Genomic DNA, 144,179 nt, shown 5'->3' on the forward strand with positions numbered 1-144,179 from the left:
TGGACTTCTACAATACCAGGAACATGTCAGAGATTTTGTAAAGCCCTTTATGGTCATCCTATTTTTTAGGTTTTTTTTCAAGTCTTTTGGTCAGCCCCTTATTAGCTCCAACTGGTAACACCACCCCAGGCAGCTGTGATGATAAACAATCCCCCCTGAATGTTTTTGACGAAAGCCCTAGGGGTATGGCTGATCCCATCCAGCAAGTTCTGAGTCAGGTCAAATAAAGGCAAGCCCTGATAATGGAGCTTTCCTGTGAGCTACCAGAAAGGTCAAAAAGTGACAATCGTCTAGGGGTGGTGTTTTTGGAGAGCTCCAAACCATTCTTCACCTGCCCTAGGCTGCTGGATTTTGGGCTGTTGGTTTTCAAGGCTGCTTCAGAGCTGGGGTAAAGGGGATGAGATAAAGATGAGACAAAACACCACGAAGCTCACTGCTCATAATGAAATTCAGCAGTAGTTCTAGAATAAGCATTCTGAATAAATTGGTTTTCGACCACTTTTGCCAATGTTCACACTCCTTATATAGAGGAGCATGTTTCTGGAGGTTCTTACTCAAATCATCCCTGAAATGCTTCCGGCCCCTCAGTACATTTTAAGGGTGTGAAGTGGTCCCGACCCCAAAATGTTGGAGAACAGAAGTCATAGATAAATACAGAGATGGTAATTAAATTTGGCTCCAGAATAATCTGAAACAATAAATTTGGTGACAGTGACTTTCTCCTCCTTGCAAAAGGCTATGCTCTGTTGAATATCCAATCTATCCAATGATTCATTAATAACACAGATTTTGGGTTATAAATATCTCATTTACTAATTGATCAAAATCATACTGTTTTAGTTCAATAACCTGAAAATATCAATGTGTTTGAATTTAAAGAGACTATTTTTGTTAGGTAAATATAGATGCAGATTTCTCCATTTTGTTCCCACAGCTGTTATTGAGAAAGCATGTCAAAGATAGATGGTTCTCTTAAAGTTCTAAAGGATATTTTATTATTTTTGTACATCCTTATACATCTTTATAGTCAATGATGACACTCATCTGGTCCTGATACTTATCTTGGGCTTGTTTTATTAATAAATATAAAATTTAAATGATACAGGTATAATTTTTGAAATCATTATTGATATCAGAATATAGATTGTAAGATAATTGAAAACGCTTGATTCCTAATATTTCCAATAAGTAACAATCATGCATTTCCAATATTATTTGCTTAATGCTGAAGGATAGATTTTATATTTATATATTTGCTTCTGGTTCACAATGAAACAATTTTGAACATTTCAAATATAGAAACACTTTTATTTGTTCAATTGTAATTAAAATTTTGTATTTGTGAAAGTATCTTCTAATTGGTGAGTTCCTCAAAAATAATGACTATGTTTCCTTTTTTTTTCTTTGTGCTCTGATTATATTACTCATCTGCTCTGATGATATTATTCAATTCTTTTAAAACAATTTTCAATGATCTTTTTCATCTTTATTCATTTTCATTTCTACATACAAATGCATGGTGGAGATTGTACCAACATAATGACTTTCTTCTTTCTGCCAAGTGTTGAGGTGGTCAATTAGGACAATGAGCCAAACTGAGAATAACCATCTAAGCTTTATTCTCTCACAAGAGGCCAAAATAGGCACAGCTCCCCAGTCTTTTATTTTTACCCAGGAACCAGCACCTGGAGAGTCAGGTGCATTAGTGCAGATGGGGGGAGTCATCTCCCCCTTGAGAGGCCCTAAAGGAAAGGCTCCTGCCATTTTATGGATCCAGGATAGTGTAGAGAAGGAGAGCAGGGAAGAACTAGGAGTAGAAAACTACCAAGTCCAAGTGGAGAAAAGTGTCAAGTCCCTCCCCCATCCCAATAAGGAGGTCTCCATGGAGACACCTTAAAAGTGCCTCAGTCAAGGTCCTCTGATGAAAAGATTTTCACAGGAGGTATCTGGACTAGAAATGTAAAGATGTCTGTGAGCATGGCTGGCCTCTGATTCCTTGACCGTGACTCTCTGCAGAGACTGCAGTGCAAGGGTCAGGCACCCAGTCTGGTGTGGAGAGGGCAGCGTCCCTGGGATACCGGCCAGGGAGAGTCCTGCACTTGTCTGTGGTCGGCCTGAAAGATCACATAATGGGTTTTGATCTGGAGCTGGACTCCTCACGCATAGTAGAGTGTTCATATATGTCTGACTAACTGAAGAGCCTCAAATCAAAATAAGACTCTTACCAGCATGAGAGGCACATATAAAATAGTGTATAACAATGTGGGTAATCTTTAAATCAGGAATGACTATTTAATGCTATAGAGTCATAAGGAGTTCTATTTTTAGTAAGGTTCCTAATGAAGTGATCAGAAAATGTGTTAAGATACATGTGAACAAATGTTGTTTACAGTTTTGTTTAAAATAAAAAGAAATTTAGAAAAATATAATCAGAAATATGGAATATATTTAATATATTTTTATATCATACAGACTATTAATTTTAAAGATAATGATGTAGATGAATATTTAAAATGGAAATACATTATATTAAATATGGTATAGATATAGAGTTGATTAGAAAAAGATTACAGTGAATAACAATAGTATTCTTCCAATTTTATAAATATTTGACTCTGTGTGTGTGTGTGTTCCTTTGCAGAAAGGCGTAGGAAATATTTAAAGACTTGTAGATCAAAATGTCCTCATTAACTTCTTGAATTTATTATTTTTTTATTATTATTTATTTATTATTTTTTAAATTTTGCTTTAATGTATTTTCTGAGAGGAACATGAACCAATTATCTAATTAGATAAAAATTGAAAAGAATAATTGAGATCAGTTCAGAAATCAATTGGTCATAACACACTACAATGATCTTGTTAACAATTAGTTTTTGGCTATAGTAAAAGATAATGACATTGTTAAAATGTTATAATAATATAATTCAGTTATTTTAATCTGTTACTTTATATTCAGTTATTGATTTATAAAGGCTTATTAAAATTTTCTTTCAGGTAGACTTTGAAGGGAGAATATTTCCTTACAATATTGTTGTTTCTAGAAGAACTTGTGAGTGCGTATTTTTGTGTTTGTTTTCTATTGCTATGTAACAAAATACCACACATTTAGCAACTTTAAACAACACACATTTATTATCTCTGTTTCTGTGTATCAGGAGTGTATCTGTGTGCTAACTGGGTCTTCAAGCTCACAAGGTTTCATCATGGAGTTGGCCAGGGATGTGATATTATCTGATCTTGGTATTTGCTTCCAAAAACTCACTAGTTGTTGGCAGAGTCACTTCAGTTCCTTGAAGTAATAGGGCTTAGCTCCTTGAAGTCACCCGACATTCAGTGCCAGGTAATCATCATCACATAGCCCTTTGTTCTTTGCGACCAGCAAGACAGTGTCTCTGCTGCTTTGAGTCTCTGACCTCAGGAACCTCTTTTAGCTGATCAGGTCAGGTCCACTTAAGCTAACCTTCTGCTTAACTTAAAGACAATTACATAGGGATTTTAATAACATCTTGCAAAATCCCTTCACTTTTGCCATATAACATTACCTAATCACGGGAGTACCACATTCTATTGGTTCAAAGCAAGTTATAGCTACTGCCCACACTCCAAAGGAAGAACCCAATACAAAGGCATGATGACTCAATGGAGGTCACTCTAAGGTATGTCCATCACAATCAGAAAATGTATATGGTACTTAATGGAGATTCATACAATTCTCAATGAGTATCTATGCTGTCCACATCTGAAATCAACTACTTGATATATTTTATCCATTAGTTTTTGTTAGATTTCTATAAAATTTCTCTGATATTTTAATAGAATCACAATATTCTATGGACTATTCTTGATATAAACTTTTAAGCAGCTTTAAAGAAGTCTCACTGCAATTTCATGCATTATCTATTTTTATCCAGGTATACAAAAGACTTAACTGACTTCAGTGCCAAAAATTAAATGCTTCCTTTAAGTATTTGAAAAGTATTTGAGGAAACTGACATTGAGCTCCAAAATGTTTTCATCAAATTGATGTTTAAACATCAATTGTTTTTTTATTTATAAATAATAAGCTCTGTTAAGTGTTACTTTACCAAATCTAAATTTCAGCTGATGTGCATTAGCAAGAATCAAGAAAGTTGGTTTTAGAAAGCTTCATACTGGGGAATTTTACCCATGGAAAAATTGCTTCAAAAGTTAACAGAAGGCTTTTTAGCTTAAAGTTTCACCTGAGGCAGAGATGCTTATTTTCTAAAACTTATTCATTTTCAGAATTTTAGAAGTAACATTTCAAATTCATTCAATTATGAAACATGTAATTTGTGACTAAGGCCTAAAAATGATTGATAAAAGCACTCCTTAACAATTCATTTTTTCATTATGCAGTGTTTAATTTGTGTCAAGTACTCTATAAAGTACTAGAGATTCAGAGATGAGGACTTCTGTTTCTAATAACTTGGATCAAGTTCTTTATTAGGACCAACTTTTACAAGGAAAACAATAAAACTGCTGGGTAAATATTTTTGATGATCTGAATGCATTCAGAAGAGCCTTCAGGCTAATAGGATAGGGCCAAGCCAAATTCTCAGGGAAACTCTAAAGAAAGAAATGCAGGCATTATACTTGAGCATACAAATATTTTTGTCCTATCAGTCCTGACAAGCCAGCAAATGCAGGCTGTAGTTCAAAGTCTCATGGAGTAAGTATAAAAATAGGGATATAATTTAAATCTAAGGTGGGAATTGTATAAGAACTCTTGCCATGTTAAGCTGGGGACTCAAAGGGCTACACCCTTGAGGTAAGGAAAAAGTAGATTTAACACTTCCATAATCCCTGATCTCCACAAATCCCAAAGGACTTTTTGTGATTTTTACCTGGCATTGAGTTAAACAGGAGAAAAACCCCAAAATAATAAAGTAATAATACAGTAAGTCCCCTACATACGAACCTACAAATTGAGAACTTTCAAAGATGCGAATGTGCATTCCATCATCAGGCGTGAGTGAAATTGCACCTTGCCTTCCGTCTCCTATTGCTGACGATCCTTCAGCTCTACCATCTCCCACCTCCTCTCCCTCCTCCAGTCAGTAACTCTCCCTGCCTGTTCACTCAATGCCAGCCACTATATGCCAGCTGTTGTACTTTACTACTGTACTTTTCAAGGTACTCTACTGTAAGATTAAAAATGTTTTCTTTATTTTTTGTTTGTTTTTTATGTATTATTTGTGTGAAAAGTATTATAAACCTATTACAGTACAGTACTATATAGCCAATTGTGTTAGTTGCGTACCTAGGCTAACTTTGTTGGACTTAATGAACAAATTGGACTTACGAACACACTCTCAGAATGGAACTCATTCACATGTAGGGGACTTACTGTAATACCAACTAAAAAAAATATTCAGGATAGCCAACACAGTATTAAATGGGAATAAAGTTGGAGGACTGAGACTACCAGACTTCAGTTCTTACTGTAAAGCTACAAGAAGTCAAGACAGTGTGGTATTGGTGAAAGAGTAGACAAACAGATCAGTGGAAGAGAATAGAGAGCCCAGAAATAGACCCACATAAATATGGTCATGTGATCCTTGACAAAAAAGCAAAGGCAATACACTGGGGCAAAGATTGTCTTTTCAACAAAGTGTGTTTGAACAATTGGACATCCACATGCAAAAAAAGAAGCTAGTCACACCTTACACTCTTCACAAAAATTAATTCAAAATGGATCACAGACTTAAATGTAAAATGCAAAGCTACAAAACTTCTAGAAGATTATATAAGAATAAACTCAATTGGGTATGGTGATGACTTTTAAAATACAACACCAAAGATAAAATCTATAAAACAAATAATTGATAAGCTGAACTTCATTAAAACATAAAAACTTCTGCTCTGTGAAAGGTAATATCAAGATAATGAAAAGACAGACCACATACTGGGAGTAAATATTTGCAAAAGATACATTGGATAAAGGATGGTTATCCAAAATATACAAAGAACTCTTAAAACTCAACAATGAAGGGCTTCCCTGGTGGCGCAGTGGTTGAGAATCTGCCTGCCAATGCAGGGCACACGGGTTCGAGCCCTGGTCTGGGAAGATCCCACATGCCGCGGAGCGACTGGACCCGTGAGCCACAATTACTGAGCCTGCGCGTCTGGAGCCTGTGCTCCGCAACAAGAGAGGCCGCGATAGTGAGAAGCCCGCGCACCGCGATGAAGAGTGGCCCCCGCTTGCCACAACTAGAGAAAGCCCTCGCACAGAAACGAAGACCCAACACAGCCATAAATAAATAAACAAATAAATAAATTAAATTAAAAGCAGAAATAATAACATATTACTATCATTAATTAAAAAAAAAAAAACTCAACAATGAAAAAACAAACAAACAACCTGATTTAAAAAGAGTCCCAAGACCTAAACAAACACCTCAACAACAAAGATATACAGATGGTAAATAAGCATATGAGAAGTTGCCCCATATGATATGTCATCAGGGAAATGAAAATTAAAACAAAAATAAGATGCCACTGCACACCTATTAGAATGGCCAGAATCCAGAACACTGACGACAACAAATGCTGGCAAGAATGTGGAGCAACAGGAACTCTCATTTACTGCTGGTAGGAATGCACAATGGTCTTGGCACTCAGAAAAACAGTTTGGCAGTTTCTTACATAGCTAAACATACTCTAACCATATGATCCAGTAATCACACTCCTTGGTATTTACCCAAAGTAGTTGAAAACTTACGTTTACACAAAAACCTTCACACAGATGTTGATAGGAGCTTTGTTCATAATTGCCAAAACTTGTAAGCAAACTAGATGTCCTTCAGTAGGTGAATGGATAAACTATGGTACATCCAGACAATGGAATATTAGTCAGTACTAAAAAGAAATGAGCTCTCAAGCCATGAAAAGACATGGAGAAGCATTAAATGCATGTTACTAAGTGAAAGAAGCCAATCTGAAAAGGCTACATACTGTTATGATTCCAACTATATGAAATTCTGGTAAAGGCAAAACTATGAAAAAAAATTAAAAGATTAGTGGTTGCTGGGGTGAGAGTGGGGGAGAGATGAATAGGCAGAGCACAAGGGAGTTTTAGGGAAGTGAAAATACTTTGTATGATATTGTGATGGTGGATATATGTCATTATACATTTGTCAAATCTCACAGAATGTACAACACCAAGAATGAACCTTAATGTAAACTATGGACTCTGGGTGTTAATGATGTGTCAATGTATGTTTATCTGTTGCAACAAATGCACCTTTCTGGTGGGGATGTTGATAATGGAAGATGCTATGCATGTGTGGAGGCAGGGGGCATATGGAAAATCTCTGTACCTTCCTTTCAATTTTGATGTGAACCTAAAACTGGATTAAAAAATAAAGTCTTAACAAGTAAAGTTTTAGAAGTCAAAGACAAAATAGAAAAATATATTCAAATTTTACTCAAAGTGATGGCAAAAAAAAGCAAGTCAAACAAAGCTTTCATTCTAGGCTATGAAGTAGTTGTAAAGAACATAAAACATGGGGAGTATGATGAATATAAAACAAAAATGTCTGAATAAAATCACACCAAAATAAGTACCTATCAATAGTAGAAGAGCTATTTATCAATTGATACCAAGGTCAAAAAAATGGACAAAGAGGTCTGTAAAAAGTGGACAAAGAATGTAGGATATTTTCAGGACTTTAAAAAACGGAGAAACAAAATTTCATTTTCTAAAGTCCAAATGTGATCTTCTTCTACCCCAAATTAATATTCTTCAAAATCTTCTCTTCTCATCATGTAAAATAAAATGTGAGCTTCTAGCCATGAAGTAGTGAATCTGTCCTGCCTTATATTCATTCTTCTTTTCCTGATAAGACATGCTAACATATTTGCTGATACCAACATACAATTCTGCTTTTGATTGTTTTTCTCCTTCTGCCTGGAATGTCCTTTCCATGTATCATTTAACAGATGGACATTTAGTCATCCTTCACCACTCAGCTCCATGTATAAATCTACTCTATTTCTGCTTCATTTATTCATTTATGCATCTTCCTTCTTTAATGGAGTATAAACTACCTGATGGCAGGAATTATTTGATTTTATCCATCTCTACATACCCAGAAATTAGCACAAGTGCCTGGCAAAAAGCAGTCATTCAATAAACTTTTGTTGATGGCTGCATGGGTGAAAATGCATAGGTAGAAAGAAAGAAAGAAGAAAGAAAAGAAGGATGCAATTTTAAAATATGGTCAAGTGTCTGTAGCTTAATTATTGAGCTTTTTTTAGAACAACCTGTCATATACATAGAAGAGAAATAAAATTATTAGCAATTTAATAGCTTTTAAATAATTATACTAAAAGAAGTTAAGGAAGAGCTCAGAAATCAGAGAATCCTGACACGTGCCAAATACTATTTTATAAAATTTTAGCAACCATATTGCTAAAAATTTAAAGTATGGTATAAGGAAAGATACAAAGGTATGCCAAATTCGTTAGAAGACAGCAGCGTGTAGCAGATTAGAGAACAGAAGATAAATATCAACAATTCATCATTCAACAGATGAGTCAGGAAAGAAAGAAAACGACCAGGAGACCAAGACATGATGAACACCTAGTATGCCAGTTAAAAATGAACAAAAAAACATGAATTTACTGATACTGTCTATTTATGGCATATTCATATGCCATCATTTTTATAGTAACAAAGAATAAAAGAAGGCCATTTTGAAAATTAAGCTATACTAGAAAAGCTGGAACATAAAATTAACAGGAAGTTCAATAAAGAGGAAAATAAAAGGGAGTGGTGCTATTACTGTAGATATTAGTGTGGAGATTGGGAAAGTGAATATTCTTGGCATGCACTTTCATGGGAAGGGCTAGTAAAAAATAAATTCCAAGTGCACGTGATGGGTATTTGACCTTTCTTGTTAGACTTAGAAAGAATAAGGCTGAACAAGCAGTTCTGTTGTGAGTTGTTCATTATTTATGTAGGGTTTACACCACCAGTACACTGTTGTACTGATGGGCACCATTTCTGTTCTTAGTGAACAATAGGTTAACTACTCAGGTGATAAATCATCTACCTGGCAAGAAAGAAGGAAAGCCACAGATGACGGATGTATTCAATCATTGGGGGCAAAGTTAGAATCTTCACTTAAAAAGTGATGGAAGTAAAATCATAATTTCATACAAGTCTTCTTTAGAAATAAAAAGGAATCTTAAAATTATGTGTTAAAGAAGAAAGCATAGTATACTACAAAACTTGTGGTCATAAAAAATGTATTATTCAAAGACACATGGAAGAAATGTTTTATTAATAGACAATAAATAACAAGTACTTTATCTTTAAGAGGTTTTATGAGATACAAAACTTGAAGAAATCAAGACGTTCATGGGAAATGCTTTAGAGAATAAACACATAGATTTTCTTCCATGCTTTTCTTCTACTTGGGGCACAGTCTGCATTTCCACTCCCATCCCCCTACCCAGCCCCTTACCTGTATGACACCAGGTTATTTTCCAGGCCTTGGGTTAAATGCTATTTACTCATGGAGGACTTACCTGAGTCTTCAGACTTGGTTAACTTGTACATATTCACTGCAACCTGTAGTTTTTCTTCCTGCCACTTAATCATGATTTATAGAATTATGTGTATGGTTTACTTAGTGATGGTCTCCTCATTGATCTATCATGACCATTAGGCCTGAGATGGTGTCTGTGTCTGTCCCTCATATGTATCATGCCAGAAACATATTAAATAATTAACAAATAAGTGTTAAATAAATGAATATGTGAGTGTACATTTTGAGATTTTGCAATTGTAAAATAAAATTATGGAATTTGATCATGTAACATGTCTTGAAATGGAACAAAGTAAAGGTATAGGAAGAATAAAAATTGTTATCTAGAATATTTTCAAACTTTTATGACCTTTCCTACTACCCTAATTAGTAGTTTGATCTCTAATTACTGAGACAGTAAGAATAGTGATGAAAGTTAACTTAATTCTATGTAAGAAACAATATAAGATAAACTAACTAGAGCAGAAGGTCAGTAAATGCAAGGAGTTATTTAAATTTAGATATAGAGCTTTCCTATAAACAGATTTGATTTTTTAAAAGCAGGAAGACTCTGTCGTATCTATTCCTGTAATATTTCTGCTTCATATACAAGAAATAGTGAAATGTTGCTTAAAGATGAATGTATTAAACTCTGCATTAATTGCCTTTTAGCAAATGTTTTCTCTTTTTCACATCCTGTGGATTTAAGAAGTACATGGATTGAATCATCCAGCATTTTTAAGTTGGATATATAAACATAATATACTAATATTTCAATGGAGTTTTGAGGGGAAAAATCTATTGGGCTATACATATCTTCCATATGAAGTCATTCTTTGTGTACATGTTGATTAGATTTGATCAGTTCCTTGATTGATACACTTATTCATTCACTATTTATAGAGTACCATTATTTACTAAGTATGTGTTACCTGCTGTTCTGGACACTCGGAATGGATGAAAAATACTGGTTTTGTTGCAGATGGATTGATGGTGGTAAGAACCTCCCTGGGAGAACTTTTAAGCACAGATCTGAAGGATAAAAAGGAGAAATAATGCACTATCTTCCAAACGATGGTTAAGAATTTTGATATTTGTTTAAATTAAATGTTCCTAGCATAGATTTAATGATTTTGTTTTGGTCTATGAGTATGTCCTTGAGGAAAATCAATTTTAAGGTAAAAGTTTGAAAAAAGAAGAAAATATCTGTCAGGTAGCTTTGGAATTTTCCCAAGCAAGACATAATGGTGATTTGAAGCAAGACAATGTAAAAGTAAAGACACTCATTAAAAAATTACTAAAGTGTTCTGTGGGTGAAGCAGGTGATGACAGTGGAAGTTCCTTTATTCATCTATTCAGTGTTTTCTTATAAAGCATCTACAAAAGTACAAGCTATTCTTCTTGGCTTAAGGATAATATAAATAAATAAGAACAGGAAAATGCTTGCCCTTGGAGAAATTATATTTCATTAGGCAGATAATGAATATAGAGATAAGTAAATAATTAGATAATGTAAATTCAGATAGTTATAACTGCTTTGAAGAGATAAAATAGGGGATTGAGATAAAGTATGGTTGAGAGAGAATAAAGAAGAACCGAATATTTTGAATATTTTAAGCACTGAAGTTAAAGAAACCCTCTTTGAGAGGAAGAAATGGTAGTGGATTTGTGATATATTTTAGAGTGAAAGGATTGAATATTGTGGGAGAGGGAAATTGGAAACTCAGCAGAGCTCAGCTAGGTGATTCATTATTTCCATGTGTCATTGACTGAGGTTATGTGATGTTATTCAGATGATGGAAGGGCTGTCTTCACTTACTCACCGTGCCCTTTAGTAGGGATAGCGGAAATTTGGGCTAAGATGTTTTGATCAGTGTACCTGCGTGCCATCTCTCCAGCCTCGTGTTTCTAAGTGTTCAAACTTCTTACATGTGGTTAAAGCTCCAAGAGAAAGTAATCCAGGGGCAAGATGGAAGCCACATGATTTTGTGTGATCTAACTTTGAAAGTAGTTCTACTATACTCTGTAGGTTGAAACTGACACAAGACTACTCAGATTCAAGGGCAGGGAACATGAACTACACATCTTGTTGGGAGGTCTGTCAAAAATATGTCAATGTATACATCTGGCTATAAATTTCACATACTCCCAAATGCAAAATGAAATAATTCCTGCCAGAAACACTCTCAAAAGTCACATCACATGATGGCATAAGATTGGACTCAAGGATTAGAATATTCATTCAAATCAAATCTAGGTGCAGATGAGGGTCCTCACATCCAGTTTCTCAGATCTAAAGAGGTATGAACTAGAAACCAATTATCTAACCTGTACGAATGACACAGGGTCACCTTAGTAGAAACCCCTCTCCAAAAATAGGACCATGCGTGCACACAGCAGTCACTCATTCAGAGCAGTTCTGAAAACCAGCTGGGCACATGTTGCCAAATCTTTGTACAGGGTTCAAAACTGCTTCCTGGGAATGAATCTTTATGATTCTTAATTTTGCCCTCTGGGCTCTTGATTCCATATTCTGAGTCCTTCTTCCAAAAAAAGAAAGAAAGAAGGAAGGAAGGAAGGAAGGAAGGATGGAAGGAAGGAAGGAAGGAAGGAAGGAAGGAAAGAAAGAAAGAAAGAAAGAAAGAAAGAAAGAAAGAAAGAAAGAAAGAAAGAAAGAAAGAAAGAAAGAAAGAAAGAAAGAACAAAAGAAAGAGAGAAAGAGGCTGTGTTTTCAGTTCAATAGTTTTCTTAACCTGCTTATTTCCCATTGAAATTTAGGAGTCTAATTATTTTCTCCATGCTATTCAGACCAAATTGATATACTTCTATAAAATGCGTGAGTGTATTATGTATCCACCTGTAACGCATTCCACCCGTCAAAGGACATATCCACAAATCTCTCTGAGATGAGTTTTTCTCTACTTTGAGCATTTTGTAAGGCTGCAGTTGGAAAGTGCCCTGAAGGTTCTTAGAAGTCTTTTCATTTAACAAATAAGACCTGTCGGGCCTATCTTGAGATCCATAGAAGGCCTTTGTCTATCTGAAAGGGTCTTTGAAGCATCAGCTTGAATCTTTCTAAGGTTTTAAAAAGGTTTTTATATTTAACACTTTGGCTCCATCTTCACACTGAGATGACAATTTGACAGTGAGTTGCATTTAATTTTTTTTTTGAGACTTTCATTCTTTTGGGGAAGCCTTTTCTGGTTGAAAAAACTGTGCTGGGCCCTTAACATTTCATCCAAATTCTACTCAAAAACTAAAGTTATATCTTTCATTCTTCTATCCCTTTCTTTAAGCAAAGATAAGCAAAATGGAAGAAGGCAAGTGACAACTTTAATACTCAGCCCAGAAATCTCTTTACTAGATCACTGAGTTCCTTTGGAAGATTTCCTGTTTTTCATATTACTGCAGGCAACAGTGTTGCCAAAATTCCACTACTATATAATAAGAGCCCTCTTTTCTCTACTTTCCTGTACATGTTTCTCACTTTATCACAAACTCTCACCAATAGAGTCCCTTCAGGTCCTTGACTGCCACCCTATCCCATAACAAGTTTAGGTTTTGTTATAGCATCATCCCACTTCCAGGTACAAAAATTATTTTCCATTTATTTTTTGCAGCGAAACTATCCCCAAACTTAGTGGCTTAAAACAACAGTCATTTTGTTTATCTCATGATTTGGGATCAGAGATTTTAACAGAACTTGGCTAGATGATCTTTTTGTACCATGCATCACTGACAGAGGTTACTTGGTAGTATTCAACTGGTAGATGGGCTGGTCTGCAGGGTCCTAGATCACTTCACTCATGTGTTTGGTTCCTTGATGGGGATTACTGGAAGGCTGGTATCAGTTGAAACTGTTGACCAGAGTGTCTATATGTTTAGTTTCCACCATGGTAACCTCAGGGTAGTTGGGCTACTAAAATTGCATCTTAGAGCAATAAGCACAATTGCTCCACGTGAACAAGATGCAAGTTCCATGGTCACATATTACCTACAATTGGAAGGAAAGTTTCCTTTCTGTCATAATCTATTTGCCGTAGCAGATAAAACCTGCCCAGAGTAGAGGGAAGAGAACATAGATCTTAGCTGGGCTGGGTGGGGCATCGAAGAATTTTAAGTTTTAAAAATTGCCTCTTCCATCAACAATATCAATGGATACATAAACTGTGTTATGTTCACACGGAGATGTAGTCATACAACAGTGAAAGTAAATAAACTACAGCTAAAGATATCATCATGGATGAATCGGATAACATAATGTAACATAATGTTGATTGATAGACACACAGCATAGAAGATTACATGTCATATGATTCTGTTCATATGAGTATAAAAAGCAAGAAAACTAAACCATATATCATTTAATTACATACAGATTGAAATAAAGTTTGGGATAGTGATTACCTCTAGAGGCAAGGGAAGAAATGCAGTGGTAAAACACACACAGGTACTTCTAAGTCCTGGTAGCTAACTCTTTCAGCTAGCTGTTGGGAACACTAATTTTTGTGTTCTTTTAACTGATCATAGAATTGTAAACTCTTCAGAAGGTATGCTATGTTTCAAATATTTTTTTTAAAAAAAGAAATGATGGGGAGATGAAAAAATGAAGAACTCTAATGAAAACTCTTGAGAAATGTAACCTGAAAGAAGGAAGAGAGAAAAATTAGTGTTGCTTGGAGAGGTAAAGAGTAACTGGAGATTCTCATGTTTCTTAGTTGGGAAATAATATAGTGAGGGAATGATCTGGGGGAGAGAGAAAAGAAAAGATGTAAGAAGAGAGGAAGTGCCAAAAGAAGTATCTTTGTAGTGATAAATGGGGATAGAAATCACAGTGCAAGGAGAGGGTCTAGTATCTGATAGGAGAGACACACCCCACAGCATGCTGGTTGAAAAGGAAGGTGGATTCAGATGCAGGTAGATATCTAATGACAATATGAAGGCAATATGGATAACTGCTTCTTTAAAAATAGGCATATTAGGCTAAAATATTCATTTAAACTTAATCAGGATGCCATGTATGGATCCTCAAATAAAAACATAATTGCAAAAAAACCTGGACAGTAACATGCCACCTGGACATTCTTCCCTCTTCCTGTAGGAAAATCTAGATGGGAATCTAAGTATCAGTCAAAACAACACTTGTTGCTCCCCAGAAAATGGAACATGAGAATTTGAGTGGATAATTTTAACTGTTGATGACATTAGGCTAAAATATCCATCCAATTATTTCCATCTTTAGTGATAATTCTGCCAAAGGGGCTGGATAGCTTCATTCAACTGAATATTGCTGAATGAATACTGCCCAGTTCTATGAATCTCATTGACATAAGTTTTAGGAAAAAATGGGTTGCTAACTCTACCTCAGAATATAACTATCTGAATTTGATTTAGAATATCTGCTACCTGTACAGTCTAGTAAAGATTTTAAAATATGGTTATGACTTGAAACAGATAATATTATTCTCAGTACACTTATACTGACACAATCATAACTCATGCTAAAATACCCTGAGTCAAATATATGAATACAGAAAGAGCTCACCAATGCAACCATCTCCTGTCGTAATGCCTCTCACTTCACTCCTCAGTTTGTGTATTTTATACTCTCCATTTTCATCAAATGGAAGTGAACTAGATTAAACAGATTTATCAGTCTAACGGATACCTACTAGTAGCCAATGGCCATGTTTTTTATTTTCTAGCTTCCATTTAAAATGCAATTGGTGTAAATTACTGGATAAACATATAAAAAGTGCTCTTTATTTGTGTTATGGCTTTAAAAGCTTTTTGAAAATAAATATTAATATTGGGTAAGCACCTCCACACTGTTTTAAGTACAATTTATATTTAGCAACTTTAGGGAATCAATTCATAGAAATGGCAGCGCAGCAAGTAAAGCGGAAAGCTAAATAAATTATACGCAAATTGTGGGAAGCCACTGAAGAAGTGAAATAGCATTGCCGGGCAGATTTAGTGCTTTCTTTATTGGGGTGTATGAATTGTACCTCTAATAGGTTGACTGTACACCAGAGTCACTTCAGGCCGTCTGTGCTCTGGAGCTAGGAAAGTTGTTTAAGATGTAAGCTGCATAAAGAACATCTAAAGTCAAGGAGATTTTCAAGTAAATTGATCAAATAGGTAGTTTTCCCAGCCTATGAGTCTAGATGCTGGCGACTAGATGGTTATAGGTGTAAATCAAAACGCTTACAAGCTAGATGTCCACCGCTGTAGGTACTCACACAGTATTTCCATCAAGTCTCATTTCACCCTTCCTCTGAATGAAATGATTGATTGATTGTTCACAGCTTGCATGATTCTGTGCTGCCCTAGATCCATCTCCACTCTCCACGCTCCACACTGAGTCTGCATCATTGACTTTCTGCCAGCCATTTGGCTGCCAGGGCAGAGTGACATTTAATGATCTTTCAACATGGCAATGTCACATTCATCACTCTTTATCACTTGTGACAGACCTAAATTCAAATGCAAACATGAAATGGAGACTGACTTCAGTCCAAACTCATATACTTTTGAATTGACATCTATCAACAAAGATTGACAAGATACATGGGAGAGAGAATAACCTGTTGCTTGTACAATAATTAAAAATACTAGTTCTAAAACTGTCCTGAGAAATCAAGGACATTTTAATTTCATGAGGCAATAGTTCTTATAAAAAGCTTTGAGGTGGAAATTGTATTATCTCAGCTGTCATATCAACTAACATCAAATATCTACACACACTTGGAAAAGATAATTTACTTCTAAGGCAATAGTCTGCTTTATAAAACAAATATCATAATACCCATGCATGCTCTTTACAGAGTTCTTAAAGGGAGAGGAGCCTCCAAAGTTATAACAATCATTTAGAAGAAAATAAAAATCAGTATAATTACACAAAATTTCTCTAAGTATCTTCTTCCTCTGAGTTGTCTTACCCTGCTCTAGGACTATTGTATATTCTACATTACCATTTTTTTTCCAAGTCAAATACCTCCCTGATACTTGCACTTTCCTAATATCACTACATAAAACTATATTTCACTAAAGTTTGGGAGTACTGGAATATTGGTATTTCATTTCAATACTGTTTAACAAGTAATTGTTAGAACATACAAAGAAAGATAAGAAATGTATACAAGGAATTCAAGGTTTGGAGTCCCTCAGCCATTCTTACTAGCTTAAACTCCAAGTAAGCGTCACTTCCTTTCTAGAAACTAAGAGATCTTTTGTTTAAAACAAACAAACAAACAAACAAAACTTTAATTAGGAAAATTTTGCTAATTATAACCACTTTATTTTCACTTTTCTGTTAAATAAAAAAAATCCTTCAAAATGTAATGTTGACATTTATCTAAACTTCATAAAGTCAGAAACTGTCTTACCCTTTATACTTTTATATCCACAGAGCCTGATATCTAATAATTATAGAACTAAAGTGCATAGAGACATCATATTAATTTCACAATGAAGGACAGCAAGTGTTCTTATATGTCACAATATCAGGAAAACCCCTAGCTATTATACTCATGAAAGCATTTCTCTAAAATAAATGCTTCTTTGATCTATTCTCCCTTTACTTTAGAACTAAGGCAATTTCCACATTCTGCCCTACATTTTGCTAACTGGAGTACCTATCTACTCTTTTGTTCTAGATGTCTAATGCTTTAAGAGTAGAGAATTATGCCTATCACAAAATTTATCATATTGTAAGTGCTCAGTAAACATTTCCTGAGTGTAAGTGATGTCTTAAAAGCACCAGCCTCAAGAAACACACAAAATTTTCATGGTGTTAAACTTCCTGCTGTGGATTCTGGTGGGGCCCCTTGTACTATTAGGGCACCTATCAGCCTGTTAGTATTGCCTGTTAGCAATTCAAAGCTGTCTCCTTTTCCAAAAAATTGCCTTAAGCCAAAGGGAACCACCTCACTCAGAGGGGCTTCCCCACTCCAGTCCCCACCTGGGGGAGACCTTGCTATAAGATGACAGCTTCTTGCTTCAAGGCAGACTGACTATGGAGCAAGTCTCTTAGTCCTGAGAGCAATCCTCCAATAAACCACTTAAACAGGAATTCCCATCTTTTGCTCTGTTTCTAGGGAAACTGATCTAAGGCACTTGGCTGTGAATGGCCCTAGAAAGCAGACTCGGAGCATGAGGTTCTGGATTTGCATCACGTGTCAGCTGATTGCAAGGAGTACCCCATTCCTGTGGTAGGTGAAGTAATAAAAGTTCCTGGCGACCATAACAGTGTGATTCCAAAGACTTTTACTTGTTTGAATTGGGATGGGATACAGGCACCCTCTCAGGAATTTGAAAGGTATGGAAGTAATAACAACTATAGAACTGGATGGCTATTTCTCAGCATGACCAATTCATTTAAAACTGGAAAAACAAGCCTAGATAATTAATCAATAATTTAAAGCCAAGTGTGAGAGAGAGACTTCACAGTATTTAAATAGATCCTCATGTCTTACAGCCCCTAATCAGACACAGCTGAGTACCAGGTGTAACACAATTCTGAGAGTGCAAGACATTCAGGAAAGTCTCACATTAAAGTCACTTGACAGGGAAGGAATGGGGCCCTTTGATTCGGTATGAGAATAACTTGATAGATGCATTTGAGAACATTGAATCCTCAGTTTCTCCTGTACCGACTGAATCTTCAAATATGGCCCACCCTCCCTTGTTAGAAGAGAGAGACCCTCTTGCTGGAAGAAAAGGCAGAACACTCAAATTCGGCAGATACCTTACAAGATAAATGCTTTCCCACTACAGGGATTGTCCCCCCTCCCCACCACGGTATAATAATTAGGCTCAAATCTCAGCCCAAGAATGGATCCTGTATGCTAGAACAAGAAAGGTGGAATGTAAAGTTGGATAGAAGTGATTGTAAACACTATACAAGATCCAAAACACTGGCAGAGACCCTGGTGACAGCTCTATTATGCTCTTCTGATGGCTCTTGGAAGCTTGGACAAAGTGACAAGAGTAATAAATAGTTCACATTAAACAGAGTAGAGGTGCCAGAACTATCATAACAAACTGTGGCAAAATGGACCAAAAATCTCAAAGAAATAGGTGTGTCAATCAGGAATATGATCATCAGGTACCTATGGGGATGACTCCTAGTACCTGGGGTCTCCAGGAACTAAACTGATGGACAGCCAAAATAGTATTTCTTAGTATATAATCAGAAGAGATTAAGAATGGAGGTGCTGGGACTTCCCTGGTGCTCCAGTGCTTGAGAACCCATCTTACAATGTGGGAGACGCCAGTTCGGTCCTTGGTAGGGGAACTAAGATCCCACATGCCACAGGGCAATTAAGCCCATGCGCCACAACTACAGAGCCCATGTGCTGCAACTACAGAGCCCATGTGCCGCAACTACAGAGCCCATGTGCTGCAACTACAGAGCTCACATGCTCTGGAGCCCATGAGCCACAACTAGAGAGAAGCCCACACACTGCAATGAACTGCCTGTGCGCCACAAGGAAAGATCCCCACGTGCCATAACTAAGACCCAATGCAGCCAAAAATATATATAAATAAATAAATAATTTTTTAAAAAATGGAGGTGCTGAAGCCAACACGTTGCCCATTTTTTCATACCTACGTCAGTTCTATCTGATGGGGAGGACCAGTCCCCATTGGAAGGAACTTGTAAGACCAGAAAAAGAGTAATTAGCTGTGATCTTCCCAGTCTTCCAAGAAACCTATGGCCATTTCCCAAGGCAACCATACATTGGGGAAAGTGGACTTCTGAGTTTTTTTGAGAGCTCTTGGATACACAGCACACATAGGAATTAGATAATAACTGGAGTTTTAACCCAGATCTGTGTCAAAATGTGTCCATGGTGTACATGGATTTGCCTTCTAGTCATTTCTTCAGGTTCCACATGTATAATTTCAATGGACATGCTTGGTTGTCAACAACGTACCTTCAATGGGACAAGCGCTACTATAGTAGGAAAATTCACGTGGAAGCCTCTGAAACTGCCCCTTCCATGTGTCCAGGTAGTAAATAAAAAGCAATGTTGTATCTCAAAGGAATGACACATGTTGGTGTCACACTTAAAGATTTAAAGGATGTATTTAATATATATCTGGCCCTTGCAAAACTGGATAGTTCATGCCACATAATAGGGGACTACTGCAAATTATACCAAGCAGTAGCTAAGGTGTACATAGTACCTTGTGTGACTCTTGATAGAGCTATCTTTAAACAATGAAAGCAAAATTAAGATGTTTGAAGAACAAAAGCTAGAAGAATTCATCACCAGTAGGCTCACACTCAAAAAAAAATGAAAGAAAGTGCTTTAGGCAGTAAGAAAATAATGTCAGATGGAAATAGGGTATGAAAAGCATCAGAAATAGTAACTTGGATAAATATATGAGATATTTTTCTTTGTTTATGTCTCTTTAAAAGATAATTTATTGTTTTAAAAAACTGTAATAACACTGATTATTTTGAGTAGGTAGAGTTGCTAGTGGACAAAGAGGTGTATGTTTGACACTTCAGTGACCGCTTGGGTATCTCTTGGTACACAATATCTACTTATAGATTTTAACTGTGATTTACGGCAACAATGACCAGTGTCTGTGCTTAGTTTTTCAATAGTAGCAACATATAAAGACTGATACCTAATTTAATACCTCTAAACCAGCTACAAAGAGGCCCATTCAAGTGGCATTGAAAAATAATCCCCAAAGGGCTTCCCTGGTGGCGCAGTGGTTAAGAATCTGTCTGACAATGCAGGGGACACGGGTTCGAGCCCTGGTCTGGGAAGCTGCCACATGCCGTGGAGAACAAAGCCCGTGCGCCACAACTACTGAGCCTGCACTCTAGAGACGGTGAGCCACAACTACTGAGCCCGTGTGCCACAACTACTGAAACCTGTGTGCCTAGAGCCCATGCTCCGCAACAAAAGAAGCCACTGCAATAAGAAGCCTGTGCACCGCAACGAAGAGTAGTCCCCACTCTCCGCAACTAGAGAAAAGCCCGCACGCAGCAATTAGGACCCAACGCAGCCAAAAATGAAATAAATAAAATAAATAAATTTAAAAATAATAATAATCCCCAAACCAGAATACTTATATATCCGTCTAAGTAAGTAGAGTTAGCTCTTAGAGTCATGGAAATTATCAGAATTACTTGAGTACAAAACTTACATGTGAACAGAAATACATAACTGGTTTTACTTCTGTATAAAAATTTAAGAACTCTTTCTTGAATTCATTGTTATGGGATATCTATCAAAAATTTTACCTAGTTAATTATATTGTTGCTATAATTTTGTATGAAAATGTGATGGTGGTAATAGTTTCTGAATAAGTTAATGTATCATTAATGAATATTGTACTATGATACTAGTAAATAGTCTCAAGGAATAAGTACACATCTCTGTAAAGCTGCTCTTAGGGCACACATCCTAAAGTTTTCTGAAGCAGTGTCTTGTTTTGCAATAGAAACATCTAACTTAGCATATGAACTCAATGATATAGATTTGCCCAAGGACTCTTGCTGTGAAAAGTAATTGAAAATATTGTCAATTCTCTCACTTTCACAAGACATGTAATTTCAGACCAACCTCCAGTATTTTCACAGTTGCTGATTCATTCTTTACTCCGTTCATTTAATGTGAGAATTTGACAAATACAGTTTTTTTCCCTATACCAATTCACTGTTTATTTGAATCAGCCACTTCATTTGATTTGTATACATGCAAAAGAAAAATATTAATTTGTATGTTATCACATGCTAAAATACCATTGAGTAGAAAATAGTAGAATTAATATGAAGATATTTTTATACATTATAAATATTTCAAGAATTGAATCAACTGAGTTCAAATACTGGCTCCACCACTCACTCTAGGCCAAAGTACAAATTATTTGAATCAATTTTGTGCTCATCAAGACACGCTTGGCTTTTCTGAAACCTAACCATTATGGTTTTATAAAAAGATTTATAACCCCCCAAAAAATCTAGCAGTTTTTACCTTCCTACTTTATCATATATGGACAGTACATGTAAAATATCAGCTTTTACCTAGTCAATTGAATTACTTTGGATTAGCAAGGATGGAATTTTGTTATAATATTATTTGCCCTAAGCACCATTTGACTCTGTCTGGCTCAGTCATGATTACAGTTAATTTAAGAATTTTCACCAGCATTCCTTATTTAAAATTAAAAATATATATTCTGAAATACTTCTACTTTTGCTTGGTTTGGGGACAAAAGTGTAGAAAATATACTGATACTTAAATAAACAATCCTATCCATAAGAAGCCCTATCCATAAGAATTATATATGATAAGACATTTATATGAAAAGTAATGGAAACTTGTGTAAAAGAGCAAATTCTGCTTGGAAGATTCATGACATAATTTAGAAAGGAGGTATTAATTAGTCTGGTCTTGTTTGCATTTATCCCCAGAGCTAGAATAATGTCATTACACGCTTAATCTGTAGAATGGATAATTTTCCTTGTTCTTAGTTATGTCTTACCTGATTTACTACAATAGTTTTTTCTTTTTTCATCTTATTCTCCTTTATTAGTCCTTAGAAGAACTGTATTATTTTTTCCAAACCTAAATGAGGTTATATCATCCCTCTAATTATACATCAATGGCTTCTGATTAAATTTGGACAGAACTACAAACACTTTTTCATGGCCCACAAGGCTTTCCATGATCTGGAACTCACCTACCCAGTTCTCCAATCTCAACTTGTGCTATTATCTGTAACGCTCCATTATACCCCAGCCATTCTGGACTTTTCTGAGCTACTTGAACACACAGTATCAAGTCTGATATTTTCTTTCCTTTTTCCCTGACCTAATTTTCTTCCAAATGTTTGTATAGCTGACTCCTTCCCAACATTGGAAGCATTATCAACTGTCACCTGATCACCTAATTTAAAATGCCTCTTCTGCTGCCTCTGGTCACTCTCTCTTATCCTACTTTATAACACTTATAACTAATTGAAACAATGTTATATATTTATTTCTGTTATTTATTATAGATACTGCTTTATATTTTGTTTTCCACCATCTCTTTAGCACTTAGAACTATGGATGACCTGTAATAGGAACTCAATAAATATTTTTGAATGACTATGTCCATCTTTGAAGTATGAATAGTTATTGAGAAGAATAATCATGTAGGTGCATGAAATATTTGAGAAATGCATGTATTCATAATAAAAAATGACTTATTTTGGACAATAAATCACACACTGAAATTTAGAGGGTTGTAGGGATTTTTAAAAACTAATTACATACCAAGGGTTAAGAAGAAAAGATAACATGAAAGATTTAGGACCCTACAGAAGAAGTACTTGGGTCTTTTCTAAGGCTGGCTCTTTTCAACTGGCTCTCCGTCTCTGTACCCACCATTCTGAATTTGAAGGTGGGGCTTCCTCTGCTATTCTGATTAACTCTGATTAAGCCTTTGGCAGGCACTGTGTACCTGGGTCTCCGATCTGTGGCTTTACAGGTTCTCCTGCCTCTTGCCCCCAGATAGAAATGTTCTTTTCTTGTCCCCTTCTTCTATCCACAGTTTCCAGCAGTCCTAAGTTTTCTTGTTCTTTCCTCTAAATAATAAGGCTTTCGTTCCGTGGGGTGGATAGGGCTGATGGGAATGAGTAGAGTTTCACTGGTGGCTACTCGTCCTTCTCTCAGCAGATTTGTCTCCAATCTTCCCTGTAAATGCCTGGTGGGTTTAGAGAAGAAAAGATTGCAAGAGTGGACAAACCTTCTTCTGCTGGAGGCCCCCAGGACTTCACATTCTCACACCACCCATGCTTGATCATTAGCAATGCATTAAAAATATCTAGCTGCATCTTCTTTCTGGCTTAGAGGATGTCTGGTATCGTCTGCCCAGGTACACAAGAGTTCAGGTCTTTTTTTTTTTCCTTTTTTGTCCCTGTAGGAACCTATCTCTCCCCAGATACTGGATTGTTGGCCCTGAATCTTCAGTTGTCTGATTGTTTCAAGAAAAGTCACTAGTTTGCAATTTGTCCAGTGTTTCGCTTTTCTTTTATTTCTTATTTTATTATTTCTTTTTATTGTTTCTTTTTATTTTATTTAGTGATGCTCTTTCCAGTTCTACATTTCCAAGATGAAACTTGATGTCTCAAGTAACATTTGGCCTTTTACACGAATCGTTGCAAATTTCTCATTGTTAATTCTTCAAAAAACAAAGAGTGACAATATTAGAATATATTATAGTTTAAGATCTGAAGCTTTGTTCCAGTGGTTAGTTCTTTATTTCCAGATATGCTCAATAAAAGTGAGTGTTTATTGTAGATGTCATGTGTAGTCTACGCAGATGGTAAACTACAGAAAGCACTTTGTAAGGTATATTGATATATTTCCTACCCACTGAGCAGAATAATTTTGGCAGCAATGCTAATATGTGAAATGTCCGAATATCATTTCTATTTGTACATATATAATTTATATATAGTGCACTCCAACATATGTTTAGTAAAAGAAGGAGTTATTTAACTCAAGACAAAGAAAAGGAAAATCACAACAACAAAATTTATTGACAGTACTTAAACCCACTCAATAATGAGAACAGAATATTACTTTCTAAAAGTTACCAAAGAGAAGAAGAGAGAGAGATACAGACGGGCAGAATACTATAATTAACCTGCATCAAGGCTCTGTGTTAACGGCTCTCTCCTCCTCACTAGGGAAGTAGGGAGACACTTCAGCATGTGGTTAAGAGAGACTTTCCTGTCCACCTTCTAAAATTCTCCCCTAGATTGCTGGTTAGATGTTCTCTAGTTCTTTTCTGCAACTCCATGCAATTCTGCCCAGGGAAGGTTTCTCTCCTCTAATGGCATGTGATATTGCACTCAGGTGCATCTGTAAGTTGCTACCACTCATGTAAATCCATGTATATCATGTATATATACAGGTATATGTGTAATTGTACATGTGTAGATATAAATAACCAATAAATATTGCATATATGAATAATTGTAGTGTAACCAAGTATAGATATACTACAATTCCTTTTTGTTTCAGTTTCCTGGTTTCAGAATGGAAATTATCATGCTCCGGTTTTATGACAAGCATAAACTAAGGATGGAGTGATACAGGGTAGCAATGTATAAATTCTATCATATTTTTTAAAACTTTATTTCAGAGAATTTCTAACACATACAAAAGTGATATAATAGTGTGTTGAACCCTTACATACCCATCACCTAGATTCAACAATTGTTTAAGTCATGGCCAAACTTATTTCATATCTGTTGCTATTCACTTCTGCCCTCACTGAATACTATAAGACAAGTCTCAGAAATTATATCAACCATAAAAATTGCAGGTAAAAATCTGAAAAGAAAATGACTCTTTTTTTAATTAATACCATTATCACAGCATGGTGTTTTAAATAATTACTGCATCTCAGAAATGAAGGTGAAATTTCTAGACAGCAAAATGTGTCATTTAAAATTAGCAAATATCATGAAAATTGTTGAAAATATTTGCTTTGAAGTGATATAGATATTAATAATCTATGACTATTGGAATTAAACACATTTAAGAAGGTTAAAGGATTTACAAGTTTAAAAGAAATGAAATTTTCCTGAAAAAATGTATTAAGTGTTTGCTTTATATTTTGAAGTACTACTCTATGCTACGTGGACATGTTAGATATTAAAAGAGAAAATTTTTTAAATAGAATAAAAATATGAATTATAAATGCTTGTTTCAGTTAGTTTTTTAAAAATTACTGTAACACATTTTAAATATACAGTTCAGAAAACTATTTATGGCATAAATGAATAACCTGATAAATGAAACTTAAAATACTCAAAAAGAGGATGGATTATATAGAAGGAATGAAGAAAAATGTGTTATATTTTTAAATGTCTGATCATCAAATCAATATTCTGGCATGGTTTTCCCAGGTTTCCGTGTGTGTGTGTGTGTGTGTGTGTGTGTGTGTGTGTGTGTGTGTTTCCAAAAACATGTGAAAGCTAATTGTTGGATGCCATAGTCTAATACTATCAATTTTCACTAAAAGAAATTCAATACAATAAAATATGTATCTTGTTTTTACTATATGAAACATAGTTAAACTTTGCAGGAGATGAAGAACAAAATGATACATTTTCCAACATAAACACTCTTGCAGGATTGTACAATCAAGAAATACCTAAAGATACTTCAACGTCTGTATTTTATGTAATACAGACTTTTATTTTTACTTACTAATTCTGAAGTAAGTTCTTTACTTCTATAATTAGAAAGCCAAGACTCTATAAAACTAAGCTAGCAATAATAAAGTCGTCATAAGTCTCTCCAAATTTATATTCAGACTTTACATGTTAACTTTTATTTAATTCTGCTTTGTGCATAGTTAAGTTCTAGTTATGAAGAAAAAGCCATTAAAATTGAAATATTTTCAAAAGGCAAAAGGGCCAAAAACACTTTTTTAAAATTTAAGTCAATGCAACTCTAAGGGGATCAAACATAATCCACTTTAAAACACAGAAAATTCTTCCTAAAACTGAGGTTTAGTTTTAATTCCTATGATATTTAAACATGTGTATTCAATAAAATTATTAACTAGAAAGACTAAGAATGGGCTTTTATTAGACCAGGAGAAGCCTAAGCAATTGAGTTTAAAGGTACATAGTTAAAATCTGAGAACAAGCCCAAAGATGTGTGATGAAGCAACAACAATTCTTGTGATGTTAAATTCAAGTTTCCAAATCAAATGTTCACAATTTAAATTTTAAAATAGTTTCTTCACCTCCACCAGAAATCAGAACAAAGACTAAAGAAGAGTATTTAGAAATTTTAAAAAATATTTCTGTTCTTGTTTATATTATTCCAACAATTATATGTAATATCAGCATGTGTTTTATGATGGATCTGGGAAAACCATACAAGATAACTGATTTGAAGATTTTATTGCCAGCATAAAGACATGTGATTTTATGTACAATGCTGGTATTGGAGAGCAACTAGAACTTTCTCCATAATGTGAGAAGAACAAATCTGAGGAACATAGAAACTTTCTGAAACTAAGAGGTATTACTAGATTTCATTTTGCACTTTTGCCTTGAACTAAAATTTGTACATTTTGGAACGTGACATCACATACCCAATTTCCTGTTTTCTAATTTTCTCTCCTATCTCTTGTCATCAGTTCTTTTGGTCATCTATCCATCTACATCATATCTATTATGTATGTATTTTTTTTAAAGGAATTCCTTTTATTTATTTATTTATTTATTCATTTATTTTTGGCTGTGTTGGGTCTTCGTTTCTGTGGGAGGGCTTTCTCTAGTTGCGGCAAGCGGGGACCACTCTTCATCGCGGTGCGCTGGTCTCTCACTATCGCGGCCTCTCTTGTTGCGGAGCACAGGCTCCAGACGCGCAGGCTCAGTAGTTGTGGCTCACGGGCCTAGTTGCTCTGCGGCATGTGGGATCCTCCCAGACCAGGGCTCGAACCCGTGTCCCCTGCATTGGCAGGCAGATTCTCAACCACTGCGCCACCAGGGAAGCCCCATGTATGTATTTTTTAAACATCTTAGTGTCTATTAATATAATGTCCTTATTATTTTCTTTATATCCATTTCATAATGTCTGTCTTAGATTATAAGAAATTCTCTGATAAGAATAAATGCATGTAAATTTCTTTTTCCAGTACACTTTAAATACCACAATGTTTAGCTGTGTTTTTTGAAGATGATGCCACGTAACTAAATGGTAGAAATAGAACCAGTTGACATACATGATTATGTAGGTTTGGTGAATATATGAGTAAGATGTGTGTGTCTACTGGATGCCTCTATATTTATGTAGGTTGAACACAAATGTTTGTTGAATCATATTGGAATAATAATGTACAAGGTCACTTTCAATTTTTACTTTAAGAATGTTGATAAATATTCATTTTTGATTTGGTTCTAGAAATAAATTAAGTTCCTTTGGTCTTGCCTTATTTATTTTCCATTAATTTTTTTATGTGAGTGTAAGTCATTAAATCAAAATCGTTGCAAAGGCAAATGAATATTATGACTAAACAATGGATTATCGTGTCTTGCATTTCAATCCCTCTCTAGGCAAGGATAGTTTATATTTTCTATTTCTATTCAAATAGTTGCCTAAACCTTTAACTCATTAAATGTTGACTATTTTGAAATTTTACACATTTATTCCTTTATAAGGATTACTAAATAATAAAGCATTAGCTTATAGAATAAAATTCATTGAGGCATATCTTTTTTCAAAATTAGAAGAATTCACATTGAAGTATTTCTTGATGAATATGTGATCATTTGTGATATTTTACTAAGTATTGAGTTTATTTTGACAATATTTTTAGTAAAAAATAAGCAAAGATAGTAGACAAATTCAGGTAGTACAATGCTGTGGGGAAATAAAAAACAAGATAAAACACATGATTTGGGTCTTCACACATCAGATAAGTGATACAGTATATACTCTAAGACATGTGGCCCTCAGGTGGCCTAGGCTGCCATCAGTGTTTAAAGACAGGATGTGGTAACATATCAGACCCACTCTCTCCAGTTACTTTGTGTCTGCTTATTGAAAGATAAAGTGATGGAAACTGCCAGTAAAGGGGTCTGCCATTGATGTACCATCTTCATCTCTTGCTGGACCATGGCAGCCAGTCAAGTAAATGGGAGAAAACAGTACCTACTTCGAGTCGAGCCAGAATACTTTGAAAAATTAGAGGCATAGTTTAATATTTCCCTTTCTGAACAATGCAAATTTGTATTTACATACATGAAAATTTTGACATAGTTTGTGTGATTCACATTTTGGGACTCTGATGAAAGTATACACTCTCTCTGCCAGTGGAAGGTATGGGGGAGTGATAGAAAATGTGATAGAAAACCTTTAAGAAGTCATCTTTCTTTTCTAGAAAATCAGCCACTGTGATTCCAGGAATCATATGTTTCCTGAAGAGGCCTAAATGCCATTCGTCTTCTGGGCAAGCCAAGTAATATTCTTCATGAGAGGGTTCTCGAGGTTCATAGAAGAGTGTTAGTAATTGGGAGAGGCCTTAACTAGGAGGAATAGGCAGGTCACAAAGCAGGGAGGTGACGGAGACAATTGAACTGAAATAACCAGTAAATTCTGAGGGATTCCAGTTTCTGCAAGTTTTGATGAAGGCTATAATTCAAGAAAGAACATAATGTAACTTACTTCTTTGAGAATTAAGGTCTTGCATGCCTTTTATTTTTTCAATCTATCAGTTCAATTTTTGTTTGGTTGCTTGCTTGTTTGTATGATGCATGTACGGACTAGTTTTGTTTAGATTCTTCTTTATATCTTTTAAAAAATATTTAAGTTCAGATTTTTAATCAAAGTCAAGTCACAAAAAATAATATACAATTTCAGATAGATATTAAATAGATATTAAGACTGCTTCTGGGAAATTCCCTGGCAGTCCGGTGGCCAGGACTCCGTGCTTTCACTGCCGAGGGCCCAGGCTCAATCCCTTGTGGGGCAACCAAGACCCAGTGATGTTGATAATTCAGCTGTATTCCTTTCTTCAAAAAATCCAGCTTTTTTCATTTGATCTTCATTTGCTGTATCAAAAGATTTTACACAAACTTTTATACATGTTTCTGTCTTGTTAAAAGAAAACTCATAAGGAGATGATGTTATTCGTTCTCCAAATAGTACTTGTCCAAGATTTTCAGATGGGCTTTACTTTCCGGAGTCTTGACAGAAGTCAAAGGTATTATATTCATAAGATAGCACAGATTCCACTGAGTCCAATCTGTTTACCAATAGCGCTGCTGACGATAGGTGCCAGGTGTTTTTCTCAGTGCTTTTCATACGTTGTCTCATTTTATTCTCACAAGTCTGAGAGGTAAATAATATTATCTTGCTGTTTGTAGAGAGGGCCCAGGGGAAACCAAAGTGAATTAACTAGAATTAAGGAGGTAAAAGTGTGAGACCACAGGAGTGAGGGGTGACAAAAACATGGTGGGAATATATCTGAGAAAGACCTAGTGAGTGTTTCAGTCTCGAAAGGCAGATTGTATAATGGGGACAATAGGGAGGGAAAGGAGGGGGAGCAGATTCTTCTTTATATCTTAACATAATTCCTCTGCCTACTTAATCTTGAAGGGTTCTCAGGTTTCTGCTCTATTTAAATATTCTATTCTTGAGAAATGACTTTGGTTATCTCTAAGATTTCCACTTAGAGATAAATGGTTCAATCAGTGACAACTTATATTACACTGACCCCTCTCCCAAGGCTATGCAGTCATAGAAACTCAACCCACAACAGTTCACAGAAAATTTCTCCTCTTACATATTCCCTATATATTTCTTTTTCTATTATTACTTTTAGTAAACACCTTATTCCAGCAGCTAGTGAAAAAATAAGCATAACTTAAATCATTCATTCCTTAAGATATTTTCAGTATGACAAAGTTAGGAATATAGTTAAGGAAAAAACAAATGAGAATTTAATATATTGCCTTAAGAAATGGGCACATCATAAACTCTTCAGATCATACACAAAAATTAAATAAGCAATTTATATTATGAAATAACTTGATAAAGAAACAGCACAGGCCATCATTTCTCCATGGTCTTTTTTGAGGAACACTATTATCATCAGATAATCTGCAAAAAACTGGTATATTATATTGCCAAGCAATCTGGGGGAGCCTTGTATGTTGTACCTTCTTGGGGGTTGATTTATCATATAATCATGTTAAATATTACTAAGAAAATTTTCAGTACAGAGACCCATTAACTTTACCTTGCACAGCACTTACCAAAGTTATTTGTTCATCGGCTATTTTTTTCTTTAAAGTCTTTTGACATCCCATGAAATACATCTCTTGAGAATAAACTTTGAGACATAATATCATTGACTAAATTTACATATGAATCAAATGGGGAACTATATATATATATATATATCTTATCCCTGATTATTCCTCTTTTTTTAGGATCGTGTTTTAGGTTCATGGATGCAGCATCTTATCTCCCAAAGTATGTTACTTACAATTATTTTGGATGTTTCCTTCCAGATCTTGCATTGTTTCTTTCTTATGAGTTTTGTGCCTTTCTGATTATTTTGTCCTTTTCTTTCATTTCAGAATTTTTTCTCAGATAGTCATTGCTCCATGAATATCTATTCTTATTTAAGAGAACAGCATGACAATTTGATCAGATGTTTTGTGTGTGTAGACAAGGCTGGAACTTTGGCTGTGTTATTAGGCAGTAAAGAAGAGTCTTTTCAAGAGTCATTCTGTTTTTCCAGAGACACATCCTGCAGTCTCTGCCTAAGAGGACAGGACAGCCATTAGGTTGCTTGCCAGCACGGAAGGAGCAAGTGGGACAAAGAACATGAGGCTTGTCCACTCCTGTGTATGAAAATTCAACTGATCCGCTACACATAGCCCTGTACCTCAACCCTTCTTTCTACCATGTCTGATCATTATTCCAAGGCCTCTCTTTTTAAGTTTCTCTTGAGAATAAATCTTGTAGTTTATAGTTACAGTTTCATGCTGGGTGGAAAGTCAGGGTGAGCAAAAGTTTATTGACTTCACATAAGGTTGGGAGAGGAAACTGGAAAGAGGAGCCCAACGGCTCGGTCAAAAAATTTTGGTTTATTTCCTATTAGCCCTCTCATTGTTTTTCAGTGTAACATTTTATCAATTAAAAACAAAAGCAGTAACAAACAAGCAACTATAAATGCTGATTGAAAAACCCAAAATATCACAAGATCTTGAATATTTTAAAAAATATTATTAGCTCATTAGACTAAAATGATTAATTGAATATTGTTCAGCATCATCTATTTCAATCATCAAGTTCTTAAATGATAAAGCATTCTTTGATTTTAGTTATCTTTGTTATCTTATATACTTCACTCTAAACATTTCATTACAAGGAAAAAATGAGTCTGGGACCACCTTAGTTACATGTGGACCACCAATGATATCAAACATTCTTTTACTCTTCTAAAATCTGAATATTATTTTCTTCCATGCAAAAGAATTTTCACACGAAGCTTTTATCATTTTTCTCCATTTTGGCCTACTTTTAACAAAGTAACTTTGGAGATAAAAGCTCTCTTTTTCTTGAAAATCTGCTGTAAGAGAAGATCCAATAGAATATTCATTTTTTGAAATGATCCCATAGTTGTTTGAAGTCTCTTTCCTGACTATTCTGTTTGGGACTCCAGCTGTATAAGGGCACACCCAAGACATTAGTTTTGATGTTTTCCTTCAAATGAAGAAGAATCCTTTCACTCAATTCTCATTAAAAAAAACATAATATTACAACATAATACCTATAATAAAAATAGCTATTCATAAAACTCTCATCTATTCACAGTCACAAATGTTTTAACACTGCGAATGGCTATATTCTGCCCATGCTCTGTATCAGTGGGCTACACCAGGTGTCTTTTGATGTGTAGTTAACCATGCTCCTGACAGAACTGGCTGGTATTAGAAAATCCAAGCAGATTCCCAAACCACATCATGTTGGCAAGAGTGATCCAACCTTCTTTTATATTAGGTGTTTTTCAGCAGCTTATGTTCAGCAGTGTTTCCTTACTTGTAGGGCCACTCAGTCGACATGTAAGATGTTTTGAGGAAAGATCAGGATAGTATGAAAGATCAAGGGTAGACAAACAAGTGAAGATGACTGATTTTAATACATGTTTTGTCTCATTCTCTGAGAATTAGAAGATATGAACATAAAGAATTGAATGGGTTTAAAGCAATGGCCAAAGTACATTTATTTTTAAAGGGAGACTATTTCTTAAAAATAAGAATATCAAAATATGTAACACTGATACAAAAACATGAAAATATGTCTTGAAAGAATGATGTGGCCAGACATTTTTTTCAGGTGTAGGATACATGTAAAAACTCTTCTGCAGTCTATAATTATAATACTATTTTTAAAGTCTGTTGCTATTGAATTTTTGGCTCTTAGAAATATTTTCCTTAACTGAAATAATAACCACTCTGTCTCAGCAAGAGTGAGAATAGCAATGTTTTACAATTCTGGAACTCTAAGTTTTGCCTATTTACCTCAAGAATCTTATCTTATGTTTTCCAAATAACTTTTAAGTGAAGCTAAGAAAAATTTCTGAAAAGAAACTAAGTAGGCTCTTGGATTCAATATCTATTGAAATCAGTTCCAAATTCTAGAGCATTTTATATGCTCAGTCCATGTAAATATATCTTCACAGATGTTTGTTTTCCCAAAGTCTCAACACTTAAAAATAGCTTCATAGATAAGAGATACATACAGTACTTATTGTTTATTAAATGAATAAATAAATGAAGAAATTTTTGTAAACAGACCCAAATAATTTTTTTCTTTCTTCTTCAGGCTCAAAGGGCAAGGCTTTGAAGCACATGCCACAGTTAGATAATTAGATAGCACAATTAGATTTTTTTTCCCAGAAAAAAAAAAGAAACTAGTTAAGAGTGATGATGTGGCAGTCAATAGAATTATCTGTAAGTCTGTATACCCTGATTGTCAAAGGGGGTATTTCAGAAAGAGATATATTGTAAGATTTAACATATGCAAGTTTTGGGTGTTCCCTGGGGGTCCAGTGGTTAGGACACGGTGCTTTCACTGCCATGGCCGCCAGGTTCAATCCCTGGTTGGGGAACTAAGATCCCGCAAGCCATGTGGAAAGGCCAAAAAAGAAAAGAAAACATAAGCAAGTTCCTTTTTCTCTATACCCCTAAATCATACATACCATCCAGTGCCCTGCAATGACTAGAAAGAAATTACTAGGATTCTTAAATCTAATGTCTATTAGAGGGAAATTTTGAGGAATTTCCAAGAAATGTCTTTCTCTAAACTTTTCACAGAATTAAACAAGAATGACTGGCAGAGTTTAGATGCTGATATAAAACAAAATTATATGCCAATACAGCTGATGAACTGATGGACAACCGAAATGGTTTTTTTTTTGCCGTGCCATGCAGCTTGTGGGATCTTAATTCCCCAACCAGGGATTGAACCCGGGTCCACGGCAGTGAAAGCACAGAATCCTAAACACTGGACCACCAGGGAATTCCCCAAAATGTTTTCTAAAATGCACTATTATATGTTCCTACACAATTTTATGAGTTACGTTAGTAGCTGCTTTTTTAATGAGTTCTGCTTTTCCTGAGGCAGTGTATATAATAAGCTCTTTGCGACTATGTGAGAACATGCATTTTCAGAGTTGAGATCACCGAAGATATTCTGGAGGAGTGGAAAGAAAGCTTCTAATATCATACTTACCAGAGCACCATATTAACTGCTCCACCAATTCCTTGGTAGGAAGTTGTAGAGGGTTGAACTGTATCCTCCCCAGATTCTTATCTACCCAGACCCTCAGAATGTGACCTTATTTAAAATAGGGTGTGTGCAGATTTAATTAGTTAAGTTAGAATGAGGTCACACTGGATTAGAGTGGCGCAATAAGTTCATTGTCCTTATAAGATGAGAGGATGCATAGACCCACCCAGGGAAGAAGGTCATGTGACAATAGAGATAGGGATTGGAGGGAACGGAGCTGCCAGCCAAGGAACACCAAGGCTTTCCAGCAGCACCAGAAGCAAGGAGAGAGGCATGGCACTGTTTCTTCATTAGTCTCCAGAAGGAACCAACCCTGCTGCCACCTTGATTTCAAACTTCTGGCCTCCTGAATTGTGAGAGAAAAAATTTCTGTGGCTTTAAGCCACTATGTTGTACTTGTTACATCAGCCCTAGGAAAGCTATATAGGACTATAGAGAGGACATTAATGAAGTAAGAGAGCAACAGAAATATTTTAATACGATCCCTTTTTTGACATATAAGGGAAATTGTTACATTCCTTATGCCAACCATTTGCTCTTAAATATTTTAAATAATTGTGTCCAGTATTTTAGTATTAATGAACAATGGAATGTGTCTATATGCAAGTACATACATACACTCCTCTATACACATAAAAGTAATATCTTTTCTTAAATGAACACTTATTTCTAATTTACATGAGCACATTAGTCAAAAAAAGTCATGCTCATTGGGTTTTCTTATAGTACCCTATTAGGAAAAAAGAAGGTGTGTGGACATTGGAGATCTTGATTTCTGGCACCAGAACTATTCCTTAGTGAATCTTGGCAGCTACAACTGTAACTCTTTTGTGTATGTTTCTCAATCTCTGAAACAAAACTCTTGGACAAAATGAGCTGCAGCATACTGTCTAATCCCCAATTACACAATTTCGATTCTAAACAAATATTAAAATTTTTATTTCTCTGAGAACTCTGCATAATATTTTATTATGTGATAATTTTAAAAGTTATAACCATATTTCATTTCAATTTTCTAGAGAGAATAGAATAAGATTGCTTTTTTGAATATATACTTCAATTAGTTTGACAAATGCTCACTATTTCATATATATTAGGTTCACTGTTCCTTCTTGCACAAATGCTTGTAATATAATAGTGACTTGGTGCAGTGCCAAAGTATCAATAATGTTTAACCACTACAGAATATTTATGTAAACGATATTATAATAAAACTATATATTTTAAATGATGTTATATATGATTACATAATATAGTAGTTATGTAATATGTAATGTATTTGTCAATGTCAAATAGTTTCTTCAGCTCTGTACTTCAGAAGCATTTCTGTTCTTCGTGTTTCAGTTACAGAATCTCTGTAGGTTTCACTGCTCTGCAGATATTTTACTAAAGGACTTCATTAAAGGACAGTTGGTCAAGGTGATGGTAAATACCTTCTAACACACAACTGACTTGCAGTCCAGTCATCAGCTTCAGGAGGGACAAGAAAACAAAACACTATCCTTTACTGAGTCTAGGCTATGTGCAAGAAAATGCCACATGTGTAAACCCGACTGTCTTTGCAGAGCCTGGGAAGAGGTTGCATTCTTCCGTTCAGATGAGGGGAAAAGGAATTTGTAAGTAATTGTGCTCCTTTGTTGACACAAGGGACACGAGGACAGAGAGAGAAGGCTGATATTGGCATATGTGAATGACAACAATGAGAAAAGCTCTGTTGAGTCACAGATTGTTATTAAAGCTGCCCATCATGTTGTCAGTGATATATACATACTAGTGAAATCACCAACAGAGAAAAGCCCAAATATTGGATTGCCCGTTTTGTTGCTTTAAAAAGAGGAGGAAATTATGAAATCAGTTAAATCATAGCCATTATGTTCAATGGCTACTTTTTAAAAAATATTTTATGATAAATCTCTGTGTCTGATAGCAAATATATCTATCTACTCCTACAATTCTTTCTCTTCAAAATAATTTACTCTTTCATTACAGAAATACCATATATAAGGAAATAATTTAAGCAGCTACCACTAGTAAAATGAGACTTCAATATATACTGAGAGTGCCTCACTAAAAAGCTTCCATTTATTTATTTAATTATGAGTATTACATTTAAATTTGGAATTGTTAAATGAAAAAATGTAATATATGAGGAATATTCTGCTACTTATTACTATATAGGTGACTGTTAATATGTAAGATATTAAAAATGCTTGAGAAGCTTTTTTGCTATTTACATTTTTACTATATTAAAAATGTATTCTTTTTATGACTTCTCTACTAATATGGGCTTTCTGGATTTTAGTATTTTAAATATCATAAATATGATGTAGGGAAATGCATTCAATGCAAAACCCTTCAATTATAAAGCATAATCCTCTTGCTTTGTGTGATTTTATTCCGGGTATACATATACAGTTTAAATTTATACATGCATGCACATAACTTAAAACTGTTCTCCATTTTTAAGGGAAGATGATTTTCGAGCCCTTCAAGAAATACATATGAATGTTCCTTTACCCAACCCACTGTTGCAAGATATCAAATCCTAGGAGAATTAAGGACAGCAAATTATGTATTAGTTTGTAGCTGTGGCATTTTAGAGCCAGCAAATTCAACTTGCAAATTGGAGCTCAGATGCTGGTTTAAATCAGCTGAAAATGAAATGGGAACATCTTATTGAAATGTTCATTTGATATAGGTGAATATCTTTCCAAGACGAATAATGTGAACTCAATTTATAGGGATGACTAAGATGATAAGTCAGGAGCAGTGTCTAGATAACAAGAACACATCCAAAAGGACAAAATATAGATTATAAAGCATTGAAGTATCTAAGAGATTATGCTCTGATAGACTGCCAAACAATCTAAAAGGTACTTGCTTTTTGTGTCCCCTCATCACTCATGAATTAAGTGAGGGATGACTAAAGCTGAGATTCATTTATTTACCTATTGGCAATAAAGCCTGACTTGTGTCAAATGATCCTCCCTGCACTCACCTGGAGGCATTCTGATCTTTGTTTCTCATGACAACATAATGGCATGTTCTGTTTCAAAGATCTCCTATTTGTCAGAATTACCATGAAGCTCAAATTTTAAAGAATCTTATGTTAACATTGATGCCCTCAGACTTTAGAAGTCACAGCTTAGTCGAGGGTCCTGGGCCAGTGGTCCAAAGGAAGGAAGTCACAAGACATCTCTTAGAAGTTATCTCCATGGTTAAAAAAAAAAACTGATTATGAAGTCATATACTAAGTATGTTCACTTGTTCATCCATATTTTTATGTATTGACTGAATCCCTTTTATGTGCAAGGCAAGGTTATGACAGGTAGACACTTGTCAGGCTCAGAAGTAGCAGTGAATTAGGTAGATATAAGACATAGCCATTTGAACCTCACTACTCCATGACATCTACCAGATTGTTGAGGCCACACAGAATATGTTCATGTATGCCAGTCTGCTTTTAATGAAGGAATGAATTGACCTTTACCACTGAGATTCTGACATCCAATCCACACAGTTTCCTAGAGTGTTTCCAGGGGAAATGAGCCCCAGTTGTCTGCACTGGAAACCAGCTCATTGATGCACTTTATTGACTTCTCCTCTTTCCTAGTGTCACTGTCCTTGTGCCCTCCCTGTAGCTTTCTGGGTCAACTTCCCAATAAATTACCTGCTCGCTTTCTCAGAGCCCACTTCCCAGGATACACAGCTAAGACAAATAGAGTATTCCATGAAGACTATATCTCAATGTATTAATTCCTTCCCAGTCAAGTGATATTTATGACGTTTCCACTGTTTTATTGCTTTGAAGAGTGCTGCTGTGAGCATTCTTCTATATGTCTCCTGAAGTACAGCATATGTGTACAAATAAAGTTTTACGGAATATACACTCAGCTATTAGCAGTGGTTATTCCTCCTCTGTAGGATTAAAAAGCATTGAACTTTTGATGAAAACATTTCTTATTTTGAATTTTTTACAACGTACATGTATGTGTAATTAAGATTTCACATACGAATATATAGAGACATATGAATATGTATATGAATGAATCAATATGAATGAATATTCATATATATGAATAAAGAAGAACATTAAATACAGAATTGAAAGCTATGTAAATTCCTGAATAGTAGGTTTCTTTTGTCAAACAACTGACACTGACAGTAAAGCATAGTGTATACAGTGTGGACTCTAGGAAGAGATTACCTAGTTTCAAATCCTTTCTTGGCCCCCTACTGACAGTATGATCAGGAGCAACTCACTTATCACTGCCTCAGTTTCTCCGTATGTAACTCACAGGTTTAATATAGGGAATAAATTATATATTCATATCACTAAAAATTAGTTAGCATTACATGAGTTTGTTATTAGTATCCGATGCAATTTAACTCAAATATATTGAAAACTTAATTGACAGTCATATAAATAAACAAGATATGGCTTGTTACTTTCAAGATGCTTAGTACTGAATAGGAAAGATAAGGCACAGACCCAAATTCCTTTAACATCACAAGGACATATTTGATTAATGCAATGATAGTGATATAAAGGAAAATGCTATAAGATATCTTTGTAGAAAAATATCAATCAGTACCCATTGAAAAAGAATATTTTGAAGACAGATACATATCTAAATAAAATCCCTGCTAACTCATAAATTATTTAAGACTGACCTTGTCTAAGCAATAATTCGTGTACTTGAAGATTGTATCCTTGTCATTGCTAGGGTACAGTCTTCAAAAGTAGTCTTAATTTTTAATATTTTTAAAATGAAGTTATATTTTTCTAGGTGATGTGATAATGAATTATTTAAACATTTGCATATATATATTTTGTGTGTATAATGCCTATATTGTATAATAGGATTACTGTTTTCAACTTAGGAAACACAGTGTTATATAAATATGAGCTGAATAGGAAAAGCCTGTGCAATTTGTCAGTTTCTAACATACATATTATAGTCTATTTTTTCTTTATATTCTAGAAGTACAGATTGAAAATCCACAGAAATTACTAAAAACCCCCAAAGTCTTCTCCTCCAGCACCATTCTCTTGAATGCATAATTGTATCATACCTTTGATTAACAAGCTTTATCCCTAATGTGGTATGGTGCCATTGTTCCTTTTAACACCTGAGTGTTAAAGCTAATGTTAGTTTATCACTTGTGACTTGACTAGAAATAAACTTGGAAAGTGCTATAGACTGAATGTTTGTGTCTCCTCACAGTGAATATGTTGAAACCTAACCCCTATGCGGCGGTACGTGGAGGTGGGGCCTTTGGGAGGTAATGGGGTCATGAGGACTCTGCCCCCATGAGTGCGATTACTGTCCTTATAAGAGAGGCCCCAGAGAGCTCCCCTTCCACTTACGTGACGACACAGGAGAAGAGCCATCCATAGACCAGGAAGAGGGCGCTCACCAAACCACGTGTGCCAGTGCCTTGATCCTAAACTTTTCACACTCCAGAACTGTGAGAAATACATTTCTGTCCTCTGTAAGCTACCCAGTCTATGGTCTTCTACTATAGCAGCCCAAGCAGACTGTGACAGAAGGTTAGAACTGATAGGACTTAGGCACCAAGTACAGTAGGGCAGCACTGGGTCAGTGGGAGACAGGCATATACTGAAACGAGAGGAGAATTATTCTATCCACTTCACATTTTGTATGTTGTTGCCATCACGTAGACTGCATATTCTGGTACAGATTTAATGCCTTTATTTGTATGATCATTTGACATAAATGTTACGTGCTTGGGGCCATGCCAGGTGCATAAGACAAAAAGGTAAACCAGACAGAAATAGTCCCAACCCTCCCTTGCTTGATTGTTTTAATTATTTTGATCCAAAATCCCTAGTGTAGACAGAGTTCTACTGATGTATCATGAAGACATGGAATTAAGTCTCAAGATAATTGCTATTATCTTCCATTGCCCTTCTTGATCAGTAAGGGTGAGAGAGATAGCAGTGGCTCCTTTTATTCGAATGATGAACAATGCCTCCCAGAAGCCATGCATCTTTTCTAGCGCTTAGAGAATAAACATTTATCTAAAGTTTCCCTTTGTGTTATGACTAGCATGGCACTATGTACAATCAAGACTTTTTTCTGTCAATGCAGTAGAATCAAACACTCTACTAGGAATTTTCAGACTAGAAATTGATTGTGATTGCCTTTACTGTTCTATTCACAGACATACATACAAATTCTGGTATATTCCTTTTTCACATAGTTTCAGAAAAATCGGGGTTCTGTACTATTTTGTCAGAGTAATATTAACATGCAGATTTTGACACGCTTCTGCTTGAAAAAACATTTTGCTTTTGCTCTGTCCTGTCTCCTACCTCAGCAATTCTTGAAAAAATGATCACCAAATTAGTGGCCTTGGCCTATTAAAGAAGGTATATGACACTGCAAAATAAAATGGAAAACTTTGAACTGGCTTTTATTATTTTTTTGGAAAGTAAATTTTTTCTAAATTTCAATTAATGCCATCACGTATTAGTTTTGTCACATGTATCAGTTGATCAAGACATCCCAAAGTGTTGGCATAGTTTAGTGAGAAACTATTGGTCTAAAAGTAATCTAAGCTGTAAGATCCTTGTCAATAAGATCTTACCTTAGTTTTCCAGTGTTCCGTAACTGTTTTCAGACAATTTACATTTTTGCCAAAATATGCCATCTGCCATTTTTTAAACATCCTACGTGTTTTCTGCTTTCATGCCTTTGCTCATGCTATTCTCCAGGTGTTCATCACCACCACAACCTGTCTACGAGACAAAGCTGAGTTGTTTTCCACATCTAAGTATTGTCTCAGAATGGAGAAGGGAAAGTCAGCATTCATTACGATTTGGATGTTTGGTTTAAAGTGCATCTTTCAATGCAGGATCTTGACTAGGATTGAGGAAGAAACACGATAAAATAGCCCAGGATTTGTGAAAACAGTAATCCCAACCTTGGATTTTGGTCAGGGGTTCTGTTTTCCACTGAGGAGTTGCTAGGGCTTTCAGAAAGTTCCAGTAATGAACAATCAAGCCAGTTGTCTGGGAAGGACAGTCCTGGAAGACTGAATAAATGCTAATGAAGATGGAAAGAGCAAAGTCAGGTTGAAGTAAATTAAGGTTTGATTTAGGTTATTGGGGTCCAGGCAAAGTGTAGAGGTCCATGTTTCTGGTTCTCAGTTCATTCGCCAAAGTACCTCAGGGAATTCTGTAAAGATATAAAAAGCTAAGTTTTACCCTCAGATATTTATCAAGTCATAAGTTATTGGGAGCTCTTTACATATGGTCCAAAGAAGTAAGTTTAAAATTAAGATAAAATAATATAGAGGTTAAAGACTTTCTGGAAGTGACAGGAATTTTGTTTCTTCATTTCCTAGCCAGTGAGTGAAATAATGATTATAGTTACTATTTGTACAATATTAGCAAGTGCCTCTACATGATCTTGCCATTGTACAACTGTGATACCGTCTAGGTGGAACTCTGAGCGCTAATTTATTATAATGAAGTCGTACAGTCCTGCCTAGATATCTACAGAGGATTGGTTCCAGAATCCCTGTGGATACCAAAATCTGAAATGCTCAAATCACTTATATAAAATGATGTAGTACAACCAGTTCTGTATCAATGGATGTGGACCCAGAGGGTATGTAGGGCTAACTGTACTTAAGCATGAAAAAAAGTTGTTTGGGCAAGTGTGCCTTAAACACCAATTAAATTAATAATTCACGTGTTTATACAATCACAGCTAAAGTAAGGTGTTTTTGATTTTTCACTTGTTTGTTTTAGATCCTGAATCAAGAGTTCACATTCCAAAGCCCTGCAAAGATAGGATAAAACTTTGGATACAGAGAGATATCTATTAAATGTTTATGATTCTAAATGTTTTACTTTTTGAGCTGGATAGAGGGAAAAGGAAGAATTAAGCAGACTTTTAAGCATCTCTGTCTTCTTTTCTCGCATCTGTTGTCAGGAAAATAATCCTTCAGCGGCTAGGCAGAAACAGTAATAGACATTAGATAGGAGAATGGAGAGTGAGAATATGGTCCTTTCATTAGCACGTTCCCTCCTCAGCTTCAAAGAACACAAGAGCTTACTTCTTCAGGATGCTTAAGCAAGCAGTGTTTCTATCAGGGTGACCTTAGGCAAAATGTTGAACTGGGAACAATGGCCTTGAGACATCTCCCTTCTCTTGCTTAACAACTTTACCTCCCTCAGGGGCAGTCACTTTTGTTCCTTTTCAGAATTGTAATTCCCTCGTAACAAAACCTTCTTGCAGGAAAGGATTTGATCTCAGTCATTTGCAGCATAGAATAAATATAAATCAATGAGCTACCTCTCTGAAGTACTTGTATTTTTAGCTTTCAGTGGTATTGTGGAATAAAATACTACCTGTCCTCATTAACGGAATGGCAGGCATCAGCTTTGCAGATGAGGGAATATTTTGCAGGAGAGAGTTGCCTTGCATGTATGAAATCAGCCCACCTAGATTGGATTTCACTGCTGTCATCGTGTTCCCAACATAACCTTTGGTGTGTAAATCTAGAAATAGTAGCCTTTGAATTTTACCTTAGTTATCAGAAACACTTGAAATTAAATCCATCTTTAAATAGATGATTGCAAACAGTTTGGTCTGTGTATTACATATTATAGAATATGGGATGCTGGGGCAGCCTGGGTAGTATGTGGAGGGGTCATTTAACTGTACAATATGTAGGTAGAATAGTGTCTATGATAATGATAATAATAATCACAGCGAGAATGCAGTGGAGATAAAAGGGTAGTAATACCTTCCAAAGAGGATTTTGCGTACTGAGTTCATTAACAGCAGATTGTGCTGCTACATAAACAAGTGAAAACTAAATCAAAACCAAGAAAAGACTAATTCCTATGTGTGACATTTTAGATCACTTCTGAATGGGAAGCCAATCTCAGATACTTTGGCCTCTAAGGGAAGTACAGAGAAGAGTTATTTTGATTGATAAATAGCATCTAGTAGCTTACGGCTTAAATCAGTGTAAAAGTTGCACAGAATAATGTAGAACAACAGACTGCTTTTTTTTTTTTCTGCTGTAAAATTTAACCTTCTTCGTAGACATCCCAAATTAGTTTCTAGTATCAAATCAGTAGTTGGAGAACAGTATATATATATTTTTTTGACCTACCAAACAGGCAGAAGCTATAACCTGGAGAACAAAGCATGCACATTTGGACAAATAACACATTTCAGTAAAGGAAAAGGATGAGTGGAGATAACAAGTTGGCAGAAGTTTTAAGCAAATACTCTACTTGGCAAATCAAAATGCTCCTTGTAAGAAAGAAAGCAGGTTTGCTTTCAATACCTGGGTATTTCTTTGTGCTCTCCATGTACTGAACCCATTTAGTCTTTCTATTCTATGACTTATTAGATCTATTTGTGATGCATTCACTTCCACTCAGATCTGTTGAAATAAATTTCTTGGCCCAAGATGGAGCCGCTCTTGCCTTGGGTGCCAAGTCAGCAAACTTAGATAACGTTCATGTCCCTGTAAATGTTTTGCTTGACCAGGAATACCATGTATATCTAGTCAGCCAATCCCCAAACCCCAAGCCATTTCTGGGCTCCGTTCTGGGCTTCCTTGTTTCTTATTCATTTTCTATTTTTCTCTTCCTTGGTCTTTATTCTTTATCCTATAAAGCCTCCTGCTTTCAGCCCTATTTTGCAGTTTTCTAGCCTTTGGGAATGGAGACTGTCTGCTTCATAAAGTGTTCAATTTAAATTTGTTTGTATCACCTAAATTGTCTTCTTTAATCCTTTTTTAACAGATCAAAAGCTTTTACCCACATTCTGAATTACTCTTAAGTGTTACGTATATGGGTATGAATACTTACATATTGATATGAACCTGTATCGCAGATACAGAACACACATGTGCAGACACACATACACACATGCAGAAAGAAAGACAAAAAATTCAAAAGCAAAAATGTAAGGAGACATGTTGTTTGTCTAACACTGGGTAATTCCCTCAATTTTTCTCTTACTTTGCCCAGTGTGTCTGTATGACCTAATTTTGTCTGTAGACAACTTCAGAAAGAGCTATTTTAAAATTCACTGTAACTGTCAATGTGAAGAATATAGCTTATGAGAAGACCCCATGAGAATTGTACTATATATTATTGGGAAAAAAAGAAAAGAATATATTATAAGATAATATAGACATGAATACCTTATTATATTTCATAATTATGCTAAAATGATACTGGATACTTTCTTCAAGTGCCAGTCTTTTCATGAAACTTGGTCTAAAAAGGTCTCTCCCTCTTCCAAACTTCATCTTTCCTAGAGCTATTCTACACTGACAATATTAAACATTTGTACTTATCCTTTAATTGGTTCATAAACATTAATTCTGTCTCTTTAACAAAAACCATAAAATCTTCAGAGGCACAACTTTGTTTACACTTCAAAAAATTTAATTAAAGTACTTATCATGGTTTGGAGCACATACTGAACTCTTAATAACTATGTTACTTTTAATATGCTAAATGATGAAAATAGGGATGGAGGAAGGAAAAAAGGGAAAAAGGAAAGAAGGAAGGGGAAGAGAGAGAAAGAAGAAAGAAAAGTTAGAAAGAAAGAGACAAAGAAAGAAAAAAAGGAAAGAGAAAGAAAACTATTTCCTCTAAAATAAAAGCACAAACACATTTTGCAGTCTGACTGTCATTAAAAAGCATTCCAAAACACCTTAGTAAAAAGCAATTGATAATTCATAATGAACTAAAATGTGTATGAGATATGTAATAGATTGCATATCCAATATATCATATATATATGTACATCTGTGTGTGTAATATTGCGTAAGTGCTAAATTTTATGTCTAAGTTTGTAGTTGATAGTGTATTAGCACATGAGTATTTTAACTCTTGTTATTGAACTAGGATTAGTTAATAAATGGTAATTTAAATTAAATCTTTGTCCAAAGCAACTTTTATATTCTATTTTATATCCTTAGTCTATTTGAGTTGATTGCCCAAATCAGTTGTCTAGAAAAAGAATGTCTAGACAAAATAAATAAATTTCTTTACTAAAGATTCTGTGGATTCATAGCTATACTAGCCACTTGAATTCTGCTGTGTTTACCTTCTAAATGTATCTGGAATGCCATAATTTTTCACCATCTTCACCACACTGGCACTATGTCATCAACATATTCTGCCTCCCATTCACTACCTTCCTGATCTATCCATACTCCTAACAGAATCCCTGAAGCACTGTACCTCATTCCCTCACATCTACTTAGGGATATTACCCCAGCTAACCTCACTGTCATATCCTACATTTTGACATCTATTTCCTTTCTATACAGGATTGTTCACATCAACCTATGAAGATGCTGTTATTTCTACCGTATTGAAAAACTCCTTGACTTCACTCCATACGTCAGCTACTGTATTTTCTTAACCTTCTCTATTAGTCAAGATTCTCCAGAGTAGGATTTGGATATGTATATAGAAAGAGATTTATAGAATTGTCTTATGGGATTGTGGAGGCTTGTTGAGTTCAAAATATGGCAGTGGAGGTGGGAGGCTGGAAACTCAGGAAAGAGTAGCACTTAGAATATAAAGGCAGTCTGCTGGAATACCAGGAAGAGCCTATGTTGCGGATGAAGTCTGAAGGCACTCTGCTGGAGGATGCCCTCTTGCTGGGAAGAGGCAGTCTTTTGATCTATTCAGACCTTCCACTGATTGGATGTGACCCACCCACATTATGGAGGGCAATCTATATATTCAAAGACCACCAATTTAAATGTAAATATTATCCAAAACCAACCATCACAGCAACACAGAATAATCTCTGAACAAATATCTGGATGCCAGAGCCCAGCCAAGTTGACTTATAAAATCAACAGTCACAATTCCACTTCTTGTCAACTTGGTACCCATAAACCATCTCCTTAAACCATACTTAATCTCCAAACAAAGACGAATTACTTCCATCTGACATGATACAACTATCCTGTATAGAACCAAAAATGCACTAACCCCTTTCCCATAAGGGGAGATAAAGTCCTTGAGAAATGTTTACTTTCTCCTTGGTATTCTATAACTTAAATGCTATGATGTTAAGTTGACAACACTTAAATACGATCATGTAAAGTCAATACGTCTATGTTACATGATAAGGGGATAAAAAAGGAAAGAAACAAAGATATTATATATATTATATATTATATATATAAAACCATATATATATATACACACATATATGTACATACGCATATGTAATTCCCTCTGCCCTTAGCAGGTACTTCATCTAGTTGTGTTTTTGTTTGTTTGTTTGTTTTTTTAATCTAGCGGGGTGACCCAATCCTTCATTCCTGAAAGGTCTGGGCCATTAGTAGTCCTGCCTGGATTGGATTGTTGTAGTTTCCCATTGACTTTAATCACAGGCCATGGTAATACTGAGAGATGCCCTAAGGGATCTTCCGTGTTTCAGACATACCCTTCCTTGCCTCCATTATGGGATAGCAGTCCAATTTCCCCACAGTCGTCAGAATCAATCTACCCCAGCCAGCACAGGAATTACTTTCTTTGCCGGTTGGTTTACAAACATGAGGAGCGCAACGTGGCCAGATGGCAGTCTCAACTTCCTGTTCAATGGAATTATTTCCTGGTGGAAGCATTCTTCCCTCTGGAATTAAGAAGTCTAGGCCAGCAAAGCATATGGTTGCAGGGATAGGAAGCCTAACTTGCCCTCCCTAATTAATACTGCTCACACACACCCCAGCAGTTTCCTTCTCTCTTACACACTGTGATTTGTCTTTTTTCAATAACACAAAATCTCATAGTATAATACATAGTCAACTTATTTGTCATGTTTCTTCTTCAAATTCTGTAAGGTTCGACATCATTTTTTTTTTCTGTTTTATTTCCAGTGTCCCATATAGTTCCTTCCTGCACACAGCAGACATTCGATACATGTTTTTGAATGAAAAAATGAGTCAACATTCAAATAAATTTATAAGGTTTTACTTTTGCCACTCTGGTTCCATCAACCGTCATATCTCACCTGGATATTTGCAATTCCTTCCTAACCAAACTCCCTGTGTACAATCTTGCCCCCTTGACTGAATTCCCCACTTACACCCTTCTCCTGCTATCACTACCATTACACTCTCCACTGGATTAGAAACTCCATAAGGCCAGAGACTTTGGATATTACTTTCAGTCCAGATATAGCCCCCACTTTCTGGACCTTGCTTGATGCATGAGAAACAGTCAATTTTTTGTTAAATTTTAAAAAATGCAAAAATGTCCTTCTTTCTTTAAGTAAACTTCAATTTTTTTGGCTCCGTCTCCAAAAAATAATTCTGAATTGCAGCAAACCTTCCATCTTCTGCCTAGAGTAATGAGAATGTATGGAGCTCAACATATCAGGCAGAATACGTGATTGGTGAGTGAAAAGTTTTAACAGAAGGAATTAGAGGCTGACATGACCATTGGTAAAGTTGAGAGGACAGAGGTCAGAGAAGCTGTCACCAATGATATCAGCCTGCCTCTCCAAAGCAGGAAGTTCTGAAAATCTCAGCCAGCAATTACTGAAAATCCAAGATCATCTCACCCTGAAACCCCTGTCAGTCTCACCAGCCTCTGGAAAGCTCTACCTTCTATTTCAATCTCCATCATTAACATCAGTGATGCTCAAGTAAATCTCTCCACAGGTATTTTGGACCTTATCTCTGCTCATGTGCATTTAAAACTGCATCTGGAAAATAATGACCTCCCTTTCTCTTTTGCCCCCAAATCTTTTGTAATTGCCTATTGCTGGCAGATTCTAACCTGTTGTGTACACAAGGAAGGAGATCCTGGGAGATTTGACTTTTCTGCAATGCAAGAGAAATCTCAGAAGTGGGTGGTACAATGATACTTAATTGAAAACAATGACCAAGCACACATACTTACCCAGGAAGTTAGGACTCTTGGAAAAAAGATACTGTTTCCCCCACTCATTTTTTTTTTCTTTCATAGAATATTGTTGTTGTTATTCTTTGTTTAGTTTTGCTTTATGATTGTCTTTCTACCTTATTCTGCACATAAATCTTGGATGAATCTAACTTAGATTTATCACCCACCAGGCATCTAACTCAATTATCTGGTCCCAGCTGCTGTATTAGGTATACAGTACTTCTGCAACACTTCACGTCTTCAAGGGAAGTGTTTGATTTATCTAGAGTACTAACTAGGCTGTGTATTGTAACCTGCACTAAGCTTATGTTGCTGTTAAAATTTCCTAGCATCACTTTAGAAGAAAAACTGTAAGTCTTTCTTATGACTCTACATATATTATCTTACAGAAAGACTAGGTATTCTTATTAACATGTTAATAAATACGCTAAAGTTATTAGAGAAATGTTAATTATAAGCAAAACAACAAAAATGTTTAATAATAACTCTTCTTTAACATAATTAATTTTGTTAAATAAATACCTGCTGAAGTATTTTTTACTTTCTTTATTCTGAACACAATATTTACTTCATTTTAGCTTCATTTCACTTTTCCCTACTACCCTCTATGTGTTAATTATTTAATAGTTAGATGCTAAAAGACCTAGAGAGAAATGAAAAGGTTATCAAATAAGTGTTAACAGGCAATTAAGAATCTCTATAAATGGCTTATTTCCTCTAGCAATTCATACCCATATTTTACAGTTGCCAAGAACTACTGTCATGAGATCAAAAATCACTATGACCCTCAATGTTCACAGGAATCCAAACACTTACAAAATACATTACACATTTCTCTAAAGGTGAACATTTATCACCATGTATGTGTGCCCTTGCAGTGTCTTTTAGTTGCCTGCATAAAAAACAGAAGTATTTCTGATTAGAAACTTCTCCAGTGGGATTAGCCAATTAAGTATACATTGCTGGATTGAGACAGAATTGTTACTGGGTCTTTGTCCTTGCTCCATTTTAAGGCAATCTCTCTGTATGCCATTGGTAACAACAATTGAATACTTTTTTTGCTGCCCCATTGTCAATAAAAACGATTCTATTCTGTGAAGAATACAATAGGCTACTTAGCAAATACCTTTAGGTCTTTTGTAGATGACATGCAGGGAATTAGCACCTGTAGAGACAAATGAAGTTTTCTCTCTCCTAATCTTTACATGCATTAATTACAAACCTCAACATTCCATTTTTATTTTTATTTTTCCATGAAATAGAAACTTCCATGAATTAATGCATTTCTGCTAAGTACTACATCAGCATGAACCAACAGCAAGACCCATTGCCACTTTGCATCTCTTCAGGGTGAAGCCACCATACAACATATGCATGACTTGTTATCTTATGATGTCTTCAGTCTTTATACTCGGCTTGGAGTATTTATTAGCACCTCCAGTTTTATTTTTATTAAATACTGTTTGCTTTCTCCTATTTACACAGACAGTTGAAGTATATGCACATTTTGGTTGTATGAATCACAATATGATTCTCTCTGTGTGTCCCGATGGGATTGTTATACATGCTCACACATCAAAGTGCACATACGTACACAATGCAAAAACACCCGCATGAACACGGTGGTGAAATATAACCACCAAACATCTTTGTTGAAACAAGGTCCTGGCATGACATTCGTTTAACACTTAATTTGATTCATTTTGTCAAAATTCTCAATTTCCCTTGGTGATTAATAGTGCATGTTCAATCTCAGATGGAAAAATGATTGATGTTTAACGTCAAAAATAGTTGGGCACAGACCTTTCCACATGTCACTGGCTGTGACTGTGATGTGAAACTATAGTGCTCTAACAGGGAGGAAAATATGTCTCTTTGATTAAAGGCCCCCCCCCCCACGTTTAAATGCAGGGCACTGAGCACTAGTGAGGGGAGACAAGTTGTCACCATCAAACAGGTTCCACAATAAACTTTCAGGCATGAAGGGTGAAAGTGTTCTGTAACCTTAATTCATGTCATTGTTTTAAGAGCTTATGTTCACAGCATTCATGGAAAATGACTAAGGGTGCTAATATACAAACTACATAAATTAAACAATGGCAAGAGGTACTTGCCTTCTTGACAGTGCTGAAAGGATATCAGGTAAAGGTGTGATGCTTTGGAACTAACTCAAGTGACCTTTTCAGGTGTGTAAATTCCAAGCCCGCCTATTGTAATTATACTTGATGGGTGAACAGATATTACACATGCAGGAATTGAATGCAAATAAAGTCAGTGTAGATTTTATACAAAAATGTTCTAGTCTCGGCAACCTATAATTTGCAGAAACAACAGTTAAACTTCCAGAATAAGACCCATTAAAGAGGAACAAATTGTTGGGAGAAGCAGGACAAGAAATGACATGATAAGAGAATCATGCTTGCCAGTTTGTTGGAATACAAAATCATTACAGGTAGCACAGTACATACCAAACAGAAAATGTTCACCAAAGGCACAATGGTAATGCCATTATCTTATATCACCGTAACGCATTGCAATTTAAGCATTCACTTGTTTTATTTAAGGTAAATTATACTTTTTCCTATGTGGAGCTTTTGACCCGGTGGGGTTAGCACACTCTTTACTATCTGGGTAGATGTTCTGAGGTCCCCGTTGCTGGTAGGTCTCACTTTAATTTCTGATTTTTCTAAGGAGCTAGAGATCGAAGATGTTTTCTTAGCACATTACCCATATAAGAGGAAGAGAAATAACAAAGACGACACTATATCACTTGACTTTAAAATAATCCTAGTTGGGTTAGCCTCAGTTTTTGCCCAAGTCACACAGGTGGTAAAGGGCAGAGCTGGGACCAGAACCCCAGCTGTAATTCCCGTCCTCCTGCCGCCTAACCCCAGCTGCCTCTCTAGGCACTTTTCCCTCCTTCCCCTCATCACATGATTCTCCCCTTAGGGGCCCTTTTGTATAGCTAGTGTGCAGTTTCACACGTGAGACTCCAGATCATTCAGTCGACAGCAGATTCCAGGAAGCTGGGGCCCTGAGCATGATCAAGTGCAGGAGAAATAGAGGCCCAGGGATGTTCCAAGACATCAGATAAGGAGGGACCATGTGACGAGGTCCTCATCCAATACCAGTGAAATGAAGTTAGAAGTACTGAAACCATGAACTGCCCCTGGGGTGCTCAGGGCAGAGAAGCGGAAGAGAGGGGAGGGCTGCTGGGTTCCCTCATCCTCCTGCCCCAGCCACACACCTATCTGCACCTGCTCCCGTGTTTATCTCCTCTCCCAGTTCTGTGACAGAGGTGTCACACATCCTAGCATCAGCTAGTCTCTCTGCTGTCACTGAGATATTCACTCATTCATACATTCATGCACTCACCCAGGCTCAGCGCGCCCCACGTGGCTCAGGAACTCCCTGCCAGGGTCCTGCCACTACCTCTCTGACTCCCACTCTCCTCAGCCTCCCGGGCATCCTAATCACCTGGCTCTCAGCAGATGACCTTGCCTCCCAGCTCACAGAGAGGACACAAGACTCTCAGGTCCCACTGTGTCATGGTCAGTTCTACGTGTCAACTTGGTCATGGTGCCCAGATGTTTGGTAGAATACCAGTCTAGATGTTGCTATGAAAGTTTTTTTTAGGTGTGATTAACATTTAAATCAGTAGACTTTGGGTAAAGCAGATTACTCTCCATAACGTGGGTGTGCCTCATCCAAACACTTGGAGGAGTTAAGAGAGAAAGACTGAGGTCCTCAAAAAGAAGAAATCCTGCCCTCAGACCTGCCTTTAGACTCAAGCTGCAACATCAGCCTTCCCTGGTTACCAGCCTGTTGGTCCGTCCTGCAGCCCCGCAATCACATAAACCAGTTCCTTAAAAAAAAATCTGTCTCCATACAAATGCACCTGTACACACACACACATATACACCCTATAGGTTCTGTTTGTCTGAAGAACCCTAATGGCACTCCCCAGCAATCCCTTTACCAAACTCCTACCCATCTATGCTCAAATGTGACCAGGGTGAGGCCTTGCCCTGACTCCCCCGGGCTCTGTATCTTAGACCCTGAGCACCTTCCATTATGAACATGACTGTGTGGTGCTGGAACTGAGCCCATCTGTGGGTTCTTTAGCACCACTTCCTTTCTCCCCCCAATATTTTAATTAATTATTAATTAATTATTTTTTTCTGTGTAGGTGCTACTAGGGATTTTTTTTTCAGCTTTATTGATGTATGATTGAAAAATAAAATTGTAAGATATTTAAAAAAAAATAAATAAATAAAGTAAAAAAAAAAAAAAAAAAAAAAAATAATCCTAGTTGGCAGCTATTACTAGCTCTGTTTAACAGGGGAGAACCAACAGCAAACACAAACATAGTAAAATAAAATCCTAAGTCTCCTTTCACCTCCTAACAAGATTTGCAGGCCTATGAATGCCCAGCTAAACTGAAATAGCAGATCATTCTAGTTCTTAAGTTTTAGGGAAGATTACTGAGGATAATGATAATTATAACTAACATTATTTCTAGGTTTGTGAAAGCATAGTGAGAGTAAAGCACGTTGTGAAGAATACCTTCCAGCACAGAAGTGATGGTGTCCTCATTTTTCATGTGAGACCTGGAAGCTTAGAGAGGGTGTCCCAGCAATAACACTGCACGATTGCAACACTGAGAAGCCTGCCCCAGAGCCTGCACTCTGTTAGAAGATAAACTGATGAATATTTTAAAAATTAAGAGTTTATCTGAGCACTTACTGATGTGAATTGAGCAACACCAAACTGGAAGTGGTTAGGAGCATGACACAGACAGGAGCCATAAGACCTATATAAAGAAAGTGTAGAAGCAAAGCAAAGAAATTATTTTGATCGGCTATAGCTCAAAGCCTAGTTGGCTGTTTGCAATTGGTGTCCGTAGGTTTCAATTTTATAACCTTGAAGTTTTGACCGAATAAATGGTAACCTTGAAATAGAAATCTTCTTATGTATTCAAACACATTATTATTGCATATAAAAGGGTCCCATTGATTAGAAACTCCAGGGATCAGACATCTAGACGTTTTGAAAATCAGGAAATAGAAGTTACTTTTGTTATAGGCATCTTAAGACATTTGAAAAATAACTAAAACAAATAATGTCACATTTCTGTGATACTACCATTGTGAGCATACATTGCACCATTAATACATAGAATATGATTATCTCAAAGGTGGGGAAAACAGGATAGAAATTTTAAAAATCACCACATTTTAGGACTTCAAGGAAACTCACAATTAATCTTTTAATTTCTCATAAAATATAAGCCTTTTCTTGTTTAAAGAAATTATCAGCCTTTTGTGCAATGTAATCCAATGGAATGTCCTTTCATTCTGAAATATGCAGGTATGTCTCATTGGGGGATATGCTTGTTCTCCATTTTTGCACACTCTACCCAAACACAATTTGCATGTATCATTTCTATTCGAACACGGTAATAAGGAATATTATTCCTTATTACCATATGGTAATGGTGTGTGTAAAACAGAACTCGTGTGTACATATATAATAATTCCTTAAAAAGTACTCTTCTTTAAAGATTCCTAAAAAAAAGTCAGATTATATAAAACTATAATTCACTCAATATTATTCTAGAAAGCATAGCAAAAATGATAAATATTTTAAATTGTGCATTAGAAAAACTTTTGGAGGATCAACTATCCACTTCATGGTAAACTCTTCCTTATGCAGTTGAATAATTACACATTTAATTTTATATCTCAGGAAAAATTCAGAATTCTTTATATTTTGATTCTGTTAACCTGCAGTTTGCTTTTACTAGGAAAAATTAAAATGAGCAGTAGACTGTAGCTTTATGAGGATTGGCAAGCTGATCTCAATTTGTGTAGCAAGCAATTGATAAATATGGTATCTAATATAAAGATAAGCAAAAGATGGATATTCATTGTATGCCTTACTGATTAAACAGGTTCTTGAATCAGTCGACATTACAGCCTGGTTATTCATAAGGCAAAATATAATTTCAAAAGTTATGCTACCACATTCTTTGACATCACCAACCTGAAGCTACTGACAAAATGAATTATTTCAGACAGGAATATGACACTTGTAGAATAAAATATCCCAAAGGCTGACAAGGAGAGGGAACAAATGCACTGGACCAGCCAATACTCTCAGCTCCAGTGCCACGTTATCAGAAAGAGTGCAAGTCATTAGCTCTCAGGATGAGCACTTTGTGGTTGTAAATAATCCTACCATTTTAGATTTGATCACTCAAACACTTCAACTTCTTAGAAGGAGTATAGCATGTGGTAAATTACAAATGTGTGTGTGTGTGTGTGTGTGTGTGTAAATATATGCTGGCATTACTTAGAGTTATTTCACTTCTCATACGTTCTGAACTTTAATACATTAATCTCCTCAGTTCGTATTAACTTTTATATTATTAAAATGCCCCACATAATTTACACCAAGTCTAATTGGGATGATTTTCTAGTATTTAGCTGACAACTTCCTATAGAAGGGACCACTTGATATTATATACTCAGCACAGGATCTTACCGTATAAATATTCAGAAATTGTAGTTGAGAATAATAATGTCATCAACGTGAGTCACATTATTTTATTAAACTTCCAAACATTTTGGTATGATACATGCTTTAAAGGGTGAGTATTCAGAGTGAGATTACATTTTGGCTGACAGGGAAGGTGTAAATAGAGAAGATAGAGGTGGACAAGTAGAAAGTAAAGAGAATAAAAGGCCAAGTGCATATATATAAACAGAATAATAAAGACATTAAAGATATCTCACTGAGACTGTAGAGCCAGACTAGATTATCCTAGTTTTAGGCAAATACAGAAAGAACAGAAGGAAGAGAGGTAGAGAAGGAGGGAAAGAAGGAGGGAGGTGATGAATGATATAGAGAATATCCAACTGTTATCTCTTACAATCTTTTCCATCTGAATTTAATTTTATTAAATAGTTCAATTATCTGCCTTTGTCTCCTCTGGTCCCTCACTCTTAACTTATCCTGTACTAATTCTACTGCCTAAGTAGCTCTCAGACCACAAGAGTATGATTTAAAATAAGTGAAAGACCTTCCAGTTTCTGTCTCAGCTTTCCCCAGTGTTTGCCCAGGTTCTTCTTGCACGGGGAGTCTGAGATCAGAGGGATTAGTACCTATAAGCTGAGCACAGCACTCAGGTAACGGGTCCTTGATGCCAAGCCAGGGTGGAGGAAAAAGGAATCACAATCTGGGGGGAATACAAAAATCAGGAGAGCATTGCCAAGTCTGTGTAAAGCATAACAAGATTAGAAGCCGAATTTGTATTGCTCTGCAACTGAATGGCTTCTTCCCTGGGCATCCTGCAGTAGCCACCAAATGCCAGCAACATTTTTGTTCTCCATGCAATCAGAGTAATCTTTTCAAAATGCAAATTTGAAGATGCCTCCCACATTAAAACAAAATACATTGAATGCATTCTCATTGCTCTTATGGTATGGACCAAATTCTTAATGGTGTCTAAGAGATGTTGCATGAGTATTACTTTTTTTTCTGCTCCTCTTTTAACCTTGGTCTCTATTAAAAACAAGTCTTTCTCTAGCACTAGCTCCTTCTTTCAATAGGAACTTTGCATATACTAGTCCAGGTCTTTGGAAAGCTTTTTCCTACTTTCTTTACCGTAGTAACTCCTACAGCAGTTGTGTGTTTTGTCTTAGCGTCTGGGGTGGTTAATTTTATGGTCAGTTTGACTGGACTGGTAAAACATTCTGGTTGTGTCTGTAAAGGTGTTTCTGGAAGAGACTAGCATTTGAGTAGACTGTCTTAATTACTACAGCTTTATAATGTCTTGAATTCTGGTAGTTTGAATCTCAATTTTGGTCTTTTCTCCAAAATTGTGTTGCATATTCTACTCCATTTGCTTTTCAAGGTTAATTATAGAATCACTTTTTCGGCATCTTAAGAAAATGGGAGATTGACTGAGAATTTTTAAATTTATAAATCAGTTTGGAGAAAATGTGCATTTAACAATATTGGCCATCTAATCCATTAACAAAGTTATCTCTTCTTATATTTATATCCTATTTGATTTCTTTCATCAATGTTTCATAATGTTCAGAATACAAATTTTATATATACTTCGCTATATTTATACCTGAGTATTTTATATTTTTGATGCTATTGTAAATGGAATTTTAAAAATTAAACATGTAATTGTTCATGAAATCCAATTAATATTTTTTTTGACCTGTGTCCTGAAACCTTGTTAAATTCATTTATTGGATCTAGAAGCCATTTTGTAGTCTCTTTGATATTTTGTACATAGATGCTTATGTTATCTTCAAATATAAACACATTTATTTCTTCTTTTTCAATCTGTATGCACTCCCCTCTCTTTCTTTTCCCTGCCTTATTTCCATGGCTAGGGTCTCTGGGAAAATATTGAATAGGAGTGATAGGAACAATCATTCTTGACTTGTTCCTGAACTTAGGAACAAAAAAGAAAATATAAAGTATTATGCCAGTGGTAGATGGTAGATTTTAACTGCTTGTTCTTAGAGTTTTAATATGAATAGATATTGAATTTTGTCCAGTGGTATTCCAGTATCCATTGAGATAATTATATGACTTTTTAATTTAGCATTTTATGGATAAATCTCACTGACTGATTTTTGAATGTTGAACAAACCTTGCCTACCTGGAAAAATTCCCACTTAGTTACGATGTGTTATCTTTTCTATATATTACCCGGCACAATTTGCTAATAGTTCATTGAGGATGCTTACATCTACGTTCACAACAGATTGCTTTTTAGGTTACCTTTTGTGCAGTATCTCTGTCTGGTTTTGGTATAAGGTCAATGATGATCACTTAGAATAATATTCCCAATATATTTATGTTCAGGAACAGTTTGTGTAGAATTTCTTCCAACATTAGTAGTAGAATTCACCAGTGAAACTATCTGGGCTTGGAGTTTTTGTTTTTTGTTTTTCCTTGAAAATGGGTTTTATATTTAACTGCATATTTAACTATTTTAATAGCCACAGAAATATTCAAGTTACTTATTTCTCTTTGAGTAAGCCTTTGTAGTTTACGTCATTCAAGGAGTTTGATCTAAGTCATCACATTTATTGGTTTAAAGTCATTCATGATATATCCTTACTATTATGTTAATGTCAGTAGGATCTGTAGTGATGTTTCCTCTTTCATTCTTCGTATTGATGATTTGTTTCTTCTTTCTCTTTTTCTTGATCAATCTTGCTAAAAATGTATACATTTTCTCTTTTCAAAGAAATAGATTTTGTTTTCATTGATTTTTATTTTTTATGTTTTAAATTTTATTTTCTAATATCTTTATTATTTATTATTTTTGGTCATTCTTTCCATCTGTCTTTTTTTTTTAATTTGCTTCTTTTTAGTTTCTTAAGATGCAGGCTTAGATAATAAATCTTATACATTTTTTCTAATATAAGCATTTAATTCAATTAGATCCATTATATTACATTATAGCATTTAATACTATGAAAAAAACTGCTTTAGCTGTTTATAAGAAATTGCAAAATATTGTTTTCCAATTTATTTAATTCAAAATATTATTTTTTCAAATTTCCTGTTTGACATATGAGTTATTTTTAAGTTACTTAATTTTCACATATTTGAGAACTTTTCCTAGCTATCTGTTATTCATTTCTAGTAAAATTTCATTGCAGTCAAATAAAACACTTTGTATGTTTTTAATTTTAAAAAATTTTTTGCGGTTTTCTTGATGGAATAGAATATGTTCCATCTTGTTAAATGCTTCATGTGGATGTGAAAAGAATGTGTATGTATCATCTATTGATCTTTGACAAAGGAGCAAAGGCAATATGATGGAGAAATATATTTTCTCTTTTGAACGAATGTTGCTGGAACAACTGAAAATCCACATGAAATAAATAAATTTAGACATATACTTTATACCCTTCACGAAACTTGTCTCAAAATGAATCATAGACCTAATTGTAAAATGTAAACTATAAAAACATTAGAAGATAAAATAAGGGAAAATCTAGGAGAATTTTGATATGGCAATTACTTTTTAGTTGCAACACCAGAGGCATGACCCATGAAAGAAAAAATTGACACACTGGAAATCATTAAAATTAAAAGCTTCTGCTCTGAAAAAGGCAATGTAAAGAGAATGGGAAGACAAGAACAGACTAGGAGAAAACCTTTGCAAAACATATATCTGTTAAAGACATGTTATCCAACATATATAAAAACTCTTTAAACTTAGCAAAAGAAACAGCTTGATTAAAAATGGGCAAAAGAACTGAATAGAAAGGTAACTTACCCAAGAATATATAGAGATGGTAAACAAACATATGAAAAGATGCTCAATATCATATGCCATTAGGTAGTTGCAAATTAAAACAACAGTGAGATACTACTGTATACCTAATAGAAAGGCCTAATCCAAATCACTGTCAATAGAAAATGATGGGAAGAATGCAGGTCAACAGAAACTCTCACTCATTGCTGGTGGGAAAGCAAAATAGTATAGCCACTTTGGAAGTCAGTTTGGCAGTTTTTTACAAAACTGAAGATCCTCTTCTGATATGAGGCAGCGATCGTGCTCCTTGGTATTTGCTCAAATAAGTTGAATATTTATGTCTACAAAAAAACCTGCACATGGATGTTTATAGTAGCTTTATTCATAAATGCCAAAATTTGGAAGCAATCAAGATGTCCTTGAGCAAGTGAATAGATAAATTAACTGTGGTACATCCAGATAATGAAATATTCTACAGAGCTAAAAATAAAAGAGCTATCAAGCCATGAAAAGACATGGGGGAATCTTCAATGAGTATTACTAAGTGAAGGAAGCTAATCTGAGAAGGCTACATTCTGTATGATTCCAACCGTACGACATTCTGGAAAAGACAAAACAAAGGAGACAGTAAAAAGATCAGTGGTTGCCAGGGGCTGGGAGGAGAGAGGGATGAACAGGGGAGCACAGAAGATTTTAAGGGCAGTGAAATTATTCTATATGATAATATAATGATGGACATGTTTTATGCATTTGTCAAAATCCATAACATGTACAACCCCAAGAATGAACCCAAAGGTAAGCTATGGACCTTGAGTGATAAAGGTGTGTCAATGTAGGTTTATCAGTTGTAACAAATGGACCACTTTAGTGTGAGATATTGCTAGCGGGGAAGGCTGTGTATGAGTGGGAACAGGGACTATATGGGAATTCTGTATTTTATACTCTGCTGTGAATCTAAAACTAGTCTATTAAAAAAAAGTGTTGATTCTGCTGTTGTTGGTTGGAGTTTTCTATACATAGTGTCAGTTTAGCTTTTTCAGTGTTTTTGCCTGTCCTTACATGGGCTAAATTTTGCCATGTAAATGTGGCGTGCTTTGTGCAGTAGGTTTCTGCCCCTCTGTCTGCACTAGGATATCTCTCATACAATTAATCTGGGATTCTAGGCTCAAGAGTTTCCTTTTCCTGTGTTTTTGTTTTTTCTCTCAGATCCTTTGTCCAGCAACATACCTGTCCCTCTCTGTTAGCTTGAGACTTTTGAGAGAATCATTTGAACAGGAGAGGAGGATGGGGCTTTGCTCTCTTCCTGTCAAGGCAGACAATCCCTGCCCACACTTACGATTCTGAGAGATAATCACAATGATCTCTCTGGTCTTGTTTTATCCACAGTCTTTCTCATTTGCATCCAGTAAGAAGTCTGTAGTATAGAGTGTGCAGGAAGATGCACTCTCCTTTTCCTTAATACTTTCAAATCACTTTCTTTATATATATTTTCTTTTTTTGATTTTTCTCATCTGCATCTTTTATGTTCCTTATTATACTTTTAGTCAAATAAATTATCCTTTCGGTAACTTGAATTTAGTATTCATTTCTGGGAAAATTATATTTTTTCTTCTATTTATTTCCTGGGTTTTCTCATTTAATATTTGAAATGTTTCTTAGTTTATGCTACATTTTCTGAGCTCTTGCATTTGTGGTGTGGTTTCTTTTTTATCACATCTGCAATTACCTTTGTAATTATTTCTAATGAATAATGAAATTTCATGTTACAATTTCCGTTTGCTGCTGATTTCTCCAGTTGGCTTTTGTTTGATGTAAAGTTTTCCCAGGTTTTGTTGCTGCTTTTGTTTTTATTGTTCTTTTGTTTTATTTTCTTTTAGTATATATATCTAAATATTATTTATATTACTTTAAATTTATTATCTGTATTTGCATGTTATTTTTCTTATTAAGTTTTAATGTCTTGAAATTCTTTAAACTAGTGATTACCAGGAGGGAGAGTCTTGTGAGTAACATGAGAGAGGGGAAAGAAGATTGGATTTCTGGTTTGTTTGTTTTTCTTTTTCTTGGTTCAATGGTTCATTGTTCTGTTGCTAGAGTATAGAGCAGTTTCTTTATTATATGATCCCTTTGGGTTATGTGTGTGAAGGTCTGTTTTTTAATTATTATTCATATACCTATATATACACATATACATATGTTTATGTTTATAAATTCTATATTATATATTCTTAGATTTCATATTATTACATCGAGCCTATCAATCACTTTGCTTTTTATGTCCTTCACTACTGGATACTGCTTTTAATAGATATTGCTTTCCAAAATGTTTTGCCTGCCTTCCCCAAATGTGGAACCTTTGCAAAACTGCTATTGCTTATGCTCTGCACATTCTAAGATCCCACTTTTTTTCATTTGCTTGCTCTGATTAGCCAATTTCCCATCTACTTCTAAATGGTTCTATTTTGGGGTGAGCTCTATCCTTATCGTTATCTGGGTCTTTCTACTACTAGGATCCCCTTGTCCTCTTTACTCTGCATTCCACCCAAAACCCAGCAGTGGTGTATGGTCAGGTTCAATTCTTCTGGTCTTGCTTATACCATTACCCACTTGACTGTATAAATCTTCTCCTTATTCTAAATTTCAGGTGATTTCTATTTGTTCTCAGTATTTTTCTATATGGCTCTAGATAAGGAATAGAGTGCTTTTAATATAGGCGGCTGCCATTAACACAGAAAACTGGAAACCCTCAATGTACCATCTATAACTTATATGGGCTCCTTAAAGTTTTTTATATATGTTTGTATAAATAGTTTAAAGATGTTTACTCTAAATTAAGACTTCCCCCCAAATTTATGAATATCTGTAACCTTCATGATTCTGTCTTTGCTGCTGTTATTTGTTCGTGTGGAATGCTTTAAATTCTGTCACTATTATGAAAATATTTTGAATCAATTTTAAGGTTATGTTCAAATTCTACCTTCATTACAAAAACTTCCCTAATCCCTCTAATGTTATTAAGCAGGATATGTGTAATTGGTTTTCTTGTCAGTTTTATTTATCACACTAGATTATAGGCTCTTCATGGAGCATGTTTATAATTTTTCTACAACTAGCTTTTATTGCACACAGAATAGATGGCCAAAACTTAATAAGTGAATGAATGAATGCTATATGTTTTGTAAAAACTCTTCAAAATTGAATCATAGATTTGTTTTTAAAAATATTAAAAACATTAAAAACAGAAGAATTATAAATAGGATAAAAATTCATTAAAATGCCTCAAAAAATTGCTTATTTATGGCACTCCTGATTCATATCACCATTTCATTTTCCTTTGTTTAACTGAAACTAAACTTCCTTTAAAGGAAATATTATCCCAAAAGGCCATGGACTAGTCAATCTGGACACCACCCAGTGGAATCAGTATTAGCACGGAAAGCTCAAGGCAAATGTCATTTCCTATCAAATGCAGCATCAAAATGAAAAGTGCCGCCAAAAACCTCAAAAGACACCCACAAAGGTGAGGTCATTGCCAAACTTTCCCTTAGGTTCTCACAAGTTTGAGAATAAGCTTTCTTGTTAGCCTATCTTGGTGCATTGGGAAGATGATGTTTTGCCAGACAGAAAATAAGAGTAGACAATGCAAGTCATCATTGAAATAGCAAGATAGATCTATTATAGTTGTTGACAGCAGTGTAATGATGAAGATACCCTACTATCTGCACCGTGGGTAATACAAAGCAAGGAGAAATAAATAGTTTAATGCCACTTATTCCCACCTAAGTTTCCAAAAAAAAAATTCTCATATTCTCCAAATATCTTAACTCAAGGAAAAAAACATTTTTAAAAAAACAAACAAATGAATGAGTGAATATACTGTGTCCAGTGATCTATTATTGTCAATAATTCTGTTTCTTAAGTTTTGTCACAACTAGGATGTACTTTAAGTATTTGAAATAGTTTAGGTTACTCCATCTCAGCATGATGCATTTGCTCTGTTAATTTCTAGGCATTTTAATTGAGGCTAATAACTTCAAGATGTGTTCCAATGTGTCCTTTACTAGCTTACCATTTTCCTAGCTAATCCATATTGTTATTGTTTTTGCATTCTAATGCAGTCCATTTTTATCACTTGTCTAAGCAAACATAACTGGGTGAAAATAATGAAGTTTCTACATTTATGGATAAACTTAGCTGTAATGCTGTTCTGTAGTTCACACTCGAGGACAGAGAGAAGCCATATAACAAGTCTATCCACCAATCCAGTGTCACAAAAGATATGAACGTTATACTGAAATAGCAGGGACTGTTCCACATTGCTAAACTTCTTTGCTTTTATTATTAAATGCAAACTAATGTTAGATGAGGAGATAAGTAAGTGTAATACAGTCATTCCATCTTTCCTAAATTTAATTTATTCTATCTTTAAAAAATAATAAATTGGCTTTGTTATCAATTTAGAAGATATAGTTTGAATGGTTACAGGGAATTATCATATTGAAATGCATGGTACCTGTTAATTGTCTGAATTTAGTTTCCCACTAGTAAAAATGTTTAATGTAACAAACCATTACATATAAAGTCTAAATTTCACTTTCAATATCTAGAGTTCTGATTCAGTTTAATCCCATAATCATGGGGAGTTTTTTTTGTTTTTGTTTTAAATGTTATTGTATTTTGACTACTGAAAAACATTTGAATGCAAAACCTCAAATCCTCTGAGTCTATGATTGTAACATTATGGCCTCTTTGTTCTAGACTTTACATACCAAAAGGCCCAAGGTAAAATTTCAAAACTTATTTTTGAAATAAGTACAGGTACAGGTGTCATGATTTTTACCCTTTGGTATAAATTAAACGCTGTTTCACCCCATGGAGTTCCCAGCCTGAAGTTTCTAACACGGTAAGCAATTAAGTTTGCATGCTCATTTAATACTGGCACCTGGGAACTTGATAATTTGCATGTACACAAAGCTTAGGCTTCCATTCACAAACAATCTCCTTGAACAAATAATTCTGCAATAACCAAAAGATCAGAATTGATTTGATATCCCTACAAAAACTCAGGCCTACAATGTGTTCCCTGCTTGCTTGTCAATTTGCAGTTGTTAGAATGGTTATGTATTACATTAAAACACTACAAAAGTCTCCTGCCAGGGAAATTCTTTTGGGGAGCACCCAAAAGATTCAGGAACAATAATTGTTTCACTTTGGATAATTCCTGAGCTTTCTCTCATTTTCTTCTTTTGAACTATGTGGACCTGGGCAGCCAAATTGCCATACTTTTGGAAAAAGCATTCTTTGCTTACAAATGTATTAATACATAGAAAAATAAAACTCACAAATAGCCAAGCTAGCAAAAATAATGAACATTGATCCAGTACTTTTTAAACCTCTAATCAGTTAAAAGAACTTAATGCTTCCTTGATGTTTTACTCCCCTTTTCCAATACTTTTTAAAATACTGTTACAGACTTTAACCAGTCTCTTCCTAACCAACATTTGTATGTTGTCAAATTTGGTAGCTATAACAAGAATTATGATGTCATACTTTAAAAATAAAACTGTGTCTCTTTTAGTCATATGCATTTTGCTAACTTGCATGACCCTTTAAATTTTGTACTCTAGTCTCCTTTATATGTAAGTCCTTTATTAAATTTTGCCTTTTTCAGTCCTCACTTTTTTTTGGACAGCTTCATTTTGAACCATTAAAAGTAAATCTTAAAGGTTACCTCCAAATAATGTCTCCTGTCATTCATAACTTTAATAATTGTCTAGAGAGAAAAAGTAAAGCAGTTGTCAAGAGAAAAAAAAAATGATTGTGAATTCAGTGAAGAATGAATTTAATTAAACTTCCAGTTTAAATGTAATGGCTCTGAAAGCAATAAATGTCTTTTAAATCTTTGGAAGTAAATAAATAGAAGCTTCAGGTAAGAGATAATAATAAAGCACTGTATAAATATATATTTATGAGACAAGTATGTTTTTTATGAATAATATCAATTCAGTCTGCATATGAAATTAAACTTTATTTAAAAAATGACATTAACCTACAGTCTTGTTCAATGTTGTAAAACATTGCATGGACAGATAACCAAAAGAAGTGTTAAAGCAAAAGTTGCACTGGACAAAGTGAAACAGGTAAGGAAGACTTTATTCAAAGCTACTGCAATAGGGGAGAGAGAATTTCCCAGACAGAACTCCATTTCAGCTCAATTCAGCTGAAACACAGGCTGGATAGTTTTTAGGAGATAGAGTGGAGGTGAGGGATCATAGGCTATCTGTGTTTGCTAATTGCTGTCCATCAAAGTTAGCTCTTACCCTCCCACAGAGACTAGGAGATAGAGGTGCTGTCTTTCTGGCTCCTAGGTACTTGAGAGAGACAGTTTGAGTTGTAAAACAGGAGAGAGACTTTAAAAAACATTTACATTTCAGGAGAAAATATGATGCAACTGACAAGGGATTAATTTCCAAAATATACAAACAGCTCATAAAACTCAATAATAAAACAAAACAAAAAAAAAATCAAAAAATGAGCAGAAGACCTAAACAGACATTTCTCCAAAGAAGACATACAAATGGCCAACTGGCCCATGAAAAGATGCTTAACATCATTAATTATTAGAGAAATGCAAATCAAAACTACAAAACTACAACTATCACCTCACACCAGTCAGAATGGCCATCATCAAAAATCTACAAATAATAAATTCTGGAGAGGGTGTGGAGCAAAGGGAACCAACCCTTTTACAGTATTGGTTGGAAAGTAAATTGGTGCAACCACTATGGAAAACAGTATGGAGGTTCCTTAAAAAGCTAAAGAGTTGCCATATGATCCAGCAATCCCACTCTTGGGCATATATCTGGAGAAAACTCTAAATCAGAAAGTTACATGTACCCCAAAGTTCATAGAAGCACTATTTACAATAGCCAAGACATGGAAGAAACCTAAATATCCATTGACTGATGAATGAATAAATAAGATGTGATATACAATGGAATACTACTCAGCCATAATAAAGAATGAAATAATGCCATTTGCAGCAACATGGATGGACCTAGAGTTTATCATACTAAGTGAAATAAGTCAAACTGACAAAGACAAATATCATAATCACTTATATGTGGAACATAAAAAAATGATACAAATCAACTTATATACAAAACAGAGACTCACAGACATAGAAAACAAATTTATGATTACCAAAAGGGAAAGGGGGTGGGAGAGGGATAAATAAGGAGTTTGGGATTAGCAGATACAAACTACTATATATAAAATAGATAAACAACAAGGTCCTGCTGTACAGCACAGGGAACTATATTCACTATTTTGTGATAAACCATAATGGAAAAGAATATGAAAAAGAATATATCTATACACACACACGTATAACTGAGTCACTTTGCTGTACACCAGAAACTAACACAACATTGTAAATCAACTATATGTCAAATAAATAAAGCATAACAATATTTAAATTTCAAAGAGGGAGAGAAAGAATTACAATGATAAGTTTTCTAAAGTAAATACTCTAAGAATAGGCAGATCAGAGTCTAGAGTCAGGAAGAAGCCTGTCTAAAGTTTGATGAAGGTGAGGGGCACTTTAAGGTCATCTTGCTCATTAAGACTGGTCATGGCCATGTATACACTAGCAAATGTAAAATAGATAGCTAGTGGGAAGCAGCTGCATAGCACAGGGAGATCAGCTTGGTGCTTTGTGACCACCTAGAGGGGTGGGATAGGGAGGGTGAGAGGGAGATGCAAGAGGGAGGAGATATAGGGATATATGTATATGTATAGCTGATTCACTTTGTTATACAGCAGAAACTCACACAACATTGTAAAGCAATTATACTCCAATAAAGATGTGAAAAAGAAAGAAAAAAAAGACTGGTCATGGCTAAGAGAAGCATGTACCCCATTTTTGCTCATTTTTTTAGTGTACTTGTTGATCTGATTAGAGTATATTAGTGGCAGAGAGCACTGGGGACTTTGGGGTCTCACTGGGAGACCATGGCTGCCTCTGAAAAATCCCTTTCCAGCTCCCCCTCTACCTAACCACAGTGTGCTTCAGATTCTCTTTCTCTTTAGCTGTCTCCAGTTGGTTGTAAGGCAATAGCAGTACCTCTGTATTCAGATACAATTCTTGTTCTCAAGATCTAGATAAATTTAACTTCTGTTTAATGTAATTTCTTGAATACTGGACATCTTTCAGGAAATAACAAAGATTGTTCTTCCAGTTTGTAACACAGCTCAATTATCAATGTAAGCAAGAAATGATGAGGATAGGGACATTCCTGGCAGTCCAGTAGGTAAGACTCCGTACTCCCAATGCAGGGGGCCCAGGTTCGATTCCTGGTTGGGGAACTAGATCGCGCATGTATGCCACAACTAAGACCTGGTGCAGCTAAAATAAATAAATAAATAAATAAATATTTAAAAAAAAGAAATGATGAGGATAAAACAAAGAGAGGCCAATTTGTACCTTTGAGGAACTTAATGCTTGGTGTGAGAACTAGTATAGTAGAGTAGTATAGACACATATGAAGTTATATATATAAAATATTTTAAAGACCTGAATATAAAAATATATAGAACTTGTTTTATATAAAAAATTAATGGGGATTTATTTTTATTTTTAGTATTCTAATATCTACTGAAGACTGAGAAATTGGTAAGCTGTCACATGCCTACAACAGCTTAATTTTTTGTTTCAAAAAACCAAGAGGAAAAACTTAGTAGAACAATGGTGGGGAACTGGGCTTCTCGGGCAAAATTCACAACACAAATGATTTAGCAAAAGTTTTAGGCTTCCACAAAGTTGTTTGCTGGAGTCAGATAGTCAATGACAGATTGGTTGAGTCTCAAACTAGCTGCACACAAAAAGATCTAATCAAGATGAGAAAAGCAGTGGGATAGAGACTCAAGCCACTGCATTTCCTCAAATCACTGGAAATTAAATTATTCCCAGCTGTATCTCAGTAGATATCTCTGTAAAAGATAAACATGTTTCTCCTTAAATAAATGACACCTCCTATGAGTGTCTAGACCATTTTAAACCATTGAAGGGTCTCAAAAAACAAAAAAAAGTTAGGGTTAACCTTCAAAATAGTCAAATTTTATGCTTCTGACCCAAACCATATAAGACATTGTGAACATCTGCTGTACATAGTATACTGAGGGATTAAGCTAAGTATGTGTACCTCACCATTCATGTCTTACATATCATGTGTATAGTATATAGTATAGCATCATGTATACATATATGTTTGTGATGTATACATAATGTAGAACTACACTTCCAAATTTTGCATACATATTCTATGTTTGGTAGCCGTCTAATTTTTATTCGAACATAGTAAAATTTTGATCTTCATTGAGAGTGATATAACTTGTTTTTGTTGACTAGTGTGTCTGCTTTGTGTTTTACATAGACTAAAAGTCAAGGAGAAGAAAGGCTGCTAGATGGAACCTGAATGCTTTCAGCCTCACAGGCACCAGAGAAACATGATTTAAATCTCTCCAGATACTGCTATTGCTCACTCCTGCTCTTATTTAGCAAGCAAGGTGTACTTATTACCTAAGAGCTACTTTATACCTGGTCATAACTAGTGAGAGCTAATTCCGTTATCTCCATCCTAAGAATTTATATCTTCATTTTTTAGGTTGAAAATTATCCAAAATTATTTTGCTAAAATTAGTTCAAATTTTATTGTTGTTGTTGTTTGTTTGTTTGTTTTTAAATTGGCAGTCTTAGACTAATTTAGACTTTTTATCATTTTTAGGGACATTCTTCTTTCTTTTGAAAATAGTCAAATATTTTCATTATTTTGATTATCAGAGAGTTTGATTATTTCTTTTGAAAATAATCAGATGTTTTAGTAAATAAATAGCTCTAAGGTACTTTGCTATATCAGGGGTGGTAAGGTGGAGTGTGATATAGACGAGGGTAAGAATTCAACAGTGCACGATTCCTTCTCCTTGTTCCAGAAAATTTTAGTTTACAAAATTTGTCTTATATGTCCACAATATCCTGTGTTTGCATATTCGATTGAGTTAAAGATGTAGTGTTGATAACCGAGCCCTTACATCAGTGTAACAAAATTTGAAGTAATCATATTAGACTAAGAAAATTAGGAGTTAACTACTTTTTAATGTTCTATCCAAATATAATAGTCATACATTGCATTTGATATAAAAAATTGTTATTTTAAAGATGGGTTAATATAAAACCATGATTAACTCAAGATAACAAAAATGAGGTATTCTCCACAAAATATGGGTATAAAAAATGACATGGAAACATATCAAATTTAATGGAAATTTAGCAGTAATATATATAAACAGTAAATTTTTTGTTGCATATCAAAGAATCTCCTTCTAGTTTTAAAAATATTAACCAATTGTTTGAAATACTTTAAAGCCCAGACTCTTGATGAGTGTTTTTACTTAACAGAATTGTGATAAAAACCAATTTTGGTGCTCACCAACTCGGTAACATTTTAACAGAATCTGATTAATATAGCTGTTTACTGAGCTCTGTTTTCAAAATACTGGGAAAAAAAACACGTACATTTTAGATTTTGTTTGTTTCTCTGAAGGCTAGAAATGACACACATGCAGACAATGTAACTGAGAAAGATGTTAGAATGGGAAAGACAAGAAACAGAGTAATAGGAAAATGGCTTTTGTACCCATGATAGATCAACTAATGAAATACGTTACTTGAAAATCTTGCTGAGAACTGATACAACTTTTTGTGTGTGTGTGTGATTTTTGCGAGCAGTTTTCTTTGACAGAACATCTTCCATTGTTATGATTCAGCATCCTTTTCTAATGCATCGCTGTGCTGGCCTTGTACGGTACTCTGAGACATTCAGATAATTCATTATTGAGAAGATACTCTACGGAATTAAAACCATTTTGCCTAAAAAATAAACCTCTGAAACAAACTAGCATTTACAAACAACCCCATTTAATACACAAAAAAGTGGTGAGAGAGAAATTGGGAAATTTGCAGGACAAAAGATCACAATATTTCTCAGCTATTAAAAAGAATGAAATAATGCCATTTGCAGCAACATGGATGGACCTAGAGACTGTCATACTGAATGAAGTAAGTCAGGCAGAGAAAGACAAATATTGTATGATACCACTTACATGCAGAATCTATTTAAAAAATGATACAAATGAACTTCTTTACAAAACAGAAACAGACTCACAGACTTAGAGAACAAACTTATGGTTACCAGGAGGGAAGGATGGGGGATGGATTAAAAAAAAAGAGTTATTGTGACTCATAACTGAACACTGTACCCCAAACCCTGAGTGATAATTTTCCGCATACTTTTAAGCGATGGTCCGTCAGATATGGCCACAAAAGAGACGGCGGAAAGGCTCAGGAGAACCAAGTTTACTGTATTCCCAGATCCTAGAGATGGGAGGCATGCACCTGCAGGGCCGTATAGGAAAGATACCAGGGTAGTCAAGTAGCAGAAGACAGTGGGAGGGAGAGCCCTTATTGGGGTTTCCTAGGGGAAAGCGGGGCACCATAAATGGTTAGGATTGGCTAGCTGGAATAATTTTGGTGGCTCTAAGCTATAGGGTTGGTCCCTAGTTGCCTGGTACCTGACCCAGGCTGATAAGGGCAGAGGAATATTGTCTCTGGGGTGTGGGTGTGGAGGTGATCTGGCTCTGGATTGGTTAGTTTGCATATTAAAGACGTGCTCTGGCTGGGCTTTTTAAGAATCTCTAAGAATTGGCTAATCCCAAGAGATGGAGGGAGCCTCTTTCCGGCAAGAAAATTTCTTTTTTAAGATGTCAAAGTGTTATAATATACAGAGAATTAAAAAATATATAGACAGTACGAATAATAATAATAACAACACCTACATATTTAGGTTCATCTGTCTTACATTTCAGTCTTCCAACACCGAGAGCCCAGCTTTGTAAAGGCATTCTGTTTTCTCTAGTGTTTTATTGTATTTCTTCCTGCTCCATTTGTGCTCATATCACCATTAATTAGCATCAGGGTATTGAGTAGAGTTCCCTGTGTATACAGTAGATCTTTGTTGGTTATCTCTCTTATATATAGTAGTATGTATATGTTCATCCCAACTGAATCACTTTGCTGTACACTTGAAACTTACACAACATTGTAAATCAACTATACTCCAATAAAAATTTAAAACAGACAAACAAAAAAAGTGGTCCTACTTTCAAAGGACTGTGGTCTTACCTGAAAGAGAGAACAGATATAATTAAAACACATACTTTCTCAAATTATAATTGCATTAGTCTTAGAAAGTATACTCCATCGTCCCGTTTTAATACTCCTATGATGAAGTTCAAAGGAATATTCACTGACCACGGAAAGACTGGAAAAAGCAGAATGGTCATGATATTGCTCTATGTTTTTATGACTTCTAGTTTGTTTTAACCCTGTGGCAGTTTTCAGCATTAAGTTGGAGTGAAGATGTGTTGCTTGTATACCATGCATTTTGTCCATACCCTTATTTAAACTGTATCACAGTAGTATTCTACACAATTATATTTTAGAAGTGGAACAGAATGTAAATATGGTATGTTCCCTTTTCCAAACTTATATGATCACCCAATATCATTGTTAAGATGTAAGCTACATTAGCAAATAGATTTATTTTGACCACCATGACATATCTACCGTCAAATAGATTAAGCACATTTAATTGAAAGACTTTAAATTAGAGTAAATTAAACTTATAAAACTAAAACTTTAAACAGTGTTACCAAAAGGAATCTATGATTAATAGTTAAAAGTTCTGGCAACTCTATACATTGGAAAATGTTGGATGAGGGTTATATTGAAATCCTGGAATAAAATAGTGAATCTGTATAATTTAAGACAGATTTTGTGTCCCTTGAAGGCACAGTACATAATTTATTTATCTTTGCCTAATGCATGGCATAGTATTTGGCTGATAATGTGCCTAACAAATTGTGAAATTGATAGAATTATATGATATAATGAGATGTAATCTATTTCATCTTTCTTAATTCTTCTATTGCCTGGAAGAACAGAGCTTAATTTTATACACAGTTTTGCCAGCTTTTCTTACTCTGAGTTTTCTCATGTACTTATTTTCTTAATTTTCTTTCACTACCATCCTCATTCGCTCTTTTCTTTTTTGTTTGATGCCTTGTACTGCAATAGCGCTCAAGTGTTTTAGAAGTAGTAAATATTTTAAAAATATATACATTTCAGTTTTATGTGCGTCTGAAAAAATCATGCTCCTGTGAAACTGACCAAAAAGACTTATCTCCTACAGGATTAAAAATCCACATGGTAATATATTAAAAATTATGTTTCATTCCCATCTGATTGTCAATACACATTTATACAGGTTGCCCTTAAGGTTCACATTTGAACCAAATGTAACTGAATATATTTTGGCTTAGAATTCAGGTCTCCTTGGTGTTATTGCCAACCTTACCTGCTTTCTCTCATTCATCAAATCCTGTTCTCTATATCTTTTTCTAATAATTTCTTAACCTCTCTGGAATAACATAACAGATTTTTCTCCCTTTATGCTGTTCCTTCACTTTGGGCTCAATTTCCCCTTCAGAACCACAATAAGAACTTTTAGATTTAGTTGCCACAGCAGTGATGTTGTACTGTTTTGTTTGCATGTACTTGCTTGATAGGTAAGCAGAGTCTTTTAGAAAATGCCTTTACTCAAAAGAAATTTATTATTATCATACTTAACAGAAAATTCAAAAATCATTATAAGTAGTAGACTTTTAAGCCTAAAATTAAATTTTAAATTCCTCAAATAGGCATTTCTTTATATTCATCTTCATTGAATTCATGTTATTCTTTCTAGGCCATAAGCTTCTGTATTCTTTAGTTTCAAAATTGTGTGTACTGTAGAGGAGTGAGTTTATAAAAGCAGAATCTTAAGACAGAATGAAACAACCAGTAGTAGAGACCTTGGCAAAAACAATGATACTATTTTAAAGAAATTGTTTTGGTTAAGAAATGAAGTTTAACCTGTCAATTTGTATGCCAACTTTACTGTCATCCCTCCTGACATAGATATGATTCACAAAAGAAGGATCACCAAAATTTTGAAGGTTAAAATTAATATTACTTTCAGAAAAGAATATAATGCAGGTATTTCCTTTTATCTATTAGGCACTTAGTTACGTGTGAGAAATGATTTTTTTAAATCTCTTCAAAATTGTATTTTCCTGACTGCCAGGGTTGAAACAGAATGAAATTAGGATACATGATAAACTTATTATTTATGTGAATTAGCCTTCAAAAAGGTAAATTTTATACATTTCTATTTTGATATCATAGTGTGATGAGGTCCAGTTTTCTGCTCTCAAAATCCCAGCTTAATTTTGAGGTTTCCGCCCCTACTTCTGTGACACACCAATGTCAGTCTTCCACTTCCTTCACAGCTGTAAGAGAGCCCTCCATGTAGGCTGTGTAATTTTCCAGTGCTTTGAAATGAAAATAAATAGGTATATATTGTCCCTGATGAGCACTTCAGCAGTCTCTGTTAAAGAGGAAACCAGAGTAGTTAAAGATTAAAATGGTATCTGAAGACTTGGAGAACTTAACATACCTCATTGCCACTGCTTTGAAATTCATATATAATTGTTGCATTGACATAAGACTGCTTATAAAATTATTCACCTTCCTACTTTCAAATATTGAGAATTAGTTCCCTGTTTTAGGAACTAGTTTTTACTCCACAAGTAAAAAAAAGCAAAACACAATTACAAAAAATGCATGAAAAAGTGCCATATTCCATATTCTCTGAGTCTTCCTCCTATATTCCCTAGAGACATCTGTGAGGTAATTAATTTTGTATTATATAATCTCAACTTTTGTTTTATTTTACCCTCAGATTTCCAGTACTAACAAAATTGAAAAATAGAAAGCAATACATGTTCAGCTGTGTAAACGAATAAATCTATGAGGTGAATGAAGAAAATGGTGATGTTTCCAATATGGAAAGATTGTATTGAACTAAGTCATCAATTGCTCTTTGGTTATCCCAGAAAGTGTTGCAGGGAAGCAGCCCTGCTGGAGAGAGGGGAGAGATAGTTTAGCATTTGGACGCAAGAGAGAACGTGAAAGAAATGAAATTACTGGGAGATAGCTCAGTTAGAAAGAGTTAATCGTATTAAGAGAATGAACATGGAACTATATGGTGAACGAGTGAGACCTTCTAGTAGAAAATTTACTGATCTAGGACTTCTCAAAAATGGGGACAAGTAACCAAAAGCTCTGTAAGAGGATTTCCGTATCATTAAAGAGATGGGCAAAGAAATGTTTTAAGTAAACATGTGCTTGATCTGGCACAGTAAAAATCTCTTTTTCCTAAGGTTCATCTGAATTGTGATTGATGTTCATTGAATTTACAAGTTTGTTTCTTTTGCAAGAAACTTTTGGAAATATTATTAATTACTTATTAATTATTTTTTTCCAGATTTCCACTTATTTTTAATTACTTATTAATTATTTTTTTCCAGATTTCCACTTATTTTTTCCAGATTACTTATTTAGATATTCAGAGCATGAACATACCTGAAGCGTATATACTTACTTTGCATCTAACAAAGGAACCTCATTTGAATCTCAGAATCACCTCAAAATGTAAGCAGTGGAAGTAGTTCTCATTCATAGAAATTGTTGAGCATGTGGGCTTTGACTGATTAGCTTCAGGACTGCTCAGATCCCCACACACAGAGGGAAGAACAATTTTGATTACATGGGCAAAACAGAAAGAATAAACTCAGGTAATAACTACAGCGATTATTAGGCAATGTACAAAAGCACGCATGGGAACAGCTCAGAGAAACTGACCAGACACCTGAACATTGCGCACCTTCATGTGTAGAGGATTTATGTTCTCCTATTATACATGGTTTCTTCCATAAGAAGAATCTCAAGGCTTGAGCATCTTCGGCCAGCATTGGGCTCACATATTTCCAGCTTCTCATAAAAAAAGGAGTTTCCCTCTCTCGGTTCCAGTTTGAAAATTCTGAGGGGGTGGTTTTGTCCTTCTTTTACACTCTTAAACCAAGCACTGTGGTCCATGAGATGGGATCAGACAACACTCATAGACATCCCATAATAAGTAAGAGTAAAGGAAGGAATGGTACCTACTGAGTGGTATCTACTGGGGAGGGGAGATTATGAGAGTCAAGGCCATTGCTGGAATCCTTGTCTGTCAGCCGGCCAGCCTCTAAATTATGTCTGCTACTCAGTGTTTTTCTTTTCTACCAGACACAGAATAACATCAGATTGCTGTTTTTTTTTTTTTCTGTAGCTGACATTTTCTTTGAATTCTTCTCGCCTGCCCTCCTAACTTGTTTTGATCTAGACTCAGTCTTCCTGTACCAGATAATGTGAAAATAAGTACTTTTGTTATAGGTGTTTTACTTGCGATCTGTATAGGTAAGAATTATATGTGAACACCCTCAGGAGGCAAATCATGAATATTCATTCATGATTATTCCTATTGTATACCAGATGCTCAATAAATACTTATTTAAATGAAGAGAAGCAGAAGGGGGGATAAAATTAACATTTCAGGAAGCTATACATTGTATCGGTAATAGTCAAACTACTGAGAAGGAAATAGGAAGGTATAATGAATTATTTTTTTAAAACCTTTGATCAATTGTTCTAAATTTACATTTAGCCTCAAATATCTGAAAGACAGGGCATATTCCTATCCATACTGACAGTCTTGTACCTTCGAGTGACAGAAGTGACAGCACCTGAGAGTGGCAGCAGATGTTCACACTCGTCAGAGGGTTAAGTAAGGACAGAGAATGGCTTGGGGAGAACGTTTTGAAACCTCCTTCCCCAGAAATAATTGTGAGAAAACTTTTGTTCACTCTTGAGAATCATCACCATTGCCTTTTATTTTGGATCAATGAGGCTCTTGCCTCTATCAGACTTGACTCTCACCCATAATGAAGTGCAGATTATTAAACTCAGTACACATAGTGTGCTGAAGTTAGGAACTTGGGTATTACTTCTGATGCTTCACTTTCCTTCACCCGCTCTATGGACAGGTGCTAATCAAGCCCAGTTCAGTACTGCTTCCTAAATACTTCTGTCCATTTGCACTCCTCTGTCTCCCCTGAAACCATCCTAGAGGCCGCCATTAGCTCTTGTTGGAGCACTAGAACGGCCTACTCAACTATCATCATATTTCCAGCCTTGGCCCCTCCATTTGCTGCTGCCCAAATGATCCTCCAGTCGTATCACTCCCTATTTAAGACATTTAAAGAAGCCCCATATTGCCCTCAGAATAAGGTCCAACACCTTTAAAAAGATTTATGTTTCTCTTCCTAATCTGGTTCTGTCTTATCCCTCAGTTTCTCTCTGCTCATTTCTATTTCTCACATGTCATGTTGGCCATACAGAGTGCCTTCTATTTGCATGAAAACACGTTCTCCCTTCAGACTGTTTTCTCTCTCCAACTCTTTTCCCTCTTTCCTTCACCAGGCTATTGTCTACTCATCCTTTAGGTCTGAACTAGAGGTCATGTTCTCTGAGAACTGTGAGAATATGTAGTTCTGGATTGGGTTTCTCTTATATGTGCATCTCTCATGTATAGCATTAATCATCCTATATTTTGATTGCCTTTTTATGTTTCATCTTTCACTAGATTTTAATCTCAATGACCATGTTGACAATGCCGTATCATTCATTTTTCCATCCGTCATTTCTAACACATCTCAAAATGATCCCTTCTGGACATCTTCTCTCCATCAAAGTAAATTTAATTAACACATTCAAAGACTTACTACAAGAAAAGAGAGTAGACAATTTTACAATCTTATGTGGGGAGGAAATATTTAAAGCCTTCACACCATGGTCTATTCTGAACTTGAGCATTGAACATGATATCATTGGTCAAAAAGCAGAGGAGTCAAATTCTGAATCTAGACGGTTGAAGCCCCACACATCTGTAATGGGCAGGTAGGTTCGGAACCTGTTTTTTGTGACTCTGGCTACTACATTCCTATACTAGATAATATCAGTAATGGAGGAAAGACATTAAGGAATTATGTTACATTTAACTTGGCCATCAGCATCTGTTTTGCATACCACTCTCCCAGTGAAGCCTCTAAACAAGTAATCTGCCAGTCAAAGACTGAAATGAGGTAACATTGATTTCCTCTTTTAGTAACTGGTACCTGGTACCTGTGATTAAAACTTTTGAACAGACTAAATGTACATTATTGCCTAGTATTTTTCTGGAGTTTCCAGTTGTCTTTTGTTCAGAATGACTCTCTGAATCTTATATATATTCCATACACCAATCTGTGAGACCCACACAATTCATGGTTTTCCTAGCCTTTTCACTTAATTTTTCAGTATTTATAATTGAATACTGGGTGCTGACAGTGTGCTATTTAGCTAGTAGAGGGCAAAACTGATGTCTAATTCAGTCTAAAGTACTAAGAAACGCCTGATATTGACACCTAAGGAGACTTGTGATGAAGATATTAGAGCTGTGAATGAGCAAAGTACTAATTCATAGCTGGGAACTTTACATTCTTGGTATTGGCTTTGAAAAGATTAATGCAAACTTTATATTTTAACTTTACAGAAAGCACAACAATAATAATAAAACTCATTACCCAGACTAATTGACAAAGAAATACATTCATGTTAAATGTAAATTTTACTTTCTATAAATAATTATTTTGTCTACTCACAGTGACCAGGACAATGTATTGCCAGATAAACCCTTTATATTGTGAAAGGTAATAATTGTAAAAGCATTTTTTGACCTCTGTTTCCATTAATACACTTCTAACTATTCCCCAGTGCACTGAAAGCACACTAGTAAGTGAAAGGAACATTTAGGTGCTGTCATTAATTCTCTGTCTCATAAAAGCTGGCTGTCTACCTTCTAAATTATCTGTGCTTCTTGTGTAGTGAATGGAAGAAAATTGCTAACCTGGAGTCCTTATGAAGAGAATTTTCCATTGTACAACAGCTCCTAGGGTTTAAAATGGTACCAAGTAAAACTGAATGGTCTAAAACCTTTTAGGCTTCCAGAATCAGACACAGGTCAGCAGACTGCCTCATTAAGAACATTTAGTCATCCCTGTAATTTGTCTACTGACATGTGCTCTATAATTAATGTTTTGCATCTTAGGAAAAATATGTGTTCTCCCAAATAAATACAAATATAGGAGACTTTGGATCTATAAAATCATTATGATAACACTGTTATCATTTTTAAGGGTTTGGAGCAAGGAAGTAGCTGGCATTCAATATGTCACTAGAAACAACATGATATAATAATTCCACAGAGCTAAGTGATATCTTTATCAGTATTATCAATGTCCACTTTGGTCATTCCCTACTTACTTAAGTCATAACCAAAGTAAGTTATAATTTTCTTTGTGATTAGTAATGAAAAAGGTTTGCTTGTGGGTACAAGAATAATGAATCAAAATGCCTAAATTGAAAGTTTATAATCTAACCTATTCTACAATTATACATGTAACTGTTGTATGAAGACTGTGGAAAAAAAAAAAAAAAAGGTAAAGAGATACAGAGAAAGTTTGGGCCTTCCCGTAAGGGTGAAACTATATTCAGTTGGGGAACAAAGGGATTATAAGACATTTCTTATTGAGCTGATTTCTGAAAATCTAAAGAATTTTATAATTTTCGGAAATAGAAATGAATAAAACAATGGGATAAATGCAAAGTAAAGAAAGGAAGCAACTTGACAAAAGAGTGTGGAAAATTGTTGGGTGCAGGAAAGAGCATGTTGTCAGATTTGTCAATATCAAGAAGATGCTGGGAAATAATAGGACAAAGAGTATAAAAGTAGAGGAAAATTTCCCTGATTTGGTTCACCAATCTGATGGGAAGTTTGAGCATTGGGGTGACACCAGGGGCATTGCATAGTTTTCTTACTAAAAATTTTCACATTAGTTTTGGAGTTTTTTAGTTTTGGTTTTTGATTTTTTAAATAAATTGTCAGCCTCATAGTGGCAATCACTGGGAAATACACTTCATGATTAGAGAAATTTAACATAAAAATATTTTAATACTCATATTCACAAAACTAAGGATATTTATATTTACATATATGTATATATGTGTGCATGTATTTTTGGATGACAGGGGAAAATAAATTTTGTTTTTGTTGGTCAAATTGAAATGAGAAATACCTAAATCTCAAATATTTAAATGTTTTCAGCCATAAAGTAAACTAACAGTAATTGGTATATTTTGAGTATGAAAAGGCTAATTAAACAAATAAGTGATATTTGTTCACTGTGATTATTCAGCTTTGGGGGAAGGTGTATGTATATGTATATGCCATAAACAATACCTACATGCTCTTGAGCTCAATCTGGTAGGTACAGATCAGAATTTTACAAATAGAACGTATCAAACAGATGTATTGTCTTCTAGGTGTAAGGTTTATAGAAGAAAATATTATTTCCAATCCTATTTCACTAAGAATTGGACAATTCCCTGTGAAGATAAATTTTCACCAAATTGCCTCAGGACACTTTCATGGCTTCAGTTCCTTTAATGCTGTATCAAGTAAGTACATGAAATATTCTATTTTATATCTCTCTGGGAAGCTGAAATTTTATGTCAAATTTTAAATGGTTGGAAATATTAAGGATGAAATTAACCTCAGATTAAACAAAATCTAGTGGTACATCGCTTGTTCCAAGCAGTAAAGAGAACAGCATTTAACACAAACGCTAGAACCACACACCGTCTATGTGTACTTCTCTGCTATGGCGGAATATGGTGAAAGCAAGTTCACAGCAGCAGACACATTTCAGAAACTTCACTGTTGCAGGTTTCATGGAAAGACCAATCTTCAAATTTTCTCTGATGTCATCTTAAATCTATTAGTAAACTGTAAGTTTCATCAACACTTTCATTTTGTGTCAAAACTAATGCAATCATTCTCTTTTGAGGTTGTCAGTGAGAATATGAATTGGACAAAGGTTCTCATGGTTGTTTTCCCCATTATACTGGGGATTGAATATTTTACTGAAAAAGAAGAATGCTTGCTTTGTTTGGATGGCTGGCTGTGTATACGTCTGTGTGTTTTTGACGTTTCAGGAAAATCATAAAGGTCGAAAATTTCTACTTTATTTCCCAAGAATAATAATTTAAGAATTAGTATCCAAAGCCTGCCATTCTGTAAGGCACTAAATAAATAATAGTTGATTGATATTAACTCGTTTCCCTCCTCTGCTTTGCTCTACCAGTTTTGCTGTCCAACCCTCCTTTATTTTACCAAGCTATTCAATGTCTTCCAGTTCCAAAATATTTTCCTCCAAAACGTCTCTGAAATTTTTCTTTAGGTTAATGAAGTCTTTTCAAGGTCCCACACTGTACTGCCACATAAAAGTCAATTTCCTTTCTTTCATGTATAATGATTATTTTATGCTTCACAAGGTTTTTTTTAAAAAAATCTTTTCATTTTAGTCATGTCACTCACAGTTCTCCCTACAAGATTGACTTTTTGTAGATTGCAGGGGTCAGGTCTCTTTAACTCACTTTGTACAGCAGCTAACTGTGCTAGAAGCAGATCTGTACTTCATCAATGTGTGATGGCAGCAACTGTTAGCAGAGGCTGCTGTTATTAATAATTCAGAAAATCAGAAAAATCTGGGAAACCTAGGAGTTAATGGAAAAGAAAACTCATATTTTTTTTGGATCCCAAGTGAAGGAACCATTTACATACTAAGGTCTTAAAAGTCAGAGCCTATACACATAACAAGGTAATAACATAACAGCATAAATATAGAAAGAGTTTCCTCAGGTTAATTTTACAAGTTCTAAGAGACATTTTTCTCTGCGACATCATCTTTTTTTTTAATCCTACCAGCACATTTTGGTGGTTAGGATAACAAAGACCTGAAGAATGACAACAGATCACTTAAACCTTTTCTTATAAATTTACTGCTGAAATCATGAAACTTCTGTTAAATTTCCAAGATTTTTTTTTTAAAGTTTAAACCAGGCTGATTTTAGTATTTCCCCTAGGATTGTATTTGAAAAGTTCAATTAGCTGTTTGTTTATTTTTTGTATTTAACGTAAGTATTAAAAAATTGTCCCATTTACTCATTTATTCTACTGCCCCTCCCTTCCCCCAGTTTTTCTTCCCTTCCTTCCTTCTTTCCTTCCTTCCTACCCTCCTACCTTTCTGTCTTCCTTCCTTCCTTTCTATGACTTTTTTAAAAATGTTTGAAAGTTATTTGATCTATTGTCGTAGTTTTCAAACTCTGTCCAAGTGTTTAATTTAATATAATTTTTATTTTATTTTGGATTATAGTTGATTTACAATGTTGTGTAAGTTTCAGGTGTACAGCAAAGTGATTCAGTTATACATATACATATATCCATTCTTTTGCAGATTCTTTTCCCATATAAGTTATTACAGAATATTGAGTAGAGTTTTCTGTGCTATACAGTAGGTCCTTGTTGATTATCTGTTATATATATCGTAGTGTGTACGTGTTAATCCCAAACTCCTAATTTATCCCTCCCACCACCTTTCCCCTTTGTCTGTCCAAGTGTTTTTACTGAGCTTTTGACACAGACTTGCTAAGTAATAAAGCAAAGCTCAGTGGCATACAAGAGTAAGTTTTTTTGTTTTCCTGTGTGCATGAGTGTGGGATCACTGGAATGGTTCTACTCCAGGTATGGCATCTGTAGGTCATCAGAGATGGCTCTGTGAGTTGGGTGCAGGTTTGTATCACCTATTTTCATTCTGGGACTCAGGTGGGAAGGGTAGTCTCTATCCCAGGGAAGTTCTCCTGATCAATTGTCAGCATTTCATAGCTGAGCCAAATATCTTGGGTACATTTAAGCCTCTGCTTATATCCTATTCACTGAAATTTTATTGGCCAAAGCAAGTTTATATGGTCCGGCCAACATCAAAGTGTGGGGAAATGTATTTGGTCCACAGTGAGAGAGGGAAGGGAGTGACTACTTAATTCAAAAACTCCAGACTCTCTCAAAGTAGAATGTTTTTCTTCCCCACAAAGTCTGCCATGGCATTCAGTATAATAACCAGATCGTAAAGATACTTTATTGGAGTGTATTAATAAGTTCAATTTTCACATCTATTTATTGTGATGAATCAGTGCATAGACTGAAATTGTTTTGGTGGTGTTATGACTTTGTTATGACTTAGTTAAATTAATGTTTGTTAAGTGGAGCACAAAATGCTGGAAGGTGAGTCTCAGTTCAACAACAGACCGCAGGAGAGATTGAAATAGAGTTTCGTCCTCACAATTCTCGGAGCAAGGACCTGGCAGCTCTCCAGGAGCCACACGGGGACATCAAGGCAGGGTTCAGAGAGCACAGGACCTGGGCACATGCCTTTATTAGGGCCCGTGGGTGGGTGGGTTCCTGGGCAAGGGCCAGACTGGTCAATTCAAACCCAAAGAGCAGGGTTTTGGTACCCCCCCCAATGGGGGTTTTATCTGAGGGGCATATAAAGCACAATGGTGCTGAGAGGCAGGGGTGACTACAGTCACAGGGGCTGCGGGGCAAGTCACAGCAGGAACTTCCAGTTGCTTGTGCCTCTGCAGCAGGTGCTGTCTAGGGCATGATCTTGTAGGGAGGCACTCAGGTTATGTCAAGGTCCCTGCAGGCTGTTTCCCCAGACAAAATGGACACCGAGGCAGCAATACCTTGGAGCAGCTTAACTAAACTCTCTGCAGATGGACATGACAATTTGAAATTGGGGAACGTGGATCATAGTTACACACTATTGAGAAAAATCCTGACTCAGAATTTGTGCTATAAAACACTATCACGTATCAGGTCAGAATTAAAGCAGAAAAAGAGAAAGAAGACCTAAGCTAGTGCAATGCTAACATTTTCATAATTAATAAAGCATTTAAAAGAAGTCTATATGTATTGTCCTCAATGATAGGAGAGATGAACTTTTATTCTGATATCTGAAAAATAAATAAATAAACACAGTCTACTGGTTTAAAATATTTTAAATGGACAGAACAGTTTTTGAAAATGAAATCTAAATCACAAATAACTGGCACGCCTGATTTTTAAGAAAACCTCAGCCTCTGTGTAACAAAATGAGAGGATTTCACTTTGGCTTGATTTCAAAACGTTCTTCAGGAGCAGTAATTTTCACCCAACATTTTAATTTCTTAGGTAAATTTCTAGCTTGAAAATAACTATTATTTTTAGAAGGAGAGAGAAGGGTAGAGAGAGAGAATAAATTTGAGTTCTCTGGTGATATTCCAAAGTGGATACCACTGGTATATTGGAGTTAAGATTATTTGGCTTCTTTAGATTAAACATTTTATCATATTGTCTCACCCCATGTTGAACTATCAGTCTAATAAGAAAATGCTTGTTTGTAATGATGATAGGGCAAAATATTTAAAATTATGACTGTCCCCAAAAGAGTGGTGATGTGACAGCCATAATTATATGTCATTAAAAAGAGAATCTCTCTCTTCTTTAGCCACAGAATACTACATACAACTTAGGAGTTGCCTGATATTAGTGTCTAGTGGTTAAAATAAGTAAATATAAGACATTATTGTCATTTGACAAGATTCCAATAAATTATGTAAAACTATGAGGGGAATAAAGGGTGTCTCTCCTTTTCAAAATAATAAAACATCTAGAATAAAATAACGAGTAGATTTTGTTTTTTAAATGTCCATTTATAAGATTTCTAGGAAATTTTTTTCTTTGAGAAAATGTCTATTTTACAGATATTTTGCTGCTTGAATATATGAATGGATGTTATTTTGTCTTAACCTGTTTCTTTAAAAATCATCATTTGTTAGATTGTTTTTTAAACATATGCATAATTTACTAGAGTTGGCAGAAATTCTGTTAACCTGGTTGTAAACAAAAATTAAACCACATAAAAAAACTTACAACGTAATTTCAAATTATATCTTAGAAGAAAAACAATCACCTGTAATATATTTTTTGCAGATTTTCCTCATTAGTTTCCATTAAATTATGTCTAAATTTTGGAAATCAAAATGACACCAAGCCAAATTTTAAAAAGGACATATGTCTTCAACTGCCTCCTTTCATTTCAATGAACTCCTTCCCCAGATCCATCAAGTATTATAATTATGATATGGTTTCAATACAGCATCATTCATTAAGCAAATAGTATTGAGTGGATACTTGGAGCCCTACACTGCATCGAGTATAGGAAAACAATGATGACTAAAGGCTGCTATATAAACAAATAACACACAATGGGTGGCTTATAAACAGGAATTTATTTCTTATAGTTCCGGAGGCTGGAAAGTCCAAGATCAGGGTGCCAGCCTGGTTGGTTTTTGGTGAGAAACTCTCTTTTGGCTTACAAATGGCCAGCTTCTTGCTGTATCCTCACATGGTGAGGAGAGACAAGTTCTGGTCCCTTCCCCTCCTTATAAGGGCACTAATCCCATCATGAGGGTTCTACTCTCATGGTTACATCTAAATTTAAATGCTTCCCAAAGGCCTTACCTCTAAATATTATCACATTGGGAACTAGGGCTTCAACATATGAATGTTGGAGAACACGTGTATTCAGTCCGTAGCACTAAGGTACCATTAATGCTTTCAAGGTGCTTACCCTTGAATGAGGAAATCATGTAAATTGTTGCACAAAGCAGTTAGTGTCATATTATAGAAAAAATCCAATAACTGTAAGAGCATAAAAGAGAAGGAGAATGTTAGATAAATGATTCAACCTTAAGGAATACAGAAAATGATTAGTGTGAATAATGAAAGATTTGTGATGTCTTTCAGAGCGAAGATTTATTCTTGATGGCTCCAGAAAAATAAAAATGCCAGAAAGTCTTCTGAGTTTCCATCGTATTCATTTTCTCTATGTCAGTTTTTTATCTCTGCTGATACGAAGTCCTATCCATTTCCCAAGGGAGACTGAAAGTGTAATTGGAAAGATATGTTAGTGTGGAAAGATCACTGCATTCACCCCAGTCCTAACAAGATGTGGTAGCCAAGTTACTTAACCTATTCTGATACCTTCTTATACATAAAAGAAGAATAATATCATGGATTGATATTAAATAAATAAAGTACAGCTCATAAACTAGATGCTTTATTAAAAAAGGGGGAGAAATATTTTAGGGCAATCATATTGACCATAAAGTCAGTGAGACCTCCAGCTTGAAACAACTAGAAATTTACACGAAATATAATGAAAATCCTAGCAGTGAAAAAAAACCCAAAACCCTACAGGACATTTCTACCCTGCCCTGATAACTCTCCCCTCTACCTCTCCCTGTTACTTTTCTCTGATCTCATCTCTTATTGCTGTCCGTTTTACTCATTCTGCTTGGCCACCAGCCATGCTGGTTTCTTCTGTGTTCTTTGAACATTCCAAGCATGCTCCTGACTGAGGGCCTTTGCAAGGACTCTTTGCTTTGCTGGGTACACTCTTCTTCTAGATATGGGATGGCAACTCCCTTGCCTGTTTTTGGTCTCTGTTCAAATGTTACCTTCCTAATGAGCTCTATCAGAGTCAGCTCAAATTACTAAAATCACAACATGCCCAGTCTAATTTTTTATAACACTCAACACCTTCTAGCATGTTCGAAAGTTCACTTTTTACTAAGGATATTCTATATTGCCCGTCTCTCCAAACTATAATGTAAAACTAGGGCATAACCACAAGGTGGGAAGCATCTTTGCTGGGGGGAGGGGGTGTTAGAAGTTACACTCCCACAGCAAAGAAGTTTAGATGTGTAAATATTTGTTAAAATGATGATTGTATAATGAACTATTGAACTTTTAAGAAAGTAAAGGGAACCTTTAGGTCCTGAAATACAGAGGTTGTTAGAAACCACAGGTAAGGGTACTGTGCTAAAGATCTGGCTACACAGTGGGAGTGACAAATGGGGGGTCTTATTAATGCTGAGGGTTTGTTACCTTAAGGGCTGTACGGAGGTCAGAAGACAAAGCCTATGATTCTCAAAATATGGGGAATTAGGCCTACAGTTTTCACATAAAGCAAACAAGGACCAGAAAATAAGAAAGAAGGTTAAAAAAGAAGCTGTCAAGGAATCTGGTGGAAGTAAACACAAATCCTCTTTGGAAGGAACAGTCTTTTGCAGTGGTATTAGTCTGCTCAGGCTGCTGTAACAAAATACATGCTGCATGGTTTAAACAACAAACATTTATTTTTCACAGTTCTGGAGGCTGGAAGTCCAAGACCGAAGTGCCATCACGGTTGCGCTCTTGTGGGGCCTCCTACTGGTTTGCTGGCAGCCTCTTTCTCTGTGGCCTCACATGGTACAGAGAGAGACAAAGAAAGCTCTCTGCTGTTTCTTTTTATAAGGGCCCTAATCTGATCAGATCAAGGTCCTGCCCCCATGACCTCATTTAACCACAATTTCCTCCCAAGGGTCACATCTCCAAATATCATCACATTAGAGGTTAAGGCTTCAACATGTGAATTTGGGGGAAACACAAAAATTCAGTTCATAGGAGCAGTATTCCCCCAAATGTTGACTATTCTCTGGTTACTCTCTCAAAAATTAATTCCTTAAGTATTTAAAAGTACTCGTGTTTATTATTAATGAAAAGTGTTGCAAAGTGTTTCTTGCATGTTTGATTCTGCTTTCATTGATTCCACCGACACAGCAAATGGGTTGTTTGCTCATGGATTTTCTGTTCTGAGCTCATATCCCTTGAAATTTCATCTGGGGGAATTCTTTGCATCTTTGCTTTAAGAATAGTTAAGAACACTTTTCTAGAAAATGCATGTATTTGTTCTACCCAAGTGCCAGTGTCACCACCATGCTGTGACTGCTTCCATTTGGTACTTGATTTGGGATTTTTTTCAGTTCCACAGCGATTATGGGTTCCATACATTCATGAGGTTGGCTGCTTATGACTAAAATCTCATATGGCAGATATTTTCTCTCTACCTAGAGTTCGGATGGAAATAAGCAAGTTTTCACGCTATCCCCATTGGGTGTGTGTGTTTTTCCAGTGCACACCCTGTAGAATTTGGTTTCAGGGAGAAGCCCACTTTATGTGGTGCCTCTAATACAGTTCCCTGCGTTGAATGGGCCAGAGACTTTGTCAACTGTCCTATCCTTCATCCTATTAAATTGAAAGCTCTAGGACCCTGGAAATCTGTAGGTGACCCCACAGAGCCATCAACCTCAGCACCTGCTTATTTATCTGGGGTTAGCTTAATGGCTTTTGTCCTTTGATGATATTTCTCTTAACTGTTGCTAATTCAGCTATGCTGAATTTATATATATATATATATATATATATATTTACATATTTTATTATATATATTTATATATTTATATTGAAAACTAGGAATTTTTTTCAGGACTTTCAGTTAGTCATATTTCCAGAAGTGAAAGCTGCAGTAACTTTTCACACTTACTTCCCTAGCTTCTGAAAAACCAAAAAACTAACTAATCCTCCCCCATTTCCTTCCTCAAGAAAAGAAGTATTTCACATGTCCATGACGTTGAATGACTGTATTTTTCAATGTCTTTGGCCATACATGGCGCTTATATCCTATGATGTTAAAAATCACACTTAACTTAAAGCAAACAACCAAACTCTGTGTTATATGCTTATCTGTCATTCTCTTTGAGTTTGGAGAATGAATTATCCCGATTTTAAGCAAGAAATTGAAGCCAGATTTTACAGCTCCACCACAGTGTTTCCACTGGGAATTGTGGATTATTGGAGGAAAACAGTCTAGCAGTTCCTGAATTTCTATGACTTTAGAAAAAAGAAGGAATGAAAAGGAAATTAAACTCTTAGAGATAGAAAACTTCCTGCTACCCCTACCCAATTCACACTCTAGAGCAGAATTTGAAACTTTCATCAGTCTTGGCAATACTAAACCCAAAATGCAGTACTAAATGCAAAACACATTTTCCTTAGAAAAGTCTGTTCTTTCAACAGCAATTGCTGTCTTAAAGTAGGAGAAAATAGGAATGGAGAGAGGAGTGTAGAAACGCAAGTATGGGGAATAGGAAATGATATAGAGAAAGCATCTTTTATTTCTTTCTCAAAATATAGAGAGGGGATAATACAAGGGCCATATGTGTATGGTTTATATTTAAGTTATGTTATATTAAAAATTCCTCTCCTTAGGAGGCAAGTATACATACACAGGGGCACTAATATAAAACACTAATAAAAGATGAAATGAACACATTTTAATGTTTTAAGAATGGCACGCTGTACAAAAATTCTTGAACTCTATGTAAGCAGATTTGATTCAAAGAAGTAATTGTAAAGATGAGCTTTTACTGCTAAAGGCTTACTCTCCTAATTAAGCAATATGTCATATTAGCATCCCTAGACAGTAGCTTTATGCAAATTCCTACAGCATCTATTTACCTACATATCTGCCCATCTCTGTTCAAAAGAGCTAACACTTAGGCTTGTATTACAGAGAACAAAGAAAAGCAAACTGAAGAAAACTTTCTCTACTAGAAAATGTTGTCTTAGATAAGTCTCCAAGGTATCTAAGGTCCAACGTGTGGGGAGCAGAAGAGAAACTGGGTTTCAGATCTACCAGAGTCAGAGATGTGAAAGCCAGGGGACCCAGTGGGCGAGGAGCTACCAGATCAGCAGTCAGGAGGAGATGCTGGGGACAGAGTCACTTTTAGTTCAGAGGGAAAGTCTAGCTAATGACAATGCCTCCTGGAAAAGTGTTCTGTAAATTCTGAGATGCCCTCAGCTCAGAAAAGCAAGTCTTAAAATAAGTGCTCTGGGCACTGATAACCCAGAATTCTATAAAGAATTCACCCAACACAGATAGAAAAAGAGGTTTAAGGAGGGGAGACGGATTAATTAGGAGTTTGGGATTAGCAGATACAAACTACTATATATAAAATAGATAAATAACAAGGTCCTACTATATAACACAGGGAACTATAGTCAATATCTTGTAATAAACTATAATGGAGAAGAATATATATAACTGAATTACTTTGCTGTACACCAGAAAGTAACACAACATTGTAAATCAAGTATACTTCAGTTATAAAAAGAAAAGGGAATAAAAAGGAAAAAGAGGTTTAAGTACTGTCTGGCTTGTCAAGACCGGTAATATTCACAAATATTCCCAATGGTAATTCATTAATCCATTTGTTAAATTTCTGTTGAGTCTATTATACATCAGATGCTGTGTCAGATGCTGAGATAAATCCCAGTAAAGACACAGACAATCCAGCCTTCCCAGAGCTTAAAGTCAGTTTAAAAAAAAAGTGTAGCTATAACCAAAGAAATAATAAGTAGCTTTCTGTATGCTTATTATCTGAGACAAGTGGAGAGAGAGAGCTCTTCCTGAAGTGGAAAGCCAGAGGCAGGAATGCATAAAGGAAAAGAGAGGTCTGGCCCAGAACTGGTGCAGGAGGACATCAGAGCTCTAAGAAGAGCACAATCTCTGTTGACTCCCTGTGTGACGCACTAGTGTCAGGTCTGAGGGAGTGCGTAGAGTGTAGCAGGTGAATTCTGTATTGAAAGAGTGCTGTTAAAAACTGGCAAGACTGAGACTGCTCCTTGAGAAGTGGGGTTTGGAAAAACTTCCATTAGATACATTACATAAACGGAGGGATGCTTTTTACTGATACCTGACTCTGTGGAAGAAGTAGGAGTTATTATTGCCACACAGCTCTTTTTATTTTGTATTGGAGTATAGTTGATTAACAATGTTGTGTTAGTTTCAGGTGTACCACAAAGTGATTCATTTATACATATACATGTATCTATTCATTTTCAAATTCTTTTCCCAATTAGGTTGTTACAGAATACTGAGCAGAGTTCCCTGTGCTATACAGTAGGTCCTTGTTGGTTATCCACTTTGAATATAGCAGTGTGTACATGTCAGTCCCAAACTCCATGACTATCCTTCTTCTCGGTGCTCTTTAATGTGTAAGTCTGATTTATCTACAAGTGTGTGTGCAGGAGATAATCAGCCAAGCTCTGGTGATTCTATACACACATTTTGGCCATAGGTAATGTAGTCAGAGCAGGAGTCAGGTAGAAGAGATCTGTAATAGGACATTTTATTCCAATATTATTTGTATAATTTTTACTTTTCTATTTTAATTAATTTTATAATAGGACATTGAAAAGTATACTAGTATAAGGAACTTCTGGGTAATCAAGACATTTCTTTAAGACATAACTCAGCTGAGAAATCACTAAAAACAAACAAAAAAAGATGCTTTAAATTCTTCATCCACAGCCATGAAATTAATCCACTGGTATTTTTATATAGGCTTATTCTTTGGAAGCTCATTTCGTGTACTTCATCTGCAGATGTAGTACTTTTTCTTCATTTGGTAGTACAAATTTTCATTTTTTTACATTTGAAGTATTTTTCTTTAGAAGTAAAGAAAAATATTCTTACTCTAAAAATTTAGTTTTTAGTAATTAAACAGGGAATTATAAGATCAGTTTGCAACAAACAAGAAGCTGGTCCTGTGTAGAACCTCAAAGATTAAGAGAAAAGGTAAAAATGGATCAGCAGCATTTAATTATCTGAGAGAGAAGAGATTCCAGGATAAAGAGCAATGGACCGAAAGCATCTCAGGGAAGCCGTGTGGTGCCAGCTGCCACCCAGACCCTGGAGCCAGAGAGTGAAAAGTTCAAATCTATGCAAAACAATGAACATTTGGGAAATCTGTGTGTTGTGCCTCTGTCTCAATCTCCTCACAATAATAACAAATATAAAATAATGATTTATGAAATAATAAGTAGTTCACAATTAATAAAATTGCTTACAATAATAAAACTGTTGTTGTGATAATTAATTAAACTAACAGAGGTAGAACATGGAGAGATGCCTGGTATATAGCTAACATTTTCTGACTGCTTTCATTAATGTTGTTAAACGGTGTCCCAAGTGCCTATCAAAGACCCCAAAGCATAGCATGTGCTTGATATTGTTTATTTAACCACAGGTTTCCAGGGCAGATCAAGCAGACGTTTCCCCAGGTGTTTCTGGCCAAAGAGTTTACATGACTTTCTCGAAACACATCTTGAAGCCTCTGGATATACCTGTAGGCTACAGGGCTAATCTGGCTCTGAAATTACTCTCTTTGCAGCTAGGGGTATTTTAGCTTGTTTATCTGGCCGACCCGAGGTCTCCTTTCTATTTTACTGCTCCATGTGAATCTGCAAGGAACTTTATTTTGTCAATAAATAAAATAATAATTGGAGCATTTGAACACACCTGCCAATTTGCTTAACATACTGATTAGTAATCACGACATGCTTAGGACATATGAATACATTTTATATAGCTCCTTTCATGAATTCCAGAATGTGGGACTCAGAAAATACAATATTTGCCATTTCCCAGATTAGGAATCCCAGGTAAGCCACTCGTAGATGCCCTAAAAATCCAAACTTGGGGAGTGAGCTACATGTTGGAGGCTCTCGCTCGAAACAAAAACACCCAAGGGCAAGCAGGAGAGTGCAGGCATTGCCCTAAGTTGTGAAAGTTAATGACAGTTGAAGATTTAGACTCCATTGTCCTACATGCTTTCCTCAAAAAAAAAAAAACCCCAAAAAAGTCCACCTTATTATATTCCTCACTACTCTGTGTCGGTCCAGTGTTTCCATGTTGTTTCTGCAGTTGAGCCATTCATGGCTAGGCTCCAACATTTGAACGTACGCTTTGATCTGCTTTGGTCTATTTTGGAGGCGTTTCTTCAGCCCTCCCTGGTCATACTCCACCTCTTCAGTGGCGGACGTGACAGCTGCACCCCCCTTCCTGTCAGCTGTTCTCCTCACGCCTCCTGCCCAGCAAAGTCATGTTGTGACAAACACTGTGTTACTGCTGGGGCCTGGCCAGGTGCCAAGACCAGATTGTCTTGTCGGTAGTTCTGAAGTGTGGCCTGAGGAGGACACTAAATGCACTTTTCAGTAAGTGGCATCTGCACATAGGTCCACATTCTGCAGTCGTATGGAGACGGCCTGGCACCGCTTCTCCTTCAGAGGCCTTTCCTTTACGTTGGAACTTAAAGTGCATTGGTCTGGGAGTTAGCTTGTCAGCCTCCCCAGAGACTGGCTTGCTGGCTTCATTCCATGATTCTCCTCAACCTACCTGGCGGGACACACGACTACATCCCGTGGGCAGTTGTGACTCAGCATCTGTCACTAGCACAACTCAAGGTGGTCTTCCCACCGACTTCAGCTAGAGAGAATGCACAGAAACGTTCAGGCAATCCCACAGAATTAAGTCAGAATGATAACTGAGCATTTTTTGTTTTAAAAAAGGGCTGTCTTTATGCAAAAGCAGCTGGAGAAGGCTTTCTCAACAAGAATTCCTTTTAGGCAGCATTTTAAAGTCGACGCCTTAAAAGAATCTGAAAAAGAGTGGTTATATGTATATGTATAGCTGATTCACTTTGCTGTACACCTGAAACTAACACAATATTGTAGATCAACTGTACTCTAATAAAAAATAAAATAAAATAAAATCGACACCTTTTGTTTGGAATCCAGCAAAAAGACAGCAAGGGATTCCTTTCTTGTCAGGACAAATGGCTGATAATCCAGCTGCTTTATGTCTCTGTTTTCTATAGTCACACATCCATGTAGGGGCATTTGGGAGCTACGGTGGTCTGAGAAGAATCTTGGTAATATGTACTCATATCAGCTTAAACCCTTAGGTTTTAGGCTTTCAGGAGTGTTCAGAAAGTGACCACAGTAGAGTTTACCTCCTTCTTTGATGTTTCCATTAGGAAAAGGAGGGAGAAAAACCTTTCTGGAAAAGAATCAATAGGAAAGTTAGGTAACGCCTGTAAAGATTATTGTCAGGGAGGACCTGGTGATGATATAAGTTAACAACCCTTAGTAGGATAAATAAAGCAGCGTCTAGGACTCTGTGCCTTGCTCAATTTTATTGAGGTGTTTTGTCTTGTAATTGTTTAATTTTTCTTGTCCCTTAATTACACTATGCCCTTAAGTCTTATTTCACTGTACCATTGGTTCTATCTCTTTCAACCTCAATGTGTGTGTGTGTGTGTGTGTGTGTGTGTGTGTGTGTGTACAGGCACATTTACAGTCTGTATTTTTGGATAAAACTGAACCACAATCACTGACCAGGGTACAGACTGACCAAGTGAGTTGACCCATGACACTTAATGAGGACTCAGCCCTGACTTCTGTGAATGAGGACATCGGTCTAGGATGTCTGAAGGAAGGGTAGGATAGACATTTATCCCCAAGTAGAGAAGGCATCAGGAAGGGACTGCAGAAAGTTAAAATTACTAAGTATCAACAAAGCAGTAGGTTAATAGCAACAGTTACATGGAAATTTGCTTAATAAAAAAAACTAGTGCTCACTTGTTAACCACAATATTGATACCAGGTTCAAGAACTAGAATTCCCTGAGAGGACACATCCCTATAGCAAAGTCAATCATCTTCCCTTCTTTTGGATAAGCTACGTCACTACCTATAAAATGAGAAAGTAGTAACTAACACAGATTTTACAGGGATTACTTAGTGACGATAAAGCATGCAAAGTCATAGATTAGTGCTTGTGCATATCAGACCCTCAGTAAATGGTAGTTGGTATTATTATTATTGTGGTTATTTTAATTGTTTTTACATATCTGTTTGATGACATTTTATTGGTATTGTTTGCTACTAGAGACTGACATCTCTTTCAAGAGTTTGAAAAGTAAGAATTATTTAATTGACAAAACTGCATAAACAATAAGATTAAGAATAATTATTGCATGTCATAGTGTGTTATTCATAGATCATACTCCTGGTAAGCTTTCTAGATTGTGTAATACGTTTTCCCACCATTAATAGCTCCTATACCGGCTCTGTATGAATAATGTAAACGTTAAGGACAAGAGGATAATCCATCTTTTCATCTTGTAATACATTGTACTCTCTCCTGCATAGACTTTGAGACTTAGCCCCTTAGTCTTTGAGATAATCCACATACTATCAATATTAATGAGTAAAAGTACTCATTAATGGGAAAATTTGGTTCTAGCTTCTATCAACACCAACCATTACTACAGTCATCCGTCGCTGTTTCTGGCCCAGCTATTTGAAAATTAAAGAGACAAACAAATATCTTTAAAATCTATATTTACAATTCTTTCTCTAAGGTAATCAAGAATCTGATCATTTTTAGCCTAGGCATGATGGAAGAGTAGAGACAAGTTTATTGTCTAACTACTAAGCTGTAGCTAGAGTCCTTAAAGAGTTTTTGCTGAGCCAGAAAGTTCAACTTAGGAAAAAAAAAATCTGTGGTTTCCCTTTGTCAGAAATGATGAAGGTTTTAGATTTCCTCTCAGGCTAATATCACCTATTGGGAAGAAAAAGGAATTATGAGACACATTTAGCAAGAAAGAATTTTACCGTCTATGAAAAGCTTAAGCTTAATTATGAATTCAATTTATAAAGTCTAGTGCCACCAAGAGATATTTCAGCTCTAGACTGTGAGTGTAGCAATATGCTTTAGTTCTAATTTAAAGTGACCGGAGACTCAGCTGACAGAGGGAGTACACTGTGCCGTAGCAAATCAGATACAACTTGGATGCTATTCTAATTTTTTTTCACTTTTTTTCCTTGTAAAATCTTTATGGCTATCATTGTTTAAAAAAAAAAGACTTTCATGCCCATCCTTATATGACAAGAAGCCTCTCTGTAATTTCCAACAACCAGAAACAGATACCTATCGAAAAAGATGAAAATGCTCACTTTCAGAGCATTCTATGCCCATTTGGTCTACTTTCTTTCTCCCTCCACCCCCTAAATTCACATGAAATGTGACAGTCGTTCCACAGGTATTTAGGATAAAATATGTTCAAAGTGTAAGACCCTTCGGTCTTCAAGCCCACCAAGTCCCAGGCGGATATATCTTAAAAGATGCTTCAGAGCCCCAATACCTGGAGTTTTTCAGAATCTTCCTTCTAGAAATAAAATCACCAGGGGAATGATGATGTTGTTACATTCTGCTTCTTTTCTAGTTCTGCTCTGAATCATTTTCCATTTCTATTCTTAAATCCTTTACAACTGAAACGCTTTCCTTGGATGAAGACTGAAATGCTGCTGCATCAAGAATGAAGACAACATCTGTTCCGAGAGCAATTGCTACGAGGCTGGAATCGAAGCACAAAACAGGATCTCTCTAGCACACTCTCCTTTTTTTTTTTTTAATGTCAGTTTCTTTCAGTTTTTGGAACACAGTCCGAAAGCAAAATGGGCAGAGAAGTAATCTCTTTTCATCTTAGGATGTATTTTTATTAGAATGAACTTAGAAAAGAAATAACATGTTGCAGAAGGTTATTTAGTCCACTTATGAAGTGACAGCTAAAGAAAGTAAACAGTCTACCTCTTTCTCATTAACTGAATGTTTTCTTGTTTACCTTTTGGGTAGGTGACCCTACATTATATTACCCTGTTACCGCCCTCCCCACCCCGACTCACCCCCACCAAAGTCATTCTGAGAGTGACAATGGGTGCTACTAATAATTATTCCAGAACAATGGACATTAGCCACGAACACCCTGGGCCAGCTGGGGTGGGTTGGGAGGGAGAGTGGTCATCCTGATTTTGAGAAACAAAATTACTTTATGGTAAGATTCATATGACATCCTTTATTTTTCTCTATTTAATAATTTCTCCAGTGACAAAATCAAGATAAACTCAGCCCGTTGTTTGGAGGCAGTGACCCAGATAGAAAAGATCATGTAACTGCCAAAGGCACTCTTGACTGAGCCTGTAACAGGAGCTTATAAGGCTGTAGCCATGAAATTCCTTCGAGCAAGATGTATGATCTTCAAGAAGACAATTGGGGATTCTTTATTTGTCTGCATAAACTATTTTCAATCAAGGTGATATATAAAGAAAAGGAGGCTTCTTGCCTGAAGAGAGGTCAGTTCTTTTCAGTTTTACATTTCTAATATGGACTATAATCTTCAAGGAGAACAAGACAAGATACCATCTCAGTAATAACTCTCAAGAACAGCTTGCCTTTCCTGTGGAGTTAAAAAAATATAAGTACTTCCTATGAGCATAGTATTTGAAGTGATGATTCTCCAAGCATACATTTTCTACTTCCTTACAAGTATTTTTCTCCAGATTAAGCAGTAAAACTTTGGCAAGAAAGCAAGTCTTTACCTGTAACTGCATTGGCTGGGTTAATGCCTGGTATTATAAATCAAGAGTTAACCATTAAGTAAAGGTTTGACTTGGATTGAAGGAATATTTTAGGAAAACACTGAGCCTGGAAGTGATACTTGTCTCAAGAAAAACAGCCAAATATATAAAAGACGACCAGTACTACCACAGGACAGAAAAGTTATAGCAAGCATTCTTCAGAATATCCCATTCAAGATCACATTTTTATCATTTTCATGGCTCTATGTGAAACAAAATGAAAGTGGTGTTATTAAAGAGTGTATGTATATGTATATATATATATATATATGTATGTATCACAATATATGTATATATAAATAGCATATTTATATGTATATGTACATATGTGTATGTGTCACACATACACTTTTTTTGGAGAGATTGTAGGTAGAGTGTCTAAAAATTACCTTAGAAGCAAAAGAGAAAGACAATAGGAAGTTGTTCTTGCCTGAGATATAACATTACCCACATATTTATTGTACCTAGTTGAGTAGTCAGGTTTAATATAGTGATTCCATTATTAACAGATAGTTTATTTCATACCAAAGGGTCATTTTTTTCTTCAGATATTTTTTTTCTCTAAACCTTATGAAATCCTGAATTGAAAAGCCCCTTCAGTTGTTGCCTTGGACTTGCTCTTAAGGTGATGTTTCTCTCAGCTGATATTCTAGTTTCCAGAGTAGCTGGTAAGGTGAGCTGCATCCTTTAGGAAGATGCTTGAACAGATCCCATTCCTCTGGCTGAAAGACTCTGTATTCATGGTACAGCAGTCTTGAAATCTCAGTTGCATTGTGTCATGACTTTCACTTTTTCCACTTGCTTAGTTGAACATACTAATGATGAAGCAAAGTGGCACATGGCTATTTTCTTTATAATTCCACAGGGGATCAAAAGGAGCGGTAGCAACTTCAGACAGCTTCAGCTATTTGGTGGCAAGAACCACGTGTAGTATTTAATCGTTAATGTGTACACGGGAGGGGATGAGTAGGAGTGCCTTAACCGCATGGAACAAAAACCATTTGCTTGCCAGAGAAAAACATTCTCTACCCACCACAGGCTTCATTAGAAAAGAAGTATTAGGCCTATCTATGTCCCCGTCTTTTTTTTTTTTTTTTTTTGATAGCAATATAATTCAAATGGCAAAATGAAATAAATCAGGACTCTGATTTTTTAAGTACTGGGAAATCTGCTAGCTTGAAACATCAAGCCCCTTGCTTCTCTATGAGAGCATTTCCAGTCCTAGATAATGTATATATGTCCTTTCACATCCCTTGACTGAGAGTCCTGACATATTTTGGGTTTTTGAAGACTGAAGACAAAAACAGAACATTTGATAAATTCAGCATCCAGTAACCATGACTGGCATATTAAGAAAAATACTAAAGAGCTGCTTTCTTGATTGAGAAGCATATGAAGTTGCTCTGGATCATGGACAGAGAAAGAAATGCTCTGGTCTACTGATTATGGAAACTTTGATAGTTAGACACAGAAGGAGCTTTAGACAACATGCTTTTCAACCCCTCAATTATATAGAGATGAATCTGAAAGATAAAGGGTTATATAAGGCAAAGTTTTCTCCCCCTTGGTTTCAATATAAAACAACTGAAACACCACTGAGAAGCTAAATCTACAAGGACTCCAAAAGATATTAATGTCTGTAAGGTTAATGACCCAAATCCCGGAGTAAAATGATGTAGCACATTGTAATTTTCTGGACTTAAAAGACAGTTCACAACTTGCAACTGATAATCTTCACTTCAGCCCAGGTTCTGGGAAATATGCCTAGGTGGTAAATTTCAAAGTACTACAACAGGAAATACCAAATGAGATTTAAAAAGGAAAATTTTGCAAGGTAATAAAAATGTTGTATGATAGATCACTGGTATTAAATGTAAGAAAGTCAACATTCAGGAAACGCTACAGAGACCTGGTCTAATTTTTCAAAATAATTTTGTATGAGATGCTTTTTGAGTTGGCAAAAGCCCAGCTATTGGAACATTTGATATCTCTGCTGTATAGGAAAGGTAGGATGAGAATGTACAAAGGCTTACGTTGATGTTACCAAGAACAATGAGAGGGCTGAACAACTAGTAATAGTATTACCCTCAGGCTTGAAATTGTCTCTGATAGCTCTATATGCTGCTAATAAATTAATGGGCTTTGAATTTGCGTGAGTACCATGCATCAGGGGAAATGTGGAATGTCAGAGTTAAGAAATCTGTCACTCAGTACTTTGAAGAGATTCTGAACCACCTGCAATATGGCATATGCTAAAAATTAGTCAGATTTGAGTTCCTAACCTAAAAAAAGTAACAACATTGACACAGCTGATGACACTTTAAACCTGCATTCCAATACCCAGCCCTAACTGCCTCTCCTGCCACTTAATTTGTTTATAAAAAGATTACTATTATGTCAGTATGCTTATAAGACAATACTGGTAGCTACTATTTTCAGGATTGAATTAAGTGCGGTGATAGTGTAGTTAAGATTTTTGCAGAATCTATTAATCTGCATGTTCTTTTAAGTCACAAATATACTAGGAGAGAGAACTGTTGTCCAGGGAAAATTTTAACTGAAATTTTCCTTGATCTTCTGTTTCTTAGGATGCATAGGGTTTGTGTTTCGTAGGCACTGTGGGGTACCGTGTTTGTTTGTTGCTTTTTAACCGCGATGAGCTTCAATTAGATAAAGAAGAATAGACAAGTGGAACAGTCACGAAAAATTTTTTAAATGACTGCAGCAATTCTCAGTATAATGCATATGAAAATAAGTTTAAGCATTTGGATGATACTGTTTGAGATTCAATCCTGTGGATAAGAGAACAGATGAGAGTACATCCAAGCAAGAGATTTGAGGAACGTCAGAAAGTACTAATTATTCTCAAGAACTTTTAGAGGCAAAATGCAATGTTATTAATACATAAATATGTTTAAAACCCAAACTGGTAATACATCCTATGTGTATAGATCTTTTACTACCATAAAGACCAAATCTAGTTACAAGTTAAATCAATGTAAAACTCTAACCAATAAAATTCTAATTAGCACTATTAAAATTATGTGATAGATGATATTTTATAAACTAAATTTGTGATACTGGCTTTAGTAGCAATAGATGTAATAGCTTATTTTATATCTACTTGATTTTTTTGAAATTGAACATGATGAATCATCATTTGAATTATCATTTCTAGAATTATTACTGTATTTTTCTCTTTTAAAAATTATCTTGTTCTTTAAATATTCTGTTATATGTATAAAATAAGCTACAAGGATATATTGTACTGCTCAGGGAATATAGGCACTATTTTACAACAATTTTAAATGGAGTAGAGTCTATGAAAATTTTGAATTGCTAGGTTGTACCCCTGAAACTAATAAGACAGTAAATGAACTACACCTCAATAAAAAAATAAAATTTAAAAATAAAAAGATATTCTTTTATTATTTTGATAGACCAAAAAAGTAAATAAGCCATCCTTGAAACGATATTAAAATACTTTTAGGATGCAAAGATAAATTATCCGTTGTAGATTTTACATATTACTTATGATGCAGTACAATCCTATATACATGTAGGATCCCTGAACCACATCTACGTGTCATGGTGGACTTCTATCCAGTCATATATATTCTGTTCTGGGTCCTGTCATGGCTCAATTCTGCCCTCATTTCTTCTGTATGAACCGTGGAGAAAATTTTGTACATTGTCACTGTAACATCCTGTGACCAACTTGGGACAGACATTAAACAAAAATGAAAATAGTGACATTAAATTTGGGAATTTGACATATTTCCAAATGTCAATTTATAAATTTTTATATACTAGTGTGAAGATGAAAACACAAGACGTTAACCAAGCTCGTTGACACTGTAGACTCTATCACTGTGGTAGGCAGAATAACGACTCCCCCTCAAATATCCCTGCCCTAATTACCAGACCCATAAATATATTACCTTACATGGCAAAAGAGACTCTGTAGATGAGATGGAGACATTGTCCTGGATTATCCCAGTGGGTCTAATCTAATCACAGGTGTCCTTAGAAGTGGGTAATCTTTGCCTTCAGAGTTCAGGGTGAGATGCAGCAAAAGAAGAAGAACTTGACCCAACATTTCTGGCTTTGAATATGGAGGAAGAGGTGATGTGCTAAAAAATGTGGTTGCCCACTAGACCCTGAGAAAGGCAAGGAAACCGATTCCTGCCTGGAACCTCTAGAAAGGAATGCATTACAGTCAGCACCTTGATTTCAACCTAGTGGATCTCTTGTCAGACTTCTGGCCTACAAAATTGTAAAAAAATACATTTATATTGTTTAAGCAACTGAGTTTGTGATAATGTGTTAGAGCAGAGAAAAAAATCTCATACAGTTATGGTACAAGATAAATCAAATTTCTATCATCATAATCTATGGTCTAGTGGTGGATGTGGTCAAATATCTCAATTAGAAGCAGTGTGATTATTACTAAAATCTGGAAAGCAAGTGTTACAATGGACTTACACAGAAGAAGCATGAAAGTAAGCTAGGTTGAAGTAGAGGATGAATCTGGGAAAACATGGAGAAAGTGAAAGAGGAGTAGCAGTTAGCCAGGGGTGGAGCTGGGGGGAAAGCTCTAGTCAGTATGTGTCATGGGTAGGCAACCAGAGGCACAGCATGACTAGGATGCAAGTTAAGTAGAGCAGGGCTGGACTGCAGTGTAGAATCACACCAGAGGGTAGAGGACAGGGCCAGAGGAGAGAGTTGGTGTCAGAGAGGTAGCCAGGGACTAGACCATGTAAGAACATCTAAACCGTCTTACGTTGTTTAGGACTTCTACTGTGGGAAATGTTTTCAGAGAGGGGGTGACATTATCTTCTACAGCTCAACAGTTTATGTTAGGGTCCTGGGGTATCTTACAACTCAGTGATGCCAGTGAACATTTGATTTACTTGGTGAAAACTGGAAAGCTCCATTTTGTATAATAATGTCATAATAAGATATTTTGTTTCTTGTAAGACCAGAAGAGATTTAACTATGCATTAGGTAAGAGCATTGAACTATCAATTTTTTGTTTCTGTTTCACAAACCTACTTTGTAACATTATTAAAATTTGTTTAAAATGTTTAATAACTTAGAATAACAAGCTATTTTTAATCTTCAGCTCAAATAGATGTTGTAATAGCTGTGAGAAAATTATAATATCGTTAAGTTCATAATATACAATTTATATCCAGCTTAGTATGGCTAAAGAACTCTTCTCCTATAAAGAGGTCTCAAATCAAATGTTACAAAGTTTGAGCTATGTGCATTATCTCTCATTTAGGTCACAATGGGGCAGATAGCAGGAAAGAAAGTTTGTATGACTGAGCCCATGTGGGGCAGGCACTGTGCCCCTTGGGGTGCATACAAAGATGGAAAAGTCTAAATCCTTCTCAAAGAGCTTTGTACTTTCAGAACAGAGACATGGATAAGTGAATAAATAATAGATGATGAGTGCTATGATAGGCTATAGAGAGAGTGGAAGAACAAAGGAGGGCTTTTCCATTCTCCCTGGAGGTTTCCTGGTGATGGAAATGGAAAGGCCCAAACAACTAAGTCTTCCCATAGGGCCTGGTGGACCAGTGGAAAAAGCACAAGATAATAAATGGGAAAACCCAGATGTTGGGTCTTGTTGGACCATCATACTATTTTTGCATCTTGCATCTTGAGAAAGGTTTTTAAGCTCTCTGTGCTTTGGCTTCTTCATCAATACAATTAAAGCATGTGTGTTCTCACCTTTGTTCTATGAAGTCTCAGGGTTTTGTAAAGGAGTATCAGAGGCTACCATGGGGGAGTGGTTGAGGAAACGAGGCTCTAAGCACTGCTTCAACTACAGAAGTTTCACCGATGTCTTTTTCACTGATTGGCATTTATACACCTTAAAAAAAAAAAAAGATTTCTGCTTTTAAAAACCTAAAAATTTGATAATCACTGGACAACATTGATCTGTTATTGTCTCCAGGTCTAAGATCTGTGATTCAGAGTTTTTGTTTTGTTTGGCATTCCTTTTGTAGTTTCTCCTTTTCTTCTAATGCCATTATTGATTCTGGAGGCAACAGGGCCTTCCAGTAAGATCTGCTTTCCATTTTCCTTGCATGAAAAGCCAGAAATAGCTATAAGGCATAAATTCACCAGGAGCTTAGCATGCTTTCAATCACCAAGGAGAAATTCTTAAATTCTAACCATTCTAGGCAGAAATGAAATATACTACCTTGCATAGTGTATCATCAATTATCTGAGAGTACAATAGTTTAGATTTCATGACAGTCTGCTCTTCTTTCTTCTCTCTGCCGGTATGTGATTACCCACCTTTTAATCATCTCACTGCTCTTTAACATTTCCACAAAAATATAGGCCAGGAAATGAGGCAGTTGTATAACAAATACACTTAAACGTCATTTATTATTAACAACTTTTCCTGAAAGTTAGAATGGAGAAAAGGTTGAAACTAGGAACTAATAGAACTTTGGGGTCATTTATCTTTTTCATTTGTTGATGCCTTGCTACTATTCAGTGAGCTGAACATGGATAATTGAGAGTCTGCCATCAAATAAGGGTCCTTGAAATTACAGTTTTAAATATAAATGATTGTAAAGTCAAATCATACACACACTACTAACTCGTAGTTATAACAGATGGATTCAGAGATATTTTTACTTATTCAGGAATATGTCATTTCCTTCTAGTCCGCCACCATTTATTTAGTTGCTAAGCGATTGGGGATGTGAAGACATATAAAGTGGAGAAATAGTATCTTGCTTTCAAGAATATTAAGAATAAGTGAAGAAGAAAGCGAGAGAGAGACTGAGAAAGAGACAAGAGAGAGAGATATCAGATATATTCATATGATCCATAGTCTATAATTATGAAAACTCTTAACTTATAATAATTGAAAGATTGATTTGTAGAATAACTGAAAGTAGGCTCCTTAAGGAATAAAATATTGAAAAATAGAAAATTATTACTCAGAATTATATTAGTATTCCAATTAAACATTTTTTGCTTTACTTAGAAACTTTCTGGCTTTGTTTCCATTTTAATGTTTGTTCATAATTTCACGAAATGTGCATTTGAGAATCTTTCCTTCCTTCCCCCTTTTTTCCTTCCTGTGGATGATTATGTGTTATGTGTTTGTCCAGTTAGTTTGTTTGTTTGTTTCCAGAAGCTGTGTAAGGTGGCTATATCTCTCCGATAACCCCATCTGCTTCCTTTGGGTCTTTTTAAGATAGCTATCAGCCAATTATTATATTACAACATTGAAGTTTTATAACCTCACTTCTCTCAGCAGAATACCAAGATGATCTTTATTTACATAAGTTTTAAAAAGCACAGACCCATTACTCAATGATGGGATCAAAGATAAGATCATGAAGCAGTTACATCTCTGTTGTTTACTTTTGCTTATTCAAATTACTATCTGTAAAACTTTAAGCATTCACAGCACAGTATGGGGTGAGGGTTCTGGTCTCTTCGGCTATTGTTTACAAGTAAAAAAATTCCGAGACAATATCTTCTAAGTAGGGAAATAAAGGAAATCTGCAGACATGAGAGTGGTTGGGCATCCCTCTGACAAAGTCTAGAGGTCCATCTCCTCCCATGAATTGCCTCTGCTTTTGCCTGGAAGAGAAACACACAGCTTTCTTGTTTTCCCATCCTCCACTGGTCCTCTGTTCCTGTGATCTATGAGAATTATGCCAATAGGTATTGTACATCCTGGATCAAGGCTCCCTTTGGCGCTATTCTGAATCATTTCTGGAGTCTTTTACTTTCCTATTGTGGAAACTTAAGGCCGCTATTTGGAAACTCCGATTGTATTCTCTGTCATCTCTGTTTCTTAAGTACTTTTTATTACAATGGAACTGGAAGTTGTTATACAATTTGAACAGTACTTTGTAGGAATTTCCAGTCTTCTATTTTCACCTTTACTTTTATAACAACTTCAGTCAACATTTTATTGTGCTGTTGCATACAAAAGTAAAATAATAGCCCATTAAAGGATATCTGTTTTTGAAAAATAGGTTCTGTGCTGATGAGAAATACCATATAACATTACAGTAATTTTTTTATACTCTTTGACTAGTACTTCTCATCAAAATAGAGGAGCAAAGCAATATTTATTTTCAAAAGTGAGCATGTAGGGCTGTGAAAACCATCTTCTTTTTAGAAGAAGGGGTGTTGCCTTCATTATATCATAAGGTATATTTATTATATATTCTGTTACCTAAAACATTGTTACAAGTTAGCACTTCTATTGCTAGAGAGAAAGTAGTTGGGGAAAAAAACTATTGCCTTTGATGAAAGGTGGGAAAGTTGGGTAATTGAAGAGAAATATGCAAGCATCATATGCTTATCATAACGTGAAATGATCTTCCAATGTGTTTCATTATTGTTTTATTTTCCTAAATGGTTACCAGTAGATTTTCAGTTCTCAGAGGGCATGAGACCATGAATATTAAATTCATTCACTTATTTTGTCATCTTTTCCTTTACCAAATAATGCCTAACTTTTGTTGAACATTCATTCAGTCGTTGTTAAGAAACTTGCATGTGAATTACAAGATACATGATTTGGGGCAGGTCACTAATCTCTCTGTGCCTGCTTCTTTATCATTAAATCTGGGGGGAATCATAATCCTTTTCTCATAGCTTATAGAATTCTTGCAATGATTAAATCTAAGACTTTGCACAAAATATATAGAACAGGGCTGGCACTTAGGCAGTGCAAGTAAATTATAAAGAAATTCTTTTAATTTGCCCCAAAACCCTCAAAGTAATTATCATCCTTATCAATGAGTATCATTTCCAGATGCAGATATCGAGATTCAGAGGAGTTACTTCCCTACCTAGAGTCTTCCAGCAGAAAGGCAGTCAGGCTAGGATTTAACTCCTAGACCCCACTGATATTTTCTCTCATTTCCTGAGCAGCTACTATGCAGAAGTGCTTTCCAGGCTTTAAAGACACAGTATAAAATAAAGTTTTAGTGGGATGAGTCCAAGCTTGACAGGCAGCCAAAATGGTCAGAAGGTGGCTGAAGAAACAGAAGAAAGTTTCTGTTTCCAGAGATTCTGTCATTACACAGGCAATGATGATGCCATCTGACTACCACTATTATTTTATTTCCCTTTGGGGAATCAATCTTTTTCCTATGGTTAAGGACAAGATCATATGCAAACCCTGTAGATAGTAGAGATTTTTAGAAGATGGGTTTTTTTGTGATTTACTTAAATTTATTTCTGGCAGATGCATTTGAGGTAAGAAAGGTCTAACAAAAATTCTTGAAATTTATTCTCAAAGCTGTCTTTAAAAAAAAATGTAACACAAATACACAAAAAGTTTGTTGCCTAAATACATTTTGTCATCTATCCCCTCAACACAAAAGTATCTACACACTCAGTAGAGTAAGAATTATTTTATAATATGCTGATTTTCCCTAGTATTATCTTCCAAGCCTCAAAATTTCACTTCTAACAGATCTATTTCCCATTTTGAACAGTTATTCTCATCCTTTAGCTGTTCAATAGCAATTTAATGGTAATTTAAAATTTAAAAAGTAATTATAAAGAAAAATTGAAATAGTGGTCTTCACATTACTCACCATATAAGTTAATTTTCAAAGTAAAAAAAATATTTTTCATAGTAACAGTTTATCTGACAGAATTTCCCAATATAAAATGCATATGAAATATTAATGCTAAAAGCTAAAGAAATGGTAATGGGAACTTTTGAGAATTTAAAGCTAATTATCATGATTAATTTAGCTTCACCTCTAAGCAATACTAAAATGTACCAAATGTGGACACCATTATCACTCATATTTTGTCTTTGTTAAAGGTTAGTATTTTTAGTACTAATGCCCTGAGTAGCCTATATTTCTATTGCGTTATTTTCAAAATGGTACATTTTGGAGGTGATTCTGTCTAAATGGAACCGCTTTATTTGTGTAATTTATTTTTATATCCTGACTTTGTGCTAATACTGGGGAGATACAAAGCTGACTTGCTGTCTGGATAACATTCCTGTGTACCGCTACAGGTATCTGACTTTTTCACTCGTAGCTAAGATGAAACGTGAAAGTATAGGAAACTAGGAAGATCTGAATTCTAACTGCATTTCCCTGAATTAGTTATGCCATTAGGCAGCCAACTCAGTTCTCTGCATCTCCTTCCCTCACAAGTTTGTCAGGATGATTAAAATTAATATATATATATGCACATATATATATATATATATACACACACATATACTGTTTACAGTTGTATTTTTATTACAGATTTGGTTCCTCATTAACACTGATTTGTAATTGTCCAACTTTCTCATTAGTATACATGATCAAGAATTAAGTGCCCATTCTCCAACCATACCCTCTCCCACTTTTTCCTAAGAAGAATAAACACTAAGTTGTTATAAATCATATCTAGTAATTTTGTCAAATCAGAATACAGCACTTATGTGGAAGGTTTGTGACTGCACAGTTTTAATTATATTAATGTGGTAATTTCATCCACTTGTATGTATAATTGTGTGCTGACTAATGCATATATTACACATTTCTTTCAAGACTGTAGAGAATGAAAGAGTGTAAAGAACACTTACTCTAAAGCAAATAATTTCTATTTGGAAACTTGCACAGTTAAGAGATCACAAAAATGTTAACAAAACACATAAAAAATATTAAGCACTCACTCTTTGCCAGTTCCTTCCACATGTAATCACTTTTAATCATCACAATAGTCTTATTAACTGTTATCATTAGTTTTTATTTTATTTGAAAAGAATATTTCATGTGCATAAACTTTGATTAATCAGAATCATTGAATCATGGTGCACTTCCAACACTGATCCAAGAATGACCATTTAAAAAAATTTACTTGATATTTATTCATTGTAAATATAATAAGTACCTACAAACTCACCACTGCAAATAAGAGATAGGACCTTGCAGTAATCACTTGTCTCTGCCCCTCACCCTATCTACCTCCTTATAGAAATAAACATCTCCAGAATTCCATGTCAATCATACAATTTGCTTTTTAAAAAAATAATTATTGTTTCAAAATGTATCTCCACAAATGAAAAATACCCCCAAATATTATATTCTTTATTTTATTTGTTTTTATATTCAATAAAATGTATCATGCTGTCACCTGTTAAAATTATTTTTTTCCCATTTTAACATTAGGCTAAGATTCATCCATACTGTTGCATATTACTATGTAGTGAATGATTTTGTATAATAGCCCTATATATGAATATGCAACAGTTTTTTTCATCAGTTCTCCTTTTGGTGGACATTCTTGTTGTTTCTAGGTTATTGCTATTGTGCATAATTGTGGTTATTACTTTTCTTTTCTATATAAAGGGTTGTATACATTGTATTTGTACTTGGCAGGGAATTCCTGGTAATATGCTATTTGAATGTCCAAATTTTTAAAAATAAAACCAAATGATTTTCCAAAGTGGTTGCGCCTAATGCTTCCACTGACAATAAAGCCAAGTGACTGCACGTGTGCTCTCCCATTTGATATTCAGACTTTAATTGCTGTCCATCAAATGGATGAATATCGTATCTCATTATGGTTCATATATGCATTTCCCTGATCATTCATAATCTTCAGGACCTTGTCACGTGTTTAGAAGTCAAGTATGTTTCCTTCTTGTGAGATATTTATTCATACATTTCCTTTTTTCCATTGAATCTGAGCTTTTCAAAATTCACTTCTAGGAATTATTTTTTGTTTATTTGTTGTTTCTATGTCACAGACATGTTTTCCATCTATAATTTGCTTTTCTATTTTCTTTAAAATGTCTTTCATTAAGCAAAACTTTCAATTGTATGTAGTCATATATATGATTTTATTTTTTATTTATGGTCAACACTTTTCTTACCTTTATTGTGTACTAAATGTTTTCATTTTTTAACACATCTGGAGTTTATTTTTGTACGTGGTGTGAATTAGGAATTTGGTTATATAATTTATCTATGAATAAATGTCTTTTCCATCTTTAGTTACTGAATAGATTCTCTTTTTTTCTAAAAAAATTGCATATCACTTGTCATATACCAAAATCCCATAAATTGGAATAATTTTTTGACTCTTGATCTTATGCCATTTTTCCACATTGCCCAACCCTGCCTAAATAATATGATTTTCATGATACTAAGTCCTTAATACATCCTCGTGTATGGTAAGGGAAATACCCTCCCCTTGATCCTTCAGTCCAGACACTTTTGTTTCTGAAGAAGTTCAGAATCCAGTATGTTGACTTCCTTTTGAAATAACTGACTCCTTGACTGTCTTATTTTTTTCAGCTTTACCATATACCCACCCCTGTGTCAGCTACTCTTTCATCAATGTTTATTAGGAATGAAATCTCTCAGAAGTTCAGTCTCAGTGAGCTCTGGGGAAGCTCAGCTCTCCATGCTGGCAGAGGGAGCCAACGATCATGCGAGCGACGCATCATAGACGAAGCAGGCCTCTGGTTTAGACCCCTAGGACCATTTTATAGATGACGAAATCGAGGTTCCAGGAGGTGAAGTTTGTTCATGGTCACATATCTATTAAGTAGAACAGACAGAATAGCTGACTTCCTGACTAGTTTGACCCCCAGCTTGCATTTCAAATACCTTTCTATATTTTATTTCTAACAAAATACTATTCTATAAATAGGAATGGTAATTTTCTCTGATATCAAAGTACAATATCCAAGAAAATTGCTGAATATGATGATTAGATTTTCAAGTAAGCAAGTAAGCAATTGAATGCCATAGCCATCAAAACATCAGTGCTTCTACATTTTTAGATTATTCTCATGTCTAGTTGGTTTCTGCCAAAACTGAAATCTGACTTTCAATCATAAGGCAGCAAAATGGCAGGGTGGGGTGGTGATTTGTTTGTTCATTTTTTTACCGTTCTTTTCTAGGTTTTTTTTTTTTTTTAATAATTTGAGGCCATGAGTAAGGGTAAAATAAACCAATGACATGGGGCCTAAATAGTCAATCCAATTTCTGAAGATGAAGAGGTTGTACTTTTGAAATTCAAGTAGAGGGATAGCTAGGGAGTTCAAAATCATAAAATTTCTCTCTGCAGTTCTCAGCTTTAGAGACTGAGATGGTATTAATCTTTGAGAAATGTGCTTTTTCATCTTGGCTAGTTTTTCTTCCCGAGTACAAAATGGTAAAATAAAACAAGACAAAAAAAGTAGAAGAGAAGTATCTTTGTTTCTTAGGAAATAATGTTCTTACCACTTTACCAAGGCTCCAATTGCTTTTTATTTTGTAGACCAGAATCTGGAAAAAGAGTGTAATGCTGCAGACTGTTAGTGAAGTGTCTGATAAGGCAGAATTTTATAAGTGTGCTAGGCTGATATAGTCCAGCTTGTCAACATAGCAGGACACAAGTAGTGCTATCTATGAAGGGACTGAATCTGTGCCTGGGGATTGTCCCTCCTACCTGTATGATCTGAGAGGTTTTTTAGGATGAATGTGGAAAATAAATATGAAAAATACGCAACTGTGAAAGTTGTGGCCGAGTGCACAAAAAGTTTTCTTAAGGAACTAGAAAAAAACCCAATTAATTCTTTTTAATTAGGAGGATTTTAATCAACACTGCCTGCCTTAACAAATCTGTAGCTCTAGGTTGGACAGGAGCCTAAGCATCGTGCCACCTTGAGGCTTAGATGTGCATAGCTGTGACTGGTGTTCTTGAGACTAACACCTGACTAAAACAAACATTTTGTAGGAAGGATGGAGAAACCTTGTTGAAGAGAACACAACATAAAGAGAGGCAGCCAGACCAGATAAAGTTAACCTAGGACCAAGTCTTTTACTTGAATTTATCCCAGGTCTTAATATTAGACATGTTTTGGGTGAGGAAAATAGAAAGGGATATGGCAGACAAAATGTCATTGTTGGCATAAATATTACTTTTCTACATATAATATTTGAGTCTGGAATAATAGAAGATCCCCTCCTGTTTAACTCAGACCACTGTGCAGCCACAGCCCTCAGGGGATCTGGAGACAGAGGCCCCCAGTGGAAGCCCTCCTAGCAGAGTCCTGGACCACTCAGCAGAAATGGTGGTCCCTAGCAGAGACAGCAATGTGCCCAGGGTCTGCAGGAGGCAACAGTAGCCAGAGGGAGCTCTGATGCGTTGTGAACCCACTTGGTGCCCTTGAGAGCTAAGGTCCAAGCACATTTGAAATCCTCCCAGGGAGACTTCTCAGAACGCAAGGGAAGGTTTTCTTCAGGAGTTGAGCTAAGCTGGGGCGGTCAGGGGCCAGAGCCAGTGGCTTTGGTTTCTTTGAAGACTCAGGGACACTTGACACCTGGAGAAAATGGAAGACTAAAAAGCATTCCCCTTCTTTTCTTCTCCTCCTTTCCCTAGCCCTTCAGCCTAGATCTTTTGCCCAACTTGTCTAGAAACTTGTCATCGCTGCCTTCTTTCATTATTTTATGATGATGGTTCAGTAATGCGAGAAATATCACAGCCACGTGTGCAAATAGAAGGCTTACTTCAATCCATTGACAGAATCAATTGTGAACTCATATTTTTTGAGCATTTTCATTGCATATTGATTCAACACAGAGTATTTTAAAAGGTTGATTTTTATCTCGATTTTCATAAGTAAGAAAATATCAAGTGTTTTTTTTTCAACAAAAGAAACCTAAAAATGCCCAACATTGCTAAACAACATACAAGAACTAATAGCTAAACTGTAAAACTCTATCAGAAATAATCCCCAGAGTAAACACATTAGATTGGGAGAAGATAAATAGAAACCAACAAACATCTTAGAAATTCCATAAAACCATTTAATCATCACAAATAAGCTGTGGAGATAATTCTCAGAGGAGTATTTCAGAAAAAAATATGCTCTTTATGTGGATCCATTGATCATCAACAGGACTAAAATATTTGATGTAAAACTGACTAGCGGAGACACAACTCCATTGAAACACAGTAGGGAGATCATTCAGACAATTTTCATTTGTCCTTTAAGCTATGGTTTCTTAAATAAAATTATACCGCTATTCACATCCAGTAGAATTTTTATTTCATCCTTATTTTAACAAAACAGGATTGCTATAATTAAGAAAATATCTTCCTTACAAATATATCTTATTACCAATAACACACTTAGGTGCATTGGTAAATTGAGTAAATATTAGTCACCTAAAGTGTGGTATTAGTCTGCCATCATATTTTCCAGAAAAAAATTTCAGGAAGAGAGGGGTTAAATTAAGCAGTAAACATGTGAATTTGAGACTCTTTTATAAGCTTTAAAATCTGCTATGTTGTTAGCACTATAATAGCTTCTGGGATGTTAATAACACAAGAACAGATTTCATCTAAGCTTATGACGAGCTTGACACTTATTTAAGAAGACAACACAACATGAAGAAACACAGCATATAAAAGCTGATAATAAGTGTAAAATATGTGGCATATTTTGATGTTAAAGGGAAACAGAGAAAAGAATTGCTAAGAGTCATATGAGCTTGGTCTTAAAAAGGTTTGAAGAAATAAATAAAATGCCTGGGGAATGACACCAGTTTCTTTAATCTGGGTCTATCTGCATAAAGTGGAGGAGAGCTATACTGAGAAGGTAGGTAGGTGTCAAAGTCCTCATTCAGGCACTTGCCTTCTGAGGCAATGGATACAGAATATCCTTATAAACTTATAACCGTTTTACAAATCTGTGCTGCTATTATTATTATTGGACTCTAATACTAGTAATAACAATTACTAAAGATAATATTATTCTAAGACCTCATCCTTGCTTTAGCTTAATTTTTGATCTGATCTTTTATTATGGACCTGCAATATTTTCTTTGTAAACATTTTTTACTTTTGTAATTTAGCATTATGTTCTTTCTACTAAATTACATGTCTGTGTGTGTGTGTGTATGTATTAGCTAGGATTCTCCAGAGAAACAGAACCAATATCTATGTCTATATTTCCTGTATATGTGTATATATGCACACACTTATGTATACCTATAGATGTGTGTGTATATATATATATATAGAGAGAGAGAGAGAGAGAGAGAGAGAGAGAGTGTGTTATTATGAGGAATTGACTTATGCAATTCTGGAGGTTGACAAGTTACGTGATCTGCAATCTGTAAGCTGGAGACCCAGGAAAACCAGTGGTGTAAATCAAAGACCAATGGTACAAATCCAAGTCCAAGGGCAGAAGAAGTTGAGAGTAGATGTTCTACTTCAATCAGTGAGGCAGGAGAAAAGGAGCGAACTCCCCCTTCCTCTGTCTTTTGCTCAGTTCAGGTTTCAGAGGATAGAAGGTTGGCTACCCACACTGGGCGGTGGGGGTGGTTACTTTATGGAGTCCACAGATTCAAATGCTGACCTCATCTGGAATCATGCTTGCAGACACTCAGGTACAATGTTTAATCGGGGCACCCTCTGGCCCACTCCCGTTGACACATAAAATTAACCATCATGGTTCACTCTAATACAGCTTTCCTTCACTTAAGGTAATAATTAAAATTTTAGTCCAATATCTGCAACTCCAGATGTTAACAAAGACTATCATTGGAACTGACAAATCTGAGAAGTGACCCTGGACCTAAATTTTGCCAGGAGCCCAGCCTCCTGTTCCCTTATCAGTCGGGTCCTGACTTGCCACTGGATAGTAGCTTAAGGAAGGATCCTAGTAAGGGCAGCAGAAAATAGCTTTCTTGTGCAGGTGTAATTTGTGCCATGTTCCTTCTCTAACACACCGTCCTCTTCCTATTGTCAACTTAAATTCATTTTAAAAATCTATACAGACTGCTTTTCATTTAACCTAGAATCACTTTATCTAAAATGTTTGGGCATGAGACCAGGACAGCATAAAATGAAGTTTACTTAGTTCCCAGTTCTTGCTAAATCTATAGTTTATGGCTATGTGATTATAAAATTAAAGATAATTAGATAAAATATTTCTCATGTCCAAAACCCTAGTTAGCTATAAAAAATAATGAAATTTTAAATAAAATATAATCTGCAAACTACAATCTGAATACAGCATCTCATAAATACACTTTACTCTGAAGAAGTGATCCACCCATTTCCATTTCTTCCCTTCTTAAAATGAAAAAAAAAAATGAGAGGAAACAGATGCCTTAAAAATAAATTAATTGTTATTGGAGAACTAATCACTGAGGTTCTTTTGTACTGAGCAAATTTGTCCAACTTTAAAAAAAGAGAGGTATTTGTTTTTCATCACCAATGCTTTAACTGATTAAGAAATGATAAATGCTTTTACTGAGTTGGTCAGATTTGTTGCAGTGTGAAGGAATAATGAGGAAGTTATCACTGCATGAAGAATCGTGACCTTTAGTTCAAGAAAAATTGCATTTTCTTGGCCAAATTTTCCACCTGTATTATTACCCACGTACTCATCTAACTTAGCTAGGAAAGCCTTTTGCAGCTCTATGCTAAACGCATTTTTTATCTGCACAATATTGTTATTACAACATAACAGATGATGAATCCCTATATAACTAAGAGATTTTTAGGATTGAGATATGAAAAACAAACTGATAATACGGGCTATCAATCTATCAATCAATCCCTGAATTCCATTTTTAAATGTTTCTTTTCTAGTCAAGGAGAAATAATAAAAATATACTTTGTTGTTTACATTGTTCCTTTTATTTACCAGTGTGTTTATTTATTTTGTTGTGTGCATACATACCTCTCTGTGTCGGAATATTTGGGTGAAAAATTGTGTCCAAAGTAAACAATTGCCTTTTAGTAATAACACAACTAATGTATTGGTTCTTTGAATATAATTGTCATCACATAATGTAGCCTGGTTTTGAATCCAGTAAAAAAAAACAGCAAACATAATTGTCATGATTGAACTCTAAAGCCTGTGATAACAAAATAATAGAGTCAAAAAGAATTCCTTCCTAAGACTGCACTTAATTACACTGTTGTATGGATTTCCCTGAACATAAAGTACCAAAGAGAAAGCAGCTCTAATTAGAATTCTGTTAAATGCAGGCAGAAATAGACACTATTATATTCCAAAAGTCCCTTGAGAGCAGAGATCTGGTCTTCATCTGGTCTGGTCTTCATCACCATTGGTCCTTCTGAATTGAATGATGTGCCAGCCTAGAAATAGAACTTTAATAAATATTTCTTGAAAAGTGAATAAATATTTTAATTTGCTTTTGGTCCTCTAAACCAGATCAAATGGGGTAAGATAGTTTTTAAAGTGTCAGGGTATCTGACATATATTTACTAACATGACAAGCAGGTTGTCAGAACCGATGTTGTGCTTTACCAGTAAGTAAGCACAAATAGTGTGTGAAAATACTGTGTTGTCATGATCCAGCTCTCTCTGGTTAACATGGCAAAGGACTAGTGGTTTTGTGTTCTTATCTTTTTACTCCTTTGCCAGTAGATAATGTCTTCTTGCCACCTGAGAGACTCTGCCTAGCATCATGTCACCTCCTAGTGCATTATAAGTGCTCTCTTTACAGTATCTTATCAGTTGAGGACACTTCTGAACCTCCTTTAGGGACAACAAATTAATACGTTAAGTTATTTATGCTACTATATTAATGGTACTAAATATTAGTGTAAATATTAATAATAGCTACAATGAATTATATTACATAAAAATTATAATTTAAGAAGATAATGTAAATAACACATACAAAATGAACATGATATAATTAAATGGTAGTATTTGTTGACCTAAAACAAATAGCCTGCAAGATGTATCGCCAGCAAAAATGGGTTTATTTGGGATCAGCAGAGAATTGCAATTCAGGGTCTGCAACCAGGGTGAGCCGTATGCAGCTTCCCCCGGGGCAAGGGAAGGATATTTTTACAGCGGAGAAAAGGAAGTTGGGAGGGTTACGGTCAACAGAGTCCCTGGCTTTTCCTGGCTGCGTCCTTGCCAGGCAAGAAGAGGAGTCTTTCTTCTTTCTGTTCGGCTCTGCTATTATTTCAAGGGCATGACAGCTCTCCCTTCTGGTCTTCCAGTTCTATGTAGTTGAGGTTTCTGTTTATTAATTGTTTATGCATTCCACCTAGTTCCAAACTGAAGTTCTTCCCCCCGAGAAATCCAAGCTCTCACTCATCACCAACCTCCCCCCTCCTCCCAAACAGTGTTGATTCCACAGGGAGAAACCACTTTAGCTGCCAGAAAGAATACACACAACACAGCTTTATTAGCATGTTACAGGATAAATGACTTTCTCTTCATAAATTTCCCCTCTGAAGCCACATGTGAATTTTTAACAGTACGGTTTTGAAAATATCATCGCTTTCTTGGTTGTTGAACTCTTGCACCCCCAAACATCGAGGGGTATGCTAATATAGGCCCCTTAAATTAACCTTGTTATCGTCTTCTTCCTCTGCTTCCCTGTAGCTTCAGACTTGGATATGCAGGAGGCAATGGTGATTTTGCACAATCAGGTTAGGACGGTGGAGGTGGTGGCTCCAGGCTCCTTCTGTTACAAAGAGTGAGATCATCCTGGGAGAAAGATTCAGATACTCAGAGAAAACTGATTTGTTTTAAAACCTACTGCAAAGAAAGATCTGAGGTCGTGCATTTACAAAAAAAATTTTTGCCGACCCTCCAGCTTATTTACTTAAAACACGATTTTATTTTCACCTGTACAAATGCTGTCACAGGTAAGAGCAAAAGGTGAGAGAGAAAGCAGATGTCAGTTGCAGTCACTTGGAGGACGATGTATGTTGGAATGGAATCAGTATTGATGAACTCCTCCCTGTGGGTGACTGAAAAATGCAATCCCTATAATTAAGAAAGATAGAATATTTATTTTTTCTCTATCCTTTGTATTCTTCCAACTTTTGGATCTAATGAAAGAAAGTGAACAGTTGCAAACATTAACGTATACTGATGTCTCTAAATATCTCATACGTAGAATATCTCATATAGATTTTCACTGGTTTTCTGTGCTTCATCCTATCATGTAAGGACAAACAACCCATTTTCCTACTGAAACTCTAACCCTGGTATGATGTGGCATCTTCATTCTTGGTTTCAAGCATCTGATCCCTGCAAGTTTAGTCCCTGGCATCCAACATCATTGAGACCTTTTTTCTTGTAAGGCCATTATCTTTAGACTAGTTTCCCTCATACAGTTCTACCCCTGTATTTTCAAATATAAGAATAAATCTGCAAGTGTTCATGCATAAAGCACATACGAATGTAATCAACTTCCTCAACAACAATAAAGAAAAGCCTGCAAGGTAGGCATTAGTGACATCATCATTTTAACAGTGAAGGTATTATTGACATCTTTCATTTTTATGGAGGCTCAGAGTAAGCAATTTACCTTTGACTTGCAGATAACAGTAATGGATCTGGAATTTAAATATATCACCCTGGGAAGTCTCTTCTCTTTCCACAAACCATGTGCCCTTTACCTCCCAAGCCCTCAGCTTTCTTATATATGGTTATGTGAATCATATACATAAACATGAAATTAAATTTTATTTTTTGACTATTATTTTTTTTTTTTCTTCCTGCTTCATTGATCTATAGTTGACATACAGTACTGTATAAGTTTAAGTTGTACAGGATAATGATTTTACTTACATCATGAAATCATTACCACAGTAAGTTTCAATACAATTTAAATAAATTAAATAATTAAAATTAAAGTTAAATAAACACAAACTCATACAAATCTAAAAGTTAGAAAGCCAGACATTTAGGCCGATTTGCTCTTCTTGCATTTTTGGAATGGATAATAATCCCAATAAGATGTTGAATTATCAATTTGTTATTAATATTATTCTTGAATGGTTGCTGCTTCTCTTTCTCATAACTCTTTTATTAATAATAGTATCACTAATTGTGTCTGTCTTTTAGGTTCCACAGGAAAAACCAAAGTGACCTTTGGTCTTATAAGTGCTTAAAAGATCATTGTTTCCTACAATTTGTAAATATTGCTTCTTGAATTTTACATCTCCTTGACTTTCTCTTACACTCTCTTCTCTATGAAAAATCCAAGTAATTTCTATATAGAAGAACCACTAGCCCTACTCAGAAACTGAGAAGGAAAAAGAATTAACAACTCTTAAATTTCTAAACTTAAATTTCTTCTTTTTCTCATGTGGAAACTTAGGTATGAAATATTAGAGCTGTAGAAACATATTTCAGAAATGAAGTGAATGGATAGAAGAATTGCAAAGGGAAAAAATGGTTAGATTAAAGTACACAAAAACATTGCAAAATATCCATAGAAATTAAAGTGTATATGACAAATCTTCAAAAATGTTTTCAAAAATGCGTAACTGACAATCATATGTCTTTAACATATAGATAATTCTAAAAAACAAAAAGTAAATATTCAATGAGATGTAACCAGCTACTGTGAAGAAATAATTCATCAAAGAAAAATAAACAAATCCCCATCAATTAAACATTAAAACATTCATCTTCACTAGTAGTCAAATATATGCTTATTAAAATTAATAATATTTTCATCCATCAAATTAGTAAAGATAAAAATTAAAAAAAAACAATGCTACTAAAACAAAGTTCAATAGAATGAGCAGAATAACTCATAAATAGTTGGTGTAAAATTTCATAGAACCTTCCTTGGATGAGGATTTTGCAATATTATTCTTTCGTTCATTCAACAAATATTTATTAAACACCTACTCTCTGTTTAATAAACACAACTGTGTTTAATAAACACGACTCTCTCCTGTGTGCTGAGTTACAGCAGGAAAGAACAGTTTGATATTAATACTGAAGTTTGAGAAGACAGAAGATAGACAATTATGTGTCACGGGAAGGTAGGTACTAAGAAGAGGAAGCAGGCTTGTAGTGATAAAAAAAGTGCTAAGAGTTCCAGATCACATAGCTGCTGAAAAAGACTGAATTTTGCTATGGGTGAAATGGGATAAACCATTGATGGTTTTGAGCAGAAAGGTACAAAGACATGACTTGAATTTTAGAAGGATTACTCTGGGTTCTGCATTGGAAAATTTTTGTAGGTTAGGAAAGATGGAAATTATGAAACCAATTAGGAAACTGTGCTTAATCCTCTGTAGGAGGATAAATACTTAAACCCCTCACTGTGTGTTGAATGATGGTCCCCCATAAACATACGTCCCTCAGATTCTGTGAGTATAACCTTACGTGGAAAAATAATCTTTGCAGATGTAATTAAGTTAAGGATTTTGAGATGAGATCATCCTGGGTTACCCAAATGGACCCTAAATCCAATGACATGTGTCCTCATAAAAGCCACATAAAGGGACACACACAGAGAAGACCATGTGACCATGGAGGCAGAGACTGGAGTTATGCAATCATAAGGCAAGGAATGCAGGCAGCCACTAGATGCTGGAAGAATCAAAGAAAAATTCCCTACGAGCCCCGAGGGGGAGCATGGCCCTGCCAACACCTTGATTTGAGACTGAGATACACACACAACACTATAGATAGATCGAAAAAGAGCTCTACCCAGCTAAGGAACAAATTATTGAGACACACGATAACGTGGATAGATCTCAAGGGCATTTTGCTAAGTAAAAAAGTCAATATCAAAAGGTCACATACTGTAGGATTCCATTTATATAACATTGTTGAAATGGCAAAATTATAGATGAAAACAGATTAGTCGATGTCAGGGGTTAGGGATGGTGGGGCAAGTGTGATGGATCTAACTATAAAGGGATAGAACAAGAGTGATCTTTGTGGTAAAACAATGTTTTTTTTATCTTGAGTTCATTGAGAGTTATGCAAATTTACACATGTAACAAAATGGCATTGAACTATATACACATATTGTACCAAAATGAATTCCCTGGTTTTGATACTATACTGTAATCACATATAATGTGAGCATTGGGGGAAACTGGGTGAAGGACACTATTTGCTTCCTGTGAATCTCTAATCATTTTCTAATAAAATATTTTAAATGTCATTATCGAGGTGATGTCAACCTTTTTGGCTTATATGCTCCAACTTTTTAAAAAATACAGGTTAAGAACAATTGATTTAGTATTTTGAAAAGAATTCATGCACAAAGATGTAGCCAGAACATGAGTCATTACAGTTTTAGCAATATTAGGAACAATTTGACTGCAACATAGAAAGTTACTTCAGTGGCATTCTATGCACCTTTTAAAATTCTACTAAAAGAAAAATCTGCCTGGTTACGTATAAAAATGCAAATAAGTTACTTATTTGTGTTGGAATTATTATGCTTTAAAATTTTTCACTTTGATACTTTTCTCATATTGTTCTATTTTTTCATTATATAAATAACATGAGATAAATATTAGTTTATTATGTATAGGGCATATATTAGTTCAACTTGCATAATGAAAAAACAGCCCTGAGTTTCTCCTTGCTCACACTTTCTAAAAGGATGGTTAAGAGTGTTTCCAGGACGTGTCATGACCCTATACAAATGAGGGATCCATTCCCAGTTCTCACTGATTCTTCCTATACATATAGAATGCAGCATCAGAAAAAGAAAGCACTGCATCCAACTAAATTTTTTAAAAAGCTGATATCCTCAAACAGCAGATAATCATTGGGTCAGCATACCCAGCTTAAAGAAGACCAGTGCTGGTGTCCCACTTCTGTGCCCAAGTTATCGGGCAAAAGTGAAGACTTTACTTTTGAGCAAGAGCAGGAACTAGACCAATATCTAGTTAATACAGACCCTCACGGAAACCACTGATGTCCTACTGTATCTCGCGTGACGTGAACAAGAGTGTGGTGTGACTCTCCAAGATCATTTGCTTCTAAGGGCGTTCCTTAGAAATAAGGAACTAGAGATTTATCATGATCTACTAGGTACTAGTGATGGTTCCTCATATGTAATTAGATATTGTAAATGTTTTACAGTGTTCATTACAGTTTCTGGCTTTAATCATTTTGGTCAGGTTCACAGAACACTTGCAGGTATAGTTATTTACAGAAAACTGGATTAAGAAGGTGCTCCTTAACTATTTGGTTTGAGATTCCGGTGTCCAAAGTCAAATGAAGCAGACAAGCAGCAGTCTTATATTATTCTCTCTGGATGAGGTACACAGAAATGAGAGATACTTTTTCAGTATCTTCACCATGTGCTGGAGCCTTAATGGGAAACAATAGGATTTGGGAAACAAAAGTAACTTCTTTTTCTTCTCTCTATTGTATAATGAACTCTTTTCCTGAGACAGCAGAGAATGTGTGCATCTAACGATAAGCTGTTTTTAATACTTCCTCCCAGTCAGAATTAGGAAGAACTCTACCAGTGAAATTGTGTCAAACATATTTCAAAGGTTCAGATATGATAAAAAAGATAATAGACACAGATGTAGAGAACAAACGTATGGACACCAAGGGGGGAAAACCGCGGTGGGGTGGGGATGGTGGTGTGCTGAATTGGGCGATTGAGATTGACATGTATACACTGATGTGTATAAAATTGATGACTGATTAAAAAAACAAAAAAGATAACGGAGTTCTTCATTTAAACTAGAGACAATAGGACGAGGGTGTGGTTGTTTATGTATAATAATGAGAGAAGTTAGAAGAACACAGTTCCTTGAGAGCAAGGTTAGTTTATACCTTAATCAGATGTGACTTCCCTTAAAATTTTTTCTACTTTAGAGCATAGGCAAGAAAAGCAATTACAATTTTTAGATTAAAATTACTACTTTCCTAATGTCAACATAAAGATATATGAAGAAACATGCATATGAATAGAATTCTAATCCTTGAATTTTGCATGAAATTACCTTAATACATAAAGAAAAAGAAAGTATATCTGTTGTATACAAAGCACTGATTCATAAACAATAACACCTTTTATTTCCAGGGTATAAAATATATTTCACAGTCTGTTTTTCATGAACAGAAACCAAAGCATTAAAATACAAACAAACAAAACTCTACAGTGTATGCTGTATCTATAAATTTAACAATAGACTTGGGCTAAAACCAGGAAATGAGGAAAATCTAATAGCAAATATATTAATAAGAGCCATGTTTCTTTAGTTCTATTGCAAATAAGAGTTAACTATTAACTAACTTAAGTGTGTGTGAAAAGATTTTAAATTGTATTTCTATGATAATATTAGCTTAATGAATGACCATTTTAAGAAGTTAAATATATATATACAGGTCAAATATAATGAGAATTTCAAGCACTTGCAATCAATTTTCTTTTTCATTATGTGAGCATCAAAATAGAGGAAAATACTCCTCCTAACAAATTAGATTACTGTTTACAAGGGTTTTAAAATTTTAGGAGGCAAATGCAGTTTTAAAAAGACACCCTTGAGTCATTATATTTTTTTCATTCTTGACTAATTGAAAGTCAGGATGACCTTTTCAAAGGTGGTGACATTTCTAATGTTCAGAGAAAGGGTGAAGAAGTAAAATTTATCTAATGCAAAAACTTAGCACATCTGGCTGAAAATCTTTAAATCTACAATTTTTTGGGAGGGAAGCAACCTGCCCCATGTAGCTCTTCTGTCACTGAGGTAGCTAAATGACGCTCTGATGTTGGGAGTACCTTGAACAATAGGTGTCCTGAATGTTCGTGAACCGTGGGTTCAGGTTTGTGCTCATTCACAGCCATCCTCTTTAATGGGTGTACAGTATTAATTCTTTGTGCAGCCATAGAACCAGCAAAAGGAGTAGCCACTGGAATGGGTAAAAACAGACTCTTTACACAACGGGGGCAATCTGGGGAGAGGGACTTTCCACACTAAGACAAGTACAAAGCCATTTAAGCCTTCAGAGTGGGCAACTTCTGTGTGAGAACTTCCCTTGAAGTAAGTGATAGAGAGTAGTATTTATATATATACCCAGGAGTAACCTTCAATCAAGCTTTTCAGCTTTGTCCTGTAACACACCATATACTTCACCTTCAATTCCTGGAGGCCACCAGGACCCTCTCCTGGGTAAGTAATACTCTCTTCTTTCTGCTACATCGTGCTGATGTAGCAACAGCCTGCTGCACACACACATACACACACTCTCACACACGTACTCACGCATACACACTTGTTCTTTATCTTTGCCTGGGGGAATCTCATAGGTACTTCGAAATCTAAAAAAAAAATTTTAAATGTAATTGTAAATCCATAAAGTCTTACCCAAAATGCTCCAGCCTATCTTGGACTTCAGTTCTCTGAATGCCTACACCTTCTGTTTATACCATTACATTCCCCACGTCAAGAAGGAAAGGAGCTAGCAGTGCTTGAGCATGTGACAGAATATGTGCCCCTCATTGACGTGTGATGACTTAATATTCTGCAAACCCTGGGAGGTATTATTAGTTCCATTTTTTGATGAGGAGGAAGTTATGTCCAGATACATTTACGTACAATGACTGGAAACTTGCACCTGGTATGGGTGATGCTCAGGTAAATATCCCTGTGCTAATATAATGATGTAGAGTTATCTACATAAACTGGAAAGCTGAAACAATACCATACCATTACTATGTCTCTTTGACTGTTTGCTCCTGTATAAATTGTTTATTATCTGCAAGCTATTTTCAAAAACCTTGATAATATACATAGTACGTATAACAGAGCTAGCCTCATGTATGAAACTAACAGAAGCTTTGATGAAAAAAAAATGGGACTCTAAAATCCTTCAGACATTGGATTAACTTCTCAAATGTAGCATGCCAAACATTGCTGAACGCAGACTAATTTCCAAGCAGTGTACTACGCCTTGTTCATCACCCCAGATGGGTTATCTCTTACATCTTGAGCTTAACGCATATGGGGCACTTCGTATTTCTGCGCTTGTGCCTTAATTATGCTTTTCTCTCTGGTTGAAAGTACATGTACCCTTCACAGCACTCATTTCTAGTTTACGAAACTCTAACTATGGTTGATGGCCCGTTCATTTCAGCTTATGCAAGAAAATTTTTCGAGTGTCCTCAGACCACTCTCTCTGTCCTTGGGGGGGTGGATTTTACTCTTATTTTAATTGTGCACTTATCTGAAACCTTTCTTGTATTGGTTACTTGAGACACTAAGGTATAGCCAGAAAAACAAAGACAAAAAAAAAACGCTCTGGGATTTGGCACACTGGGGTTCTATTCTGGATTCTGCCAATTAGTAGCTGGCCAAATGATCTGATCTCGGTTTTCTCATCTGTTACATACAGGACGTGTGTGTGTGTGTGTGTGTGTGTGTGTGTGTGTGTGTGTATTAAATAAACACCCAGTGTATGCCGCTCATTTATGGGCCTGGGGTGTCTGAACAGTACGATCCCCTGGCTGACAGTGTTACCCAGCATGTGCTATGGCACAGACAGCAGGGACTTTAATTGAACCCAAGTGCTCTAAACAGTAGAGACCTAATTATGACTAAATTCTATCAGAGAAAAATATGTTAAGTATGTAATATGAAAGCTTTTGAACAGAATAATCTTGATCTGCTGAAAATCGTGGTATTATGTAAATAGTGTGTATAAGTAATACGGACATCGCCAGAGCCAGAAATACTGCTCATTTAGTTTGCAGTACTCCAGATTACAAAAGAATTAATTAATGCGTGTACTCTAGAGAATGATTTGTGTCAGGGAATACAGCAGAGCGAGGTTAGAGACATCAACAAAGCTAGTGAGTGCGGATGTAATGCAGCCTCCACTGTGACATTTTCTCACTTGGGAAAAGGCCGAGGATGCCAAAGGGTAGATAGAGTTCTCAGGGGTGAAGGTCCTGCTGGGTGATAAACACAAACTTCGGGTTAGAAAGTCAAGTAAACAGCCAGCATTTTGCAAAGCCTTGGCAAAAGTGTTCCTAATGTCAAACTGGAGTATTTTCAGATACTGAAATAATTAATATCTGAAAATAATTAATTATATCTGAAAAGAATTACTTTAATTAATAAAATGTTATTTTACCCCTGAATGGAGTGGGGGAGATTGGGGATATTAGTTAATTTGGGCATGCTGGGAGTAGAGTAAAATGGAGAAGCATACACTGAAAAAGCATCAGGACTGGAATGTCAAGAAACAAGAACTTGGCCTAGGTCAGTCACACTATTTAGAAGTTATCATCAGAAGCTCAGTGAGGAAGAAATGGGGATTTCTAAGTTACATGTATGAGGATAGCAATATTTACAGTAAATATTTTTGCCTGAATCACCTATATACTTACACATTTTAACTCTCACTCCAAAATGTGTACTAAATAATTTGCAACAAATTCTTTCTGATATTCATACAGCCCCAAATTAAAGGACCTTTCTGGAGTAATATATCAATATATATGGGTAGCAAGTATCTTTTACAAATATAAGAAGTATTGTGTTATTTAGAATGGAACATTTTAGCTAATCAGTACGCCTCAAAGAATATTTTTCTTAAAAATATAATTCTGAGTGTACCACATTTTAACACTTGCCTGACAAACATAAGTGCCTATTGCTAAACAATCATTTTCTGTTTAATATATGTTAATTGTGGCTTTTGGAGATACATACAAAAAATTTAGCTTTTCAAAGAATTCTTCCCTTCCTTAAAAATCAATCTGGACCTAATTACAGTGTTAGAACTCTAGTAACTTCACTGCAATTCTTTGTTAATTAACTTGCCTTATTTTTCACCCTCTAACTGGTACTGTCTAAGCTGAAGACGTGGCCAAGATTTCATAGGATAAGTGATAGTAGAGGATGGTACATGGAAGTTCGTGGAGTATATTCACTCATTCTCCCAAGTACATTGATTCATTTATTTATTTACAAATATTTATTGAGTTCCTAGTAAGGGTCTTGTACAGTGCAGGGTAGGGGTGATACAAGGATGAATATATAAGGGGGCTTGGGAGGAAGATGAACAATGGAAATCAGTGATTTCAATTATAGGAGGTAAAGTGCTCCAACCAGGGGTTCATAGGTGCTACTCTTGGGGTATCAGGAAGAGACTAATAAAGACAGGGGACACGTTCTTGGGCTTCTTGTTTGGGAGGAGTGAATCTGGAGGGCAGGGATGAGGTAATTTCTGGCAAGGTGAATATCACATGCCAAGGAACAGATGCATGAGAGAAATATTTGAGAAGAAGATAATTCAGAATAGATGGTGTCAAGGAGAGTGACTGCAAAGGAAAGAAGAGAAAAGAATCGCCTAAGGGAAGGAAGTATGTGGTAAGGTGATTTATAAAAGGATGATTTATAAAAGGAGAGAGACAAGAACACATTTGTGAATAGAGTGAAATTCTTTTCACAGTCTTTTCACAGTGAAAAGACGGGCGATAGTCTGCGGAAAGAGGGTGAGGGGGAGAAAAGGGAGCAATCATTTAATGAAGCAAAGTGCTAGAGAAGAGTCTGCACAGTCTGTTTCAGAGAACCTCGCTTTTCTCTGTGGAGTAGGAGGTGGGCCAGGACGGCTGTAGCCTATTCAGGATGGAATAGGTGGGCAGAGACTTGAAAAAGACAGAATAGCCACAGGGATGGAGAGAAAGAAACAGATATAAATGCCCTCACTGGGGGAGAATTGACAGCTTTTGTTACCAGTAAGAAGTAGGATGAAGATCAGTGTGGACATGTGGGAGTTGTCAAGAACGACTATGGATTAATAAAAATTAAGAAATGAAAAATTTGCAATAAAAGTAGTGTTTTAATTTGCATATATCAGTGCATAGGCATCAATTGATATAAACCAAAAAAGGTATTTGCTTCAGAAAATCAGTCATTTTGTCATAATTTTTTCAAATCAAATTGAATATCTGTACAACTATGGCACCAATGTTCCTGATTATTCTATAGTGACACAAATTAGACCTAAAATTGAAGTGAAGAATGATAGAAACTGCAGATGTAGTTAGGACCAGTGGGAGATGGTTCTAATTCGAGATGGTTGTGTCACCTATCAATTACTTCCAAACTCCTCAGTCAGAGGAATTTAGCTAAAATTTATACTCCAGAGGAGTTTAGCTAAAATTAAAATACTCTAACAGGCAATCACACTCCAGGTGTAGTTATTTAGCAATTGAAACACCCTCCAGGGATAGCACAAACAACTTCAAATTGTTCTATCTAAATCTTATCCAATTAGCATAAAGAAGTAAGAAATTGTTTCCATCGATGAAGTGAGGAATGACGAAAACATGCAGTTGTCCAGAAAGGCTGTATAGATGTTGCTCTCCTCGCATGAACAGTGTTCAGAATCCTGCAAGCCCACCAGCCTAATATCTACTCAGGATTGCTCTAGATCTGAAGCATGTTGGTCCTATATAACAAGCACTCTACAGCTGATCTGGCTAGGATCTTGGTAGATCCTGCCATTAGATATTTACACTTGTCCAAGAGCCTAAAAGGACAGAGAGGACTTCACCAAGCTTACATACAGGTAGACCTTCTTTTATTAGAACTTACTGAGAGAGGGCACAGAGGGGAAAGGACATACAGGACGTGTAACTCACATCTTCCTCTGATCCAAAAGAGTTATGTATACTTTCAAAAGATCTTTCCATTGTGAATGGGGCAAATTTTGTGCAGAAACAATACTTTCATAAGTTCAAAGTATCTCCCCATGACCATTTAGTAATCACAAAGGGACTACTGTACCTTTAAAATCCTGGCAGACACCGCCGTAACCAAGTAATCACTCTGAGATTTACAGTAAGACATGCTGACATCATGCAGCCTCTGATGTGATGAGCGCATCACGTCTGTGATGGATGGCCCCTATAGGGGAGATAATGTTTTATCTCTAGCTTCTTAAGGTTTTCTGGCTGAGCCTGAGATTTAAACTGACATAAGATAGATCAACAGGAGAAAAACGTACACATTTATATTAATGGTTACAAGCCATGGAGCCCTCATAAGGAATGACAACCCAAAGAATTGGGGAAACCAACAGGTTTTCGTATTAGTTTGGACAAAGAGAAGCATGGAAAAGCAACTAAAAACTTCGTGGGGATAAAGATTATGTAAATAAATTCTGTTTATAGAATTCTCATGGTCTCAATTTCTTGTCCTTGATGATAAGAATGTTTCTTTCTTTCTGGTACAGCAGGGCATCTTTTAAGTGAGAGTTTTTAGCTCTTGTTTTCAGGAAGAAAAGGGGGAGATTAGAATCTCCTCCTTGTATCTGCTGTTTTTTTTTTTTTAAGTGCCTTTAAGTTAAAATAATCCTTTTGCCAAAGTGGGATATTTGGGGGTGGTATATTCTGCCACCTTTCACTGTAATATAGTCATGACAAAACATCAGACAAACCTAAATATATGGATATTCTACAAAATAAGTGATACTTTTCAAAAGCATCAAGGTCATGAAAGACAAAGAAAGACTAAGGATTTCTCATAGATTGGAGGAAATTAAGAAGATATGATGACTACATGCATGGTGGGGTCCTGTAACAGAAAATATATAGATTAGTGGAAAAACTGGTGATATACGAATAAACTTTGTAGTTTAGTTAAAATAATATTACACCAAGTTTAATTTCTTACTTTTGATAATTTTTCCATGGTTTTGTTAGATGTTAACATAAGAACAAGCTGGCTAAAGGGCATATGGAAGCTCCCAGGACTACTTTTGCAACTCTTCTCCAAGTCTAAAATTATCTCAAAATAAAATCTGAGAAAGAGAAAAGGGAAATTATATCTGAAAAATGCAACCTTAAAGATCATTCAAATCAAACTTCTAATGTAATAATCTACATTATATAGCTCACCGATGTGATGTAAATATAAAAATAAAATAAGATCAAAACTATGATATTCTTCATGTTTTGAAGGATGAAAATTTGTTATTTTTGGAGAAGTTCTCCATGTTTTCACTACATTATACTGAAGCTAAAATACAGATAAAGTACTAAGAGAAGGATTCATTATGACTAAAAAGTAAATGGAATCACAAGAAATATGGAATATAATCAAAGACTGTGCAGAACTTAAATACACTAATTAAAATGCAATTCAAAAATAAGAGAAAACGATAATTTTTACACTGCTTCAAGAGATCCTAATGCTTGAAAGTAAAGAGGAAGAGAATAGGATGGAAATATATATTATGCTTCCTGTATGCTTGATGAAGCCATTTCTGTGTCACGAATAACAATGGTGATATTGTTCCAATGGAATAAAGTGGAAAAGCCATTGTTGGGCTGTCAGTGGATGAAAGACTACGGTACTAAGTGTACTAAGTATAACTATTAATAATCAAAAGATGTGAAATCTAATGGTACCCCACAAACATTGGAGAAGATATTAAAAGTTCTTTACCATAATGAAGTGAAAATGCAATTAATTAGTCTACAATGTACTGAACCATGTCATAGTATAAATAATTTTAATCAGATGTCAAAGTATAGAATTTTCATTCAAGTTGTTATTCAAATCATTCTGTTCACGTTGAAACTCAGGCTCAGGAAAGGTTAGAATGAGAAAGAGAAAAATCCATTAAACCATGCAAGGATATTACTTTTCCTTTAAAAAGACCATTTAGAAATTCCTGAAAATGAATAAATCTAGATTGCAGTGTTTAACTAACTGTGATTTTAAAGTCTACAAACTCAGCCTTCTCTTGCATGAAATCTATTTTTCTAAAAATTCATTCATTCCCAAAATAGCTATTAAGTATCTATTACTGGGTTGGCCAAAAGGTTCATTCGGTTTTTTCTGTAAGATGGCTCTAGCAGCACTTAGTTGTCTTTAACTTCATTTGAAGCAATTTTGTTATATTGTATGTGACAGCTGTCATATCAGCGTGCATTTAAAAAAAGACTTATCAAAATTGGTGGATTTTTGTGTAGCCATTTTAATATTGAAGATGGAAGAAAAAAAGCAACATTTTCGGCATATTATGCCCTATTATTTCAAGAAAGGTAAAAACTCAACTGAAATGCAAAAAAAGGTTTGTGCAGTGTATGGAGAAGGTGCTGTGACTGATCAAACGTATCAAAAGTGGTTTGTGGGGCTTCCCTGGTGGCGCAGGGGTTGAGAATCTGCCTGCCAATGAAGGGGACATGGGTTCGAGCCCTGGTCTGGGAAGATCCCACATGCCGCGGAGCGGCTGGGCCCGTGAGCCACAATTACTGAGCCTGTGCGTCTGCAGCCTGTGCTCCGCAACAGGAGAGCCTGCGATAGTGAGAGGCCCGCGCACCGCGATGAAGAGTGGCCCCTACTTTCCACAACTGGAGAAAGCCCTCGCACAGAAACGAAGACCCAACACAGCCATAAATAAATAAATAAATAAATAAATAAATAAAATTTTTTTTAAAAAAGTGGTTTGTGAAGTTTCGTGCTGGAGATTTCTCACTGGAGGATGTTCCACAGTTGGGTAGACCAGTTGAAGTTGATAGCGATCAAATCGAGACATTAATTGAAAACAATTAATGCTATACCACGCGGGAGATACCTGACATACTCAAAATATCCAAGCCAAGCATTGAAAATCATTTGCACCAGCTTGATGTGAATTGCTTTGATGTGTTGGTTCCTTATAAGTTAGATGGAGAAAACCTTCTTGACCATATTTCCATATGCGATTCTCTACTTAAACATAATGAAAACGTTCCATTTTTAAAACCAGTTGTGATGGTGATGAAAAGTGGATACTGTGCAATAATGTGGAATGGAAGAGATCGTGGAGCAAGTGAAATGAACCACCACCAACCACACCAAGGGCCGGTCTTCATCCAGAGAGGGTGATGTTGTGTATATGGTGGGATTGGAAGGGAGTCCTCTATTATGAGCTCCTTCTGGAAAACCAAACAATTAATTCCAACAAGTACTGCTCCCAATTAGACCAACTGAAAGCAGCACTCAGTGAAAAGCATCCACAATCAGTCAACAGAAAACATATAATCTTCCATCAGGATAAGCAAGACCACTTGTTTTTTGATGCCCAGGCAAAAACTGTTACAGCTTGGCTGGGAAGTTCTGATTCATCCACTGTATTCACCGAACATTGCACCTTCAGATTTCCATTTATTTCGGTCTTTACAGAATTCTCTTAATGGAAAAAATTTCAATTCCCTGGAAGACTGTAAAAGGCACCTGGAACAATTCTTTGCTCAAAAAGATAAAAAGTTTTGGCAAGATGGAATTATGAAGTTGTCTGAAAAGTGGCAGAAGGTAGTGGCACAAAAGGGTGAATATGTTGTTCAATAAAGTTCTTGGTGAAAATGAAAAATGTGTCTTTTATTTTTACTTAAAAACCAAAGGCACTTTTTGACCAACCCAATATATATCAGAAACTGTTCTCGGTGTATGGGTATATCAGTGAGTAAATGTGTAAAAACAGCATCCCTCCTGGAGCCTGTATTCTATTCAATTAGTTAGGGCTTTTTCAGTCACAAATAACTAAAAACTCAACCCAAATTAGCTTAAGCTAAAAGAGTATTTCTTGAGTGAAATAACCTGAGAATTCAAGGAGTGGAACAGGCATCATCCAAGCCCGGACTCCCTGTTGAGCCCTGAGCTTGATTGCTGGACTCAGTCTCAGGTACAATATAGTATTAAGTAGGGCACACAAAGGCTTCAGTCTCTAAACCATCTCAGATCTGTGTAGTGCTAAAAAGGGCAAGTCTTTTTGTGAGAACACAGATTTAAAAACGCATTGCATATTTTTGCTTTGATTAGATCATATGCCAATCCTTGAACTTACTTGGCCAGATGAGTGTGAAGAGTGAATTACCTTATGCCTGGATTTTGTGCTACACCTAGGGGTGGGGGATGAAGTCACTTTACAAGAACCACATGGACTGGGTTGTGATGGCAGCAAAAGGAATATTTCTAAAGAAGAAAGTTGTAGTATAATTAGCAGATGAATATCAAGCATTAATGTTTACTATGTAAATCAATTATTTTCTCTAAAAATAGAATAAGAAATTCATCAAATTCTTTTCACCAAATTTTTAATAATTGAAATGATTATGCATTATTACTCATGTACATTTGAAATTAAACTTTTGCCTTTTTATGTACAGATTCAAGAAAACTGAATATTTGTAAAACTCAAGACCTAGAGATTGTCATACTGAGTGGAGTAAGTCAGACAGAGAAAGATGAATATCATATGATATCGCTTATATGTGGAATCTAAAAAAATGGTACAAATGAACTTATTTACAAAACAGAAATAGAGTCACAGATGTAGAAAATAAACTTTGGTCACCAAGAGGGAAAGGGAGGGAGGGATAAATTGGGAGATTGGGATTGACTTATACACACTACTATATATAAAATAAATAACTAATAAGAACCTACTGTATAGCACAGGAAACTCTACTCAATACTCTTAACAATTTACATGGGAAAAGAATCTAAAAAAGAGTGGATATATCTATATGTACAACTGATTCACTTTGCTGTACAGCAGAAACTAATACAACATCGTAAGGCAACTATACTCCAATAAAAATTAACTTTAAAAAAGAATCATTTATTTATTTATAAGTATGCTTTCCTTCACTTTGAGAACTTAAATAATTATTTTAAAAGTTTCCTAAAATGAAAATTTTTCTGAATGAAAATGACCCTGGACTTAATGAGTCAAGTTTGGGAATGGGCCTTAACATAAGACTTTTCACAAGGGAATTTGGAAATATGTATTGGCCAGAGATACCCCAACTTCTGTTGATGCTGGAAGTAGTCATTTGTTTCAACCTCCTTCTGCGTCCTCAGATCCAATTTCAGAGATACCAGGTGCAGATGGTGCATTTCCTCTTTGAAGTTGTAAGTGTTAGCTCTGTCCAGGGTCTCCTTTCAGTTCTGAGGTTTATAGTGCCCTACGTTTTCCCTTTTTTTCTTATCCCAAAGGTTGTAGCAGTTTCCTGTAGTCACCATCTCTGGGTTACCAAAGTAATCCCTTTTCGCTCTTTCAACAGTCAGTTCATATATAATTAATTATCTGTATTAATTCTCATCTATCTGAAAAGCTTAGTAGTTTCTTGTTACCTGAATGGATTCTGAGCGATTCATAAGTATTGTGAATGGAACAGTATGTACCAAGAATAATAAATTCCAAACAATCATGGAAGGATTTCTAGGTAGTTATAGGAGATATTCTGAAATGCTGATCGGTCAGGTCTATAGATCACAAGGTGATGTGGAAATATGATGATAATAAAGTAAAATACTGTTAAAACATTTCATTATCTTTTGGGATAATCAACTTTTTTTTTTTGGGTTAATCAACTTTTTAAAAATTTAATTTACTCAATCAATACTGGTTAATAAATTTTAAAAACACATTTTTATTATTTTTTTCCTAAAAGATTAGTTGAAACAATTACAATTTAACACAATGGTGTATGCATGTTTTGTTATCTTTAAACCCCAAATTCAATTCAAATGTAATTCATTTTTACTACATTTAAGTTGAAGGAAAATAAAATAAATCCCAACGATAAGGAAAACAAAGACTTTTGATAAATATATATCTTTCGCATAAAAAAGCATAGCCTATTCAAAATAGTAGGCTTTACCTCATTTTAAATATAAGCTTGAATATTGAAAAGTTATGATAAAACTTTTGGAAATTTCAAAGCATAGGAAGTTTAAATAACACACAGGATCATAAAGACTCATGCATCTCCAAAGATCCTAAGAAAATCATAGTTAATAGATATTTGATTAATAAAGTTTGGCAGACTAGTACATGAAATCAGATTTTTTTAAAAACAACATTTTAAAATTTATTTATTTTTAAGAAATATCTTGATTGTAAACCTCCTTTTGCTTTTGAAGAAATTTGAGAAGCCAGCATTTGCAATTTTTTAAAATGGACTATTTATTATAAGTTCTCACACATGAAATATTTTCTACTTTGAAACTCCTTACATTAATGATAATTTACATTCCCCCACCCGATATTAATGGTGTTGCACAGAATCCAAAAAATAATTCAAATGTTTTACTAATGATTTCTTTTCTAAAAATTTAAAGAAATTAAACTGTACAGATTCTTTCCCCAGAACATTTGTTATTTGCTTTTCAGCATGAATTCCTCACACAAGTTTCCTTACATTTATCTTTTTCACTTTTAAGTTGAATAATGGACAAAAAATTTTCATGTAACTGGAGATCACATTAATTGTGTTCCATTAATCAAAGTTTTACAAAGCTTTGGAATTTGAGCGTGTAAAATGCACTAGAGATAAAAGGATGAGATAATTTCCACCTGTTTTATGAACAGTAACAATTATCTAGGAAAAAAACTGTGCCATCCCCACTTCTGCCTATTCATCCCCAATTTGAAATAGATGAAATAAATTCTATGCATTTGGGTGAACAAAGAGTGAAATTAATATAGAATACTATCTGTATTAGTTTCCTATTCCTGCCATAAATTATCACAGACTCGTGGCTTAAAACACCAATATACTATCTTACAGTTCTGTTGGGCAGAATTCCAACAAGGGTCTCACAGGGCTGAAATCAAGGTGTCAGCAGGGATGCATTCCTTTCTGGAGACTCCAGGGGAGAATCCGTTTTCCTGCCTTTTCCAGTTGTTAGAGGACACCTGCCTTCCTTAGCTCATGTCTCCCTCCCTCCATCTTCAAAGCCAACAAAGGCAAGGCAAGTCCTTATCCTATGCCACCACTAGGATCAAAAGTCCTAAAGAAATAGCACATTATAGAAATTATAATATCAACCTGTAGATTGGAGAGATGGCGGGGAGATGCAGAGGTGCAATTTTGGCGATTTTGAAATCATCTCGTCTTTGAGGTAAACTTCATAAAATAGTCAAACCTGATTCTAGTAATATACTGTTATAAAATCATGTTGGTCTACCATATAAGCACAAAATAGGAACATTATTACTTGTTTGGTAAATAAACTATTAAATGTAGCAGAAGGTCATACAAGAAGTTGTTATTACAGGGTCATAATATGATCATAAATTACCCCATTGCTATAATTTATTGTGGGCATATTCATTTAAAATACAGACACACATTTATTTATTTCACATGCAGACATATGGTTATTAAACTTTTAAAAGGTTATGATAGAATGATCTATAAATAAAAATAAAAGTCAAGATAAATATTTTCCATATGGTTGACATTCTGTCTAATAGTTATTTAGCAGTTACTTAAAACTAGACCAGCGCTGTACAATAGAAATATAATGCAAGCCACATATGTAAAGTAAAATGTTTTAGTATATTATATGGAAGAATAAAATGAAACAAGTGAAAGTAATTTAGTAATATATATTTCATTTAATACCATATACCTTAAATGTTAAGATTTAAGCCTGTAATCAAGTGTAATATATGTATAATGAAATTAGAACTTTGATATTGAGAGCACCTCTCAATTCAGACTGGCTACAATTCAAGTATTTAATAGTAATATGTGGCTTATGGCTATCACATGAACATCTAAGCCTAAAACAGATGAAGAATGCAATGATGGAAATTAAAATGCTCTAACTTCAGGTACCTTGCAATTTCATGGAGTAAACCATCTATGTATATAATTAGACACATACAATATAATATTTTAAGATAAAAATAAAACCAGATATTTGTAAAAATAGAAATGAAGAAGTCAATTCCAATTAAAGGTATTAAAGGAATCTAATGGATAGAGCACAGAGATAATGCTAAACGTCTCATGATGTACACTCTCCCCAACACTGTCCCGAGCACACAAAGAATTATTTGGACACAAATGCCAATAGGACCGAGATTGAGAACCTCTGCTATAACTGAAAAGCAAATAGAAATTTTGGAAAATGGTATCTATCATCCATAAACTTTAGCAAATTTTTAATTATTTTTTAAATTAAACAAATCAACACCTAATTACAAAATCTATATTTGCCAAAATTGTAATTTCAAACTACTCTGCTTCTGCTCTTCTTTCAAATGCATCTTAATTTACGTAGTCCAATTCTAACTCTCATGTCTTTTCTTCATATATTTTAAATCTTTCCCTTCTAGTCTTGGGGCAACATAGATTTCCTCCATAGCCCTGATGTAAAAGAGTTATTAAGAACTTTTATTATTTTGCTTAAAAATCTCACACATAAAAACAATTATTTTAACTTTAGTCATAAGCATTTTATAAACTGTTTCTTAAACTTTGCCAAGAGATAGAAGGACAAATTCAGAAATGAAAATATTAAATTCTAAGACATCTCTCACGACTAAATGAAAGAAGATTATGTGCATCGAGGTTTAATGATCCACTTTAGTTTTAGCAGCAGCATTACTTATGTTCAGGGTTTTAAATATTTCCCCTGATAAAGTTTTATTTCTCCTTTTCATCAAGGAATTTCCATTAATAGTAACTGAGGAAGATGTCGAATTGATGCTTCTAGAGATTTACTTTTCCAGTAAGATTTAGATTGAGACTGAAGTTACCTCCCTACTAAGTATGAGTTAAGTACTATGCACTTACTAAATGTTTAACACACTTAAAAGTTTACTTAATTGCTAAATAGCACATTGTCCCTTATTTAAATTACTTATATGATTAATTTTAAAGCATTATTAATTATTAAAATTGTTTCTATTTCTATCAATTTAATTTTACAGCTCTACAGAGACCATAGAGAACAGGACCAGGCTTCTTCTGCAAAACCCAGATTCAATTTAGCTTTATTATGGTCATGAAGGTAAAACTGATTATATTAAACTCTTCAGAAGCAGAATTCCAAAATTTTCTCTTTGATTGTGTCAAAGGAAAATTGCATTGAACAAAGTTTAACAGTTAAGGAAGAATTTGCTCAAAACTATTGCAATAAGGAAGAGATATTTTTTCTCTCCTACAAAAACATAGGCTTACATTTAGAAGAAACATATTTTAGAATAACTATTAACCCAGGAATGCCAAGAACACAAAAATTATCTAATCAGAAAATATTTTTAAAAATGTCATTCCAAACCGATTATGTAGAAAGAGCACATACGTTTATTTTATTAAATTATTTTGTATAACTTTTTTATCTGAATATAAAATTGCACTTTCTACATGCTTAGTTTTCCAAAGTCTCCCCTATAGCCTTTTCTTCCAATCTAGAGTTTAAAGAAACATAAAATATTAAGATATAATCAACAATGTAGGGTGCCCTAATTCTGTTTCTCTTTTTCTATGACCATAAATAATGAAAGAAAAGTAAGCTGGGATGAAGTGAGAGAGTGGCATTGACATATACACACTACCAAATGTAAAATAGCTAGCTAGTGGGAAGCAGCTGCATAGCACAGGGAGATCAGCTTGGTGCTTTGTGACCACCTAGAGGGGTGGGATAGGGAGGGTGGGAGGGAGACGCTAGAGGGAGGGGATATGGGGATATATGTATACATATAGCTGATTCACTTTTTTATACAGCAGAAACTAACACAACAATGTAAAGCAATTATACTCCAAAAAAGATGTTTAAAAAAAATGAAAATCTAAGAAGACATTTATAATTTTAGAACAAGAATTGATGAAAATTGTCCTATTTCATAGGCATTAGGAAAAGACTAGATGTACAATACAATAATATATATCCTTTAAGAAAAAAAAGAGAAGTTAATTTTAAAGATTCACTTGACAATTAGAAGAAAAGTCTGGATTGCAGTCCAAGCTCTTCCCGTATGTGTGTGACCTTGAGCTGTTTCCTCTTTTTAGATCATCTCTTAAATCATTTTTAATTGCAAATGTTATTATTATCCAGGGGCTCAATGTAAAAATTCTAACAATTACATGTCCATATCCATTCATTCTGAGTGGGTTATTCACTATTCTCTATTCATGTAATTGACTTTCATATGCTCGTAAATAGACATAAAATAATGGTTTACTAAAACAACTGGTCACATGCATTCACTCTATCTGGAGTCAGAATCTGCAAAACTCCTTTTTATCCTTTACTTGCAGAAATGCAAGCTTGCTTTCAAGTGTGAAGAAATGGGAAAATATTCTATTGGAAAAATGAAAACATGACATCAGAAATCAAAATATCACTTTAAGTATGAAATTATTTTAAATAAAATGACATTGAAGTGGGTTAGTTGAACTTAAATTCTTGACCATTCATGTATTATGCCATGAGAGTCACCTTTTCTTTACTAATAAGAGAAACTAGAGGATATGCAATTTTTTTTATCAGGATCCTAAAACACTTATTTTTCCTCCACTTCCTCCTCCTTCTTTTGCTACTTAATTAGGTTAAGAAAACTCTCAAGTGAGACTAAAAATTTGATCCTGCACCATCGTAAGTGTCAGATTCCTTGTATTAAATTTTCTTGTCATGCATTGTATATTAAAAAGAGCAGTTATTTGCTATTACATTATGTTGTTACCTATCTAAACATAAGCTTTTATGACAGTCAAAAATTGTGAAACATTTATATAGTTAGGAGAAGTCATTAAGGAATGACTGCTATGGGAAATAACAATGGTTAAAGATTGTAATTATTGTTAATTCTTTGAGATACATTTACATTTCTTAAGACCTTTCTGAGGTCTCCTGCGTATGTTTAGCTTGTGTCCCAAACTATAAACAAAATGAAGAAAAAAAAAGAAAGCAAAAAATGATTTTTGAGATGAACATCATGATTTACTACCACAATTTTAAAAACAAAAATTTAAAAATAAGCTTGAAATTAATCAGTTGAAAAGTGTTTCTGGCAGTTTTTAAAGTTATTGAAATCACACAACTGATCCCTTATGTAGTCTCCTACAGGTTCCGATAAAAATTTTTTCTTATTATCATTATTATGAACCAAAGGTTCACACCTATTTTCTTGGTACTATGTAAATATTCATCTTTTCTAATGAATAATACCCACAGTTAAATTTCAACACAGAAAGTATAATAATGGTACATCTTGTATGATCCAAGGAACAAATAATGTGTTCAGCATTTAGTATTTGGCATTTAGTATAATTATTTGAATATGTGTTTTATATATGTTCCTATTTATATGTTCCCTTGAGAGCAAGGATCACATCATTTATAGCTGTGTGATATGGAGAATGTTTTCAATCTCTGCTTATTGTTTTGCAATTGCAAAACTGGAATAATAAAACATTTACCTCATTGGGCTGTTGTGTGAATTAAATGATTACTTAAAACCCAGACCAGACAGAGAAGGAGCAAGCTGGAGTTGTGGTAGTATTCTTCTGTCCATAAATCCAGAGTCATAAATCATGCCTTGTACCTTACAGGTCCTCCAAAAATTTGGTTGGATAAATAATGACTAATAATTTTACTGTGGAGAGCTATTAAGTCATGGTGTCCAGTGGGTTGAGTTAGACTTACCTAGTTCTGAGCCAAAGTTCTACAAGCTCAAACTTTGTAACCCATAAACAAGTTTTGTTCTTAGCTGCATTTTCCTTATCTTTAAAATGAGGGATATAAAAAACCTGCCTCACAGTTTTGGTGTAAGAATTAGACAATTTTATTAGAGCAAAAATTAAGCATAATTCTTAATATAAAACACTGTGTTCAATATATGGTCATAAATATTATGATTTTATCAAATCTCACAAGAATTTTCAGACCATCTACCTTGCTGAATTTGATGCCATATATAAATAATGTGGAAGAACCAATATGGTACTGTTCATTTTTCTTGTCCTATTTTTCTTATGATTTGTATTTTTCACTTTCTGTTTTTCAATAATGTAGTTGTCAATCGTGCTTTATTCTTGTTACCAGCAGAGACATCAGTGACGCCTAAGCAAAACTGGGAAAGCAGAGGAGGCTTCTGCTGCCAGGCAGATACTGTTAAGCAAACTCTCCTGGTGGATCTTCTAATTGTTCCCTTTCCTTCATCTTTAGTGGCTCAGGTGCCCAGGGACCATTAAGGGCTCTGAACCCTGTCTCATCCTTGTTTATTTCTTTCTCTCCCAACCCATCCACAATAGTTTGTTCTCTTTCTTCCTCAGCCAGCTCCTTGTGCATCTCTGATATACATATTGTATATCTGACTGTGCATCTCATTTGCAAATATATATATAAAAAACAGAGAACATTTTTTTCTTCATTCTTAGCAGCTGAGCACATTTCAATAGTGGTCCTGGGTGTGGGTTGAGGGTGAACTGACATGGCATTTTACATACAATTTGAAAATATTTAATTTTATATATATATATATGTGTGTGTATATATATATATATATATATATATATATATATATATATATTTATATGTATGTATTTAATCCCAAAAGGCATGAGTCTGCTGGTCAGAATTTTAGACTTGATGAGAGAAAAAATGGATATTCCTTGAGGTAAACATACATGGGGTTAAAAGTAGGGTTTTGTGAAAACTAAATCATATTTAATTGGAAGTAAGCATCTAATTCATCTATCTAAAAGGCAGTTCTATTAGATAAAAATATTAATTTTATGGGATCCCATATTTTGACGGTATTATCTCTACCAAAAAGTTAGTTGTCTCCATGTATCCAAGTAAAATACATGAGCTGACTTAAGTTAATTGCTTTACTTTCAGCAGAATGTCAGACCAGTGTTATTAGTGAAGCAAGACATCTGGGGCAAGTGATAATATTAATGTAAAAAGAACAATCAAATGCATTGATGTCTTCAATTTTCTACAAATGGAAAATCATAAAATCCCACTCATTCATAACTTTTGTGTGTCAGTTTCTTTCATTAGGAAATTTACCATTAAGTTCATGTTACAGAAAAACTACAGTTCATCTTAGGTGATGTATTATACTACCCATCTCTGTTAGGTTAAAAGCTATACTTTTCCCCCCATACAAGGTAAGATTATTGGACACTGTCTCTATTAAAGACATGTTTTCCTTTCCTTATTACTTATATAATAGAGAAAGATGGGTTTTTTTGTTTGTTTGTTTCACCCTGCTCTGATGAAGAGAATATTTTTTGGGATGGAAAATTAGCAAGAGTCTCCAAGTAAGCCTTGTTACCTGAATATAAGGCTACTGTAATGTAGCAATCACATTACCAATACTTATATAATCCCTGACTTCTTGATGCAATGTGCCACAGAAAATGTATGCCTAGGAAATATTTACATGAGGCAAACTTTACCAAAATAACACCGTGTGTTACTAAGAAGACAATGTTATTTCTGCTTTCATTAGTGAAAAGATATATTGTTGACCCTTGAACAACACGAGTTTGAACTGCACAGGTCCATGTATATGTGGATTTTTAAAAATAGTAAATACTACAGTACTACTTCTGAGGTTGGTTGAATCCACCAATGTGGGAACTTCTGATACAGAGACACCATGGATACAGAGGAACTGCTTATACAGAAGGCCAACGATAAGTTATATCTGGATTTTTGACTGCCTAGAGCATTGGTACCCATAATCCCCTGTTGTTCCAGCATCAACTGTATTGGGATTGAATGGCCTTTAGCATCATAAGATCTTGACAAATGTATCTCCAAACTTCAAGTGTATTTACATATAATAATAATTTTTTTTAATTTATATAAATTATTAGTGTAGTTAAGCAGATTATATAAAATACTAAAACATATAGAATTGAAAATGGAAATTGAAATTTGTTTTAAGTTGGTCACACTTTGCCACCAAGAAGGCTATACCTAACTATGCCAGATGGAAAAAACAATATTTTTTCTGAGAATTTCAGAAGAAATTCATCCCAAGATTTAGCAAACCTTGCTGTCAAGGCATTTCTCATTATATCTCACTTAAGTCCCTGACAGTGTGGTATATACCTATTTCTATTTTTAATTCCCACTGATGAATTAATGAGGCTGTTACTTTGTTAGATTAGTACCGCATATATTTGAAGACATCTATGAAATCAGTCTACAGATTTATTTTCTCAAGACAATTGTTTTCCATACATGACTGGTAATCAGGATCTCCTAGAGCTCTGATTATAAATACAGATGCTCACGTCACAGACTACAGCAAATGAATCTCAATTTTCAGAAGAGAGGCTTAGAAGTCTGAATTTTTAGAAAACACCCCAAGTCTATCTAATAACTAACATGTTTGTAAACCTCTGCTAAGAAATCTTTTTGGTTAATGAAGTAATCTCTAATAATAGGGTAGGAAAATATATTTGCTTGAAAATATTGAACAGAATCAAATTGTAAAAAAAAAAAAATAATCCAGGTGGACTAAAGTCAAATGCCTAAAAGAAAATAATTACCAAGAATAGCTTTTATCATGAAATATTCTCAAGAAACCTATGAAGCTATATTTAAGGATTGAGACACTTCTGTTTTTATTTATTTTTGTTAATATTTTTATTATTATATGATGCATATTTATTATAAAATTTTCAGAATTTTTTTCAAAAAAGGACAAAGTGAAGAAATAAGAACCACCTATAATTAAACTCTCAGATATGATAATTACTGACATTTTTGGTGTCTAGTTTCTACTTAATGCATGTGCATTTTTTTTTACAAAAATTAAATATTTATATATAACTGTAAATTCCTTTCCACTTAATGAAATATGTTGAAACATTTCTTCATATTTTCATATCATCAAATTTTCCTTCAACTTAAACTTTGTTAGCTGTATGCTTTTGCTTATTTAGATGGTAAAAATTCAATTAACAAATGTCAAATTATTCCATATTTTATTGCTTATATTATTTTGTTCTCATAGATAAAGTTTGGTGATTATAGTTAGCTCTTTTAATATATCCATGACCACTTCTGTGCTATATTTCCTTTGAAATCTCTAATTTTCCCTCCAAAAATCTTATCCTAATTTATTCTCAACAGTCTTTTATCAAAGCACCCATTTTCCTACATGCCAATACTCAGTGTTAAGGTTTCTTCATATATTTTTCTCCTTCTATATTTTACACTTTGGAATATCAGGCAAATGCTGGAATATATAAATAAATTTGAAACGTTTATCATTTTCTGTGCTTCCATCAGACTAAAAAGCAAGGTGATTATCTATTTCTATAAGATTTAAGAGGCATTCTAGCATTAAATTATGAAAGATTGATACATAAAAGAGCATAATATATAAGAATATTGTTATATTCTGATTTATACTGGGTAAGTGAACTTTAGTCATTTATATATTCATGGAATTTATTTTCATTTTTCCAGGTTTAAAATTTATTAGTATAAACTTCAACATAATAACAACTTTTAACTTTTTTCGCCTTTTTAATCTGAGTATATCACTTTTTAAATTGCTTAAGTGTGAAGTTCCTTTATTTCCTTTTTTATTGAATTATACTTTGCAGTTTTTCCCATTATATTAACCTTAAAAATAGTGCTTGTATTTACCTATCAATTCTTCTGGATTTGTTATTGTCTTTGTATTTAAAATTATGAATTTTTTTGTTTTTATTTGCTTCAAACGTAGCAAGACTTATACACACACATTATTTGTCTAACAGACAGAGTACTTCTGTGGTAGCCAGACCTCATACATGTAAATATAAGGTAGACTATTGCAAACAGCTTTCAGTATAATAGGCATATTCAAACAGGCAATCACAAGTTGCAGTCGTTTTAGCTAAGTGGTCTTTTTTTCCCAGCATCTTATTCTGATTTAATGGATTCTGATTGATTACTTAAAAAATATCAATTCTCATCATGCACTGACACTGTAGTTCTTTCTGTCAGTTCCGCATCATGCTTTATGGGAGGGTTCTTTTTATCCAGCACCTCAATACACTTTCTGTGTTCCTGTCATCTGTTTCGTAAGGTTTTCATTCTCTTCATATATTTGGAAACATGGTTTGGGATGATATGAAACATAGGAAGAAGGGATGCATCGCTGGATGCATCAAAAAGCAACCCCTAGGTAGTACTGATACTTAGATCCTAACCTGGGAGATTTATTCTCAACTAGTACTGCAAGAGAATAAAGTTCTGGTGACCTAAGATATCCATTGACGATAAGGAGGTAAGTTCTCTCCTGTGAATGTAGACTGTCAATAGCTCTGTACCGTTGTTGGTACAACTGTGGAAACAGTCACTCCCATAGCTTGCTGCATTCAGTGGCTCAGACAAGAAACTTTATTTGAGAACAACTGTTTGCAAGACATTCTAACTTTTGTGCAATTACGGTGGGAAAATCATGGTTTTGGAAGAACAGCAGCCCAGTTCCTTTGTTCTAGAAATTCTGGGTCTCTGAATCATAAGTCAGACTTCGGGAGAAGTAGAAAGTATTAGTTCACCTTTTTAAGATAAACTCATTTTCATAAAGTGAAATCAGCTTATGCCATGAAAGTTATGCCTACATAGGTTTACTTCAACTGAACTATTTTTTAAAAAATTATCAGTGTCTATTCTTTCCAGATTCTTGTTTTTAGCTTAATTACTTTCTTTTTACTGTGGGGCTGTGATTTTCTTCTTTGTTACCTCTTACATATTTTAAAAGAAAATTGAGAAAATCTTTATCTAAAATTACTACACAGATGGGATTTTTAGGGTAACATTTTGCAGATCTTTAAAAGGATGAGATTCCAGTACTCTTTTAATTTTCATCATTAATCCATATTGCCCATGCATAAGTGAGAGTTTATTACTTTAGATATCTGATTATTTTGCCATTTCAATTTAATTAACAAGAAGAAATTAGTACCACCAATCTGTTGGTAGCTTAGGCTTTATCTTCATCAACAGAGTAGTATTTTTGAAGAACTGTTAATAAATTATCTAATTTTTTACAGTTTTTAATAAAGGCAGCTTTTGACCTCTCCATCTTTTTCTGACATATTTCTATAAGCAATAGCTTTCCATCTTGTAACTGAATTATTTTTCCCTGCATATCAAGTTTCATTCCATTTGTTTCTGACCACTTCATCTCTGTGAAGTCATTTTCAATCTATGTGGAGACATGTTGAGGACACTATTCTCATGTTCTGATGCCAAGATACCGACTTTTGATTGAAGGTCCAAATCATAACAAGTCAAGAAACATTATACACTGTAATTTTCTTGGCTCAGAATCAAGTATGTTTTGCATAACAGCTCTATTCTTGTTACAAATATGTTAAAACACTTTCTACTTAACTTTTCTTCATTTAGCCTAATCAATTAGATGTTTTGGTATCTTTTGTAATGTATCAAAATGGAAGAAATTTAAGATGCATGCAAAAGTCATACAGGCAGTTCTGGAGCCAAAGGGAATCCACAAAAAGTGAGATACATAATTCAAAGATGATTCCTTTGCTACAATTACCTGATTACTAGAAATAGAGAAACTGTAGTCATCAAATCATACTGAATAATCAATAACATTTCATTCAGCTGATGGAGCCATTACCAAATAGCAATGTTATGATTCATACTTTTGATTGGAAAAACTATCACTTTTAATGTTTGTCAAGGCAATCATATCAAAGGCTACAGCTCCAAGAAATGTTCTATCTATATATTAGTTGTGCATCAGTGTGCTTTGTAATTCTCCTTCAATCAAAAAGAATTTAACAAATCCAGCATCTGCTATGTGATAGCCATTTTGCATATTACTGGCCACTAGGGATACAAAGAAAAGATACAGTTCTCGTCTTGAAAAAAGTCGAAGGGTAATGTCATAAGATATAATGTAGAAGTCAGTACATCTGCTCTGGAATCAGCCTTAGATAGTTCTTCACCCAAAATGGATGTATCATGTTACATGTGACCCTTAACCCTGGCCACTAGAATTAGAAAAGCCTCTAGAGAATGTCTTAACTTCTGTTAAGGAAGTGACTGGCATTAAGTTTTTAAACAAAGAGTGTGGTGTCAATTTGCTGAATCGAATAAATTATCACGCTCAAGAAATGTGGTCAAGAGAAAAAGTCAAAGGACACCCCAAGTGAGAGCAGGAGGCAGAGACTAAGCGGCCGCAATGCAGAGGGAGAAGGAAAGAACATCAGTGACCTCCTGACACTAAATGTGTCAAATCTGTATGAGTTTCCTATTGCTTCTGTAACAAATTA

This window comes from Balaenoptera physalus, assembly GCF_965194825.1.
Source record: "Balaenoptera physalus genome assembly, chromosome: 12".
NCBI classification, from domain to species: Eukaryota; Metazoa; Chordata; class Mammalia; order Artiodactyla; family Balaenopteridae; genus Balaenoptera; species Balaenoptera physalus.